Here is a 121,896-nt window from a genome sequence, read left to right as displayed (position 1 = left end):
AACTGGGACACCTTTCGCTCCATTCTCCAAGATACCTCTGTGGACGCGTCACCACTCCTTGTTGACGGCATAAAAATCGCGCCCAATGAAGCTACAATCATCAGCTGGGTCGAGGTAGAACAACCGACACCGGATATCGGCCTGCTCAACTTGTGGGCTGCTCGCAGACAAGCTGAGCTGGCAGCATCCCGAGACCCCACTTCTGCACAAGCACGTGCGAGACTGAATTTCCTAACTGCTAAGGCCCGAAGATATGAAGGAGACCTCTCGCGGTGGCACTGGCATACGTGGTGTGAGCGGTTTTCATCCAAGACATCGAATGCTTCTCTCTGGCGAACGTTCCGTGCCATGCAGCACGGTAGCCACCGTCCAGGCGCGGCCGCCACAGCCTCCTTCGCTGCTGGCTTGTCGCCGGATGATTTCGCAAGAGAAACAGCCCGGAAGCTTTTCCCTCAGTACGACGTGTTGCCTCAAACAGCCAATGTTGCTTCCTTGGCAGGCATTCCGGTACATATCAACAAGTTAACGTCTACAGCAGACTCCGAGGAGATCGCAAGATCTTTCACCATGCCTGAGTCGCTTGCAGCGATAGATGGTACCAGTCGCAAGACAGCACCCGGTCAAGACTCTATTACTTATGAGGCTTGCAAGAACTTGAGTTGCGCTGTGCTGCCTCAACTCTCGACACCATAAACAAGGTATGACTAGATGGCCTTGTCCCTCCAGACTGGAAATCGGCTATTGTGATCCCGATTCCGAAACCAGGCAAGACGCCGACCGAACTTGGCAACTTCCAACCCATTTCCCTAATGTCAACGTTGTGCAAGCTTGCTCAGAAAATGCTAGCCACGCGACTGTCGTGGTGGCTAGAGCACCACGGTTTCTACCACCCTGCTCAAATTGGATTCCGTATATCCATACGTACTGAAGATGGGCGGGCTGTCTTGGCATCCTCAGTTTTATCGTCAACTCGTAGCCACAGTGTCCGTACTGTCCTTGCTATGGTCGTCGAAAAGGCGTATGATAACATCAGTTATACTGTCATCTTGGCTTTGATTGACATGCTGCATTTTCCCCCTAGAGTACGGAATTTTGTGAAATCTTTCCTTGAAGACCGACATTTTGCAATGCGCCTCAGTGGTGACGCCGTCGGCTCATTTGTCCTTCGCGGCGTACCCCAGAGATCGGTATTGCCACCACATTATTCAATATTGCTTTCGTCCCGCTTACATGCGCTTACACGATGTACCCGACATAAAGTTTTTGTACGCTGATGACATCACGGTTTGGAGCACTCATCATGACCTGCAGACTCAAGCCGCTGCCCTTCAATCAGCTTTATATATGACGTCAAACTTACGCTTCTTCGGTCGGCCTTAGGCTTTCTGTCAGCAAATCTGCTTACATGTCAGTTGCCAATCGCAGGATTATTCAAAAGAATAGCGCAAAGTAGCAGGGACAATGACAGAGAATACGACAGGACGAGCGCTAGCGCTCGTCCTGTCGTACTCGTCCTGTCGTATTCTCTGTCATTGTCCCTGCTACTTTGCGCTATTCTTTTGAATAATCATGACACACCAACTAGCCCAGCTTTCTGCTTTGATCGCCAATCGCAGGGGCTGGCGTAAACTCTCTGCAAAACCCATTCGTTTTCATCTATCCGAAACCTCACTTCAACAATGTTCGTCTTTAAAAATTCTGGGTCTAATGCTCGACGAGTCGCGAAACGGAACTGCTTGGCTCTCCAGCGCTAAAAATCAGGCGATTCAGACGTTGGGTCTGATTAGGCGCATTGCTACTAAAACGGGCGGCGCCCGCTCATATGTTGCGCGACAGTTGGCGAAGGCGGTAGTGCAGCCACGCCTTGTTTATCACGCCAAATTCCAGCATTTGACTCGGGAACAATGGGATCGCCTTGACGCTGTAAATCGTGAGGCAATGAGGGTCCCCACTTGCCTTCCCCGCATCACCCCGATCGTGGCTCTCCAAGAGAATGCACAGCTGAACACACTAGATGAGCTGGTGCTACAGCGACGTGATACTCGCAGGCTTGAGGCCATTCTTTCACACGCAACGTGCGCGCTCAGTGCTTACGCTTTCTCGTACTCCCTTCTACCACCACCATCACTAGTTCTTTCTTCCTGGAGTTTTGTACAGCTGAGCGATAACAAGCCAACTGATGCACGTGGCCCAACATCAACTGACGCGGCGGTGTCGCTTCGTGACCGAATTATAGCTCAAGATACCCAGCTGCCGCTTGGCTCCATCGTGCTTTACGTTGATGCAAGTATTCAGGACTGTGAAACCACCACTGCAATTTATTGCCCTTGCGCACCTGCCCTTAATAAGACGACCCGGTTTCAAATTCAAGAGCCTGCTTCGTCCTTTTGCGCTGAGCTCTTTGCTGTCCGAGAAGCGTTGTGCTCTGTGGTCACCTTTCCCATGGTGCCCACGGCCCATATCGTCATCCGCACTGTTGCCCTCCAGGGGACGCGGCTTCTGCTACGCGTCAGTCAGAGCCCTGAAATTTGTCAACAAATCAATATTCTAACGGCACGCATCCCGCAGCCAATATCTATCGAGTGGATCCCACGCGACCTTCTAAGCCTCCAAAGCCGTGGGGATTCTGCGACCCATCTAGCGACCTCTCCATCGTCACAGACTCAGCTATTTCACTATTTCACCTATATGATGCTACCCTCCTTTAACAAGAAACGAACACCTCCGGCGCCGCACACGTGCTCTCATACCTCCGTGTACAGTAAACCTCCCCCGAGGTCTTACCCGTGCAGATATGGTTGCTCTTCGGACGATCCGGGTCGGGGCTGCCCTCGCTCCTGCCCTGACTCGGAAGTGGCCGTACTTTCGCCCATTATATCCTCGCCCGGGGTGTCCGCTCTGCAAGTCGCCAAAAGCCGACATCCACCACCACTGTGGGTTTGCCCTGCACTGAAACCGACGAGGCTCCGGCACCTCGCAGCAGCGGGACTTTCGCCGCATAATCCTAGCGATTACACTGGTCGGACGCAGGGACCACATTATCGATCCCTCTTGGACTTCATTAGATCAGCAATTTTTTTTTTCATTCATTTAATCATTCTTGTTCACTCTGTATCACCCCCAGCTGAATCCCCCTGTATGCCCTGAAACATTTAGCCCCGCGTTGAAAAAGAATAGAGGAACGCACGCTTGTTGTCCCAGAGAGACAACACTGGCCAGTTGAAGTTACCACTGTCGCTGAAAAGAAAAGTGCACAGTCATTGCATTCCACCGGTGCTAACTTATGGGGCAGAAACTCGGTTAACAAAGCAGCTCGAGAACTAGTTATGGACAACAGAAATGTAACGAAATTTGATAGGCGTAATCTTAAGAGACAGGAAGACACCGGTCTGGATCAGACAGCAAGCGGGGCTAACCGATATTCTAGTTGCCATTAGGCGAAGAAAAATTAAGCTGGGCAGGCCATGAAATGCGTAGGCCAGATAAACCGGTGGACCGTCAGAATTTCAAAATGGGTGCCAAGGGAAGGGAAGCGCAGTCTAGGACGCGAGAAAATTAGGTGGGATGATGAAATAGAAAATTTGAATATGTAAGTTGGAATTAACAGCGCAATACAGGGGCATTGAACATAAAAAATTGGCTGCTGCTGCTGATGATGATGATCATCCATCATGATTGCTGTTTAAGATATTTGTATTTCGCGTTACCTATTGCAAAAGAACATAGACTGACAGCATCTCATAAGGATCTTAATCATGCATGCGCAGATATCCCGTGCCAATAACACAGTGGCTCTACGTTTGCCTCCTATGAAGGTCTTCTTTAAGGTTGCAGGGGATGTGAAATGTCTGAAGTGTGTCGCTATACACGTGGTAAATGACAATTGAACACTGCGGCACGTCTGCATCGCTTTTTTTTTTCGTTTTAAAGCTCACAACGAAATTCAATCAGATTAGTTCTCATGCACCAGAACTCAGGATCAACTATGTCAGTGTGATCGAAAGCGATCGCGCAAATAATGGGCAGAAAGCCTATCTTAAGACGAGAAAAGTTTGCTATGAAATCTTAGTAGGATGTGTCTATTGACAGTTAAGTTCTCGGGAATGGAGCTTTCCGCCTAGTGCCAAAAATGGTGCAGGCGGCACTAGCTGAATCCCACTTTCTCAAACGATGCTTCTCGTAGATTGTGCAGCATACTCATCCATATTTCCAGAAATGCGTAGATTCGATGCCGTGCATGCGAGAATAAAACTCATGGAATATTCGAATAAGGTGATCGGCTCTGTCAGAACGGCAACACAGAACTGGTACCTGTAGTTCGCGCACAATAAAATGTGCCTGAGAGCGCATGTATGGGCAAAAATTTAAAAACAAGAGCAGGAAATAGAAAGTTTCATTTCCCGTAGTTGCGTGGTGGCGGCTATTGTTACTGAAAAAAAAAATGAGACCATGGTCAAAGGGTAGACTGCCATGCTATGCACTGACATTACTGTAAGAGTGTTTCTTGGAGACTTCACATCCTGGATGAATATCCCGCTATTACGTGGCTCGCCGTTTATTCGCCATTACTTCACGCAATATGGATGTCCATACTACAGCCACACACGTTACCCAGCTCGCAGTGCTATATGTGTTTGCTAAACTGAACACTGTGGATGCTTGAACAAAAATCAGGCCTCTTTATTCACCTATTATATTAGTTTTAGTGACGCCGTAGCAGGCTAGTTGTTTCGGGCAAGGGCATCTTGCAGAGTGTGGGAAGATTTGTTAGAGGCGAAAATTATATTCTTCCCTTCTAGGAATCTTCTTTCCCCTCACGTCCTTCCGTAGAACTGCTCTGCCATTCTCAGTGCCTTCAGGTCAGCTCAATTAGCATAGAAAGACCGGCCCAGGAAGGCTTTGGTCCCCGGGCCAGCTTTCTTTCTGGGAAATCCGTATGGATACACTTTGTCTCTCCGTGCTGCTGGCGATTGAGAACTTTCATTTTGATTTCTGTCTAGCTAACAAAAAGGAATATCAAGCATCACCAATGATACCGACAGTTACATTAATTAATTCAGTAATTCAGTAATACTGAATAATACAGTAGTTCGTTGATGGCAGTTACCTGTATCCCTGCTTGTGTGATAGCGGGGAATTTCGAATATTGAAGGCCACGGTGAACACTGTGGCATCAGATCAGTCGAACTACATAAGGAATCCGTATTTCTTGATTACGGACTAATTAGTTAAAGATGACTGACCAGCAGCCACGAAGTAAGCCGAATCGTTTGCTCAAGCAAGGTCATTCGCGGAGTCGCGTCGCGGAGATTTCAAATGATTTCTCCTCTAGTATTAATGTACAGTATATAGATGTGTTTCCTAGTAGTTTAGCATACACATTCTGCTACGTCGCTAACTCAATCGTAAGGAAACTGTAAGCATAAACTTTGGTTTGCCACGTACAAAATCGTCTTTGCGCGCCACCGACAGAAGCGCAACCCTCACTGGTATGACAAAAAAAATTTTTTTCAATCTTGTTTTTGCGTTTCCCACTATCAGGAGCTGCGCAGCTACCGCTGCTGCAATGTGGGGGAGTTGGAAGAAATGATGTCGATACTCCGTACTTTTCCATAGCCCTTTAATGCCCGGAAGTACAAAGTGTACCGGTGTGAACATGGTTATTTCCTAAATTGGCGAAAAAGAAAGTCCTTATAAATAAGCAGAGGCTACGTGACAGCCAGGTATTCTCTATCACCATCACAGTTACTACTACAAAGTAATCGAACGCTGAAAAAAAAATGAGGGGAAAAATATCTCGAGTTTCTGGAAGCACGTGTAATATGGAAGCTGAATTATTTACACCGTAGGACAAAAGTATTAGCAGATCAATGAACGCTTTGGACTCAATGACGCTTTGGCTTCGAGCTTCGATGAGGCCGACTACGAAGGGCCTGGTCCGTGCGTGCGCCAAGGGGTCCGACTACAGGTGGCGCGTGGTCCGTTGAAGGTCCTGCGTCAAGCATAGAAAACACATAAGAACCATTGTAGCTTATATGTCGCTTGTGGCCAGAATACGACGCACCAGCGTCTGATGCTAACTGCCTTTGTAAGCAGGTGAAGAATGTAAGTTTATTTCAATTGTTACGAATTATAAGGATCTCTATTTACACGTCACTGCACAGACAGAACCTTACTGCAATGCATGTGTCGTGTTACGACGATGAGACTGCTCGTTACCTTGGTTGCACCTACTCTTGAGAGTTAGTTTAGCATTCCAACTGTCCCGTTCGATAATGGTCGTCGTCTAATAATATTAAAAAGAAGTTACCATTTTGCCTAATTGAGGAAGCAACATCAGGGATGGCGAGCCCACTATTCTTCCTTGTTTAAATGATCATTTTGCACCCTGTATAGCGCGCATAAAGTATTATCTGCAGCGTCACAACAACCACGGGCTGATTTTACAAACGTTTATGCCTCGTAAGGACTGTCGATGATTGGTCAGCCGCCTTTGCTAATGTTCTGTTTGCTGTTGCGATTAACCGGTGCTTTTCCGGTGACAAAAATTTAAAGGAGGGGTTGGCACATTTAGCTGATTTCCTCTAATCCTCATTACGTGATAAAAATTAAAATTGAAAGAAACATGAAAATGCACTGAACCAAAAAAAGAAAACCGATCATGTGGTACGTGGGGGACACCGCAGTAAAAAAGAATAACCAGTAGGTGGGGAGGGGGGTTGGTTGTAGGCGCGGATCGATTTTGACCATCCGGAGTTATTTCAGGTGCGCATAAATCTAAGCCCATGAGCGTTTTTCCATTCCGCCTCCATCGCGATGCGCCCGCCGTGGCTTGGAATCAACCTCATGACCTGGTGCGAGCAAAACACAATACCGTCACAGCGCACAAACGCATGTAAAGCTCTGCACAAGAGTGCAAGAAGGCACAGATACATAAGTACGCACAAACAATAAGAGAAATATAAACAATAGTGCTCCGTAAATAATTAAAGGTGGTCATAAATATACAAGAATATACGCAGACGCTCAATGTTTTGCGGGGCGTTATTGAGGAATGCTGCACATAACGACATAGTATATACGGGATGATCGTTGTCGAGATTTCCAGCATTTAAAAGAAAAATCGCCTGTTGCAGATGACACAATACTAGTCCACGAGCTGTATTGCTCAGATAGGCGGACATGCACGAGAAATGAAAACACATAATCAAATAATGTTTAAACATTGACACGTTAACTTCTAAATAACTACTTTAGGGCAAATATTGCAATTTACGAATTATAGGCGGCGAGTTTGCATGTCGTATCCACTTGGAATTAATTTCCAGAGTGACACCAGTTGTGAGATGGTAAGAATGCACTGTTGTTGCACTTACTTTAAGAAAAACGCTCTTTTATACATAGAACCGTAAAAATAACTAGAACGCCCATGTATTTCATACCACACTCGAAAACAACACATCGAAACTGACGTGATACTTCAGACTCATTTTATGTGGATACATCTTGAAAACTCACCGGCTATATTTCGTAAATTACAATATGTGTCAATTTGTTTTCTGGGAAATTTAAAAATGATCACCCTGCATATCGCTTACTTAAGCTTCCATGCCGCCTTCATTCAAGCAAATTAGACGCCTTTGGTGTTCGCTCTAGATTTTATTGTCGGCCTGCGAGAACCTGACGTCTGTTGGTTATCGACACTTACGGAAGATGTATTCGGTGTACTAGTGATAAGCTGTCAATGAAGCCAGCAATCACTGCCCACATGGAGAACTGATGGCGCGATTGACCACGTGTTCACAAGGGGGTTCCGGACGTTGAACGTTTTTCATTGCGCGTCGTATTTCTGGACGCGCGCGCTACTTTGTCGCCGCTGTGCCAAGTCAGGAACAACACCAAGAACAGACTGGTTCTGTTACGAACCTGACAAACGCTGACGTTTTTGATGCGCACGCATCAAATCGTCAAATGGTCCACTGAGCGAGAAAGCCCGCCTCTGTCGTCTGTAGCAGCGAAACGGCAGGTAAATTCTCATTGTCTGCGAAGCCAGGTCACGAGCGCGCTTCGACCCGATTGAGCAAAAGGGTACACCTGCTGCAACGATATCGCGCCAGGTGCTGTGTGAGAGCAGAGGGCATCGCCGCCTTATCATTGCTCTCGCTCTCGGAAGCCTGCGTTATAAGTGCGTTCCTTGTCCGCGCAAGCTCTCGCCTGCGTTCTAACTGCACCTCCGTAAGGACAATTCTGGGGAAGCTTAAGCTTGACCTTTAAGAGAGGAACGCGATAGCATTCAAAGATCTATGACTGCTCTTCACGCTTCTCGGCAACTGCAGCTTATGGAGCCGTAATGTTTACCGGGAAACGCTGGCGTGGGCGCCAGCGTTTCCCGGTAAACATGCACGAAGGCGAGGTTTTTGGGAGAAGCACGACCTCTTGCGTTGGCCGCGATGCGCCGGAGGCGGGCGCCATCTGGAGGAGTTGTAAGGAATCATGGAGCCTCCAAGATTTGCGCATGCCGGTGCGCCCAAATCACGAACGCCGTGGCCGGTCTACGACTGGTAGAAAAGTTCCAAAATGGGTTTGTTTGAGTTTCGGCGTAACAGAATTATGTTTTCTCGTATATTCAAATTACGGTCACACGCTGTCATCCCTGTAGGTTGTGTGTAAGTCGCAGTTTACGATTTTTCTGACGTATGAGAAATTAAATTGGTTTAATAACCTCTTTGGGGATACGTATGGTCTGCGTGGTTGGGTGCGCTTGGTTGGGTTTGCATGGTTCGGAATGATTTTTGAACAACGGTCGAAGCGGCGCACCGACGCCGGATTTTCAGCGTTACGGGGCCCTTGACGCTGTCGCGTTCAAACGCGCCCTTCGTCTCAACGTGCCCGCTGCCCGCGAGTTCTTAACTCGAAGAACATTCCTAGCTGAGTGGCGTTCAATTGGACATCAACGCTTTGGGAAAGGTTCACAACTCATAAGATGTGCTTAGTTGTCGCTGGATTCTTTTTTTGCTGCCCGTAACGTGCGGGAACTGTTTCGTGAGTGAGTGCAGTAATGCACAGTCTAAGAGACCAAGAGACACGTGTGGTTGCATCTAATAAATTAGACGAGCTTTTGTGTCATGCTTAAACGGATGCTGAACCGATATCGAAACGTTGGCTTCAATTGTACATTTTCCTCGCCGATTTACATACGTACGAATACTGTATTTGCATAATTAGCACAACATTAGCGCAATAATTGTGAGAACGTCCAACAAAGCTTCGCTGAACACTAATTTCCACATGTACTAGGGATACGTCGAATATTTGTTTGTAGTATATTCAGGCATTTGCAACGGCGGACGCGAAGATTTATACAAACACAAGAGATTTGAATTTTCTAAAATGTTGAAACCGATAAAACATTGTGCTTCGCAACTTCGCTGTTGGCTATAGCGGCAAACATACCTTTTTTCAAAGTAAATGGTAGACAACTTAGCAAAGTGAAGTGTGCGATCAGCTTTGGAAGCACGTGACCGCGCTACTTGGTGACTCATGATGCGAAGTCCCAGCGCGGGAAAAAGAAAAACAATTGCGAAACGTAAACGAAGACGAGCGCCGTCTTCGCTTACGTTTATCTACTGCTTTTGTCTCCTCTCTGCACTTTGCATCGGCTGAGTGCTGGGCTTGTAGCTTCACTTGTTTGTATGAAAATTCGCACGGTGCGAGCAGCTTTCTGTGCGCATGCGGAACATAGTAAAATAGACAAACATTGATTGTATTTTCCCTGTAGTTTTAACCTATGAATGAGCATGCAGTATTTCAGTATTCATCATTATGAGCGTCATCAGCCTTTCACATATCGGGCAACAATTCATTATTTGCGAACAAATTACGCGTCCTGGACACACAGGTGCGACAAGCGAGATGCTGAAGAAACAGGATGTACCATCACTTCCTGTTCGTAATGCAAGCCATTGCCGGGAAACGCTCGGCGTGCTCTGTAATCATCCGGCAGAAAGCTCTCCCCAGCACTCGCAGATTTCGTTGCCACTTCCTTATGCAAGATTGTACGCGGAAAGGTAGTTGCTCGTCCTTAGGTATAGGTGCCCGCATATGTGCGCAACTGTGAACCTAGGCTAGGTTCATATTTAAGTGTGTGTGTGTGCGTGTGTGTGTGCGTGTGTGTGTGCGTGTGTGTGTGTGTGCGCGCCTTCATGCGCGAGGGCGTAACTACACGTAATACGCTAATATATTTAATGTAAAACGCGACTTTCTTTTTATCTGTCGGTAACTACGGGGAAATGTGAATGCTCTCTCTCGCATTCACCGCTCAGGCGCAGACTCGGCAGCACAAACAACATGCACTAGTTAAGGCAGGATATTCGCTATCACGTCGGCTTCGTGTTTGCTCCCCGTACGCGATTAAAAGCTCCACGTGTCTCGTCAGTGCACCCTGGCATGCTGCAGCCTCGACTGAGAGGTCCGATAAGTCAGAGACCCCTAAGGATGCCAGAATAAAAAGAACCGCAAGTAGATGCACAGGGCGCCGTCCAGCTTTGAAAACATGTGAAACCCGAATAAAAGTACGGACAAAAAGAAAAGAAGCAAAGAGAAACGGACGAAAAATACGAGAGAACAAGTAGTAATTCGTGCGCTTTCGAGGAGAGGGAGGAGCTTATCTATTCGTTTGGACCCGCCGAGGCCGTCGTGGCATGCAACTGAGGGGAACTCGTGCGGCCAAACTCCACGGTCAGTGGCGGAAGCCAAGGAAAAGGAGAGAGCGCGGGTGTCTAAAAATAGCAACCGCATTTCTCGCCATCTTGCCCACTCAAGACGCGGTTTCCACACGCCGGGTAGGCAGAGCTACGCGCGCGCTTTCTGCGCTCATCGCATAGTGCTGGTTAGTGCTAATCATTACCATCACCATCAATAGCAGAATAGAAGCAGCAGCAGCAGCAGCCTATTTTATTTCCAGTGCAGGACCAAGGCCCCTCCCTGCGACCTGCAATTATCCCTGCTTTGCAGCGGCCGATATCATACACCTGCAACTTATTCTAGTGTCATAAGGCCACTGTATTCCGTAATCAACGTTATCCTTGTCTTGGCAGCCATATTGGAGCCCTGATTACTGCTGATCGACTCTACGCCTGCCATGACCGCCGAACTCCACATCTTCTCTTAATCTGAGCTTAAATGCTGAAATGCTACGGAACTAAACGCGATCTGTGCAATTGCCTTTACTGTAATCCAACGCAACGCGCATTTGCACGCAATGTTTACATTTCTGCGCCAGATCACTCGCAAGGTTTTGTCGAAATATAGGAGGCAGTTCTTGCGCGTGCTCAGTGTGGGACCTCGACGCAGCGCTGTCATGAGGACTATAAGGCGATGTTTGATGTTTGTCAAGCGCGGAATCGAAAGGAGAGGTGTATGTATACAAAGAAGTATGACGAGAAAGACGTTGCGAACGCTGGCCACTATTCGACCGCTTCATTCGTGCGTCTGTGGTCCAAAAGAAACTGGGGACATGCGCGAATGCTCTGGCTCGTGGTACACGACGTGGAGAACGCGCCCGATGTCCATGGAGAATGCATTTGTGGAAAAAGCCTGAAAACGGTACTCTATAGATTTACCAAAGACGTTGCGTAGAAATAAATCTGTACGTCTACATTCGTTTCTTTCATAGCCTTATAATTCAGGTTACTGCATTAAAAATGCAGTACCCTGCATTTTTAATATCAAGAACTTACGAAAAGATATTGTCCTTACTGTTGATTTTTTTTTTTTTTTTTTGCGCTAGTATTTCGCAACAAGATGGAATTTTCCTGGCTCATTTTGTTCGGCTGTGAGCTCCGAATTGTCGCTTGCCTGCGCTGCTCAAAAGGGAAGAAAAATCAGTTTCCTCCTTCATCGTAGGAGAATCGGATACATTAGATTGGGTCGAAATGCATGAACGATCATGTACTTAACACTTAACTGCGCGTTAAATAGTGCCACATTGTGGAAATTCTTAGTAAGCTTAAAATGTGGTCACTATCCCTCGTGACCAACTGCTCGCTTTTGAAAGGTTGAAGCCTAGAATATTCTTTCTTTTTATTTGGAGGCGCAAATAGTGCGGTCAATGTACGAAGATGTCCTCACGACAAAAATATGCCGGACTAATCTTGACAAGGAAAAATGAGGATTGTTTTATTGAACGATGGGCGGGGCAAGAAAGAAAGAAAGGCAATCGTGTTGCGAAATTCTTGGGAAAACGAGGCAACAGTGAATGCTAGGTCGTGTTAGAATGATAACGGGCGTGGGGCGTGAAATATTGGCAAGCGAAATAATGAAGCAAGATTAGCAGCTCTGCGCCTTAGCGAGCGCCCGGTTTTTCCCGTGAACGCTGTCACCACACGAAGCGCGAATGTATCAGGGTGGGTAAACATAGCGGTATTGCGAAAGGAGAAATGGGCGCTTACAAACGATGCTCTGCTGATTGCAGGTAAGCAAGCGGCACGTGCTGGTTGCACGTGCCCAAGAGCTTTGCACGCGCAAACAGGAGAATTGTACGTGCATTACACCCCCTCGCACACCAGAACGATGTCTCACATTGATGTCTCACAAGCAGTGGTTGCCTGATGTTGATGTGGCTTTGCCTTTAAGAATAGGCGAACGCTAGCGTTGCGCCCTAGCCGTAATAACAATAATTATATTAATAAAATAGCAGTGTGAAAAAACAAAAGAAGCAAACAAAACAGGAAAAGAATAGCAAACATGTAAATTGTCTCACTCGACAGCACGGTCTGCAGTTCATGGTCCTCCGTTCGTTAGCCTCAACCACTCATGCAGCCTTCTCTTCGTGGTGGATACTGCCATTGCGAGCGCGTACAGCCTACCGTCGGTTTCTTCACGGGCAGTTGCTCCCACGGCAATGGAATATCCCAGCGCCAGGTGTAAGGTGGTGCCCTCTGTGTGGCTCGGTGGGAGGCTTCCGAAGCCTGTGACTAGGTGATCCGCGCACTCTGTCTTCTCCCACCGCCCGGCACTTCGCAACCACCACTTCTGGTTCAGGGTCCTAGCGCCGTCAATACACAACAGTGCGAAATGCTCCTGCGCGAGCTTCAAAGAGAAGGCCACTTCCATTGTTGTTGTCATGTGGTGTTTCTTGTGCAATTGTTGTTCTGTGGGTCCTGTAAAATTGTAGCGTTCGTTTAAAGAGCATGGCGGACTACCATAACGCGGTCTCCTCTTCCCCTAACACGAGCCCTCACTGCTTTCGCTCACTTGCGCTCGCTGTCTCCCTGCAGAGGGCGAACGAAGAAGCCAAACTTTTGCTGAAGAGTGTAGAGGCATCTACTCCACTGTATTTTTGTACCCTTAAAATATAGATATCTAAACAACCGTTGGGCCCACTTCTCGTCGTTCATCAGTCTTAGACGACCGTCTAATGTAATCTTGCTCGTTGCTTCTCTAGCCTCGAAAGAACACCAGCCGATGTCGCCCTGAATCGCCTCGACAGCAACGCGCCCATGGCAACTCAAACTTCGCGCTGCTTACGTTCCATACATGCGGCAAACCCTCATAAGGCCAACCCTCATGCATCGTCTGCGCAGCAAACTGAATGCTCTCTGAGCAGCCCGTTTCACCTAGTCCTCGTGTTCCTAAACAACATTTTCTGATGTATTAAACGTTACACAAAGGTAACGGTATTCTGTTGACCATGGCAGGCTAGCGCCATGGGGAACAATAAGGAGTGTGTCATCTTGAGAGCAGCAAAACTGCAGCACCGCAGATTTCTTGGCATTGAACTCAAGGCCCAGCCGAGAGAGGTGGACAGCAGCCAAAGTAAGCAACCTCTGCACGTGCTCTACACTCTCGGCGAGCAGCACGATGTCGTACGCAAACAGCAGGCCCGGCAATGTCGAAGAGTTGCGCAAGCCGAGTTGCGCTCTCTGTCGGTAGACGTGTACCGCATCCGAGCTCTTGAAAACTGAGCCGTAATCGCGCCATGTTTTCTTTAAACGAACGAAATACCTCGCGGCTTTCTTTTGTGATCATCGCTTCCTATGAGCACTCTTGTGGCACGAAATGGACGCCCTCTTTATGACTAAGGTGATGACGCAGTCTCTTTCTCACGTGAGACGCACGTAGACACACTTACGTACGTATAGGGCGCGCAATGCAGGCGTACACACTTATCGTGCGCACGTGAGACGCGAGAACGTTCGCTACATTGTGGCCATGTCCACTTATATCTCGCAAGATCATTATGTATGCAAAGCTCCTACGCACGTGAAACTAACTCTCTCTAGCCTATTGCTCGAGCATTGGAACAGAGTCCAGCATTAGGCATTCCTATTGACGCCCCCGACGTTACATGTCTGGTAAGCTCACATGAATGTATCTCTAAGCGGGCTACTTATCCTGTTGCATGTAGGTTAGCAATGCGACAACTGACGCAGTTTCACGTACTATACTTTTCGCTACACGTGATCTCTACTAGGAAGGCCGTACGAGAAAGGTTGTGCTTAAAGTGTCTGGCAGCAAAACAAATTTCAGAAACGATGATAAAGAGAACCTCTACGTGTATTTGAGGCGGACGAAGTTAACCAGTTACATACGCTCTCTACGGTGTGCGTTTGTTTTACAGCCTCTGGCGTTGCTTTGACACATGAAAACACATTCGTTGAAGTTCCTGTTCTGCTACTTCGCGGAAACGGACGCGTTCCCCTGCATGTCCGCACGAAGACGTGGATGTGTTAAACATACGCGGTGTGCAGCCTCACGGAGCGCCTTTTTGAAGCAGAGCGACCCTCTGCATTTTTATTTCCACGTAGGAGGGTTTATGCACGATTATTCTGGCTACTGACGTCCGCGAATAACGCTGCAAGAGATTTTATACGATGGCACTTGGCGTAGCTCTGTATTAGGCGAGATAAGTGTTCATATCGCCTTCAATTGTGAAAGTAGGCACGTAGCTGCTCCTGGCATTTGCCCTTTACGGCGAGGCTGGGCGCGGACCGAGCCACGTATCGACCGGCGAGACCCGTACAGGGACCGGCAGGCGTGCACGCTCCCCGAGCAGAGCGCAACGTCCCATGCGAGAGATCACGTACGGGGCCGTCTTGCTCGACCAGGCGAGACCGTGGGCCGGTCTGGTTGGACGCTGTGAGCCAGCGATGGCGTGGCTTTGTTTCTACACCTCACTTGGAGAAATCTTTCGATCCGTGGGTGAGATCAGTGCGGGGCGGAAAAATTATTCGAATTAGCTAGTACAATACACGAAGAAAACAGCGATGACGCCAGAGGAAGCATACGGGAGATCGTTTGTTAAGTTGAAAGGTAGAAGAAATTGAGTGGGAAATGAAAATGAATGTTTAGGAAAAATACAGCTTACCACGGGTGGGAGCGGCAAGTCGTCTTTTCGTGTAATTTTAGTTTTTCTTACTTCTACATTTCAATTAGATGTGGTTTTCCCACTTCGTCGGCTGATGAAATAACAACTGTGCGTCCTCTCTGGCTAAAGTGCGACACAGGATAGCGCCACCAACGTGGCTGCGGTGCGGTGCGTTCGAACACCACTTGCCCGTTATAAAGGGCACGGCCACCAGGTCATTTCCGTTAACCCTGGCGTCTCCGGTAACCACGTGTGCTGTGAAGACTAACACGCTATATGGACGTGTTAAAAATTTCTAATTACGAGAGTAGTCCGGGGTTTTTCAACATACGTAGGCTTCTTAAAGCGTGTTCCCCCAAAGCTGGTCTTCCTTCTTCCGTTCGAAAGGCGTCGGAATGCGATTTTAATAGAAGAAGTATTTTAATGATTGGAAAATGTAGAGAGGTCGGCCAGATAATGGAGCATCTGGCCTGCTACTCTACGTAAGGGAAGGGGAAGAGGGGAAGAAAAAGGGTCACAATGGGGGATGATAATGGGAGGAACGAAGGAACGAAGTGAAGGATACATTACACAACTGGTATCACAGGCGTGAGTCCAGGCCCGTGTCACCTAGGAAACGTAAAAGTGCACGCATTGTCTCTGTCGTCTGCCAACTCTGTGGTCATGCGCCTAGCAAGAGGTCCTCCGACAGTGGTCCATTTTGTAAATGTCTTAATGTATCAGCCATTGTCAATCTTTCGCGCGCATACTCAGGGCACATCACGAGCACATGTTCTATAGTCTCTACAGCACCACACACTGAACAGTCCGGGGAGTCTTTCCGTCCAATAATGTGCAAATATTTGCGCGTGAAGGCGACGCCTAATCGCAGTCTGTGTATCAGGCATGTGTGAGGGCGTGGAATTCCACTCAGAATAGGGAATTTCATATCGGGATCCAGCCTTTTAAGGCGGACATGACGAGCGTCTGGCTGGGCCCAGTATCTTCTCGTCGCACTCCTCATTAATTCCGACAGGAGGCATGTGATGTCCGGTCTGGAAAATGGCACTATAGTTCGCAGGCCATTGCTGAGGGCGCGTCTAGCTGCGGCATCGGCCATCTCATTACCGTTGAGCCCACAGTGTCCCGGGATCCATTGGAACACTATGCGGTGGTGTTTTTCTTGAGCGCATGAAAGAAGCTCGGTGATCTGCAGTGCCAGAACCTGATATGCGGTGTGGCGCAGGAAGCATCCCAAAATTTGCAGCGCGGGTTTTGAGTCCGTGAAAATGCACCACTCTTGAGGTCTTTCCCCGCAGATGTGGCGAATCGCTTCCCGAATAGCCACAAGCTCTGCAGCGGTTGATGTATAATTATGGTCTAGTATGAAACCTCGAGTTTAATAATCTGAAATGGAAGACGCAGCATTTTTTGTTTTAGTATAGGAACTTCATAACCTTAGAGCTACTGAATTAAATACTGGGGCATTACGTGCCAAAAACCACGATTTGACTATGAGGCAGGAGGTAGTGATGAATTTCGACCAACAGGGAATCTTTACCGTGCCTCCAACACACGGGGCACGGGCGATTTTGCATTTCGCCCCCGTAGAAATGCAGCCACCGCGACCGGGATTTGATGCAGCCACCTCGTGCTTAGCAGCGCAGCACCACCGCCCCTGTGCCACTGCGGCGGGTAACCTGAGAGCTACTATGGCCAAAGTGAATTCATATAATGGCTTACGGTAAAGATGCTCACCGCGGCTGCTTATCCCTCTTCGTACTTTGTGCTACTTGTAATGTTTGCCACAGCACGCCGAATTTATTTATCAAGTGCAAGCATCTCAGGGCTAAGCGGTCACACTGAGGCTGCCTTTAACAGGTTTTAGGGTGAAGAGGGACATTTTTACATCCACGAGGTATATTCCAACTGTGTTCGGTTCGGGGCCTGTCCAGTTCTTTGCTGGCCTTCGGGTAGGAGGCTCATCGCACAGAAAAGAGGTTACATAACGAGGAAGCCAATCAATTATCGGGAAAAAAAGGAGCCAATCCGGCCAAAAAAAACATCTTCATCATGCACAATATAAGACCAGCACTGTCTTTAAAAAACCCACCTCCGCTCGCCATCCTGGAAAAGCCTGCAGCGGACTCGAACAAAGTATGGCGAACCGGTTGCAATGTGTTGCCTCGTATACCTACCGGAAACCGTCGATTAAACACGACCTCGCGAGCCCGCACGCGCGCGCGCACATTGTAGCCTGCTTACACTTGGAGCCTACTGATATCGCGTAGCACATTTCCTCCCTCAGCTCAAGAAAGGGACCGTGCTGCATGGATATCGGTTACATAATATGCGCCTATCACTACAGCTGCAAAGCATGCTTTACATTGGTTTATCAACTGCGGAGCAACTCGGAGTATCTTTCTCGAGGACAAGAGGTAATTTCCAGCGATAAGCTAAGCGGAAAGAAGTTTGCGCTCTCACAGACTACAACGACACACGCACAGTGCGACCTATACTAGAAAAAAAATATTAAAGACGAGACGATAACCAATTCGCAAGTGACAAATAAACGATCCACGTTTCTAGCGGCGGCGGACAACCAGGAAGCGCTCGACGGGCGACACCGGGAAGTGTGGCTCGTTGGGCGAGAAGACAATTGGCCGCTTGACACGACGCACTTGACGTCGCCTTGCTCACCGCTCGAGCTCTCTTTGATAGATGGCGCTGTGCTCAGCACACGACCGGGCACGTGGCCATCGATCGCGAAGCCCGTGCCTTGCTCGCTATGCGACTACTGCGCGAAAGGGCAGTTGCGTCACATGCAGACATGTGGACACCCTAGAAATAGAAAACCACTGCAGCTGAAGCCCTCCCCAGGAAAAAAAAAATCCCTAAAGGTCTGTAAAAAAAAAAAAAACACTAAAGCATCGGTTGAATACTCCAGATGTTTTCTATGTACATAAACACATCAGGCTTTGTTCTGTTGGATGCTGTGAACAGGCAGTCTGCTCGGTCGTGAAAGCAAGAATTATATGCACGACAGACAATGAAATGGATGCAAAGTATTTCACGAAATGTTTCCAGAGCGGAGGCCGAAATTTTTGTTGTAATTATGGACAAGTGCTCTGAGAGGCTGGCGATGCTGCTGGTAGGTTCGAATAAACCAGCGGATTCAAAAGATTTGCGTCGAAAAATTCGGACGCTGACTGTTCTTGCAATATTTTTTAAAGAGTTCTGCGCTGAACTGGCTGCGAATGTAGAACCGCAAGGTTATTCGTATTACAACGGAAAATGTAAACAAGCTCTGAAAATTGGCCGCTCGACGACTAATTTCTGAATGGTGGCATGTGTCCCAATTGCAAAGCAGTTATGAGGAAGTCGGCAAGGTGAATAATCTTTTATAAACAAAAAATCGTGGCTCGAATGATGGTATACAACCGGCTTTCTTTGGTGTATTCTGTAAAACCATTTAACGGTAACAATTATGCAGTGACAGGTCGAGTGATCGTAATGACGATTATCATAATCATCGCAGGGACCGGCCAAGTGATCATGACCATGACACAATGAGGGGCCGAGTGATCATGCACTTGCATGGCGCAGGACTAGCAGCTAGCTATCCAAAGACAGATGACGGTCACAGCTTCTGTGCTGTCTTTCATCAATCAGGCAAGCGCAATTTGCCATCTTCTCAGCGCTATGGTTTACCAAGCCGATCATCCAATCAGAGGTGTTTCGATGATCGGCTGTGCTTCATCTGTGAAGCACAGACACAGCAATGTGCTTCATCTCCAAGGCTGTGCGTGGTTAAACGAAATAATCACACACATTTATTTCATAAACGCATTTTTGGTCACCTGAGATGCTTATTCGTAAGGCCAATATTTTTACGATTACGTGGTGTGTTCCTTACAACTTGAAGGACATGCTTGCTTACACATCTTGTAAACGAAGCATAGCAGATTCCACGCAGTACCCGCGACACTGCAACTGTTGCCGCAAACCTCGACGATGCGTCTGTATCATACGCGGCTGTGAGCCTCACCGTATGTGCCGCAACTGTACAAACACGATAACGGCTCAGAAGAAGAGTAAGACGACAAAGGGTGACAAAAAAGAAGGGGGGGGGGGGGGGGGGGAACGAAGAGCTATCGATAAGGCAGCACGGTAGTTCTACGAGCAAGACTCTTCACCGAGTAGACGCCCGTTTGATATCTGCAAGGCGTTGCCTTATAAACATAGCTCTTGCAAATGTTAGCTCTGTGGTTAGCTGATAGGTTCATCTTCAGAACAAAGCAGTCTTACTTGTCAGGGTTTCGGTTGCCTTACTGCTGATAGTGACGCCTGTAGTGGGCCCGGTACGAGATAACTTGAAACGACCGTATGTGAATTATTGTAGAGCAGTCTCGGATATACCGGATGACAGGTGGAAAAGTGAATCCACGTGCTCGCTCCTTCCGTGGAAATTGTCGAAACGAAGGGCGATCGGCACATCGCCAGCAGCAGTCCTTTATATACGGCAGAGGATATTACAAAAGCCCGATGAACAAAGCCGTACGTTATAGAGCAGCACGCAGAAATAACATATATATATATATATATATATATATATATATATATATATATATATATATATATATATATATATATATATATATATATATATATATATATATATATATATATATGTTATTTCTGCGTATATATTGCCCGTATATATATATATATATATACGGGCAATGTGGCCATGTGTAGAGATCAGTGCGACTGTGCAAATGTTGACATGGCTGGCACAACTGAAGGACGCTTACCAGAGCTTTGAAATTCTTATTCATTTTGGCTTGACGCGTACACTCCTCGGTTAAGCAGCTCGCCATGTTACTCTCTTCACGCGCTGTTCAAACAGAGATCCCGAAACTTTTACGACAGCAATCGTTCTCGCGCTCGTTTTTGCGCACGTTCCACTCTGCGTGCTTTGCAAGGCTGCACGAATGAGAGCGAAGGGACCTTCGACAGCGCGCGGGGTCGAGACAGCTGTCTTTATTTATTTATATGGTTCTGCAGTAGGCCGTATCCTTCTCGTCAAATCAGCCATAGCAGATTTCTGTGTACCCAGTCGCGCACAGCTGCAGACAGGGCTTGCTTTTAAATACATTCGTATGCCTTTTCGCGTACACAATCTTCAGGCGCATGATTTATAGAGGGCTGGGTTCGAGCTACATATCTGTACGTACTTGGTAACGCTTCTCACTAAGTGGAGGTCGGGTGACATTGGTCTGTATTACTAGAACCTGAAACAGTGAGCACTTCTTTCCCAACGTCACTACTGAACAGGTCGACATAATTGCGATGCTAACAATCCCAATCTTGTTCATTCATCCCACTAACTATATTGTCGTTGCAAATAGTCAGTTCATTCAGAAATAACATATCACGTAATATCATACCGAAAATCAAAAGCACTAAAACCATTTTCTTTTGCGTCAAACCACAGCGTCAAGATCACTGTTAAATAGCAGAATGGCTCACGCCAAGAATATTTCAGCGTCTCAAAAAGAGAGAAAGAGAAGGATGCAAGCACATACACAGGGAAGTCAGTAAAAATGAGCCCTCTTGGTTAGGCTACACATTGCAGCGGGGCATGAGGCTGTGGTATAATTTTGGTCATCTAGGGCTCTTCAACGCGTGCATCAATTTGAGACCAGGGGCGGTATCTTTACATTCCTCCCAAATTAGCTGGGTGTTCAACCGCCGAAGTCGCCCCAATCGTAAATTGGAACGCAAGAACTAGTCAGCCTCTAGAACGGGCATTACAAAAGGCCTGGCGATCATCAATCGACAACTTTAACGATTGAAATTTTCGAGCTAGAATTGTCCAGGAGGGCAGCTCACAGAAAAAAATATTTTAAAAAAAGTCTGCGCGAGCATTATCCCTCTGCGCAACCTTACAATTATTCATCCACACTAGGAATTTTACTAACGGTCAAAAATGGCTGCACATTCGTGTGTAGGTTTAGTTCATATTGAAAAACGCAGGAATTCTTGGCAGAATTTAGGCGCCACAGTGATATGCATCGTCCAGAAATAAAACTTGTAGGCGAACGAAAAAACGCTAACAAGATGAACATTTCCTTGTAATAGGATGTAATTGAAACTAAATTCTAAAAATAAATAAAAAGTGGGACTGTCGTGAAGGAAAAGAAGTTGGTGGAACGGAGGAAGTGCGAACTCGATGAACATTCTTCGGTCGCCCAGCTTCAATTCAGCAGTGCTAACGCTTGGAACACAAGAACGATGCCAACACGTGTCAGCAACTCTGAAGACATGTTTTGTCTAACGGTCAGCTGAAGTGAATGAAGTGCTGCCGAAGAGAGAGACGCGAGAAGTTAGTATTGGGGCAACGTTATGCATGGAAGGGAAAGTCGCACGTCAGCTGATGTTTCCACAACTTGCGATGCAGTACTACTTCAGCCGCAGAGAAGTGCATTCGTGGCATAGAAACCACATACCGTAAACATGGACTTTCTATTCGGCTTAGCTGAAAAAAAAAAATGTGATGCGGCAGAGCAAAGAATGTGGATTTCTCTGCTCTTTGGCATGAGTTCGCTGAGAGAGCATACTGCGCACGCGTTCTCTGAATTTTTCAGGGAATATGCTAATTATCTGTCCTCGGCAATTGTGGCTTCATACAACTCGTTCAAGATAACGAGAAGGCTCGTAACTATGTGTTCACCATCGGGAAATACCGTACAATAGAAACTTTTCAGCACTGTTGGAAGCTGCCACTCGGAATCTTGTTTTTCTCCACCGTAAATATTCCAGTTTTAAATGTCAATACCAAGCAAAAAACGTTCTAACTGTAGTTATTAAGGAGTTTTAGATGTAGCGGCCCCAAGTGGCCTTGCTTATACGGAAAGCCCCACGGCGAGTTTGCGTTATTCCGTACTTCCTTTGCGTGTTGTACATTTCTTTTTGCGTTGTTTTCTACAACCGAACAGTTGCGACCGCTAATTTTCGACCCCCTATATTCTGAAGCATCTTATTATGGTCCCTCTGAAGACGACATCTTTGCATGTGCACGCGGCTACGAGATATGCGTTGCTTAAAAAGTGGCAAGTTTATGAAACTGGAGCTAAAAACCCACTCCATTTTCGTGTTACTTTTGTTGCTTGTTTTTTGCAGTGCTTCATATTTTCTCACGCCACACTGAGACGTTCCGAGCGCGGAGATGTTCATTCTTTGGGGCCCACATTCCTCGTAAAAAACAAAACGGTCTCTAGCCGCGTGAGCTGACATAGAAGCCATCGACCTCCTTTTACACAGCGTTTCTTCCCTGCAGGCCCCGTTTCCACAAAGGACGCGTCCTTTGTTTCAGTTTCGGCAAGTACGCGGAGCTCTCGTGTCGCTTAGTGGCATCGTATGCACCATTGCGTGAGGCTGAACCATTGCTCAACCAGTGGCCAGTGGCAATGACGTTCCGCTGGTGTGAGAGATGTCACGGATTCAATCCGAGGCTGGGGATCATTGGCTAAGAAACATCTGTATGAATACGGGCCCGTATTTTTTACCCAAAGTCTTCGATCGTCTTTGCCTTGACTGAACTGGCCGTAACGAGAGAACCGCGGAACTTCGCGGGAACCTCGTGAGCAATAAGAATGAGAACAGCGATTTGCAATGAACAGATCATCGACCGATGAACATTTATGCCGAACACAAAGACATTTCGCAAGGCTATACGCTCGTTGGGAAACCCACCTGGTACATATCCCTGGTTATAATTATAACTTCACGAGCGATCGTTCTTGGTTATAGAGTCTTTAGACTCGTCGTAGTGGTTTAGCGGTATGGAGTTGTGCGGGTAAGCCCGAGGTCGCAGGTTCAAATCCCCGCCCCGGAGGCCGCATTTCAATGGGGGCGAAATGCCAAAAACGCCCATGTGCCGCGCATTGGGTACATGTTAAAGATCACCAGGTTGTGACGACACACGTACGAATGGATCACAAGAATATAGATAAAAATTAAAATACGCATATACAAATATTCACAGAGGACTTATGAAGTTACTGTTCGCGAGAAAATCCCCTAATATGACCTAAAATTTATGAGAAATCTTGAAGAGTTATTTTCTTTTTGTTTGGGTCCTCGTTCTAAGCGATGTCTCTGATTGGCCGGCTGTCATCGCTTATATTGTGTCCAACATCGCTACTGGCTGACACAAGCTCTTACGAAGAGGAAGGAGTTTTTGGGAATACCGGGCCATAGTGCAATTGCTACACGACACTTGACTGCACTCAGCATTGTGATTAAATAAGGCTGCTGTGTTGACCAGCATTCACTTCATCCCTATTCTTCTCATCATACTTCACCCCCTCTTCATTCCCTTACCCTTACCCCAACACAGTGTGCAAGGTCTGCATTTCGACATCTCTGCATTTCAACAAAAGAATTTCCTCCTCAACCTCATGTGATTACCGGCCCAGAGGCTGAACTCGTAAACTTTCTCTTTCGTAGGCACCCTCTGCCGTTTACCAGCCCTTTTCTCTAGCAATAACTGCAACACCAGGATTGGCTGGAATATTTTCTTGAGAGCTTTTACGCTAGAAGAGACCTTTGTAAAAACAGATGCTAACTAATAGTGTTGTCGCAGATGTTGACAAAGGCCGCCAGCGAACATTAAGGAGCACTGACGACGAAAATCCTTTGTTAATTCGGCTCCAGAGCCCGTATTCACAAAAGAGCTGTTAGTCTAGAATGGTTAGTGGAGGCCCCCAGGCAATGGTGAAAAACAGTTACGACAGAAACGTTTTCTGAATTTCGCTCGGGCCGGAGTGCATGGGTCACATTTTCGCTAACGAAGAATCAAAGCGTGAAAGCTTTTTGTCAATACAGGCACCGATGATATATGAACGTAGGCTCTGATTTGTTGCTGGAGGGCAAGCTTGCTCGAAATGATTGAAGATGCCATCGAACCAGTTTCGGTCCAGTTCCCGGAGCCGGGGCGAATTTTTCATTGACTGCGAAGCTTTTAGAACGACTCTGCTGTGGACTACTTCGTTCGTGCAGAACACGTGACATATACTGTGCAAACGTAAGATAAGAGTGGAGAGACAGGAATGTGCTCTGTCCTGTCTCTCCGCTTGTCTTGTATTTCTATTGCCTATCTGTCGGACTTTCTGTGGTTTGTCGATCTGCACAACTACTTTTTTTTTAAAATACAAATTGTCTTAACTCTCTTAGCAGCGAAGCGAGGGGCCCACTTCAGCGTCATGGGTCATTCTCCAGCAAGAAGCGTGCACATGTTATATTCAATCCTACGGAACTTCGTCGGAGGCTCTGGCACGTATAGGCGAAAATGTTCATGCATTCCATCTGCAACGTATGTAACCGGAGCACAAGTTCGCGCAAATGGAGCCCCACCTGCGGTTTGCAAGTAGCACGCGCCCAGAGCAGGGATCATTAACCTCACGTACGCGCCTAATTTTAGCACGGATGTGCATTTGCAAAACGAAAATAAAAAGAAGAAACTAAGCTAATAAGTAGAGATGTGAGCGTATTACACAGAATGACTAGGAAGCTGCCGCTCACATATTTCCACAGATGACTTCTGCTCCAGTGTTTGTTCGTGTCTGTGCCATTAAGTTCATCGAACTTTTCAACCAAATAAATGAACTGTGTAGTCTCTGCGGAGCTATTTCTTTCCAAAACGCCTACATCAGTAAAAAGAAAGGAAGTGTCCCGCTGCGAAGACTTAGTGTCGGTCGTTGACGCGGCGACCACGACTTTGCCGCGCCGGTCCAAACCGGTCACGGTACTTATTAATGCAAGACTGCACATGCGATAAGTCGGCTTGAAGGGGGCGATGCAACTGGGCGGCTTATGCAATACGACGACTCACAAAAAATAAAGTAAAGTCGATTCTTAACTATGACGTGTCACATAACCTGACTGCCATATCAGCTTCGCTAAGCTACCAAAGCCAACAGGGCCTTGGCGAACCATCCGCTTTAGAAGGGATGTGCAATTCAGGTAGGCACTACGAGGTGCGGCGACAGTCGAGAGGTGCGCGGACTGCGGACGTTGACACTTGTTGCGTATGCGGTGTGTTCATGAGCGTGGGACAACTTTCATTGCATCAAGTTCCTGTCAGCGTCACTTTCCTGCATCATCCAGCACAGGAAGTGCAACGCAACTGATGGGAGCCAAGGAAAAGTCGCAGAAGTCTTTGACAGATGCCTACACCCTGTTTGAAACGCCGAGGTGGCAGGATGGCTTAAGCGATAGCTTGCATTCACAACCTACTCACTAGAAAAGGTGCTGTAAGAAATATTTTGAGCACAGATTTACAATGCAAAAAAATTAGCGACAAAAAAAAACACAAAGTAATGAAACAGAAGAGCGTGAGTAAATTTGCTTTGGCAATTCAAACATGTGTATAATACTAGCCAACATGTACGTTATCATTTGCTCACCATTCCTGTCCTTTAAAATGAAATTTTCCAACTAGCTATCGTGGCGCATGTTATGCACATTGTTCCTCTTTAAATTTACTGCTGGGTGATAAATTATTCACTATATCTCTGTCTACATTGTGGCGATTGATAATGATTAGTTTCTTTAAATTAGAAAACGGTGGCAATCTAATGTCATCAAAGATAGGCTTAGTCTACATGGCAAGGTTCGTAAACAAGGTAGCATCAATGTAGGCATCAGCTACGACTACACAAGGCTGCTTCAAACCAGCCAGCTTTGCAATACGGTGTGTTCCACATTGCGCAGCTCATTGTAGCTTGCACTGAACGGAGAAGGTGCTCACACCGTCTTGCAAACCCGAGCAGGCGTGTACGCTAATCCATCTTCAAAGCCTTCTACAACAGAGTGAAAAATACAGCATAGCACGGCGCGGAGCCTTTCTGCGCGCATATAAGCGGCACTTATTGTTCACAAAAGACTGCACGATCCCCCGAAAAAAAAAAAAAATTTTGCGCTAACCGCGTACGTCCGCTCTTGACAGTGGACGTTCGAACGCATTGCGGCGCAACTAATATCCCTGCAAGAAATGAGGAGGTTCAACCATGCCGACTAATGGTATAGTTTCAACCAGCTGATCGCGTCTTCAACACAATCATTACAAAGAAAAAGAAAGCAGCACGGCCGTTTTCTCCGGCTGCAGAGTATTTGTTGAACATTGTCAAGATGTATCGCCTCTGACCTGCCTCTTCGTCACACGCCAAGACAATTTTCTCTTGTGCTTTCATTCTTAGCAAAGTGAGCACTGCTATTTCTGGCTCTCACTTTCGCATTGTTACGTTACCTGTATTTCAGCAGTGTAGCGAAACGATCGCACACTTTCTTTGCGAACGCTTTCCCTAGAACCAGCGAAGTGAACTTGCACCAGCTACACGACAACCCACACACAGGAACAAACATTTTCGGGCGTTGCCCTCCACGGAAATCCGCGCGAGTGTCCATAAAGGCGCAGCTGCTTCAAATTCTTACCGAGCTGACACTCCGTTTATCTGACACTGACACTGTGCGTGGGTGTCGACATGGCGCTTTGATAGACTGTATGGGAACGGCCACACTATCGTGTTTTGTTCATTCGTGCCTTCGCTCTCCTTCCCTCGTCTCATACCCGTGTTGCCGTTCCTCCTCTCTCTGTTAAGAGTAGCTCGATGTCTTCTGTTTGCAAGACCCATGACTGATTGCGCGGAGAATCCGTACTGCTGTAACTAAAGCTATCAAGGTCTAGTGCCTCATCCACAAGAAATGAAAAATAAAAACAAACAAAATGACTTTCTGTATAGCCGCTGTACTTACTGATAGGGTCGGATATATTGTGGTAAAGTGCGCGGTGTTTTCTTTTTTTTTTTTTGAGTAATCTACTACGCCTGCATAATGCTCTTGCCCCCTGGTAGGACCGATAATTGAAATGTATCTTGTATTCATATGTTTTTTTCCACCTAGGAGCGCCAAAGCTAATCTAACAGTTTATGATGAAGATATTTCGTGATCTTGGAGAAAGTACTGTCACCAAATTAGAACAACGGTTTCGAGCAACGAATTTTCTTTTATCTATAGCGTTTCGAGTAGATGCAATTTACACAGTTATCAAACGCGTTCTTAATGCTGAAGTGTAAACCTGTGAACGCAATGATTGGATGTCTTGTATTTTTCGAGTTCACGTAATCTTTTTCACTGCTATTAACCGACAATATAAATCGAGAATACGCTGCGGTCACTCGAATCTACCTCCTTTCATCGAATAAAAGAAATTTCGTTGAAACTATTTCGTCGGGTCTTATATCGCAGTATCTGCGTTTAACGCGCCCCTAGACAAGGCAGGTCGATTTAATGAGACGCTATTTACATAAATTATTATAGCTGCATTAGCGAATTACCTTTCTACAACATAAAAAAGAAACTGTTAGTATGAGAGATGGATTGATAAAGAAGAAAAAAGGCTAAGACAGAAAAAGGCCGTCAACGCCGCCTTGAACTTCCCGCCCGCTGCCGCCGTGACGTCAGAGATTTTGACGGCGTCTTCTGTGGCGGCGTTCATTGCATATCACGTATAGGGTGTAGGAATATTGAAGGTTGCCTAACACGAATCGAATATTACACACTGACTATTTGTATTCGTATTCGAAAATTTACTATTCAGTATTTTCGAATATCGAAACTAGCAAAATATTTCTCAACAAGCGACTGTTAGAGTCGGGTCACCATTCTCGACCTGCTAAACAAAGTATCGCAAATTATTAGAAGCGAAACCAGGACACAATTTTTTGAAGATATGCACAGAAACGAAATACGTAATGAAAGCTCCGTTTTCGGTTTCGCGACGGAAGGTTGCATCAAAACCCGTAATTTGTGGTTTAGGCTGTACGTAATTTAGTGTTTCTTGCAGTGTAGCCATGTCACAGTTTTATTTTTCATGCTACTACCAGTAATGTTTTTCTTGGATCGTATACTTCTACGCTTGTCTACGGCGCACAACTCCCGCAGCAGCTTTATTTCTGACTTCTTTTCGTAACTGTTGATCTCTTTCTTTAACAACGACTTACTTAGCGCTTTTGCAAAACTTGTCATTCAGCAGCCATTAATTCTTGGAAAGCATCTTTACAACCAGGCTGTAAAGGTGTTGAGAGATAATTTGTGCGCTTTCTTCACTGACGATTAGTGAACTTGTGTTTAGAACTGATGCTAATTGTCCGTTATAGTATGCCGCCATTTTATTTTACTAGTCCGTACTACCGTGGTGCTTAGTATTAGCGAAATAAAGGTTTGTGCTGCAAATAAATATGTGCGTTAGACTATTCAATTTGATATAAGATACTTACAATTCGTATTGGAGTCTTGTTCGAAAAAGGATATATTTGCTCGCCTCACTTATCAGTAAAGAACGAAAGTATCACATTCTGGGAAACCTAAAGGCTGAAGGTAGCAGGTGTCAGACATTTATAAAGCCAACATGGCTCAAACGCGATAAAGTTCTTTGAAATGCGTAGCTCCCCATTGTTGTACGGACGCTGGAATTTCGGGCGCGTGAAAAAAAAAAACACACACACAGAGAGAGAAATAAATCAAGAAAGAAAGAGAGAAGGAAGGGTTACTTTAATTTTCTTTTCTAAAAATAAGCTTCTTAGCGAAAATGTAACGAAAATGGAGTCTTGAATAGTACACCTCGACAATCTAAACTGATGTAGTGCTTCTGTTGAGTGCCCACTTAAAGCTTATTCTTAAATAAGGGGCTGCAAAAATGTTTACGCAACTCTAACGCTGCTGACTGGACTGTGCGGGGTGGTTTCGAGGCTGCGAGTGTTCGGAGTTGTCCCGGATGAGTGCACGCCATTCAGTGCCACTTTTCGGGGTCGCCGACGGAAAGGCGGCGCCCGGTAAAAGCAACCGCCTCAAACTGTCGTCCTCCCGCACCGCGCCGACTAGAAACAATGGCGCTATTTAGGAAACAAAGAAGCCGCTCCTTTGTTTCTTGCGCGACGACGCGGTGGGTGTGCGAAGCGCGTGACCTTGCCGCCCTCCGGCAGTTTGAGCTACAGCGTTCGGAAAGCAGCCGACGGGAGAACACCTGTGCCGGCATATACGAAGTCGTTGCGATTATAGCGCACAGACATGCTGCGGAGTCTCCGGCGTTTCGCTCCGCCTGCAGCAAATGCGCGGACTCGCGCAGCTGTACAAACGAATAGGCTAAGCGCTTTTTCTTTATATCTGGACACCCATACTCGTATTTGCAGCTTTTCTGCACAATAAATATGTATTGAAGTCCACCCTGTAACTTATGTACATTATACCAGCTGTAGGAAAGTTCGGCTCATATGCATGTGCTTTCCTTTAGCTAAATTTCAGTTATCTACAATGAGGCCCTTTGACTACATTTCTTTAGACGACTTCATCGCGGAAATCACAGTGGTGGGCATAAGGTTAGCGCTGGCAGTCTGCCACGGCTCAATTGCACTTCGGAACAAAAATAACGCGTCCCGAATTTGGACTCACAGCCCGTAGTCTCAAAAGGTTGATACGCTAGAATTGTTTACATTGAGCAAATTTTAGCCAATCCTGATGCTGTAGATATTATTAGCGAAGGCAGCCGACCAATGGTAAAGAGCACAACGTGGCCACTGGGGTCCCTGAGCCCTTGAACTGCGCCTGGTGCCACGCCACCCAGAGAGACCATTCTTAGAAAATGAAGCAGGCCACTGACCAAGGTCAAAATAAAAATAAAATGACGTTTTGGGATCCGTACCGATCCTTTATTCACAATGGAATGTCGGCTAAGCACAAGGTTCTTAAATAGCGCTCAGCCCATTACTCAATGTTCGGGAGCACACGTGGTTTATAGTATCAGATAATCTATTGATTGTGTTATTTGTCGGTCGAATTAGCAGCAGGCAAAGATTGAGCCTCGTTGTCAAGTTTTTCTCTGTGGCCACGATACGCGCGTTGTGCAAATTTATATTGTGACCCGTCTTCTCGGCATGCTCTGCGAGGGCATTTGTCACTGTGTGGCTTTTGACATTATTCTTGTGCTCTTGTAGACGCCTGCAGAAATTTTCGCTTTCACCAGTACACACCGATTCGCAGTCGGCGCATGGAATCGTGTATACCACGCCAGGAAAACGTGCCCGAGGGAGAGGATCCTTCACGTTCATCAAGTCCCCATTAAGCTTGCTTGCTGGCATATGCTAAATTTGTACGCCGCGTTTCTTAAAAACACGAGCTAGGGCTTCGCTAACACCTCGAATATACAGGACAACAGGGCGCTTCTGTCTCGGTGCTGAAGCATCCACGGCTTATCTGTCAGTCTGCTGATTACTTATCAGGAATTTAGTTGTCCTCCAAATAAAATGCTTGGGGTACTCGTTCCTCGTTATGTCCTCTTTAATGATCCGAAGCTCCTCTTGCAGGGTGCTTGCCTCGGAACAGGTGCGGATCGTCCGTTCAACTAACCAACGAACCATTGAGCGTTTGTCGGCTGCCGGATGAAGAGACTTGAAACCGCGATATCTCACCGGAGTGCGTTGGCTCTCGGTACACGCTGAATGTGAGGTCGTCGGTAGCATGCTTGACCGGTGCGTCTAAGAAAGGGAGGCTACCGTTTCTTTTTTTTTTTTTCTTTCAAAGGAAACTTGATGGAAGGCTCGACACCATTTAGGCAGTCGAGGAAACGTTCCACGTTCTTCTGGTCTATGACACAGAAGCAATCGTACGTGTACCTCAAGAGTACCTTGGGTCTAGGCTGAAATGACGCCAAGGCCTTGGCTTCAAGTGCCTCCATCGTAAGGTTTGCAGTCGTGACTGAAATAGATGCCCCAATTTCGGTACCGAAAACTTGCCTTTAGAATGCGCCATTGTACGAAAAGTAGATGTTGGACAAGCAAAACCGTAATGAGGCACACAGTTCAGTGACGTCCAGCCGCCTGCGATCCTGCATCATTGCATACCCCCCTCAGCACTTGTAGTGGCGGTTTTCAACAGCTTCCCTGGATATCGACTCTCGCAGGGCCAGCACGGCGAGTCCATTCTTTTTCAACAAGCCCGAAGGATGGTTCAAGGCCCGTTTAAGAACGAAAAACCCCTGTAGCAGACAGGTAAAATGGCTTCACTTGTTGAACAGCGGCAATAACTCAACGCCCAGCCGACTTGCGTGCAGCATCTAACAGCCGCCGTAATTCTTCGTCGCTATGACGTGTGGCAGCAAGTCATAACCCAACCTCTATCAACGGAACACGAGTGGGACCTAATCTCACGTTCAGACGCGGTCACCGAGGTCAGGTTTCTAAACACGGCTGATGCGCTGAGCTCTCACGCCGTCTGCCAGCGTGCGCTATCAGGTAACGGAAGCAAGAAACCGAGGCTGGCGCGACCTCGAGCATGTGACGCAGACGCGCCCCCGAGTGGAAGCCGCCGCTTCTGGCACAGACGCCAAAGTTGGCTCGAGTGAACTGAAGGTATGAAAGCTAAACGTTTCCAGTTTTCCGAGAATAGCTTACTTAGCGAGCCACGGTATTCGAGGGCTTCTCAGTAACCTATTTTATTTGTTTATTTAGTTAGTTAGCGAGATCCTAACAAGTGTGTGACATGGAGTCATTCATTGATAGAAACGATCAAACAATGCAATAGATGTCTTAGCGAGTCTGCAGCCGTGACATATTAAGCCAGTATGGGTACTGTTACGATTGACGTTTAAGCACCATACTAAATCACCGTAACCAATGCTGACCTGGGAAGCAAGCGCCCACTTGGACGAAAACTTACCCGAGGTGTGCCTGGTAATACCTCGGAACAAAGGATGCTTTACCGGCAGACATGCAGCTGTCTCGGGTGCTGTTCCACGCTTCGTCGTTTACTCAAGGCAATTAAATCAGCGTTACCTGAGACTGACCGACAAGCAATTATGTTCCATATCATTGGCTGTTCGACCGCACAGAAGTGACAGGCGAGAAGAGTGCCCGCCCGGACTACGGCTGGACTTGGTACCGACGGTAACGCGTAAACAATGGCAGCTCACTTCTACGCGACAAGGCCGCCCTCCCACTGGCGCGGAGGCTAGTATCCCGATTCTGACAGATTGACCGTTACGAAGAGGCCACCGATTGGCGAAATGGCCTTTGTCGAGGAGACCCGGGAACGGCGTCGACGGAAGGTGCACACTTTTCCACGTGGTTGCCTCTTATTGTGCAAAGTTCCAGACCAGGGAGCTGGGAAAAAAGGTGGGGCGTTGGGGGCGGGATACTGTGAATGGTTCGGCGTTCGTCATTGGTCAGTGAATTACCTCAACGAGTGAAACAGGGAGATAAACGAGATATGAGTGAAAGAGGGGGATAGACGGGATAAAAAGCGGATCTGGAGTGCGGTGAAGGCGTGCTACGACGCGCACGTGTGCTCGTGATCATGCTCGTACTATTTACTCGTACTGGTACATGCAAACTCTCCACTTCTAAAAATGTAAATAAGCCCCTTTTCTCATTCCTTGGATATCGTCCCGTGCATCTCGATCACCTGGAACCCTGCACATCACCAGCCACGACCAAATAATGACCGCTCGGACATCCGAAACCCAACAACTGTTTGACAACGATGGGCTACGCTACCGTGAGTCCCAACACCACTTAGTGAAGTCATAATGACCTGATTCGTGCGCAAACAGTTGTAACTATAAATGGACAATTCCTAATAATGTACTTGTGAAAGCAAGAATCCTTCAAGGACTGCACTAATTGTAGAACCCATGTTGGACGTCTAAATATATCGCACAACAAAGATGCTTCATGTTTCCGCTTAAAGGGCACCTACCAATTGACAACGCTATCACCTTACGCCGGTTGTCTATACAGTTCCCGAGCGTAGCTAAAACTGCGAATACAGAGTAACACTTTTTGACATGAAACGCTATTTATTATTGTCAGTAGAGGTTTGCTTTCTGAAACCGCAAGCGATGAAAAAACGTAACACTAATGCCTCTCATATCTTTGCAACCATACTACACGCGGGCGTTACTTTGGCATTGTTGTGAACTACTGGAAAGAAGCCATTAGTCGATCACGCATCTGTCCCGTGCACAGATGGCGCAGATGGCGGTGTCGCACCACGAAGGACGCAATCGGAGCTATATGTCGCCTCTCGCAAGGCGTTCACAGAGACATAGCTAAGCGGTACGTTTGTCCATTCGAACGCGAGTAGTCGCGTTTGAGAGAGCTCGCTGTACCATATTACGCATAACTCATCCAATTCATACCGGTTGTCATCAGTAGTTATAAAGCCTACAAGGTTTTATTTGTTGCGGAAATTTGACGGTTGTTCGGCTATGGCGCCCCTGCCTTCGACACGTAGGGTTCAGTAATCGCGTGACGAGACTTGTGTACCGAGACAGAAGGACGATAATCCTCGCTCAACCTTTTTCACCACGGCGGAACGCGCCCGTCTCCGCAGGGTGCGCATGTGCAAGATGCTGAGGCAAGCGCAGTAGCTCCAGCCATCTACGATAGTGGTGGGCTGGAGCAGCGCAGGGCAGCCAGGGCCGCCACAAGCAGGGCGGTCTGCGATGGCATAGGAGTTAGACTATGGGACAAGCCCATCAGCATCCATCAGAGGCATCCACGGCAGTTCCGACAGCCCGAGCGTGGGAGCACAGCCGGGGCAGATTACGCGTGCGTCCGAGTAGCACAGACGCTGGCACTTGGCTGCAGCGCGGTTCGAATTTGTCCTCATCGACAACAAGCGGTGCACTTGGTTAGTTAATTTCTGTACCTTACTGGTCATACACCTTCTTCAGCAAGGACAAGACATTCCACGTAGCTCACTGCGGTTGCGTCCCGGATACCAGCCTACTCCCTATTCTATTTTTCTGTACCACTGGGACTTCATTGCAGACCCTTAGATTCCTTTGAGCTCCACTTGTTGCCTGTCTGAAATCAAGACGGTCTCAGACACCCGGGTGTAGGAAGCGTCGCAGTTCCACTGGTGCCCGCAAATCCGCAAGATCCGGCACGCAAGGTAACCTACCTTAGAAGTTGCGATAGTTATTTTAGCAAATGCAACTCCACGTCCTTCCTTCCTCTCAATCGGATGCAGCTGCTGTAGAGCTTGGGCTCATAGTAAAGTTGCATAGAACTCTAAGCCGACTTCTATACTGTATGTCGGCCGAGGATGAATCGGTGAGTGGAAGTCCTCGATACTGCTTGCGAGGTCCTTTGTGATCTTCAGGCGCATTAGCTAGGCCTGTTGGCCACGATAAGAAAAAGGAGAAAAAGAAAATTTACAGATACATGTAAGGAAAGCTAGAAATTTATAACTAGGGTTGGACTTCTGCACGTTAACATTACAACTACCACCACCGGCAGCCTTTGCGGCAGTGTGATAAATCTCGGCATGCAATTAGCCTTTTCGCAAATTCGATAGCCTCCGATTCATCGTGCTTGACACTAATGCAAGAGAAGGTGAGAAAACAAAATGTCACTAATTATAATTGTGCGTAAGTATCGAATGCGCACATCGATAGTAGACAACTAACACGATCAATTTGTAATGAATCCATGGCTGGAGAAAAGGAGGTGCCACTTTGATTACGAGGGTAGCCCTTGGCAAGATACCGCTTACACGGCTGCAGACATGCATCAACGTGGTGCACTTCTTTCTCTCCATCGTCCTTTCTCTTAATCTTCTTCGTTCCCATTCCCCAGTGCAAAGCATCAGGACAGAGCAAGCTACAGTTCAGGCCAACCCTATCGTTTCCTCGTAAATAAATTATCTTTCTCTTACCTGAGCGGTAATTATCTTAAGATCATCTTAGTATCAGTGGTCGAATTCACAAAGATTTTCATTCGTAAACTCCCTTTGCCAATGGCTGATCGCCTGTCAGTTGCGTGCCCGTCGGTATAAACACTGACAGTCACGCAAGCACACACGCGCACGCGCCCAATTTTTAGCGCGATCTAGTGCCTCAGTACACTCCCTTCAATATATTAATATTTCACGAAGCCATTCCGGGCAGTCAGTGAACATTGCCCCACCTATTACCTACGAGCGCCGGAGGCAATAGCTTTTCGCGGCGTTTCTTGTCACACCATTCTTCAACGCGCCCATGCCGACGCGGGCTGCTTCACAAATCTGACAGTTGCCACTCAGCACACAGTCGCTTCAGTGGCGAAGGCCGAATAACTATAGTGGTTGTAGCACTGGCTGGGGGTGCAAATAGGAAGACCGAGCACACACAACAGCGGTTAAGTGCTCGGCGATCCCCTCGCTGGGCGGGGAGGTTTCTCTTTTCGGCCGCCCGCGCTTGGCGAGGGCGCGAGTGAAATTGACGTTTCCGGACTCAGCCGAGTGCAAACGTGGGACGGGGCCGTGAAGGCCGTCGCGGACCACGCGGGAACACGTGCCACGCGATGCGTGAAGGCTGTCTCATCGCCGCTTCTTCCCGTCAAACACGACCCGCGCTAGCAAATGCAAGCGGAGGGCGAGCATCTCGAGGAGAGTACGCGGAGCACAGACAGGAGTCAACAGAAGCCAATCCTGGATGATTGCTCCACGTTTGCATGGCTGCTGATCTCGCACCATCTGCCGTAAAGTAGATCACTATGTAAAGCAATCCAAGGCAATTGTGATCTGTTATCACTCTCGTTTTATAGGCTCCACGTCTGGAGGGTATACGCGTGGGCATTATATATGATTTGAGTAATAACGGTCGCCAAGGTCAAATGCCTGCCGGGGGTTGAAGGGGATGCGAGACGCTGTTTGGTATGTACGCTGGTATCAACTGCATTGGCGCTAGGTGAAGAGTTTGAAAGTGTTAGAAATGGCGGAAAGCGAAAAGGAGAGATCACGCGTTGCTCCGCTGGTTGCACCCCGTTGGAATATTTACGTGATGGATTGATTATTTTAATTTGAATCTTATTGCGATAACAATTATATGAAAGCTCCAGGCGCATTTCTGCCGTCACCGTAATATTCCGTATGAAGCCCAAGGGCGATAATGTCGTGGGACCGCGCCGTATGCTACATGTGCGAGTGAACGTTTACGGTGAGCCGTCAACGGCGGCCAAACCTCGCGCGCGCAAGGGAGGAATGCAGAGAGGAAGCGCGCCGAATTGCGTCGCGCGCAGGTCACTGGAAGGTGTGCGGGGCGTTCTACTGCGGCGGCTGGCAGCGTATGACGCGGACGTGCGGGCCCTATATTGAAAGGGATCTGCGATGTGTACATAGTCTATAGGTGCGTCGGGGCTAATAGATTCGTGTGCGCTGTGTTCTCGCCGCTTACATTGCGTTGAAGCGAGAGGCAGCACGAAGGTCCATTCGCTTGCTGCTGCCTCTCGTCCTCACGCCAGCGCTTTCACAGCGAGGGTCCGAACTCATCGAGCGAGATGTGTTTTTGTTTGCCTGTGCAAGCGTGATACCATGCTGGTTAATTTAATCAGTAAGCGAATCTTGGCGAGTTTATATAGCTGATAGAGCTACTATCGTGACTTCGTATAGCTGTACACTAATTCCCTGCGGCCATCAATGCTTCAGCTTTCGGGCAAAACTGCGACTTTTTAGCGCTTGGACATTTTGGGGGAAGGCGCAGAATGGTAAGTTACTCCGAAAACTAGGGAAGCGGCTGCCCCTCGTCGTCACTCCCAGTCATTCAATGCCGAGGAAAGACCGCGAATCACCGGTTCTCGCAACAAATGTGAATGTGGACGTAGTGCACACGCATTCGTCTAGTTGAATCTCGGTGTGCGCTTCATTACCTCCGTTACATGGCCGGCCTAAACCGTGGGTAATGTAACTACGTTTACGGCTAAACATGGTTCGCGCCAGCTACACAGCAGGTGAAAAGGCCGTTCGGTGCCTAAATGCTGTTGACTACAAGCCGAGCTTGGCTAACTAGGCTTGGAGCAACCGACGTTTCACTAACTCTCAACGTGGCTGTGCTGTGACAACCGAGAGCAGTGTAGCCCCTTCGGTGGTTTTCCAAAAGCGTCTGTATAGTTTCCTAGGGCAAAAATGTATGGAGGCCGCGATAATAATTTGCGAAAACAACCTTACCGTTGCATTCAAATCTACGTCCAAATACTCAAAATGCGCGCCTCTATGCCGAAATGACAGGAAGGCTGAACGTTCGTCTTCCGACAGGCGAGGAACCGCACAAATAGGAAAAAGTGCGGTTGAAGCTTGACGATATGAGCAAGTGCTACAGGTAACAGCCTACATCAGTTATTTGCGCGTCACTAACCTGCATGATGAATTTTGCGCGTGACGATATATAGAAAACCTGCAGTGGTCAAAGGAGGCTGGGCCTGCCTCCGAATTCTGCCAGCCGGAGACGCCAGCCGCTTCGAAAGAAAGACGGCAAAACGACGTGACGAGTTGTCAAGGACGCCATGCCTACGTACTGTGTTGCCTTGTCACTGTTCACGGCGTGTTAATTTTGCGTCGCAAGCTTGCTACATTTTTACACTCTGGTGTCATATGTGAGTTGATATGAAACATGAAATTGAAACTTGTGGTGCGCCCTCCTCGTCGCCGCCATCAACTATAAGGTACAGGATTGCCCACGCAACTCCGGAGGACTGCGCTTGGCGTTAACCGTGGCTAAGCGAGTAACCACAGTTGAGGTTAACAACGGTTAAGGCAGCCCGTGTAACAAGGGTACAAAAACCTTAGATGACGAGAAGTGATCGGTACTTCCCGCGCATCAACACCAGGGCCTGTAGCAGCGCACATCGCAGATTTGTGACGTTAGATTTCGAAAGTTACGCGTGCAAGGAAGCGTGCTTTGCTGACTGCCAGCATTGGGCTACTAAAGGCGGACGAAATAAAAATAAAGTTAAGCTTGGTCTGTAGGCCACACATTCTGAATATCAGGTCATGCCGTGGCATAAAGCTTCGCATGACAGAAACGAGGCAGAAACGAAGGACTTATGGCGACGCCACTTTCAAACTCACGCAGCAGCTGCCCATGACGCCATACTATTGGGACGGTGAAAATTGCGATGTCTTCTTGGCCTGGGTAGCGTTACGGCTGGGTCCCAAAATTTACAACGGGAAAATTTTAAGCGTGTTTAATTTTTTCCGCAAAATGCCAGGCTTACCTCCTTTAGCCAGAAAAAAAATTAATAAATTGGACTTTGTAAGAACTGCGTCACAACTTCCACCCGGTTCGATATTTTTGTAGATACCGCTTTACGAAATTTACCAGCGCGAAACTACGCCACATTCGATCAGCGGCGCCCTTTTGCAAACTGCACGAGAGCCAAAGCCTGTTCGTATGCTCAAACGATGCATAGAGTGGCATTTCTTTTTTTCTTTCTGTGTCCGATTCTAACCGGAGGCCATTATTGCATGTAGCGCATGTCAAGTGCTACTTGAAGGTGTAACTATAACACACGGCTGCAACAACAGCGATCAATTCGAACCATACGGCGAATGAACAGCAGCCCACTTTCTTTTTTTGAAGACGCTCCCAGGAAATAAGATCGAGCATTACGTACAAGCAGCACGCCCGACTGACTCGAAGAACCCGCGCTGCCGCCGCCACGCCGGCACAACGTGACCGAACTGCAGCACGACAGCTGCTGCATGAAACTCCAGAGACGCTTGCTTTCAGGTTTCAATGATGGCGCCGGCAACCCGTCTGTCGATGACTGCTAGGGAACCTCCTTTCGTTACTTTCCTGCTTCGCAAGCTGATAGCCGAAGTAATGTTTTGTACTTAGTTCTTTTCAACTATGTCCCCACTTTTCTTGGAACGTGATGTTTCACGAGTGATGATGGGCAGTCATGATCAAACGCAGACACCTAGGAAACGATGTAGATCCGATGAACAAGAAATGTTTATAGCTAAGTGCTGCTATGCTGATACATGGCAGAAAAAAAATGAATTACAGCTTGCACAATAGAGCCAGCAGTCTCTCAATCTTCAACTGTCTAAATGACTGTTAGATCCCAGACTATACTATGCGGTGCCTCACCGATCTATCAGTAAATCTGATTACGGCCCAAACTCATTTTAGCGTGCACTATACTTAGCCTCACTGATCTATCAGCTATCCTGATTGTAGCCCTGACTAAGGGACATGATATCGTCTGCATTATTATAGCTCAGACAGACAAAGAAAAGGGACGATAGAGCCGTCGGCCCCTTCCCACTCGTGCAATTGCCAAGGCCAATTACCGATTGCCATGCAATTTCAGACTGGTAGGGTAGTGACGGCCTCAGCGAATAGCACTAGGCACGCACAATTTATTGCCAGGTCATCACAGACCTCGGCGGCGTCTCTAGCCAGCAAAAGACTCTGAAGCCAGTGCCATAACATCGGGTACCGCCGTCCAACTCAAGGTTTGTCTGCGTGGAAAAATTATAACCTTCGGCGGCAGCCGAACTCGCGGTGTTTACGAGACGACGTTCTCCGAATGCGTTCGTCGCATGCGTACCGCGCCTCTAAGGCGTGCACTCTGAGTCGTCACTCGACACCGTGCGGGCTTTTCTCAGCGCTCAAAAACGAAAAGAAAATCCAAAGCTGTTGCCGCCCGGACGCTTACGGGAGTGGTACCCTGCCCTACAGACATAACACGCGTCCTATATTGCTAGGCTATTCTAAACCTCGGCGGCGTCTCTCGCCAGCAAAGGACTCGAAAGCCCCCGGTGCCACAACACCGCGTACAGCATTCGCGCGCGTTGTTTGTCTGCGCGGATCAACTATGACCGCCGGCGGAATCCGAACTCAGTGCTTGCAAGACCGCGTTCCCAGAATCCGTTCTCCGCGAGAGTTACTATCTGTATGGCTTCCGCAGGGAGCCGTATACAGTAACCCTATTCGCCGCATCCGCCCCCCCCCCCCCTCCCCCCCGCCGGGCGCGCACCGTGACTCGTCACCCGAACCCAGGCGGGCATTCTAATCCCTCAAAAGCACAAAGGAAACCCCAGCGGTCGCCGCCAGGACGCGTAGGGGAGCGGACCCCTTCCTTTAGACAAAACACGTGGGCAACTCGCGACACTGCTAAGGTAGACAAAACAATCATGCGGCCTTACAGCCGAGGTGCAGCTTGCATTGCCAAAAATGTAATAATAGTTCTGATCAGCTACCTATAGACATAGCAGGTACTTATTGTCTTAGTCCTAGCTCTAAAAACGAAGAGAACCTGCAAATGTGTGCATGATTTCTCTGTGCACAGTGTTCAGTCCATTCTAACTAGTGCTACGCAATTGGTTTGCCGTAATGTTTTATCCAACTACTAGCTGTAAGCGCTTCCTAGTGTGAGTGAAGCTATGGTGCGCTTTGGGGTTAATTGATGTGAGCTTAAAGGCCGCTCACGCTAGTCATACGTAATGTGCTAGCTTTGCATTGAGCATGCGGCACATGCGTTTGCAGGTTTGTTTTGTTCCTATTATATTGTTTCAAATTAGAAATGTCTTTTTTAAGACTTTGAATTTTTTTTCTCTATTGTGTTTATTCCTGCGTTTAGAACAGTGATTACACAATAGCGGGCTCTCTTATAATAATCATTTATCACTTAATACGGATTTTATCAACTGGCTCAGTTTGTCTACTAATTATTATGGAAGCGTGAATCGACCCTTTACTGGGTATATAAATCACCACCAGAGGGAAAGAATAGAATTGTTAACCATACCATAGTGAATGGATGGTCTATATGCAGTGTATACCTAGAAGAAAAAGTATGCATGAAAACCCATATGTCCTTGAGAGTCAATATACAGACAGTCGACTCTCTCAATTTATTTTACAAGAGAAGCGCTTGGAAATGCTGCATTACGCATAGTCTTCGTGAAAAGTTGAAAAGCCAGCTAGGGCGTTACCGGATGTTCGTGAACCACACGTGGTCAAAGTAAATGTTTATTGGCATAGTGTAACTTATTTCCCCTATAAAAGCTGCTAATTTCAAGGCAATTTTTTTTGTAGTATCCTTAACCTTCAAGAGACAGGTACGCCACGGTTTTGTGGTTATGACTCCCGTCATGGCATTTTTGCATTCTCCTAATCATTTTGAAACGTTTGGCAAGGATCTGCAATTGTAGTCCAGTAAACAGAGCCAGTTGGCGTTCATTGCTTCTTCGCCGCATTGTAAGGCACAATAGGCGTAGATAGAAAAAGGCAAGACCGCCCTTTTCTTGTGAATTCTCTGTTTGAACGTTTGTTTCGCATTTCTGCCCCCGCACAGGGAATCCAGCCGGTCTTTACACTGGTTACACTTCAATTCTCGTGTTCCCTCGTTTTCGGTCTTACTGTTGAATAAGAAGAATGAATACTGTGCAAGTGTATCACATGCAGTCCGCAATTTTTTGTTTTTTACAGCTGTTTCTAAATCCTGAAGAAAGATTACCACTTAACTTCGAACGGCGACGCTGCATCGCCAGTTACCAGTGGGCGCATGGCCGCGCACACGTGAGCTTGTTCACTCTATACCTACCGCGTCAAATGGGAACGCTGTACGTCCAATTTATTTATTAATGAATTTATTTTCTTTGACATTCCGCCAGAATGCTGCAATGTACAAGAAGCCTTACAGACAAATTTAACAAGAAAGTCAGAACAACGCAGTGACATATAGAGACGAACTCTGTAGTGATATTATATTCTGCTTGCAGGAAACTGACAAACGGCTGTTGCTCAATTAACGCTACAGTCCAGGTACGTCAGTGAATTCGATGCCTACGTAATTGCTCGAGTGATTGATCCGGCGCGTAAAGACTCAAATTGAACACCAGGAAGAAAAAAAAAACACAGCGTAGGCGGCCTACATCAGTGGAAGGCTCAGCACTAACTTTGACCACTTGGTTTCCTTTACGCGCATCCAAAATGCTTCCCCCCCACCCCCCAACAGAATGCGACCACGGCGACAGAACGCTGCTGCGAACGCGAGAACTTCAATTTGTTTTGCCTAGCTACATACGGCAAACGGCCATATATCGATACGGATAGTAATGAACATCACAAATACAATATTCGATTGGCTGTCGCTTTGAACAATGTTTAAAATACTCGCAGTCCCTTAATTTGTTGCCCACGACATTGCGCAGTAGCTCATATCAGGGTACGCTATTGATTCATTTACCCGTTTTGTTATGTTAACATCTTGTATCAACACTGAACTGATATGGATATGATTGTGTTTGTCAGAACAATGCGCTGATACTGTAATGAGTGAAATCGGCAGTCAGGTGAGCCAAATTGAGAAAACGGTTAGATTAGAGGTGTTTACGGCTGGTTGCTTGCCTACGTTAAGGTCGTCAACACAAGGGGATTGGCGGTCGCTGAAGCTCACACACACAAACAAAGGAACACACAAAAAACAAACAGACAAACAAAGGAACCGTTTTTATAAGCGTTTGCATATTTCAAAGACCATCCGAGTACACGCATGAATGCCTGCATCGCTATTCGATGGGGTAATTGGCCGTGCGGATGCTGCAACATGTAGCGCTGCGACAGAGGCCTGCAGTAAGAGAAGCTGCGCGTGCTGTGGTCTCAGCAAAGCGACGGAAGCGGGACGGCGGTTCGACTCATTCATTGTCTGTAGGTGTCTACTGTTTATCCAGTCTTAAGTTGACTGATGTGCCCCTTGACCCATTTTCTTGCTCATATAGCAAAATATAGTGCGCGCCTTTGAGGGCAAAGCTGAGCCAGCGCGAAATGATGATTTTGATGAAAAAAATGATTTTCTTTCGGTACCTGCTGCGCAAGCATCTTTTGAGCAGAGGGAAAAAGCGAAAGAAAAACAAGAAGGACAAAAATACAAAGCATCATCAACATCGCCTATGTGCATCGGCGGTAGGTATGCCGGGTACGCAGTCGATAGCATCGCTTATCCTTGAATGAAGGAAAAGCGCATTCCTCGCCTGTAGAGTTGCATAACGGGTTGCGGTCGAAAACCGGCGGCACAGCACACTACAAGGAAGCACTGCGAAATAGGACCAGGCGGCAACCGTGCTTGAGAATAGCGGTGTGAAGACGTAGTAGCAGGAAGATGTGCAGAAAAGGTTGACCAGGTCACCCTAATCTGTAACACTCGCAAAACAAAGCAGAACTACGTGTGGCCCAGATGCCTCCCAGTTGCGTCCTCCGTGTCCTCAAAGAACGGTATAACTGTGGTGTTGTTCTGATATTGTTGGCTGCTCCTGTTTCTAACCCATCCAAACGCAGACAACCAGACCCCTCAAGCTTCCATCCGTGTTCGCACGTCTTGTGTTTGGAATGTGGGCAAAACTCATTAGGAACTGCCCGGAACATTCATATTTTTTGTACACGAACTTTAGACGCGTTAATTGTCATTATATTTTTGTTTCTTATGTTATGATGATAATTTTAGGCACTATTTTAATGCCAGAAAAGAGAAGTAGCAGGTTCCATTTCAAAGCACCGAGTTCTCCGTAATGCAGTCATTAAAGAAAAGAAAAAAAGAAACGCTCCAAGCCTGCGCGTTAGGCGACAACTACATAAATAACAGCAGCGCGTAAATGCTTCCTTTTTATTATTATTCCGGGGTTTTACGTGCCACAACCACGATCTGATTGAGGCATGTCCTAGGAAGGTAGGGTTGGAGTGCTCCGGATTAATTTTGACCACCTGGGTTTCTTTAACGCGCACCCAATTCACGATAGACTAATGTTATTGCAATCCGCCCTCATCGGAATGCAACAGGCGCTGCCGGAATCGAGCCCTCGAGCTCTCGCTCGGCAGCGCCATTTCTAGGAAACATAATTCAGCATGGTATTATTCGTTATCCTGTACGAATGTAGACCACCCAATAGAAATCAAAATATTGCGCTTGAATGCAACAAGGAGTAGAAGAGGCTGGAGGGCAGCCAGAGGTGGAGGGATTCTGTAAGTGCCCACTTAGTGGACATGTCGATTTCGTCTGCTGATGAAGTGCTGATTGGCTGGGAGCGCCTGCCTCTTTCCCACGCGTACCCCAGTCCAACCAATCAAAAACTTCAGCAGCAAACGAAATGGACATGTCCACTAGATGGACACTTACAAAATATCGCCCCCCTCCCTCCGGATGTTGTTGCGCTGATGCCTGAACAGCCGCAGTACAAGGACACAGGCTGAGTAGAGTGATATTCCTCAACTGACAGAAAGGAATAATTGCAATGTCTGTCGTTATGTGGTGGTGTAAACGTCAATACACAAAAGTGACCCCAGGGACTGCTCTCGGCGTCATCTCTTGCGAGAGAGAATCCAAGCCAGACTCCGTGGTGTAGGAAAAGACAGGGTTAGAGTGAGAATTTTTTATACGAGAAAAGTTTTAGTAACGTTCTCTTTGAGACATCCCACCAGACAACCACATATCCACACTAAAGAGGAACGGTATATTCGCAAACGTGGCCTTTATTTTCCCGGGGTCCTAAGAACATAGCTGCACTGAGTAGCGCCTGAACAAGCAAGGCAGGAAAAATTGGCAACGTTAGGAAGCTCTAATTTTGGCATTGCCACGTCTTACAAGGATTATCAATAAACGACCGGCGCTTACAGCAATATAGGGTGGTTGCAGTATTTGTGAACAAGCCCACCTATGAGTTCAGTGCTTTTAGACGGCAGCAATATGGATATGTCAGCCGTACGTATCGCTTTTGTCATCAAGGTTTCCACAACTGAACAAACGAAACTACGCGTGGAGGAAATACAAGAGTTCTCTCACACAGCGTACAGCCCGTTTAATGGAGTCCGTTCATCAAAAACCGCAATAAAACCTCTTCACTTTCATCCCATCCGGGCTGCCAGTGCAGCGGGGCACTGATGACAGATTGAAGACTACGAGATACTAACCCTAAAGACGTGATGCCGCGCAGAGGTTTTGCTGAAGTGTCGACCGCAAAACAGTTGTTCATCCACTGCACAGCGCCTTGCACGAAAGAAAGACTTTATACACGCTGCTCTCGCTTACTGCATTTGAAACAGAAAAACCCGTATCGATGGCAAGCATTCAATTTTCTTTTTAATTTTAACCTATACTGCTCTTGACCAACAGCGAGAAGGGACTGTTATTCATTGTGTACTCGCAGCATCAAATAACGTGATTCCGTGATACCCTATTTAACATCAGTGTAGCGCAATTGTTTCGCTACCGCTTACGACCACGTACACCCTCTATTGTGCTCGTATCTGTTACAAGCGTTCTGTTTAATGGGTAAAACAATGACCGGCGCCCGATGCAGCAATTCGCGACGGCTGCCAAATCATCAGCTTGCAGGCACAACAGATAAGTGCAGTGATGCAAAGAATGTCATGTGGAAAGGTCAGGGCACTTAAAAGCTAGGAGCCGGCAGTTTCCTGCTGATGCCAATTGATACTTTTGAGTAAGATTTCCTCGGTTATGTCGCTTAGACTCGCATACTGCCCAATTCATATAACTGGGTTAACTACGAGCATTGTCAAATAATTTGGAGAGAATATATGCTCACCACTCGGAGCCAATTCAACCGTGGTTCCAATATGCCGTAAACGTTTTTCAACGGGAGAACAGAAACTTTTTTTGAAAATACTGACGCTGTGCTGTTGACAACGATGCGATGAGACGAAAAAGCGGAGCGAGAGAAGGAATTTTAACATCTAAACATTATCTTGTAATACATGTTACCACCATTTTATTCTAGCTGCTGATTAACCTTTATGAGTACATGCAAGTGCACTTAAAGGAAATTGCACAATGCGCAACGATAGGGTGAAATTGTAAAGACCGGACATCTATATGAAGCACCTCATTTGCTTTTATTTCGCCTATTTGTTCATCTCGAACGATGGCAGCACAATGGACAATGCCTGAGCTTGCAGGGAATTTTGCTTATTTCTGTGAGCCCCAAGGTAGCACATGCAGGCTCACTTGCCGGTGAAGAGCTAATGTAAATTAGTAAGGGTCAACGTAACACCTGGGAAGGTTCCGCTTTTTTTCCAAATTTTGCATACGTCACACAATTTTGCGGAGGCACTTGAGACAGCCGAATGCTGTACCAAGCTATTAGGCCCACCTCGTTTTACAAGGAAGAACTACGGAGCACTACAGAAGCAGACGGAACGTTCACACAGCAGGGTTCACCAACCTCCGTTCGCGTCTCCCACCGGCGAAAAGGCAGCGACCGTCCGTCCCGTCTTCCCGCGTCGGTATTGTCAACTTCAACTGGTTGGAGAACGCGACAGCAGCGGCGGCGCCGGCACGAGCCCGACAGGCTCAGAGTCGGTACTTTCGGTCGAAGAAAGGCGACTCCCAGCGGAATGTGGTCTGCGGCCCAACCTTGTAGTTCTCGATGACGGCCCGGTACTTCCAGCGGCGCGGTATGCACAGCGGCGGCAGCACGATGAGCACTAGCACCACGGACACTGTGCCGGGAAGCAGCAGAAGCCAGGTGAGAATTCGCAACGCCCAGGCCGAGCAGTGGGAGTTGATGAGCGTGTACGTGTTGGGCACGTAGGCGCGCGTGTATGGCAGCGCGGCCACGGGTGTCAGGAAGAAGAAGAGCACGGCCAGTACGGCGAGCACGTCGCGCGCCACGGTCTTGAGCAGCCCGAGCACGGAGCGGGCCACGGAGGACGCCGATGCGGAGGCGGCGGCGGCCATGCTTGCCGCTTCGGTAACCACCGGCTGGGAGGTCCGCTGCTGATCTTCGACTCGTGTTCGGTGACAGAGAACTGTCGGCGACGACGGATGACAGGAAGCCGGCGAGCGGAGCAGACGCCGAGGGCGAAGGAGCCGGCGCCGGCTGACAGCGAGCGGCAGCAGACGACAGCAGCGGCGGGTGGGGATGTACCGTGGCGGCAGCCGGTTTGAGTGGCCGCCGGCGATGTGAAGAGCAGCGGGGGAACACTTGGCCGCTGCTGCTGCTGCCGCACGCCGTCGGGTGAGGAAGAGGTGCAGAAGCCGGCGGCTGGGGAGGAAGAGGAGGAAGGTGGAGCGGAGCGCCGCGCGGCGCAGGCTTCCCGCCGGGGTGTGACTCACCGCGCCCCCGACGGGGGGAGACGGCAGCGGCAGACCAGATCGTCGTCGCGGGGGCTGCTGCTGCGCCGACGCCGATGCGTACTGCTACGCCGGCAGGCGTGGTGGCGGCGGCGGCGGGAGGTGAACGAGCGCGCGGAGCGGAGTCGTGACTCCGCCGCGTTCTTTGAGTCTAGCTCGTGCAGTAACAGGAAGACGCAGGTTGGCTGCGTGCCGATGCGTAAAGCGCGTCGTGCTGCGGTGAGCTGCGGTCGCCCCGGGTGCCTGCGCAAACCTCAATACGTCCCGAGAATGTGACTCGGTGATCAGGTCGCGCTCTCGCACGGGTCGTAACGCCCAAGACAATAAAGATATAGCTGGCAGATTTTACGACATTGTTTAGATTATGAGCGAGAAACTTTGTTAATACGCTCTCTCTTATTGCGTAAAAGAATGGATGACATGCATGGTCGTTCATCGTTGTGTCTATGTCTCTTTACAGCTGGAAATAGCTTTTTGATGTCCATTCAAAAGATATGTCTTATATCAACGTGTACAGTGCAGTATCGTAAGGCAGGCTGCTGTCAGTGATCAAGAGAATGCTGCGGTGATAATGTAAAACAACCTTTCAAATGTAATTGAGTGATTGAAAACTTTATTGTTCCCCCGAGCTGGGGTGCCCGCCTCTTAACCTACACGTAGGTAGGGGGGGAGGACGAAGCCGTCCCCGCGCGTTGAGGACAGTGAGTCTTCACGGCCTCAACGGCCAGGCGGATTGCTCGACGCTGGTCGTCTTCAGCCTCGCTCTGGAGCAAGGTCTCCCAGGCTTCTGTACTGTCAATGTTTTCCTTGGCTCCTGGTGAGCCAGCACACTCCCATATTATATGGTCTAGCGTACCTTTTTGCTTACAAATTTTGCAGAGGGCGTCGTTATAGTCCCTCGTCTGTGTTAAGTAGATCCAATGTGGTGATGTATAATTGTTTCCCTGGAGGCGTCGCCAAACGCGAGCGTCCTCCAGAGAGAGAGACCGATGTGGAGGCGCAAAGATTCTTCTTTCGTCTTTGTAATGATCGACAATTTCCCTGTACGTGATGATGCTATCTTTTATCCCTGGAACTGGCGACTCAAGAGTTGCCCGGTGGTAGAGTGCTCAGGCGAGCTCGTGAGCGGCTTCGTTGCCTGGGACTTCTTCATGGGCCGCTACGCAAATAAAGGTTATGTGCCTCCTGGGAGGGTTTTTGAGTAGAATGGGGAGGGCTTCTTCCGAGATTCTCCCTTTGTTAAAATGTCAAATGTAAAACCCATGCTGAGGCGAAGCGGTACTTGAGCAGTGCAGAGGACATAATTCGATTTGGTGTCAATTTTATTTCATTACACATTCATGGACAAGTGCATTAGAGGGAGTGGTTACAGCAAAATATAGAATGTACTTTAGCAAGTAAATACATATATATGGGAAAATTAAGTGCAATTACAATTATATAATTTCAGGTAATGCTTCACAGCATGCCAGATGCTTAATAACAGTAACACGATTTGCTACTAAGTTTTGACGAGAGCACGCATATTCGTTGTTGCCAAATCGGTGATATTTTTAATAAATATTAAGTTTTTGTCAAGCACCCATACTCGTGGTCCTTTCTGGTTTGCTATCTTTCATTCACTGTCAGCGATCAGATGTATACGTTTTGTAAAAAATTATCCACAACGCTGCGGAGGAAATATTCATTACATAGGTAGTGCAAAAAGAGCGAAGTCACAAGCGAGAAAACGACAAGGACGCTGCGCAAATATAACGCTGTCGCAGAGTACTTTGTTGACATGACCCAAGTCATCAACTGTTTCCCCCAGATCGAGTATCATATATCATTCAATTTCCCATACTATTTCAGAAAGAAACTGGCGTTTCAACTGTCAATTCTTTTGTGCTTTTTCTGCGCCTGAATATGAACTTACGAAATCTCAAATACCAATATAAGCACTCATTGAGTATTTATGGATAGCCGGGAACCTACCCAAATTCTGTTCCGTGGACATTCTTATGTGAATTTTTCATGTGTGTCTCACTCACGGGTTCCAGTTTATTCCTTGGACAAATGAACGACCGCCCAAAGGCCCCCAAGCGGAATCATTGTGCGTGATTAAACACATACAAGCGAAGCAGTTTCTTATCAACACAAGAACCACACGTAAAAAAATTGCACCGAGTGCAGGAATTCGTGCTGATTGAAAGTGGGAAAGAACGTTTGGTTTGTCTGTCCAATTCCTTTTCTTTATCCGTGTCTTTGTTTCTGCCAATTAACAGTGAAAGCACCGAGTCGAGTTGTAGTTAAATAGATTTTGTTCTTGTCCTTGCATCCATTTATTTGTGCGCAAAAAAATGCCGAAATTAAGTTGAACCTACGGATATGATTTCAGGCGTTGCCACGAGCCAGAGGTATATTTTCGAATCATCAGCACTGCCACGCTTGTACCAATTTAAAACCTGGAGCCTAAGAAACACATGAAGTCAATTTATGAAAAATTGGAGTAAATGAGCTGACAAGAAAGCAGCATATTTTCCGGCAGCGCTGCAAAATTTGCACCATTGCTGAGCCCAAAATATTTTCTGTCTGATATAGGGACAACAACAACGAGAAAACATGGTGATCTAGAGTATTTTCTGTACAGCTGTTGCTTATTATATCATGAGCGCTGGGAAAATAGGCCACCTGAAGGCCGGCTATCCCAACCATCGAAAACAAACTCTAGTCATTAAGGAATGTAAAATAATTAAAGAAACAAGAACGAAGCTTCTGTTCTGCATACGGTCATTAACATCTAGAAGATTACCCTCTCCGAAGCCCCTCCACAAATGCGTCCGCAGATGGCTCAGAATGTCTGACAACACTGGTTTAAGATAATGTTTGATATATCGGTACGTAGGCAGGTATTCCATTACTTCCCCGTAAGAAGGAAGCAGACCACTTTCTACAGATAAAGACCCCGGGCCAAATTCACACAGCTTTTTGTTCGTAAGTGCTAATTTTCATTGGCTGATCGGCTAATAAAATGTGCTATCTCAGTATTGGCTGGCACGAACGTATTACGTGCAAGAACTTTTTGTGAATACGCGCCCTCGCTCTTTCGAACAGTTTGATGTCACTGCGCGTATAGCGCACCAGACAGCATATTCAGACTACGTGCAAGTAGGACTACTCATTCAGTCCTACTTGTACTTTCGCTAGCCAATGCTATCACTCAAGAACACACTACAGTTTATCATAATGTTCTGCATTTAAGAAATGTGTTCTGTGCACTTAACGTTTTAAAGAGAGCGTGTAGAGTAGGAGACAACCTAACATAATGCGTTGGAATTGAGTTGTGACCTGGGGCGCTATAACGTAAAGCTATTCCAAACTTTTCTATTCCAATTCTGCAATCAGCCCTCCGCGATTGGTCAAAAACTTTTTTGGACCACCTCCACTTCACCTGTCTGTCACGCGAAGTCACGAAAACCGCGATAGCTCTCCATTTGATATGGCGTGTACACACTGATTATGCATGATTTGAGACAACAAAAGCAAAATAGTTCTTTCTGATTCGACGCCTCTTCGCCATTAGCCCTCGGCTATTGGTCAAAAGATTTCGGGCTGCACCAACTTCACCTGCCTGTCACGCGACGTCACAAAACCACAAAAACTCGCGCGTCAAAGTGACGTGTACGCGATAAAGATGCATTAATATGCCGAACAAAACTGAGTTTTCTTCTGAATAGCCGCAGGCTGCCCCATTCTGAAAGGAATAAAAGATGGCCGCCGCCGATCGCTCAGGCACTGGCTACTCGGACCTGCCAGAGATCAGGGGTTTATTTGCGTATAATAAAACTTCTTGCGTGGCCCTGTAACGTTTTTGAGCACTTTCGGCCCGTTTACAACCTCGTTCTGCCAACTCTTCTCTGCTGAGAATCCATTCTAGCGTCATTCTTAAGCTTCCGTTGCATGCCGCCGTGATTGTCGACTAGCCACCACAACTAAGCAAAAGGAAGCGGACCAATCGCAGACACCGGTACCACCCTCTCTATCTGGTTATCGATTTTCAGTGCAGTGGCTCGGCCCCATTGAATCCCTCTCCACTTCAGTGCGCTCCTCGCCTCTTGTCAGCCAATTAGATAAGACAACCAGCTCTGTGTAGGCGATGTTATTCGTTTTTCAAGCAAACAAAAGTGACCTCCCATGAACGAGGAGATCGTTTTATTGGTCTGTTCAGACAACCCTTCTGGTAACCGCCCGATACTTGCGTCGCCGGTTACGCAAATTTGACATCAGGAGATTGGAATAAAAACATATTGGAATAGTCTTACGTTATAGCGCCCCTGTTGACGTCTGAGAAAGTGTCCGCATACTGTGCAAGCGGAAATGCAAAAGAGGGTTTTTCAAGAACTGCGTGTGATCAATGTAAAATGAAGTCGCAGTAGAATGAGTGCTCTTGAATGGGTTCTAGATATGTTATTCAATTGGTAACCCAAATCCAGGTTGTAAAATGTAGTGAGCCTTGTTTGACTTAGTGGTCGCAAGTGAAGCAACTTGAAGTTACTTTTTTCGCGAAGTGTGTGCTGCGATTTCACAATGGAAAAGGAATTCCAGCTTCATTACGTGCACTGTGATGGTGCTCTCGAGAACGAAAATTGCACACACACTCTTTCACAGCCATACATAGCGTGAAGGCTTCTGGCTTCCTCGTCATCCATAAAGCAGTAAGCCCTGCAATCTGACACAAGCTTCTACTTCACCTTGCGGTCCTTCCGAGTCTGAAACGACCTTCAAGGCTTCGGCGGTCTCTAAGAGCAAACATTTTTTTTTAATTTTGTGATAAAAATGAAGCCGCCTGCAGAGCCACTCATTAGTCATCGCGTAGCGTAAGCACTGTTTTCCACGCAAGTATGTGATTTCCCATCGTGTCGAGTCAAATTTACGTTATCACCCACGCAACTCCTCTGCTTTGCCTCCCTCAGCTCTCCTATTCGCTCACTTTGCCAGTTAGTTCCACGCAACGCTGAGAGTATGTCACTCGATATGCTTGGAGAAGAGTGGCGCAGGCCTTTCAACTTTAGTGTATCTAACTGATGACGTAATTTATTCATTCGCTCGTTGACGGAGTTTAATGCTCCAGAGCAAAACTGGACCTATCAGAAGTGCAGAGTGCAGTCTTGGACTACGTGAAAGCCAGCGCAATGTTGGTCCCTTCTCTTTTCTGGCGACCAAGTTTGAGGCTCGCTACGTTAGTTTAAATGTGCTTATGGAAGACGTAGTTGATAGGAAGATAAGGCTGAATTGGAAATGCAAGATTAAAGTGGGGCCTTCCCCGCCGCTTTAATCTTAAGGAGGGCTCCGTTTATCTTTGGAGACCTGGTGCTACTTAAAGTGCACCCGAGACATGCTACAAGCATTATCGCATTCCGCCAGCCATCTGAATGCCACTAACGTTACTGTAAATCACCCCCGCCACCTACACACATAGGCAGAACTCCGTAGGTGTTCAGACACCAAGGCGTGTCTGATTTCTGCATAATATAAGCGTATTTATAGCATGTATGACCGTGCTCATAATCTAGGCATCGGCGATTACCAAACGTTCAAATCATGCGGTGTGCGACATGGAAAGTTTAACTGAGGGGTACTTTCCTCAATTTACTCAGTATGAGAATCAGTAGATTCTTTCAAACAGGAGGGAATTTACCTATGAGATCAATTGCGCAGTGCCGAATTAAGGAATGTCGACTGTGCTCTTGGTATTTTTTTTTTTTTTTGTGACTGCCTGAGAAAGATCAATAGCTGAAATTTTTCCGGCGAGAATGAAATACTTCATTGAAACAGTGACGATATCTACGGCAAATTCTGGAAATGCAGTTCTTTTTTATCAAGAAATGTTTCGCATATGGATGCATGGATGGATAAAAAACTTTATTAGGGTCCTTTAGGGCGCGCAGCGGGCCGCTCCCACATCGGGACAGAGAGGCCGAGCCTCTCCGCCACGTCGCGGGCCCGTTGGACAGCCCATAACTGTTCTTCGAGGTTGGGGCTGTGTAGGACAGCATCCCAGCGTGAAGAAGTGTTACTTTCATCGCCGCGTAACGCGGGGCATCGCCAGAGCATGTGAGGTAAGTTCGCTAAGTCATTGCATAGTGCACATGTATTTGTCGTCTGAATTACGGGGTACATCTTGTGAAGAAGTAGGGGGTTTGGGTATGCCCCCGTCTGTAGAAGCCGTAGTGTCAAAGCCTGAGGTCTATTGAGTTTGCAATGTGGAAGGGGGTAGATCCTCCGAGCCAAGTAAAAGTGCTTAGCAATTTCGGTGTACGAGGAAGGAGAGTCCCGATTGTCAGTACCCCCGGCGTCACGTTGCCCGGTAGCTACGCGGTTGATGATCCCTCGCGCAGCTCCGTGTGCCGACTCATTGAGGTTGGGCGGGACACCCTCGATCTGTTCCATGTGGGCTGGAAACCAGATCAATGTGTGTGGCTTGATCTCTTTGCTTCCTAATATCCCTAGGGCCAGCTCGGATATGGTTCCTTTGGCAAATGCCCTAACAGCTGTTATCGAGTCACTGTAGATTGATGTCCTCTTGTCGTCCAATAAGGCCATCGCTATTGCAGCCTGCTCTGCCACTTCAGAGGACGTCGTCCGAATAGAGATTGCGTTCATTATTTGCCTTTCATGATTTATGCTAACTACAACGAAGGCCTGTCCGTCGGCGTAGCGCGCTGCGTCTACGAAACTGTTCTCCGAAGCCCGTTCACGAGCCTTCTCCAGGAGAGCCTCCGCGCGCGCCCGACGTCTTCCCACGTTGTGTTCTGGATGGACGTTTCGTGGGATCGGGGCGACAGTGATGCGGTCCCGCTGCTCGCGAGGGATGCTGCATGTTTCGCAGAAGGCTGCAAGAAATGCTCAGAACGAGCGCCATGGGCGGCGGGGGAAAGACACTGAACAGGGCAGGCATATATACGGCTCTCAAGTCAGGGAGCACACAGCTCAGTCGATCACCTAGTCAGTCTCTCTACGCATTCCTGCGGAGTAACATAATAACCACAAAAACCGAAACAAGCATTCTGGGTTTGACATTCCGTTAAAGCCAGAACTCACTTCAAGCGGCTCGCTGCCAGTAGCCACTGGTCATAACCCGCTTGAGCAAGAAATTATCGGTCGTTGGTCCTGTGCAGCAGCACAGGCTGAAAAGTGGCACCAAGCGGGAATTTCTTTCTGCCTTAAAGGGCCCCTCACCAGGTCTGACCATTTTGAGCTGACAAGCGCAGAGCATGCAATGCGCGCCAACGGTCGTGTTTCAAAGAATTACATCGCTACGCGCCGCGGTATGGCCTGAAATTTCAATGCGAACGCCGTTTTCCTCTTCACTCGCGGCGAATCCACCCTTAGAGGGACGGTGAAGTAGTCGGGCTCCTGCGCCTACGTAATCGTGTCCGCAGTGTGACGTCGCTCGTGGTGACACGCGACTTCGAGAATTATTCATGACATTTGTTATCTGTGCGATGTGTTGCTTGAATTGACGAATTGAAGTTTAGGGAAATAATACGACACACAAAGGGATGTCTGCGTGTTTTTTTTTTCTTTTGTTTTACTTCGCACCGAAGCAAGAGAGATGTACTTCCGCTTCTTCTGCTTGTTCCCACGGTCGTGTGGTCACGTGCGCAGGTACCGAAACTATGCGATGTTCTACTGTGTTCCACAGCGTGATCACGCTCTGCGATTCGCTTGTTCTGCCTCAGTATTCGTGTAGCACTGAATTATACCGCTAGTCATATTTCCTTACGCACAGCGCGCAAAATCGTGCGCTGCGCGAACGAGACAACAGCTTGCGCATGGCGCGGTCAGCGGAAATGCGTGGCGCAGAAAAAGAAAAGCGAGGAGAAAAAAAAATGAAGGTGGGGCCTGTGACGTATGCGTAACGCCATCCTCGCGCTGTAGTATGGGAGAACGCAGGGAAGGAATTTCGCTTGTGAACGCTAGACGGGGCGAGTGGAGAGAGCGTCTGCTAAGCAAGACGCTCTCTGAAATCAAGGGTTCGCGGCACTGAAATATTTCTATCTCGGCTATTAATGAGCCGATATGAAAACTTTTTGTGCCAGAACGCTCCCTAGAGGACACGTAATAACTTCCAGCGTATAACCAACAATTGTCATGGGGCCTGGTGAGGGGCCCCTTAACTTAATGTCGCTTTAGACTCGAGCGGCACCAGCGCCGCAAGTCGCACCGCACGCAAGCGATCATGAGCGGCCCGCCGTTCACGACCGTTCTGACGTCACGAAAAGCGTTCGGGAACTTTTGCCTTGTGCGGCCACCGCAAATCTGCCCTCTCATTAGACTGCTGGGGTGGGACGTCTTCATGGCAAACACGGTGCTTGCTCGAAGTGAAGCAAGGCTCGAGGCCTGGGCCCCGTTTGCTGCAGCGCTAATTTGTTTTTGTGGTATTAATGATCATTACAAGAGTTGTCCAGCATCCGCAGAGTTTGTCATCGAACGCTGCAAACCGTTGCACCCTTCCTGATCTCTCCAGTGCGTGCGATCGTCAACAGAAACGGACGGATAGCAGGAAGTGTGCTGTGTTACTCGAGAGTCCGAAGAAATGAAGCCGCCGATTTCTTTTTTTGTGCTGTTTTTCGCGTGTGCATTGTGAAAGTCAAGGATATCACATATACGTGCATTCTTCGTGTGATACACGTTCATTGTGAGTCGAAGTGAAAAGTGTGTGATCGCCCAACCCCGCATATGAAATTTGGATGTGTTTTCTCTATGAGGCTCATCGCACGTAACAGTGCGTGTATGTGTGTGTAGGCGAACGACAGTCCTGTTGAAGTTTCACAAATGATAATACGAACAGTACCTATAAGCTATCTTGCCTCGTTATCGCTGTCATTCGTCATGCGCTACTCCGCGTGAGGTGTTTCACTTGATGCGACGCGTCGTGATTGTTGCAAATACCCACAGAACGTGTCAAGTTCGAGCCCTCTGTTCCCTGTTTGTGCGAAGCGTGTTAAGGAAATACAAATCTTAATATGTGCCATATGTCGCAGCGTTACTAGGTGTAAAAGTGTTCGTTTTGTGCAATGTGCGTGTGCTTTGAAGCGAACCCTGCATAAGCATTGCGGGTAGCTTTCTTAATAGAGAAGCTCTGTCGAACCGGTCGTTTCTATTTGATAGAAATCTGATTTACTTCGAAAGTTTAATTTACACTTAATCATACACCTCTTTCAGCGGGACGAATTTAGGAAGGAATGGAAAAGTTACACCTGTCGTGAAGTGCGGATGCACGTGATTGCAATGGTGTCTTAAATGGAAATTTAGGGCAGCCTTCATTTTTCTCATGGGGACATTCATGTCAATATCGGTAATTATGAGGTGCATTTTAGATTACGCAAACAAGCTTTATATTGAACGGACACTAGCAGCTTGCATAAAACGAATCTACACAGCTCGATTCACGCTGATGCCCAATACGACAAGCAGCTTGTGCAGTGACCAATGGCACGGCGAATGAGCATACTATTGTTGAGAAGTGGCAGCTTCCTTCAAATTCATTATAAATTCAGCTTTTCTGGCAAAGTGGCATGCATGTGAAAAGAAACATGCAATTCTCTGACCATGAAGTTAGAGTAAATACACTGTTGGAATGGAATGCTCTGCCGGCAGGATCACAGAAGTATTGCCAGCAGTTCACAGCGGTGGTCACCTTACTAATTCTAACAGAGTCTATAAGCAGAATCTGAGGTTCTCCTTTATAGAAAAGAAAAAGGCCGCAGGCCCAAGGGCTGGAAACCGGTCTCGGAAAGTGACATTCACCTGTTCACTCGGAGCGGTGACCCGATACCCAAGGTTGACACCATCAGAGTCCTGGGTATGTTCATTGAATCATGCGGCGGCAACGGCACTGCGTTACGCAAGATAATTGCGAAAACCGACAATGCTTTTCGCTCGTCTGAAGGGTCACGAACAGACATCGTGGCCTCAAGGAGCTGACAACCTGCTTCGGCTCATCAAGGCCTTTGTGCTGTGACACTTCACCTACACGGTGGCCATGCACAACTGGCTCAGAGCCGAGCGGGAAAAGCTTAATGCCCTCATTAGAAAATTCTTCAAGAGAGCCCTCGGGCTGCCCGTCAGAACGCATACAGAGGACCTCCTTCGGCTCGGCATACAGAACGCCATGGAGGAGATAGCCGAGGCTCAGGAACGCGCCCAACTAACTCGGCTGTCCACCACGCCGGCCGGCAGGCGTATCCTCGAGGAGATCGGACTCGCACCCACCAAGAACTTGGCTGAAGACACCCAAATCCGCAGAGAAATAGGGGAGGAGATCGTGGTCGCCCCTTTGCCCCGCAACGTTCATCCCGTTCACAACGCAGGTCGCCGCAAGGGAAGAGCATTGAAACTACTAAAGCAAATAAACAAGGACATGAGCGAAGCAAGCTTCGTGGACGCAGCTGCATACCGAGACGGCAAGGCTTTTGCGGTTTCCGTCGTTGACACGCTGGGCAAAGTCATCAACTGTGCTTCCGTCCGGACGACGAACCCAGAGGTGGCCGAGCAAGTGGCCATTGCACTCGCCATGCCAGACGGTCGAAGAGAAAGGGTGTATAGCGATTCTAAAGTGGCCGTCAGTGCATTCCAGAAAGGCCGGGTAGCCCGGCAGGCAATTCAAATTCTGAAAGGCGCCAAACACGGCAACACCTCCATACATTCGATCCTTTGGTTCTCTGCACACGTCGGGGCGATTGAGGGGATTCCTCTGAACCTCAATGAGTCGGCCCACGAGGCTGCGCGTGGCTTTCCCGACCACGCTGCCCTCGGATCGGGCGACTCTCTCCCCGGACACAGAGACGCTCCTCTCACTCACAACGAAATCACTCAATTCTTTTACTTAGAGAGAAGGGTTTTTCCCCCACCTCACTCCAAGCTAAGCAGGCCGCAGGCGGTCACACTAAGACTTCTGCAAACGAACTCCTACCCAAATTCGGCGTCCCTTAATAGCATATATCCCGAGATTTATCCGAATTGTTTTTGCGCGGCCTGTGGTGAGGTAGCTACGTTGCCTCATATGCTCTGGGAGTGCAGGTCGCTGGGCCCGAAGTTCACCAAGGAAGAGTGGGACGCGCTCCTGCGAAGTCCTGTCTTTGAGGACCAAATCCTGGCCGTCCAGCGCGCCCGCGATCGGGCCGGCAGACTAGATCTGTCAGTCCCGTCGTGGGATTAGCCGGGTGCGCGTTTTATCGCGATTTGCTGGACCAAATAAAGGTTTATTCACTCACTCACTACTCACTCACTCACTCACTCACTCACTCACTCACTCACTCACTCACTCACTCACTCACTCACTCACTCACTCACTCACTCACTCACTCACTCACTCACTCACTCACTCACTCACTCGGCCAAAGGAAACGTGGCCGGTACTTTAAAGACCTGCCTTGGTTGTTCATTCTGTGGTTCATAGCGTCTGTCTCTTCTATTGACCTTAAATGATTCGCCAACACAATTTGTGACTAGTACCAGCGTAATATGACTGTGAAGTTCTTTAGGTAATATCTCCCTGTTTATTTTGCTAGCAGTCAGAGTCTTAAAATGACTTATGCCCACAGAATATGCCTGTAAAGTGGTTTGCTTGTGCTGTTCCACCTAGCTGTCGCGTATAATTTGCAGGTGTAGTGTGCTTGATAATCTAAATGCCTATCCTGTTCATCTTTATTTTGCACATGCCGAGGGTCCACTTGATAACTCAGCCATATGCAGCTGCGTCGCTCGACGCAAGAGAGAGAGAGAGAGAAAACAAGGGTAGGAAAGGCAGGGAGGTCAACCAGAACAGCATCCGGTTTGCTACCCTACACTTGGGGTGGGGGAAAGGGGAATAGAAAGAGGATGTAAGGGAGAGAGTAACCACTGAGTACGTGTAGGAGGGACGCCATACACAAGGACACTCTAAACGGTCTGTTAAGCCCGTGCACTTCAAGTACCGCACTAGTGCACGAATCGCTTTTCGAGCCAGTGACGGGTGTGGCCACGGTCCGAGTATCCTTGACTCGGTGAAAGGCCTCGAGTCCAGTCTGCGTAAAGTTGCCCGCAGAGAGAGGCGTTGGACATCGTAGCGAGGGCAGGTACACAATAGGTGCTCGATGGTCTCCTCGCACCCACAGGAGTCGCACATCGGGCTTCTCGGCCATTCCCATACGGTAGGAGTATGCGTTCGTGAACGCCACTCCCAGCCACAAGCGACACAACAAGGTTGCTTCGCCGCGGGAAAGGCTAGATGGCAGTTGTAGCCGTAGCGTGGGGTCCAGTTTACGTAATCTGCAATTGAAGCCACTTGAAATCCAGAGATCTTGGGACTTCTTGCGCGCAAGTTGGCGAAGTTCTCTGGCAGCGTCCGACCTCCCCAAAGGTGTTGGACGCGTCTTGGTATCTTCGTGGGCACACCGGGCAGCCTCGTCAGCTAGGTTGTTGCCGACGATGCCACAGTGAGCAGGAATCCACTGAAATATAATGTGGTGTCCTCTTTCCAGAGCATGGTGATGCAGTTCCCTGATTTCAGATGTCATTTGCTCGTAAGTTCTGTGACGTAATGCGGACTTGATGCTGTGAAGGGCTGCCTTAGAGTCACAAAATACGACCCATTTCTCTGTTGGCTCTTCGGTGATGTACATCATAGCGGCATGGAGAGCTGCAAGTTCTACCGATGTAGATGTAGTCGTGTGCGACAATTTGAATTTAACTGTAACGTTCTTGGCTGGAACGACGAATGCGGCAGTTGAGCTGGTAGGTGAGGTCGAACCATCGGTATATATATGTATGCGGTCATGATACGTCTGGTGCAGTAACAGGAGCGTAAGTTGCTTCAGAGCCGGCGATGGATGATTGGACTTTTTTTAAATTCCAGCAATAGCAAAATTCACTTGAGGCTGTCGCAAGCACCACAGGGGAGAGGAAGGCTTCGCCGCCGGTGTAAAAGATGCCGGTATGTACTCTTGATGGGCGCTAATCACTCGTGAAATGGTCGCTTGAGGTCTCTCGGCTAGTAGGGAGGCCAAATGATGGTCGGGGTCCTTGACAGATGGCGAATGTGCGCTCTGAGAGAGTCGCAAGAAAGACACAAAAACACGTCTGCCCCTCTTTTCATTTGTTGGCAGATTCCCGGCCACGGTGCTTTGTACCTGAGAATTCAGCTACTGTCGCAATATCAGCTGCAGTGAGAATATTTTGGGCAGAAATGACGAAAGTCAGGCAGTAAAGACGTACTGCTGGCGAAAATATTTTTATTGTTATTGCCAGCCGGCGTCAAAGTACCCACTCTATACAATTTAACTGCGTTATCTTGGACAGTGCGTATATGTGTGAGTGTAGGGGCTGTAAAGTGTTTAGCGCGGTATATATCATAATCATCACCCAGCTCTTGGAGTAGCATGTCAGGCGAACAGCCAGGCTAATATCTCCAGCATACCAATAAAGTTTGTTCTATCTCGCTCTCCCTTGGACAGTGCCTTACATTTATTTTTTCACATGAATCTACTACACAACTTGACAAATTATCGCCGTGTCATAAATATTAGAGCCACATCCAGACACACTTTATTTTTTCGAATTCATAAAATATCAGCTTATTTGTTTAAGTCAGCTGAAAAAAATTAGCTAAACCCCGGATATTTAACTTACTGCATGTGAAAAGAATGAAATGACGTTGCCCACGCCAATATGAATTAATTTTGTGCACAACAATATATTTGTTTCTTCAGAAGCGTGTCTGTTTATGTCTATTTATGCATATTCCATTTGTGTCTTGATTGCATAAGTTGTGCTGCTCATGTAACACGCAGAAAAATATAAGCACACTATTTTCCACCATCCCATCTGACAGCTCTGTCCTGGCCAATCGAGGCACTGATAGAATTAAAAAGCAGTCATCACGATTGCTCAAGGAAATGCTCATACTTTATTACTATTTACATTCAATAAAACTCAATCTGATTTCTAGAATCTTCGTAGCCGAACTCCCAGGTCCCCGGTGCTGGAGAAGAAACGTCGAAACAAACGAAGCAATGACGCACTGCCCCGCGTGCAAACGCACACATTTGCCCTTGATCCGCCAGCCTCATATTAAATTCTTAATTTCAACCTTCTCGTCTCAATTTCGACGGCAGAGGTTGAAATACCCTTCAATACAGCACACCTTACCTCCTCAAAGGCAAACAGAGCCACAGCTGATTCCCGCAAGAATTTAAGAAACATAAAACAAAACAAAACAAATTGCACTAATACAAAAAAAAACTATTGACGCTACAAGGATCATAGGAACTGCAGCCTAGCATGTATATGGCCGCTACTAACCAAATAGTGCATGCGAAACCTCAGTTTACTAAAACAAACTGCTCAACGCATTAAATTTTCCGTTCACCTTGCTTTTTTGTAAGTGACAGTGAAAATATATTCCCGTAGAATTAGACTCTACCTGAGCAAGCGTCCCTTCTTATGACAGATTTGTTGGAGCCAAGTCAGTCGATAGTGGTCTGCTTCGAAAGTGAACTTCGCTCCGTACAAACAGCAAGACAACTTCTGCGCCACCCAAGCTATAAATACAAGCAGGCGCATTCATTATATGAGGCGCAGTAGTCTTGTTCTCGGTTGGTTGACTTGCCGCTAGCGTAAAGTACTGGATGCTCCTCCCAGCTTCGCCTATGTAAGAACTACTCCCAACCCTCGGTCACTGGCGCGGAACTGCACGACGAGCTCTTTAGGTTAGTCTGGGGTCGGATGCGTCGGTCGTGACATCAGAACGATTTTTAGGTCATGAAACGCTCGTTCTTACGCTTCATCCTAACGAACTTGTTCGGGCTCTTTCTTTCGGTGCACGTCTGTCAGCAGGCTCGATATCTGAGAGTAATTAAGAATGTATCTGTTGTGAATCAGCATGCGCCGCTGACACGTGCTTGTTTTGTCAGATTCACCGTCCTTGCCTCTTGTGAATCGGCAGTGGCTGCGGCTGACGTCACAAGATAAAGACTATAAAAGCTACACTAACCTTTAATAAAGCGCTCGTTCCTTGCCAACTGCTTCACGAGTTACTTCAGTGGCGACGAGGGTGCCCACCACCGGGCCGTGCCTGCTCCATGGCGGCCCACGCCGGACCACCGGGTTTCGACGAAACGGACGACAGTTGGGACGCCTACCAGGTGCGTCTGCAGTCCTACTTTGAAGCTTTAGATATCGTCGACTCCAAGAAACGACGAGCCCTGCTAACGGCAGCCTTAAGCACGGCAACAGTCGGCATAATAACGGTAAGGTGCGCGCCGGCGAAGATTCAAGACCTTACCTATGAGAAGCTGCTTGAACTGCTGGCAGAGCACTTTGCGCCACAGGGCAACGAAATAGCGGAGTCGTACAAGTTCTTCACCAGATGCCAGCGTCCCGACGAGTCAACGAAGGACTTCATTGTGGAAATTCGGAAGAAGACCTGCAGTTGCAACTTTGGCGAGGCACGGGACAGGATGCTACGAGACAGACTTGTTTGTGGTCTACGTGATACCGGCGTTCGTCGGAAGCTTTTGGCCAGACCTTCGCTGACGCTGAAAGAAGCCGAAGATATAGCGTTAGCAGCAGAGATGGCAGCTCTCAACGTTGATCACATGGAGAGGACACAGGATTATGGCGACGTCCATGCCGTGAGGAGCAAGGTGCAAGGTCAACCGTATTACCACAAGACTCATCCGAGCACTTCTCGACCAAGCGAAGACGTCGTTTGCCCGTGCTGTGGTAGCACTAAGCACAAGGCAGCAAAATGCAAGTTTCGCCGGGCGGAGTGTTTTCGCTGCCGACGTAAAGGGCACCTAGCTAAGATGTGTGTATGGAAACAAGGGGTGGCCCTTTGTGAGGAGCATTCTTCAGAGAGCGACGACAACGAACTTTGTCTACTGAGTTTGTACACTACGTCGGTAAACTTGGTCAAGCCTGTGGTTCGCACCCTCTGCTGGAGCGGAATTCCGCTGACAATGCAAGTGGACACCGGATCACCTGTCTCCATCATTACGTGGAAAACATACTGCAAGCATCGGCATGCCTGGCCTGCGCTCCGCGAGACGTCCTTGCAGTTGTCCTGCTTTCTTGGCAAGCTGCCCGTGAGGGGTCAGCTGAAACTTCCGGTCTCGTACGCGGGAAAGGCCCTAGATGCAACTCTAACCGTACTGCAATGCGAAGGCCCGAACTTGTGCGGGCGAGATGTCATCAGCGCATTTGAGCGTAGCGGAAGGTCCGTCTTCAGCATTCTCGGCGAGGAAACCTCCGGTGAGCAAAATGTCCCTGACAGTACTTTGGTTAGCGCACTCTTAGAGGAGTTCGGCGATTTGTTCACGCCAGGTCTAGGTCTAATTGATGGCCCCGCAGTCCATTTGCGGTTGCGGGAAAATGCGATCCCGCGGTTCTGCAAAGCACGTTCTGTGCCGTATGCAATGCGGGAGCAAGTGTCAAATGAAATAGACAGACTTGTTAAGCATGGCATTCTTTCGCCTGTCGACAGTGCAGAGTGGGCCACGCCTTTGGTTCCCGTTATCAAAAAGAATGGTTCCATTCGGTTGTGTGGCGATTTTAAGGTGACCGCAAATGCTGCATGTGTCACGGAGCAGTACCCATTGCCAAAAATAAGGGATATCTTCGCAAACCTAAACGGTGGTGAAGTATTCAGCACCATCGACTTGAAGGATGCTTACAGTCAGTTGCCGCTTGACGAGGAAACGAAGAAGATATTGGTCGTCAACACTCCGAAAGGCCTGTTTTGCTTTAATAGGCTTCCTTTTGGTGTAGCCTCTGCTCCTGCGATTTTTCAGAGACGTATGGACGGCATCCTGCAAGGCATTCCGGGCATTCAAGTGTACCTGGACGATGTGGTAGTCGCGGAGAAACGCGGCAACTGCGAGACGTTGCGTGAAGTTTTCAGACGTTTCCGGCAACACGGTGTCAAGCTGAATCCGCAGAAATGCAAGTTCCGACAAGCAGAAGTTGAATTTCTGGGACATCGTATAAATACGAACGGATTGTTACCTAAGATGGACAACATTGCTGCAATAATGAAAATGCCGAAGCCAACCGGTGTTGCGGAACTACGGGCGTTTTTGGGCTTCGTGACCTACTACCACTCATTTCTGGGAAACTTGGCTACTGTTCTAGAGCCACTGCATGAACTGCTAAGAAAGAACACACGCTGGCAGTGGGGAGCGAGACAAGATAACGCGTTCCGAGCAACAAAGCGGCTGCTAGAGGAAGCTAAGTTCTTGGCGCACTACGATCCAAGTAAGCCGCTTATCTTGGAAACCGATGCGTCGTCGTGCGGCGTCGGCGCAGTGCTATATCACAGAATAAATGGGCAAGATCGACCAATTGGGTTCCGGTCGCGAACGCTTTCAGCTGCTGAGCGTAATTACGCGCAAATTGAAAGAGAGGCATTGGCAGTTGTCTTCGGGGTTACAAAGTTCCGGGAATATCTGCACAAACCTCTTCTGAGCCTTTTCAGCCCCGACAATCCCGTTCCCGCCATGGCCGCTGCCCGGATTCAGCGTTGGTCCCTCTTGCTAAGCGCCTACAACTACAAAATTCAGTTCAAGCCAGGAAAGACGTTGATTCCTGCAGACACTCTCAGCCGTTTACCGGTGAGGCAGGAGCATAACAACACTAAGGCCGCAGAAGATGACGCTCGTGAGTATGTTCTTCTGACCGATTACCTCAATACCTGTCCTCTGTCGGCGAGTGACTTGGCTAGAATGACTGTTGACGACAGCGACCTCGCGCAAGTCCGTGATTACATTCAGAATGGCTGGCCACGGTACTTGCAACCGGCTCAGGAGCCGTTACGCGTGTACATGCACAGGAAAGACGAACTAACGTACAGTCACGGAATTGTGTACTGGGGCCATCGAGCGGTTATTCCAGCAAGTGCGCGGCAGTCAATGCTGCGTATGCTGCATGATGCACATCAAGGGATAACGGCTATGAAGAACCTGGCACGTTCTGTTTTCTGGTACCCAGGGCTCGATCGGGACATTGAGAAGCTGGTCAACGCGTGTCCAACATGCATAGAATGGGGCAGCATGCCTCCTGCCCGACAACCCGTGCCTTGGCCGGACACAGAGGAGCCATGGTCTAGGGTCCATGTCGATTTTGCGGGTCCTGTGGAAGGTAACATGTTGTTGATCGTGGTTGATTCCCATACGAAATGGATCGAGGTTACCGCCATGAAGACCGCCAGTTCGGCAAAGACAATTGAAGCACTGCAGACTATGTTCAGCCGGTTCGGTTTGCCGAGGACCCTGGTGACGGACAACGGGCCGCAGTTTACTAGCGAAGAGTTCAGGGCATTTATGAAGCGCAATGGCATCGCTCATTTGCGGACAGCTCCCTACAAACCGCAGTCTAATGGCCTGGCGGAAAGAGCAGTACGGACTGTCAAACAGGGGTTAAACAAAAACACACGCGGCAGTTTGCAAGCTCGGCTGGACCACATTCTTTCGCATTATCGGCGCACTCCCTTGCCAAATAGGCAAACCCCAGCTTCTATGCTTCTCGGATATCAGCCACGTTCTTTATTGCACAACGTCGTGTCACGACCATTCCCTTCTGCAGGTGCGTGCAACAGTGGCCCACCGCTGAGCAAAGACGTCTGGTTCAAGAACTATGGAGTGGGTGACAAATGGAAACCAGGCGCGGTAGAGTCCACCGAAGGCTCGCGAATGGCAACGGTAAAGACTGCAGATGGGGAGCAACATCGCCGCCACCTCGACCAGCTAAAGACCAGGAGGACCAGCGTGGAAGGAGAAGCGGTGGAACCCGACGCCCCCATGCAAGTACCGACTAAAGGCAGTCAGAACGCAGCGGCAGACTCGCAGTCACAAGGACTCGACAGCAGTCACAGTCAGGCTCAAGTAGACACCGACATTCCAACGTCATCAGACGGGCCGGCCGAAGCAGAGGTTGCTACCAGCGAGCCGCAAGTGATTGACCGACCTGAAGTGACACTGCGTAGGTCGAAGCGGAAGCCCCGGCCCCCAGACCGCTTCACTCCTTAAGGGGGAAGAATTGTTGTGAATCAGCATGCGCCGCTGACACGTGCTTGTTTTGTCAGATTCACCGTCCTTGCCTCTTGTGAATCGGCAGTGGCTGCGGCTGACGTCACAAGATAAAGACTATAAAAGCTACACTAACCTTTAATAAAGCGCTCGTTCCTTGCCAACTGCTTCACGAGTTACTTCAGTATCAGGTGGAAATACTCCGCAATCTCAGGAAACTACCTGGCGCCTGTCTTTGTCCGCGGTTGAGCAAGGTTAGTGATATGCCCTAACTTTAGTTTGGAGGGCCGCCGCGTTTCCTTACCCACGACATGCCCAAGATAGGTAACCTGTGAACACCCGAAGATGCAGTTTTCAGCCTTTATCGTGAGACCCGCGTCCCGCAAACGTGCTAGTACAGTTAATAGTTGTCCTATGTGCTACTCCTAGCTGTTCGAGAAGATCGCCACATTATCCAAATACGGGATCGGAGAGCCTCGCACGTCATGGAGAACAATGTCCATTAGCTTCGAAAAGCTAGACGGTGCGTTTTTCAGGCCGATACTTAGCATGGGGGATCGAAATGTACCAATCGGGTAAATAAAGGCCACGTACCTGCTGACGCTTTCTGACATGGGTACCTGCCAGTGCCCTCTAACCAAGTTTGGAAATGTACTTCGCGCCGCCCACACGTTCTACCCGCTCTCGTATGTCTGGTATTGGGTAAACGTGGTCTTTCGTGACCGCATTAAAGCTCCATTAGCCCTTGCATGGACGAGGTCCTTTCCCACTCTCTTCTACGAGAATGATGGGGGAAGTGTAATCACTATCCGCAGGCTCAATTACCCGAGTTCGAGCACTCGCCTTATTTCACCTCCATTATTTCTCGCCGGTGAGGTGAGACTAAGTACGACGCTCACCTGGTTAGTTATTTTGAAGTTAGCTCATTATCATCAATGATGAGATTTGTCATTGCTGGCCGGCTGCTGAAATGCTGACCAAGCTCGTCAAACAGCTCCAGAAAGTACCTTACTTGGTTGGTCTTGAGAGCTCATCTGTTCACAGACAGATCCAATATGTCATTTACGGTGCACTCCGCGTCTGTCTCTGTGTCCGAAACTGGAATTTGGACCGCTACCTCATCTGACGCATTTAGTACTTTGTTCTCAACCTTCTTCCGGCATGAGGCTTCACTGAATTGCAGTGGCAAATGCTTACTTTAATGTTTCCTGGAATTTCTATCGTGTAATTAGTCTCCGAGATCATGTATATAACCTCGACAAGGCCCCTCCCACTGTACGGTAGTTTCTTTTTCCGTGAGGCCGTAGAGAAAGAGAGAGAGAGAGAGAGGAATATATGAAGGCAGGGATGTTAACCAGTCAAGGAATCTCACTAAGTCAACCACCCTGAAAACTCGACTATGCGTGTTCCTGTCGCAGTACGCATTCCGGCTTTCTTGGGCGTCCTTTAGTATTTTTCCCACTACCTCACGCAAGACACTGAAGCGGTCCAGCAACTTCAACACTTAGGTCACTACCGTCTGGCTTTCGCCCATTACTTCCCACATTTCTCGCAGCATTCTGAGAGAAGAACGGAGGGCGCGGCCGTAAATCAACTCTTCTCGGGTGGACCCCATTGCTTTGTGTGGAACCGTCCTCAATGCAAACAGTGATGAAGGCAAACAACCCTCACAGTCCTCTTCTTCTCAACACTGTTTGACTGCGAGTGATACATGGAGCTGTGTATCAGCCGTACCCCACAGCTTTACAAAAACGTTGTTAAGGCACTTCTAAATAGCGCCCCGTGGTCAGCCTGAATTTCAGCTGGAAGCCCAGTCCGCGCAAAAGTTGGCGACAGAGCGTCAACTATCTCGACCAAGTGGAGATGGTTTAAAGTAATCGACTCGAGGAAACTTTGTCGCCAGAAAAACCATCATCAAAAGGTATTTGCACCCTGCTCTGCTCTGCGGCAAAGACACCATTGTGTCGAGTACCGGCCGTCTAAACGGCTCTGTGGTCAGGTGAACCACCTATGAAGGCACTTCGAATTATTCTCCCGGTTTCCCAACTCGTTGACACGACTCACACGATCTTACAAATTTCTCAACGTCCTTAGAACATCCGGGCCAGTCATATTCTAACAAAAGCCTCTCTTCCGCTTTGTTGATTCCTAGACGACCCGACCAGCCATTTCCGTAACACAAACTTTTCCGGACACATTTCCGTGACACAAACCGGCGAGCTTTTCTTCTCCCCTCTTGCTGACCAACCTGCTTCCCGCACACTCGCCGTCATTGAAGATGCCGTCGTCTTACCGGCAATATCCTTATTTAGAGGTCAAGTTTCATCTTGTGGTGCCGACGCTGATACATTTGATGCTATTGTTTAGCCTGCACCTTCGAACGTTGTGAAGCAAAAGTGTGCCCGTAACTCGATGCGTCCTCTCTATGGTCTGCGAAACAACTGCACTATGAGTGTCAAACTTATCCGCCCAGTCTGTTGTGCTGCTCAAGGGTATGCGACTTGCCTCTTTTGAAGCGGATACTATAGTCTCAAGGTAGATGCTATAACTGCTGACACGTCGCACGAAGCTAGAGCCCGCGGGGCTGGCCCCGGTGTCCCGGAATACTCATTGCCGCTTCTAAAAATGATCTAGTCACTGTCTTGAGAGAAGTGTCAAGCCCCTATCAGTGTTCTTAACAAGCCTGCTTCATTGTTTCATTTCGCACAGCACGCTAACAAAGTTCGCATTCCAACTACGCAGACTCGCCACAGGATTGACAAAGGGTGCACGCATCCGATATGGCAGATGCCTTACCCCGTGTTCGCGTCGAAGCCCAAGCTCATCGCACAACAGATCGACGATATGTTAGCCAAGTGCGTCATCTAAGATTCCTCTAGCGCTTGAACTGCGCCGGCCATTCTCATAAAAAAGAAAGCCGGGTCCTCAAGGTCTCGCGTCGAATACCGGCGTCTCAGCTCTGTCAGAAAAAAAAATTGTATCCCCTCCTCGCTACCGACGACATTTGTGGATTCATTTGTGTTCGTGGTGACGACATTTGTTCATTGTGACGACATTTGTGTTCATCTGTGGATCTCCGATTGGGCTACTAGCAGATACCCACGCAGTCAGCCGACAAAGAGAAAACACCTTTCTGACACCATATGGCTTGTTTGAATTCAAAGTCATGCCGTTTGGTTTGTGCAACGTGCCTGAGACATTTGTGAGGTTTATGGACATGCTACTCCGCGACCTGAAATTGCAGATTTGTTTATGTTACACTGATGACGTCATCAATTTCGGTCGCACTTTTGCAGAGCGCAATCATCGACTTGACGTTTAGACGTGACTTGAAGAAGCTGCCCTTATCCTCAACTCAAGAAGTGAGACGCAAAGTGGCAATGCAAAAGTGGCTTAACTCTAGGAATGTCCTAGAGTTAAGCGAGAACTCTCCATATTGAAGAAAATGGTGAGGAACCGGTCGACTCATCGTGAAGCAGCTGCTGACGTCACGCGACGTCGTTCTCGTCGCAGGCGCTCATCAAGGAATTCTGCTCTCCGCACAAAGAATACGCGTGCCGCAAAGCCTCTTGCTATTGAATCTGCTTCAACCCCAGTGCAGAATGTGTCCAAACCACGCATAGATAACGGAGCAGCTGAAAAGAATGCCACGGATGAAGAATGGCTGCCACTGCCAAGGATAAGCCCTGTGGAAAAACTCCAACAAGGAGAGGCACCACAATGCTCCACCCCTCACCCAGATGAGCTGACAGAGCATGGCCGCCGAATTATAACAATGCTCAAGTCTTTGATAAATGCGATTCGCATGCTTGTTGGCAACTCGAATATGCCAACAGCTCGAAGAGCAGTGGAAGTGTTGGATGCCCTGAGCCCAGTGCTTGCAAATCTTGCGTAAGCTCAATGGCTCTTCCACTGCCTTCACTCCGTGATGAAGTGCGTAGTGCGACGATTTTCCAGTGGAATACCAGGGGACTTAAATCACGGATTTCATGCTTTCGCCAATACGTTTTTACGAACCGATTTCCTGTACTGGTAATATGTGAACCGAACGCGTCAAAAGCGCGAAGACTCTCTGGATACGAAGCCTTTATGGCGCCGACGTGCGGGCAATCCAGCAAAGTAATTGTTTACATCCGTACAGAACTAACTTACATTCCCCACTCGGTGCAGCCTCATGATGGAAACCAATACGTGTCTCCGCATTACAAAGAATGAAGTGGCCTTCACCCTTATCGACGCCTACACCTCCCCATATAGTCGGTACGACGGCGACCGACTGGGAGACATCCTGACGGTGACTTCTGGACCGTGGATTATCATGGGAGACTTTAATGCTCATCACTTGGCTTGGGGAAGCTCCAGAATAGGTTCCAGGGGCCGGAAGCTTGTGGACTTTGCTTCCGACCACGAACTCAGCATTATGAACGATGGCAGTCCAACGTACTTGTGTGGTTCGAACTATAGCAGTTGCTTAGATTTGACTTTGGTGTCACGGCAACTTTGTCAAAATGTTCGATGGTTCTCTGACATCGAGACTCATGGCAGTGACCATATTTCCACCTACTTAAGAATCACTGGATTTGGAAGCTTCTCCTCTTCTACTTCCCGACAAGTATATGTAAGGTGGTCAACATATAAGGCAAAGGTGGAAGAGGCATGCAAAGAAGGATTTACCGGCACCATTGAGAACCTTATTACAACTTGAAAGAGCGTAGGTTAGGGCGCGTTGGTATTCCATAACTGATGTTCTTTAGCGCACGAAAAGGGACGAAAGAAAGTGTCAAGACGCTATGTCCGTGTCTTGCCACTGTATTTCGTCCCTTTTCGTGCGCTAAAAACTTCACTTATTACAAGTGTACTGGAATCGCCTAAGTACACATTTACATTCGCTAAAGAACGTACGGATTTCGACATGGAACTTCAGCAACTTCGAATGATTCGCAGAAGGACCGAGAGGCTATACAGGCGCACCAAGTCAATTCATGACCTTAGAGTCGCTCGGCGTATACAGAAGAAAATACGACGTCGTATGGACAGGCTGGAAAAACAACGGTGGAAGACATTCTGCAAATCACTTGACCCCCGCAAGCCACTGTCTATCATATGGAGGACGGTGCGCGGCCTTGGCTCGTCTCCACAGCAACGACACCCATTCTCAGCCGTAGTCCTCCATCAAGGCCGCTCGCAGGTCGATATAGCCGAAGATTTCTGTGTGAAGATTGCGGGCAGTATGGTCACCATCAATAGCGAAATTTTGGGTGAGGTTCCTGCGACACGCTTCCCAGAATTGAATGTGTCCTTCTCATTTGAGGAATTGGACGCTGCTCTGGCCACATGCAGGCGCTCATCCTCGCCAGGACCAGACGGCATCACCTACGCTGCTTTATGCCACCTAGGTGAAGATAGCCGAAGTAGACTTCTGGAATATTATAAGCAGTCATGGAATGATGGCGTCGTTCCTGAGCGGTGGAAGTCCAACCGCTTAATACCTGCTGAAGCCTGGAAAGTCAGCACTTGACCTAGCGTCCTACCGACCCACTGCGCTGTCCAGCTGTGTTGGGGAAGTCATGGAAAGAATGATTCTCAGCCGCATAGAGTGGTATCTTGAGTGCCACAACGTATACCTCGAGGCCATGGCTGGGTTTAGAAGTGGCCGCTCCTCTGTTGACAACGTCATCGACCTCGTCACGTCTGTACAAGAAGAAAAACACCACAAGCGTATATCGGTTGCCCTGTTCCTCGATGTGAAAAGCGCTTATGATAATGTAACGCATGAAGCCATCCTTGATACCCTGGAAAATAATGGAATTGGTGGACGCATGTTTCGGTGGATTCGGAGCTATCTGTTCAAAAGATCCTTCTTTGTGCACAGTGCAGATGGCTCAACCATTGACCATTACACTTGCCGTGGCGTCCCTCAGGGTGGGGTTCTTAGCCCCATTTTTTTTCAACCTTGCAATCCTTGGACTTGCCGACGTTCTACCACATACAGTAAACCTTTCCATACATGCTGACGACATATGCATATGGGCCTCGGCAGTTACACCTCTCCAGGTGCGTGCACGGCTCGAAAAAGCAGTGACCCTAACAACATCGTATCTGCGTGCTCAAGGCACGCAGATATTTAGACCGAGAAATGCGCCTTAGTCGCTTTTACCCACAAGCCCATGACTTGGAACCCCATTTATATTGACCACCAACCAATTTCCTACGCAAAAACTCACCGATTCATGGGCGTTATTATCGACAGAGACATTTCATAGGGCCCCCCCTCCCCCCCCTATCTCATACTTGAAGAAGAGGCTTACTTCTATCTACCATATACTAAGGTTTCTTGCCGGTAAAACGTGGGGCACATCCGTGGCATCCATGCTTCGACTATACAGGACGCTCTTCCTAGGATGCTTGCGATTATAGCACACCAGTGCTGTCCAGTGCTGTCCAATGCTAACAAAACTAACATCCATGTCCTACAGAGCATTTAAGGCCAAGCCCTTCGAACATGTCTGGGGCTACTCCGAAATGCTTCAACCGTGGCAACAATTGCCACCGCGAGAGACCACCCAATAATGACCTATATTGCTATCGACGCACTCCGGGCGCACGTTCGCCATATATCCAGAGTGCCTGACCACCATCTCGCTCACTTGCCTCAGAAAAGACACAAGGCAGCGTTCTCCAGATCAATTGCGGCTAACCGGCACTCTTTGTCTTTGAGGCACTCACCCGCAACAGGAACGCCATCCCCTATGTGGTGCTTGAAAAAGCCTTCTGTGTAACTTGCTGTTCCAGGAATAGTGAAGAAAGCTAGCCTGAGCACCGCTGCTCTCAAGCAGATCACATTGGAACTTTTGCATTGTTCATACCGTAACCGAATCTATGTTTACACGGATGGTTCCATCTCGGAAAATTCTACGGGCGCCATTGCTCTACCATCTCAATCGGTCGTCATCAAGTTTCAGACTTCACACGTAACGACATCTACAGGTTCCGAACTGGCCGCTCTTCGCGCTGCTGTCGAATACATTGAAAATAACCGCCCAACAAATGGGCAATATTTTGCGATTCGAAAGCAGCCCCCCAGAGCTTGCGAAGTTTACGACGTGGCAATTATGAACAGCTGGTGTCACAAATCAACGAAACCTGCCTTTGCGCTTCTGAACGAGGACATGATATCATATTACAGTGGCGGCCGGGACATTGTGGCGTCGGTGGTAATTACCTCGCCGATGACGCTGCCCTACGTGCCCAGGCTGGCGCACCGACACTTCTTATACCTTTATCGAGAGTTGACGCTGCAAGAGAGCTTCGCAATCTCGCTCGTACCATCGCGTTAAGTTACTGGCATACACCACAGAACTCTAAGTGTCGTTTATAAAGCCTCGACCCATCACTGAAACTTAAATTACCAGCGAACCTTTCACGACGTGACGCAACACTGCTGTGTCGGCTGTGGGTAGGAGTAGCATTCACCAACTCCTACAGCTATCGTATTGGAACGGCGGATTCACCAATGTGCGCTAAGTGCAAGTGTAAAGAGACCATCAGTCATCTTCTGTGCCACTGTTCTCGTTTCGATAATCAACGTGAGACTCTCCAGTGCGCCTTCAATACACAGGATGACAGGCCATTTACGGAAGCGAAGATCTTGGGAGCCTGGCCTCACAGTTCATTAGCCCAGAAAGCAGTTCGAGCGCTTTTTCACTACCTGAAGGCAACAGACTTGAGTGCCCGGCTATAGACATCCTACACCTAAGTTTCCTCTCTCTCTCTTTCACTCCCCATTCCCCTCCCCACGTGTAGGGTAGCAAACTGGACTCAGTCTGGTTAACCTCCCTGCCTTTCCTTCTTCCGTTCTCTCTCTCTCTCTCTGTCTTCAAATTATGCCGATACTGCCTACCCTTTGGCTTCATTGCAGCGCAAGGATAAGCCTTTCACCTGGACAGCGGATTGCGAGTCATCGTTTGGTCAACTGAAATCGCTGCTCTCTTCCGGAGCAATACTTCGTCATTTTTACCCCTCTGCCACAACAAAATTGCACACCGACGTGAGTAGAATCGGACTTGGCGCCGTCCCTTTCCAGCGTCTTGGTGACGCCGAGCATGCGATGGCCTAGGCCAGCCGTTCATTGAGCAAGTCCGAATAGCATCGCGATGGCCTAGGCCAGCCGTTCATTGAGCAAGTCCGAATAGCATTACACCGTCACTGAGCAAGTGTACCTCGCTGTTCATGTCTGGGCGCAACTTCGCGATCGTTAGTGATCACCATTCACAATGTTCGTTGGTTGGTTTCCGTGACCCGTCTGGCCGTCTCACTTCATGGGCGCTACGTTTGCCGGAATTTGACTTTGCAGTCCTTTACAAGAGCGACCGCCATCATGCTGACGCCGACTGTCTTTCAAGGCTCCCACTATCAAGATATGAATGTGACGCCCACAGTAACCATGAGTTTCTGACCACCATCGACGTCACTCTCTTTCACGACCTGGCCACCCTCCCGGAAGAGCATTGCAAAGACCGCCACGTCGATGCCCTCTTCGTGTCAGCTGCCCAGCCGACAGGTGACAATCGCTCGCGAATCCGAGGTGGCCTGCACCGCGAAAATAATTGCGCGGCTGATGGGGCCCGCTTCTCTTTGTGGTCCCTAAGAATTTGAGAACTCATGTGTTCCCTGTTATGCAAGATGACCCTACCGCTGGGCACATGATTTTCCGCAGAACATAGCCCTGCACTCAGGGTCAATTCTACTCGCCTAGTATGCGACGGTATATAGAAAAGTATGTGGCCGGTTGTGAAAAGTGCCGAAAATTCGAGCGCTCGAACATTGCTCCGGCGGAATTCCTTTCAGCCGTGGCACCTCCTAGGTCTCCTTTCCAAATGGTAGGAGGCGAATGGTTTCGTTCAGCGCGCTTAGACAACTTTTACCAACATGCTTTCGATGTATGTCAATTCTAGGCACAAAAATAGGGATGAAATGTTGCTTTTTCTCTCATACGGCTACAACACTGCAAAGCATGGAACTACCAGCTAGAGCCCATTCTATCCTCTGTATATAGACCAAGCATCTATAATATCATTCTGCCTTTCACTCCGCATGCGCACTCCACTATCATCCAGACCCTCAGCCGCGCTGAGGAAGTGCGTCGCATACCTCAGCTCTGTACGTTGGCGTCCCAGGGCTGCTCCAAGATCCGCTATGATTCACGGCATAAGAATGTGCCATACGACAAAGGGGACGTAGTGTGGCTTTGGACACCACGTAATTCGCAAGTGCGGCCTGTGCCAGAAGTTTCTGGCTCGTTACACTGGGCCTTTCGTCATCACAGATCGCCTAAGTAATGTGACTTATTCGATTGCTCGGCTCATGTCTCATGGGTACCGTTCTAAGAAGACGCAGCTTTTTCACGTCGTCCGCCTGAGGCGCTGTCATTCCCGTGGCCCTGAGTGCACGTAGCAGTTACTCTCCCAGCGGGCTTCGTCTGTGAAGGGAGGAGTGGTATACAGCGATAGCAAGGACGGAAGATGGGGAGGGTAAAGTGTGCTTGTCTTTGAAGCGGCTTCACTTTGGAGCGAGCTGGCACTGCAAACGTTCTATCCTATTTGTGTCTTGTGCACCATATAAGCCAACATTTGATTTCATGTCATGTGCTTGTTTAAGCAGTTGCTGATTAAGAAAGACACATGTGAAATCACTTACTACGTCAACCATTTCGCATGAGAGACCACTGCTCTCTTTGTAATGCTTAGACACTTAGTAAATTTTTATTTGCTTTGAGTTGAAACACAGGTACGGTGCACTTGTTTACGTTAGCATATGCGCTCTTTTTTTAATGTAGGTGTGCATCAGCTAACTAAGTTGTCACTACATGGACGACATTTTCCTCATGCCAAACTCAATCAAATAAGTTGAGTAGTTTGATATAGCTCACGAACCTCATGCATCCTGTGGAAGCTTTTTTTTTTATCTAGGGAAAAGAATAAAAAAAGGAACACGTGCATTGGTGATGTTGACAGCAGGAAGCGGTCTCAAGGCGATCATGCTTGATTGTCGCCATTGCTCAGAGATGAAGTGTGCCTGTATGCACTTTGTCCACAAGCCGCACATTGTTTAAATGCTAAATGAGGTATGACTAAGTAGTGAAGGGACAGTAGATTGGCCACCTAGTCCTTTTTGCATGGGCATCGCTGCCTTGCGTACCACCGTAAACATCTGTCATTTCCTAAGGCACAGATGAGACAATACTACTTCTATTTTCGGGGACGTGTTTTAGCAACAACAAGAAAAGCACGCACTCAATCATTTTACTCATAATGAGGTGTCTTGTCATCACTATCAATTACTGTTTGTTTTCATGCAAACATTCTGCTGTTAAAAGCATATCTAATAAGCTTATTAGCATGAGGTAACTATCGTACATACATTTCACTTTTATGTCTGCCATAACCAATTGTAATCAAATGTAGGCTCACTTTTTAACTCGGAAGCTGCTAAAAAATGTGAGCAGCGAAGTGCAACTAAAGCAACAAGTCGTAGTACGAGGTTCACATGCGTACTTGGCGATGAAGAGAAGTGACTTATCCATCTACACAGCTGTACATCTACTATTACGTTACCATATACCGCAGCGGTACTTCAGTGAGCAACACTGTTGCTGCGACACATTCCTTGTTCATTGCCTTAAAAACGCATGTGTGTTCGTATGCACGCGCGTTCTGGGGAGCTTTCGCTAGCACACCTGCAAAACGTGCGTCATTGCGTCGGACGTAACCGTGTACATAACGATATATGTTATTGCAACACAATGCTGTACAATAAATTAAAACAAGCGGTGCAGGTAAGCTAACTCCGCAGTGTTTCAAACGTGCGTCACCGCGCCAATGCAGCACATGCAGTTGCAGAACAGAAGGTGACAGTGCAAGAGTGCCGTTTTCGCTATGACGCGGCAGGTTGAACCCACATCGATAAAAATATGCCAGTGTCGTCTTTCAGTAGTTGCCGACTGGAACACCTTTGGTCCTCCGGGTGGTCGTCGGCTTTCAACAGACGTCCCGCCTCCAAATTGGAGTGCGTATGACGGCAAATGCGAACCACTCGTCCTGCCCCAGCGCAAATCAAAATTTATGAGCTGTTCGCCAGCCGCCTGCCACCCATGCGGCGCAAGCGTGCGGTGCGGCTTGCAGCGCTGGTGCGGCTTGAGCGTAAATCGGTCTTTAAGGTCTTTATTCACTGGGCCACATCGCAAATTTCGGTTACACGCTAGAAGTTGTTACGTTAGCTGTACGGAGCGTTCTACCCCGGGAATTCTTCTTATTGTTTGATCACTAGCCTAGATAAAAATATCTTAGTGCCGTGAATCCATGATTTCACGAGGTGAGCGTCCCCCCCCCCCCCCCCCCTCCAAAACAGAGACTCTCTCCATTTGCCCCCGTCTACCCCTTCGCAAGCAAAATTCCTTCCCTCCGTTCTCTCATGCCAGAGCTGGAGAGGATCGCGTGACGCATACGTCACAGGCCCCGCCTTCATTTTTTTTTTCTCTCGCAGTTTTGTGGCGCACGCACTTTCCCTGACGGTCTCGCGCGCAGGCTGTTTCGTTTGTCTCCTTTCGCGTAGCGCACGATTTTGCGCCCTGTGCAAGAGATACCCTGACCAACGGTATAAACTGACTTCACGAACACTTAGGCAAAAGCAAGCGGATCACAGAGCACGATCGCGCTCAGGAACGCGGTAGAAAATAACATAGTTTCGCTCTCTGCGCGCGCAACTGCGCGACATGGAGCAAACAGACGGAACGGCAGTACATCTCTCTTTCCCGGTCCGAAGCAAAACAAAAACGGCGGGACAGTCGGTGTGTAAGTTTTATTATTTCTCTAAACTTTATTTCGTCTACTGAAGTAACAGATGAAACAAATACGAGATTTCGGCTCGAATAAGCATCGAAGTGACGTGTCACTGTGAGCGCTGTTACAGCACTGACATGTACACGTAGGTGCACTCGCGCAAAATACGTCGACTCGCCCGCTAGGAACGCGGCGCCCGCGAGGAGAAGGGCGCACGGCGTTCAGCTCTGAACTGTTTTCGCGGCGCGTTGGGATGTGATACTTAGCAGACACGATCGTTAGCGCGCTCTGTATGCACGGCCCGTGTAAGCTCAAAATGACAAGACCTGGTGAGGGGCCCCTTAACCAAGATCCCGCCGCCGCGGTTCGCCTTTAACAAACACTCTCTCCTCGCATGCCTGGTCACGTGTCTGCGCAATGGGTTGTCACGGCCTTCAACATCGTTACTTTAACGACTGTCGTATGCGTCGTTGGATGACCTCGGTGCCACTGCAGCCGCACCCAGTAGGATGATCCTCCATTCATAAAGCCCGGTTAAGCAAACATGGTCAACCGCAACAAGAGCCCCAACTCCCAAAGTCTCAAACTGACTCTCCTGCGTAATGTATTCCTTGGACGTCATTTGGCCCGGCCAACCCCACTTGATCAGCCTTGGATGACACCAAGGCCAGCCGCCTGGCCTCCACCCGTGGAGGCACTATCCCCTCTACTGGCTTCGAAGACCAGCCTTTAGCGCTTCGCTTCATTCATGACATAAGGCCACCGTGGCGCGAAAAAAAACTAAAATGTCTTTGACTTCAAGTACAAGCCTTTCCTAATAATATTTGTGTACGGTTTTCAATAGGGTTTTTTTTTTTCTTTTACTCCGAGTGCTTAACAAAAAACAACAAAAATACGGGAATCACGTTACTGCAGATAAATTATCGGCCCAAGAGAATCTTACATGAAAAAAAATATTGCCAGGAGCAATGTCATGAACAGTTATGCTAACTGGATTATCTTACTTCACATTTACAAACTGTACGGTGCATGCTTACATAGTAAACTTGAAACGAAATTGTCATAATTTTTTTCTATCTATGTGTCAAAACGGCCATGACAAACCAAATAACTCGCGTTAAGTTATTCATTCAATTTATGATATGCTCTCAGGAGTGCGCAACGCGGATCAAATCGCCCTCCCCCCCCCCCTCCCCCCCACCCGTGACGTAGTATGGTGGCGTAAAATGAAACTTGGCTGTAATCACCATCCTCATCAGCCTATCTTTATGTACACTGCAGTATATGAATGCCTCTTCCAGCAGTCTCCAACTATACCCCTGCATTGCGCTAGCTCATTCTAACTTGCGCCGGCAAATTTTCTAATTTCATCACTCCACCTAACTTTCTGCCGTCCTCGAATGCGCCTCCCTTCCCTTGGCACCCATTTCGTTATTATAATGCCCACCAATTATCTACCCTACGCATTACATGGCCTGCCAGACATCATTTCTTTTCTCCTAGTGTCAACTCGAATAACGGTTATCTCTCTTTGATCTCTGATCAACACCGTTCTATTGAAGTCTTAACGTTACGCTTAACATTTTTCGTTCTATCGCTCTCTGCGCGGCCCTTGTGCTAGAGCTTTTTTGTTGACCGCGACGTTTCTGCCCCATGTTTTAGTACCGGTAGAATGCCATGACAGTGCTAAGCTCCCTGTTAGAATTGGGTAAAGCTTGTCGTATGCACTTCAACCATATTAATTCTGCAAATTTCCTTCTCATGTCCAGGGTCCCCTGCGAGTAATTGACTCCAAAGACTCTAGAGGCTGACAGGTGATCACAAATTCTTTTTCCCTTGCCAGGCAATTGAAGATTAGCCTCGTTTTCATATATTAATCTTCAACCTTATTATTACACTTTCACGGTTGAAGTCTTCAATCGAATGTTACAGTTCGTCGCCGGTGTTGATGAACATGGCAATCCCACCTGCAAACCGAAGGTTGTTGAGATATTAGAGAGCTTTAGAATAGGGACCCCAAAAGTTTTGGGCCCCAAAGAGCTATGCGCGTTCACACGCAGGAGTGAACAGATTTAGAATAGGGCACGGAGGAAGGAAACTAAGGAGAGGCCCTGACGTCACTCTTTGTGAAGCTAAAGTGAAGCCGGAAGTTGGCGTTGCTCATGGCGTTGCTCCGCCCGATCTGTTGTTTACATTTCTCGCGAAACCACGCCACCCTGCGCGCAACCGTGCTGCTCGGACGCACGCGCTCCGCAGCAATACTAAACAATCGTTAGCACGTTAGCATGATTCCGCCAAAGAGTGCAATATTTCCCGCGGATATTCCTTCGTCCGTTGCCATTGCCGTGGCGCGGTACATTGCGTACAGCGTTGCACGCGCGTTCATTTCACGAACTTTAGTTCCTCGTTTCCCACCTGGCCACAGCGAAATCCGGGAGAGAACGGTCCAGCTAACGCAGCGCAACAAAACACGGATAGCAACGTGAACCTGCCCGCACAGCGCCTTTGCCACGGTACGAAACCTACGGAGCAACCTACGTGGCCGCCACGGCAAAGAAATAAAAAATTAGCAAAAAAGAGGAGAACCTACTACGTGATTTCCTCCACAATTTTCTCCTAGCGTGCGGAGGGGGTAGGGCCTCTCCTCAGTTTCCTTCCTCCATGAAATAGGGCTTTGCCTTTGCGGAAAGCGTCTTGCGCTCACAGCGCCACTACGGCGTCAAGGAAAAGATATTAAAAATAATAAAATACAATATAGCATTTTATGATAAGAAGGGCAATTTCACTTTCGTGTTTCCCCGTTTAATTACAATTTAGAGGTTATTCTATTAGCAGCGTACAATTAGTGGCGCTTAGTTTTGAGTAAACAACTTTACGTGCCTTCACAAGCCAAGCTAAGCCGTGTTTGGCCTACGAGCCATGAAATCGACAATAGAAGTCGGAATCAGCGTCGTCTAATGCATCACTCTTCATAACAAGTGCCAGTTGAGAGAAAGCGAAAATCGCAGTCACTTCTAGCTGGCGAACTTCACGCCTTACCACGAATGGAGCCCAAGTTTGGTGTTAGGTTAGAGCCGTCTCTTCGATGGATGCCGCCATGTTTGTTGACGCAAATCTTTTGGAGCAGTTATTGGGGCTCGCGCTAAATCAGTGGAATAGCGTGCGCGACGCAAAACCGAAACGCAGTTTGCTTCTCGCGCACGTGCAGTGGCTTCGACGCTATTTCTTTGGGGCCCCAAACGTTTGGGGCCCCTATTGTAAAACCCTCTATTGGTCGTTCAACGTCACTCCTCAGTACAATAGCTTTAAGATTTTTTCTGGGCATGCAGCGAAGAGCATTGTAGAAACTGTGTCGCTTTGGCTGACTCCCTTCGTAATAAATAAATATTTTTTTACTTTTCTTGTGGAGAACCAAGGTGGCTGTGCAATCTTTGTACACATTCCCCAAGATATTCACGTGTGGCTCCTATATCCCTTGATTACGCAATACCTCCATGACTGCTGGCACCTCTAATTACTCAAATGACCTTTCATAATCCATGAACGCCATATAGAGAGGTTGATGGCGCTCCATTGATTTCTAAATTACCTGATTGGTGATATAAATGTGATTCATTGTGGTATATTCCTTCCTTAAGCTAGCTTGTTGTCGTGATTGGTTGAAGTCAAGTGCTGTCCTGATTCTACTGGAAACTATTTCGCCCCTGCTGCTGAAATAAATATGCAGCCAATGGGTAGCTATTCACAGCGCCAATGTAAGCTTGTAGGAAAAGGGAAGTGCTAGGATAGCTTCGCATTACGTAAAGCATTTTATGGAACACAGGGGTTGGACACAAACTCGCGTTGCCGCGTGCATACCGAGGTGAACTTATTGAACAATTGGATGCGAGATAGTTAGGTTGCATGGCCATTTTCATAGGTAGAGGCAGGGAACTAGACTTTAATGCCGATTCCCTTCAACTTTCCCACAAGAACGTGTGCCGTAAAGTTGGTAAATATGAGTGTAATATTGCAAATAGTTCTACAGTAAATGGATTGCTTTTATTTTGGGTGGAAGTAACATGCACCTGGGCAGATAATTCGTCTGTAGTTATGTAATTCGGGTAACTTTTGTTGGTTTTTTTACAAAGTATTTGAAGTAAATAAAGAAAAAACTTGGAGGATGCTTTAGCTTCGCCTTTTAGAATGGAACGCGATGGCACTGAAATATCCCTGGGTGCTTCTCGCGCTTCCCGGTAACTGCACCTTATCTAACTGTAATGTTTGCCGCAAAACGCTGGTGTCGAACGCTGCACACGAAGCTTAGCTTTCTGGCAGAAGCGGGGCCTCTTGCGCGGGCCGCGATGCGGCGGAGGCGAGCGCCATCTGGAGATTTTTACTGTAAAGAACCGGGTGCGGGGGGCCGGTCCGTGGGCTCGACTATTTGGCGCACGCAAATCGCGGACGCTGTGGCTGGCGTATTGTAGAAACACTGGAAAAGGGGTTCGTTTGAGTTTCCGCGTAACAGAATTACGTTTTCTCGTATACTCAAATTACAATTCGACACTATCATGTCATTAGGTTGTGTGTAAGTCGTACTTCAGGTTTTTTCTGACGTATCTTACATTGAGAAATTCAGTTAAAGGGCAACTCCGGCGATTTTACGATCTCCACTGATTTTAAAAGAATTTTGAATATATGTTCTTTCTTGCACCCTGATTATCTGCATCAAACTATATGGCTGTGCAAGTCATTTAGTTTTCCTGAAAACGAATTTTAAATATTTGTTGCGTTCCCGACACATGACGTTCTGCTGGTCGCCCTGTCTTTGCGACGCCATAGACTACACCCCACTGTCGCTGAAATGGTCGCTTAAATCGCCGCTGTGTAGTTCGGAAACTCTGTAAAAGCTAGCTGTGTTGTCAGAAGACATCCTCAGCTTCGCTTCTTTGACGTTAGCACCACGTGTACTGCGTGTTTAGAATGCATTCTGCGTTTTTACATTACGGTAGTGTAGGAGCTGACGTCATTGACTCATCGTGACGTTGCACGAAGCAGCTGCCCATTTCGGTTTTGGCATCTCGTTTATTGTTTATTTAAAATTATTGATAAATTTCTAAGCAAATTGCAGAGCCCTAGCGGTGACAGGAGTGTAAATGCCATTTGAAAATGACAATATCCGCATATGATTAAAAGAATGCCGGAGTTGCTCTCTCAGTAATTTTTTTTTCGCTCTACACTCCGTCTGCGTAGATGGGTATGCGTGGTTGGGTTTGTACGGTTCGAAATCGTTTTCGCCGTAAGGATAGTAAACGCGGGGCGTCGGACGCCGGCACCAAATTTTCTGCGACACGGGGCACATACTGTACACTTACCAGCCATAACAGCAGCTGCAGAGAGACAATCGCATTGGTGAGTCCTGTATAGCATTTCCGAGGCTATCAAGCGTAGGAGCAGAAATGACTTCCAAGATTACACGGTTGCGTCAGACGCGGATATCAGAACTTCCTCTCGGTGGCACGCGTAATTGTGAGGATTGCGGCAGCATTTGAGAAACTGCGATAGGCCATATCAGAGCAGCACGGAAACCGCATTGCAAAATGGAGAAATGCGCCTGCCAAGGGCGCGTTTCCTTACGGCCGGCCTGTTACGCCAGCGCACCCCTGCAGTGGAGTCGGAGGGTTTTTCAAAGTACCAGTTTCTGCTCTAACGCAGGTAACGCTTGGAATAACTTATGTATGGCATTATATATTATCGTCTACGCGTTCACGTCGTTAAGGCGGTCACGGTGTTGCGTGCAGACAGCATGGAGAAAAGCTGAGCGATACCCCGATCCTTTTATCGTCAGGAGAGCTGCGAAAGCTGGAAGAAGATTTACTAATATGGCTTCCGTGACCCGCGTTCGCGAGTACTCGGATATTGTCACCTAACATAAAACTTCGGGGAAGTTACCAGTTGCACGAGCGGTTGTGTCGTCTGTTTATGGAGAGTGTCACATCGCTTATCTGGTGGCAACGACTGAAATATGAGTAAATTTCTTGTCCCGATATTTTCCCATGACAGGGGGAAGCTCAATAAGGCCGGACGTATATTCCTCTGAAGCGATTTCTGCCGATCGGCGCATCCAACCTAGCATATATAGTTTAACGGTGCCAGTACGAATTCGCAGCGCATAAAAACTCGTCACGATTAGGTATCGGTCAGCTTCAATGGGCCTTTATCAGTACTGGATTGAGAGCATGGGAAAATTTATCCGCTACCGTCATTTACGAAACATTCCAGCGTGGTTCTTATTACCCAAACCATCTTGTACATACTAAAACCAGCGGCTTTCTATGTGGAGCGGCACACTTTTATTGTTCCGCTGACTGGGTACGGTAAGGCCATGAGACGACGCACGTACGTGACTTGTCAGGCTTCATAAACGCGCAAACGCAGGACAATGGCCTGGTCAACGTTTTCGAAGCAAACAACGCAAGATAAGGGATATATAGAACAACAAGATGGTGCTGCGCTCACTGATAACGAATACCAACGTCACTATTCCATATCATGGCCTGACCGATAGACAAATCGCATATCCTTGCGATTAGTGCTGTTTTTGCGCTTCGAACGATATTTGCTTTTTCTGCTATCGGCCTCCGCCTCTTCTTTTGTCCGTTTACCTTTAACGTTTACAATCGACATTTCAAAGAATAAGGGTTTCACTTGGTAGTCAGCGCAGTTCTGAGTGCTGTTGTTCTCCGTCCTGTATTAGGCACCGTTTGCTCTCAAAACGTGTGCCAACAAAGTCACATAGTCGAGTTAAAAATAATGATATTAAGAAGGACGTTGAGATAACATGCCTTGGAATTGCGCAGGGAAAATGTTTTTAGAAGGATTCAGAGATATCCGTGTTTTCGAATATACCAGTTCCCTAGCCCTTTAAGGGACATTAAGGAGAAAGATAGGTTGATCTGTCTTAGTGAATTGCCCTAAAGGTTGCCCAGCTACCTTCATTGTTCTCAAGGAAAGCAGAAAAATACTCACCGCAAAAGAGGTCAGGTATGGAGACAATCCCTCTAAGAGAATACAATAAACGAAGAGATCATAGGCTGAGATGTTGGCCAGGTTAAATTTCCCTTTGAGTGCTCTGCCCAGGGGATTTGTAAGGGCAGAAAATACGACGAAGAAATAAGAGAAGATAAAAAAAATCTGTACGAGGTCGCCGGATCGTATCGTGGCCACGGCGGCAGCATTTCGATGGTGGCGGCATGCGAAAGCGCCCGTGTACTTCGATTTAGGTGCATGTTAAAGAACCGCAGGTGGTCCAAATTTCTGGAAACCCCCACTACGGTGTGCCCCATAAACAGATCGTAGCTTTGGCACGTAAAATCCCATTATTTAATTTTTGGGGACAAAAAAAAAAAATCTGTCCACAAAAGTAGCTTTTCAATCAGTTCCAATGCTTTTAAAACGCGCTTTTAACGAAATACGGGCCGGCGTCGTCTAATACTACGGCCGAAGAGGTCTGGCTTCCGGAAAGGCACCTGTGGTCCTCAGTCCAGTCAAGTGGAGTGCTAAAAACCTTTTCCTGTGCACTAAAATGACGACAATCCCACAAAAGTTGTCCTATTATCTCTTTGTTCCCACAAACTTCACATTCAGTACTTCTGGCCATCGAGATTGCGTCGGACTAGGTATATTAGTAAAATCTACTCCAAGGCGTAGACGACAATTGATGGTTACGTCCAGTTGTGGTAAGCTGTGTGGAAGGCGGATCTTTATATGAGAAACCAAGGAACAAAGCTGCTTTTATGTAATGTCTGCCTAATTGCATTAGGCCAACGTGACATCACCAGCATGCACACGGAGCTTTGGTCCTGCGTCTCTATATCGGGATTGCAACGCAATTGTCACTGCCATAGCAGCTCGAACAGCTCCAACTGCTTGCTCTTTTCCAACGATACCACAGTGACATGACCACCACTGAAAGAGGATGTGATGTCATTTGTACACTTCCCGACGGTAAATTTATCTTTCGTCCGTGACAAGCTATTCATGGGGTCCACGGCGTAATGTAGAGCAAGTTCTGGAGGGGGATGCTCTGGAATCGCAGGCGATGAGCCATTTCGGGGGTGTCCTGCTTGTTGAAACTAAGTGCTGCGCGCAGGGCTGCAGATTCGGCAGCCGTCCTTGATGTCAAATGCGCGGTCTTGAATTTTGTCTCAATAAACTTGGAGCAAATACTTGATCTGCTGAACTAGAATGCGTAACGGGTCCATCAGTGTAAACATGCAAACAGTCATTGTAGAATTCGGGTAGCCTAGCAATAATGTCGCCTCCTTCAATGCTGCTGAAGGCATTATGAACTTCTGCTAGAGGCCCAAAACAGAAGCCATACTCGAGGGGAAAGGAAGGACCACAGTGGCAACGAAGGCCGTGCTGCAGGGACGTAACTCGATGGTAAGGATGATCCGTGAGTTGCCGGGAGACAGTTAAGACTGGTATGAGGTCTAGTTTACGGCAGGCAGGCAAGGTGATGAAGAAGTCCCCTTGCGACATGCCAAATGTGCACTCTTAGTGACGCCTACAATGTACCTAGCTGTAGGGTAGTCGCGTGCGGTGGAGATTATGGCTGCTGTGAAAGAACACACAGGGAGGTCAAGGCAAGTCCGTAGAACTTGGACGTCTATGCCCTCAAGTGTGCGAATGCTCGTTTGACTAAAGTTACCCAGCATTGGCAGGTGGTATCTTAGGATGCCCTTAAATAGTCAGCGGTACAGCTGTCTCTCCAATGCTCTTCATCGTATGACTATGGAAGAAGAACTACAGCTATTAGACTGGAAAAAATATCAAAATATGGGGTATTACCTGCCAAACCACGATGAGAAACGCCGTAGTGGGGTGCTCTGGAAATCTGGACGAACTAGGGTTCCTTAACGTGCACCTAAATCGAAGCACACGGGTGTTTTCGCCCCCACTGAAATTCGGCCTCCGTTGCTGGGATTCAATGCCGCGACCTCGTGATTAGCAGCCCGACACCATAGCCACTAAGCAACCACGGTGGGTTATTAGACTGGAAGTGATGAGCAATGAGGATAATGGGAAGTATCTCAGAAACCTGCGATTTGCAGATGTTATTGCCCTGCTCACCAACGCTGGAGATGATTGGCAAAATCTGATTGACGACCCTAGCCTGACAAAGTGTCATAGCAGGGTTGAATGTGTATATGCGTAAACAATGAAAACCTTCGATTGCTGACAAAACCACAAGAACTCGCAATTTGTAGTCAGCTTCTAGAGTATGGAAATAGAACGTTTATCTAAGCTGATTACTCACAGCTGATCCTGAATATGAGACAAAAATCGCCAGAATATAAAAAATAGGTTCGATTGGGAACAGCACGATATTCTACCATGTTATAACGTTGAGCTTACCGTATCCTTGAAATGAAATATGCACATTCATTGCATTCTACTGGCTCTAACACAAGGGGCAGAAAGTTAAATGTTAAAAAAAGCTCGAGAACGAGTTATGATACGCAGAACGAACGATGGAACAAAAAATCCACATCCACTCCACCCCGTGAAAGTGGATGTAGGGCGAAGCGGCTGCCGACATTTCGCACCACTAGCACAAGCGACGTACATCGCGCCCGCACGCATGCGTCCGCAAGTGCTGCGTGCATCCGCGTTATTTTAGGCCCTCTGTCAAGTGCAAGCGCAATTATGAACTAATAATTGCTGAAAGTAAAACGCCCCAGAAAATGTGTAAAATACGATTTGAACACAACCTGCACAGATGATAGCATAGGAATGTAATTCGAACATACGAAAAACATAATTCTATTACACGCAAACCCCCCAAAAAAGTCTTCCAGCTGCCGTTTCTTTCCCTGGTAGCTATACCGCGCATACGGACACGAAAAATCCTGACCAACTAGAGGCTAACAGCTCGGTTGTAAGAAACGCGGTAGTATCTGTTACGAGTCGCCGTAAGGATGCGACTCGGCGGAAAGGCGCACTTCCCTGCCCCAACGCGCAAGTTGAGCCTCGTCGTGTCAGACTGCCCGTCTAAAGTGGAGAGCGCTTATTGCTTCCTTTTCCTTCCCCTTCCCTTCGCGCTCGCCGGAACATCGTGGTAGACAGCGCAGCTTCTCTTTTCCTTCGTTCCTCTCGTCCATGGCCATTGACGCCCTCGACAGGGATGGCATGAGAACAAGTTCGCTCGCAAACACACACACACACAAACACACACACACACACACACACACACACACACACACACACACACACACACACACACACACACACACACACACACACACACACACGCACACACACGCACGCACGCACGCACGCACGCACACACACACACACACACACACACACACACGCACGCACGCGCGCACGCACACACGCACACACACACACACACACGCGCGCGCACACACGCACGCACGATATTAGCCTGGCCCGGGTGTTGAATAAACATTCTTAGAGAGCGTGCTGCTGTACCAAAGGATGGTCGTATACTAAGGGAAAAATAAATACAATAAACAAGCAAGCGAGCATGCAAGTAAGTGATCGTCAAAGGCGGTGCTGTCGACGCACACCACGCGAGTGCAGTGTGCCTCGAGATTACCGCCTCTCTCCGGCGCTGCTGCTACGGTGTACCACACGCTGGCGCGATGCAAAGGGCCGCCAGCGGCGCTGTAGGTGCCGCACCACGTGGTGCACGAGAAGAGACGCAAGGAAAACCGTCAGCGTTTACAGCTTTTAAGCGTACTGCCCGTTCCGCTCAGACCATCGCGTGCAGCATGATGTGGTGTTTACTCGGTTGCAGAGCAGAATGTTAATGTGTTTGCGCACAACGGTTACGTAGCAGCGGGGACCACAGCGCGCTGCCTCTACAATGTAGGTGACATGTGGCGCGACGGTGCGTCCAATTGGCTTCACTTCTCTTGCAGCCGAATGCACCGGTGCTTCTCCGGAGACCTTCTGACCATGCTTCTGAATTCTGACCTTCTACGCGCGACCCACGCACGCAGGTCGATACCGGAACAGCGTGATGGCGGTGGCGCCAATGGGGCCAACGGCGCCCGGCGCATCCTTGTAATTCTCGTCGCCACAACATGACGGCGTTGGATCACCTAATATGCCACTTGTTGAAGATCACCAGAATGAACGAAACATTCAAGCGTCGAGGTAGCGTGCGCTCCACCACACTCTAATTAACTTGTGGAATGGAGATGGATCAACCTATACAGCTGCTTTACCCTTTGGAGGTTACAGAGTGATGAGCTCAATAAATCGCTCATACGGGTGAGGTTGTTGTATATCTCTTTTTTCTTTGCTTTCCCAAACTGCACGTCTCAGTGGGTCAGAGTTTCTTGGAAACGTCGTGGTCGTGTCCTTATTCGAAGGGGCGCCGCGGCGAGCCGAAGAAGTTCACCAGAAACGCAAAGCACGCGGGTACTCGGGCATTCTACATTCAAAGTCATCGCCGACGCCTCCAGGACAATGCTTTTAAGAAGCCTGTGCCTCGAAGCCTCCGCAATATGTCAACGTGGTCGCGTTTATGCGCCTTTAGTGTGTGGGAGTAGCCTGAGCAGACGTGAAACACTTGCTGTTTGCGCTGGTTTTTTTCTTTTCCTTCTCCTTATCTGAGGTCTCTCTTCACAGGAATGAAAGAGAGTCTTCGTCTTGCGCTGAAAGGCAAAGGACGTCTCCTGTCGTCGTTCCATCCCCGAAAAGCTCTGTCTTTTATTCTGCGCACTATAGGTAAGCGGCCGCTCTTGAACTCCGGCAACGTCAAAATGAGGACGCGGCGTCAGGGATGGGAAAACGTGATGTAGCTCTTAGCAGCAGAATGCCTCTCTATAGCCACCAAGCCACCGCAAAAATCTGCGAATCTTTTTAAGGCGAAAGCCTTAGCAGAAAGTCATGTGAGCTCGTCTCACGCACACACGAACTCGTGCAACTGCTCGCGCGTTCACCGTCGTATTCTGCCACGGCTGGTTCCGATGCCACTCACTTGTAATGCCTAAAAAAGACAGACAAATTAAGACAGAGTTTATAGAGGCACTCCAGCGCAGTACCTTTGGTGGGAGTCGAACCTTCGAGTTTATGTGGAAGTCAAACCCACGACTTTGTTGTTACGGCGAATTAAAGCAGAATATATATATATATATATATATATATATATATATATATATATATATATATATATAACTTAATCCAGGCACTCGAATCCATGACCCTTGGTGGGAGTGGCATCCTCGGACTTTGGTGTTAATTAGGGCCACTAACGCAGTAATTAACGCAGAATGTTGGGCTAGGTGGTGTTCATGCAATTGCTGTGACTAGCGTGAACGAGACCAACAGAAAAACGGACAGGACACTAGCGCTCTGTCCTGTCCCACCTTATTTTTCCGCTAGTCTTGTTCGGGCTAGTAACTATGTCACAGCAACTGGAAGGACGCGGGAGACACCCGCACATGGAAAGAAATACGGCTTAGTGGTTGTGTCATGGAAGAGGCGCAAAAATGTGGACCCTCGCACGGAACAACAAGGAAAACGGTTCGAGCTCAGTGGGAAGCGTTCGGGTTGACGGGCTGGAAGATAGGAGCAGGGGGTGCGTTTGAAGGCGCCGCTACCGCTAAGGAGTTTCCCGGGCTTCCCAGATGTCCCGTTGACATGCTCGGCCGCTACTGTGGTTTGTTTGTGGGCCTCGCCGCCAGACGGAGAAGCGTAGTCACGGAACTCGGGCGGAGTGAGACACGGCCACCCGGTTCCAGTGTCACTGTTGGGCATCCACGAGCGTCTTTTCAGAATGTCTTGAGAAAACGTCGATATTTTTGCGACCACTTAGCCGGCAGTGACCGATGGGTGCTTTTGCGTGTGATCGCCATTGGGTCCCAATTACGGCGTTTGGAGCCTTCAAGCGAGCTGGCCCACAGCTACACGGGGTGACCGAGTTTTCTTAGTGCTGGCAGGGCAGCCCACTGTAAGGCACACGTAGCGTCTATAGCCGTGGCTTCGTAGAACATTCACGCAGTTGCCGTGGTGGCTTCTTGTGGGAAAGGTTTAGCCCGCGGGCGGATGCGTAGACAAAGGGGAACGACACGGGCAATTTATGGTTACAAGTGCGAGCTTGAGCACGTCCTCCGGTAGCGGAGGTCACCAAGGCCACTAATCGGAGTCCAACGTACGGGAGTGTGAGATGACGCGTGTTTTTCAGTAAACCTATCCCACTGCGTGTTGTAGATTGTGTCTGTTTTGACCAATGCCGTGTCCATCATGAAAGCTTTTGCGCTATTGGTTGAAAAGGTGTGGATCCGCATGTGTGGTTGGCCGGTTTGTGAGTCTTTTGAGCGCCTGAAGTTCTAAATAGTGATATTTTGGTTGTTTGAAGTAGGCGGAGGCTCGGACTGCGACCCGGAAAGACACCTGGGCGTTTGAATAAAACGCCTCTTTACACGACAACCTCTCTCCCTTCGCGCTACCACCCGTGCATACGAGTAATCGAGGGGCGCCGACTTCGGACCTCATGCACTTTCTCTCCTTATCTTGTGTTGTAGCTAGCAAAGAAATAAAAGGAAAGCAAATTAACTGAGCTTTACAAACAGGAGACACATCATTAGGTAAAGGGCGCATTAGGTAATAAAGGTGCAAATAAAAGTACGTAGAGTTCAACGTTTCTATAGTACGGTTTGACGTTCACGTGAGCGCGCTGCCTATGATGCTAGTTTTTGTGTGTGCTCTGCTCCTCTTGAATACGATATTTTTAGAAGCGTGAAGTTAGTGGACTATTGTTGGAGAAACGCTAATTGATGCCGGGGCTTCTCAGAGACAAAACTTTGCCGCAATTACTCTTTTCAAGGGAAGCTGTTCTTACTTTGATCAGTCGTGGTGGACTCCTTGTCTTTCTTTCCCTTTCTTCAAACTTCGCTTTTCCTAGAAGTATCAGGTCTGTGAATTTCTTCGCAAGCTCTTGGTTCATGACTGCTGTGTGTAAGTGGCTGGAAGCGTTGACTAATACCATGTACAAAATCGCTATTGGTTGATGACAGCTCTCACGATAGATCTCTTCGCGAGAGCACATTCCAGCCATTCATCATGGTGTCCATATTATTACCGAAAGCGGCTGGTAAATAGGATAGAGCACTTTGCGAACGTAAACATTTCCTAATTGAGCCCAGGTTAGTGAACATGAACGCTTTTCTCTTGTCACAGCTGTCCTATAATGTACATTATTTTTTTGTCAGTCATCTGGTTCTCTGTCTTCTCAGAACTAAGGCATAGCTCATCGATAGCATCGATGTGGTACTTTTATGCGGCGTGTACTCAAGAACTACGAAGGCGCAGCGATGGCTGCCACATTCACGTAAGCGCGTAGATTTTTAGCCTCCCTGTTACGTAAAACACCCTTACTCGGCCAAGATTATCGCACCCTCGACTCGAGATAAGGTCGTAGGAAAGTGTCTCACGGGCTGCGCTGTTTTGTAATGGAGAGAGCACTCCATGAAGAGAAAAATACAGCAGTACTTGAAACTACATCCCCATCGGTGTTCTCGTCGATGGGGGGAGATAATACACTTGGAGGTCCTCATGAATGAAACGATTGTTATGCAAATAATAAACAGGTAATTTTATTGTCAAGTTCACTAGTAGAACAGCCCATTATTTGTTCGTTGGCTGCTCGCTAAAAAAAAACGAAAAAAAAGAGAGAAAAATTTCTGTAACGGGTCTGTTGACGGGATTCGTGGCGACGGTTACAACACGCCCTCCAACAACAAAAAGGCGCGAGGCTTGTATGAGATCGTCCCCACTCCTCTGCTTATTTTTTTTTTTTTTTTAGCTGATCTTGGTGGCCTGAAGCCGAAAAGCTTCTATGTTAGACTTATTGGTGATATGTAACTTAATAATACGGGTGAATGACAGTCCTCCTTTATGGGCGTATATAATAAGCATTTCTTTGCCAGTAAATAGCACGGGCGTAGAGCTACTGCTATACTACGATACCCCGATGCGAAGGCTAGTGTCGACAGCTGTAAAACGGGCTTGAGCGCATATACTGAGACCAGTGGGCAGCAGTTATCACACATATCCTGGCGTCGCTCCATGTGATGCAAGACTCAACGCGTCGTCTTTCTGCAGCTGGTATAGAGCGCGTTCAGAACGCCAAGGGCGGATGGTTGTGAAAGGAGGAGTGCCAATCTGAGCCCCACTCTTTCGCTCTGCTTGGCTGCTTTAGGGGATGGAGAAGAGGGGGGGGGGGGGGCAGCAAATGGCTTGTCCAGATGTTCGCTGGGAATTCCGCTCAATGACGTTATTTGTCTTTTATTTTTTTTTCTTCTGAGCAGACGCGGCGCGGGAGCCTTCTTGGCTTCTTTTCTTTAGTCGGTGTTTTATTCTCCGCCGCCTTTTGTGTATAGGTCGTGCTCCCCTTTTCACGGCTCTCACCCACCGAGCACGCACAAGCGACGGTGCTTAGGCGAGTGGGTAGCTCTAGGGGTCTGGACAGGGGAGGGCAGAACCGCGGTGAAGGATGCACAGACGCCGCAACAGAGACCTTGTTGTGAAGGCGTACCCCTCATGTCCGCTGAAGCGATTGTTGTCTGGACGCCCGAAAGAGAGGAAGGTGGTGCCAGCGGCCAGAAAAGAACGAAAGGGACGACGGTGCGCTTGTTTTCTTTCTTTTTTTTTGTCGGTGTCGTGCGTGTATGGGTGCGCGTATATGTGTGTGTGCTTTCCGCGGCCGCTTCATGGCCTGTGAATCTTTTCCCGTTCGTTCGGCACGAACTGGCATTTGTAAAGTTAACGCGGCAGTGCCCTTTCGTGCCATCCATCCACCCTGCGTCGTACGGAGCATTCAGCGCACCGTCGGTACGAGGCCGGTTCCTGGCACTAATGATCGTACGCACAGCAGTCGCGCGCAGTGACATCTGCGGTCGACCTGCAGAGTGGTGCTGGCCGAGACAAATGGAGGGTGTGAGTGCTTTGTTAAAGCGGCGTGTCGCTGGTCTGTGGATGGATAAACTGTCGCGCCTCTGTCAGCCTCTTCTCCTAACATGCTTATTTCATAAAATACAAAAGGCAATATCCTACAAAGCGGCGTCGAAGCGTGACGGATATATTATAAAAGGAGTAATGTGGGATGGGAGGCTTAAAAGAAGACGAGGTGAATGGCCTGTGAAGGATAAAGAACATAAAAAAAAAGTGACTGGGTCGTAAACGCAAGCATATCGCCAAGGCCAGCGGAAAGCACCTCTATCACGATAAGATTACCGAAAATAGGGTGCAACGACGGCACGCCATGCTGGAAAGCCTGCACAGATTAGGGACTTCTTTAAATGAAATGTACAGGAGACTTAGTTGTTAAAGGGACATTAAAAGCAAATATTAGGTCGAGCTAGAATGAAAGATTAGGCTTCTGTAAAAACGAATTTTTCACTCACAACGAAAGCAGAGCGTTCGTAAGCGAGAAAATGACGTAAATTGAAAATGGTAGTGGCGCCCTCTGTTGTCGACTATGGTAACTCTTATGTGGGGCATCAGCATATCTGATCTACACAGAGAGCGGCGCGCGACCCACCACTGTGAGTGGCACTGCTTTTCTCTGTTAATGGCCTAGGCAGCAACGTGTGGCACACTGCCAGCTCCGGCCGTGGAGGCTCAAGTGACTGTAATCGGTAACCTGAACCCAAGCAGAACCGCAGAGCGACTCACTAAAGCTGAACACCTGCGCCCGCCAAGCAGTACGCTTTGCATATAGAGCTGAATAAAGAGTCTACAAAATACATCACAATGGCATGTAGGGTGCGCCCACGTGGGGACGACGTCAAGTCCTGGACGTTGGCGCGGGCGGTTAAAATTAAGGAGATGCAGTGGGACCTTCAACGGGAATTTCCTACGAAAGAAATTTGTATATTGACGCACAGAAAGCGATTATAGACTTCTAGACGAATACTCTGATGACCTAGCTCGATTTAATATTTCCCTTTAGTGTCCCTTTAATGGTGTTGACGACTGCTGCTCTACAATTAGGTACACAGGAAGAAAAAGAAAGATCAAAGGAGGGAAGAAAATATATATATATATATATATATATATATATACAGAGAGAGAGAGAGAGAGAGAATATCTTTATTGATTGTGTAGGATGGGGTCAGGAATGGCGAAGGTTGGGAGTCCCTCCTCCGGCCCCTGATCCATCGGCCAGGAGCCGCTGATTTTCGTCCGCGGGCCAAGGCCGTCCGGGCAGCCCGGGACTGAGTATCGGCGTCCGATCTGAGTATTACCGTCTCCCACTGCTCCGTTGTAGTTATCATTTTCTGAATTTATCTGTCAGCACCACAGGCAAGGAAAATAGAGATGAAAATATCCACACGCATGCAACTGAAATCTACAAAGTGTCGAAGATGAGTAAACATTTGTACTTTTATGCGCCTGTCTAATATGCGCGTAATGTTCGTTTTTGTGCATCTCGAGGATGAAGCCGACTTTTGAGTATTATGTCGCTATGCATGTCTACTTCTGTATCTCCGTACGCTTGTTCATATTAAATCGCATAGCGGCCTTGTGTACATGTTAAGAGTTCTATATGCCACTATATTTCGGGGTTCAGCGTAGGGTTTGGTGCAACTTGTCCTCTTTGGTCGCTCTCTCCTTCATTGGCTGCGCGAACACCCGCTATTGCTAACTCCTCCCTATTCGGTCATTCCAGCGACGCAGGCGGCGCCACGCGGCCCTCCTCCAAAGCAGGCACCCGGTGATAGAAATCTGCGACGCACTTCGGCAGTTCGATCTCGCGGTAGTTATGGACGCACCGATAAGGAAAAAAGGGAATAGTAATCGCATGTGCAGCGTGTCGAAGTGCTCAAACCGTGCCGTATCGAGTGATCACTGCTAACGTATCTTTAAAATGTACTTTAAGACAGGTATAACGAACTGAGGCACTGGAACCAATTATGAAGCTCTTACTACATTTGCATGACACTGAATCGTGTACAGAGGGGGTCCCACTTGTCTACAGCGATCGAGCCGAGCTCTGCGCAAGGAAGAAACAAATTTTAAGGGAGGTAACGAGTTACGAAGAACCAACTCGAAACATAAGCGGAAAAACGTGAAACCCGTTCAGGCACAAGTACTTCGTCCTTAGTCAAACAGCTACGCTCAATTTTAGTTCATTTGCACCGCCGTACGCTGCTCGAGGCTCTAGACGAGTGTGATCACCCCTGTTCATTACGAGTTTCGTAAATTGTTGTATTTTACGGCCGTTCTTTCTTTGCTTATATTTCGAAATGCAAAAGTTTGTTTCTTACTGCACAGGATTAATTTGTTGAGAACAAGAGCGCGTGAAAAACAACTAACGTCTGTTACCGGCATGCACTTTTGTTTACTAAGTGTTTGCGAAAACACAAATATGTGGCTTCGTGCCCGTGAGCATTTGGGAGCTAGCTTAACACTCGGGCTAGGCTACTTCGCTCGTGCGGGTACGTAAAAGAGAGCGAGTTCTGCGCAGCTGCACTGACTGTCACAGCACAGTGAATGAGGTTACAAAAACAGGTTCTTACTCCCTGCTCTCAGCTGAAGTTGCGTTCCGCACTATAAAACGAGGCAGAATATTCACAAACTGACTGCGCACAAGTTTAACAGCACCGGCATGTCATGCAAATGGTATTTCAGCGATTGATGGAAACAACCTTGAATGGAATGCCTGAAGTTTGTGTCTTGCTTCATGACATCTCATCAGCGGAGTCGCAGAGAAGGAACAAAAGGACAGGCTGGCGGCTGTTTTACAGAGGCTGGTCAGGGTAAATTGGGCACTGAGCAGGCCATGATTACAACACTAACTTTGCGGGCCACATTGCTTACTCTTTCTAAACATAAGTTACTCGTCCTCTTTCCCCTCCCGTCTGATCCCGGCTCCGTTCTAATCGCCCGAAATTCTATCCCCTTACGGGAGACGCGTACTCTAGATCCCGCATGTTTCCTCCCTTCACCGCGATATTTTTTTTTTCGGGTGGAGGCAATCTCTCTCCGGAGATTGCAGACCGGGGTGACCCTTGCACCTGACGTCGCTCTCACTAGGGGTTAAACATGTGAATACGATGTCCAGTGTACGCAGTCCTCCGCTCCTGCGTCTGCACCGAAAGCGAGCCTTCTACTTTGTCCGTGCTAGCGACAACGACAGTCAGTGAAAGTGTACTTAGAAGTGTGAAATAAAAAAAAAAAGTTGCCAGCGTGAGTACCATGAACGATTGGATTATAGAAAACACATTCTATAAGTCGCTGTTTCAGCGTCTGCATGAAGCGGGCGTACAGGAACGGAGACTCCAGTCACTTCCGAGAATGCTCATGTTCTATCATAGTATTTTAGAAAGAATGCTCATGTTCTATCACCATATTTTAGAAAGAAGCGCAACGGTAGCACCTCCACTACACGTGTTACCACAGAAGGATGTTCCATAGCGTGGATAGTCGAGACAAGAAATGGTTTAGATGAACGGAAGCAGCTTGCAAGGCCGCATTGACTGTTTTGTGTACTTCTCAAGTGTCGCGAGTCGCCCACGTGCTTTGTGTGTCGAAGGGGGTCCACTTCCCCCCACGTCCGAGGGGCAACCGTTCGTGTTTTATGAGGGGTCAGAGGGCTCGCGTGGTGTCGGGTGACGAGTCACGGCATGCGCCAGGGGGGCGCGGTGTGGATTCGGGGAAGGCGGTATTGTGCGCACTGAGTTGGCATTCCGCTGACAGCCATAATAGGTCCACACAGACAAACCTTGAATGGGACTGTTGTACGCGGTGTTGTGGCGCTGGCTCGCGAGCCCCTGGCTGGCAGGAGACGCCGCCGAGGTTTAGAAGGGCCTAGCAACATTGACCATCGCCGGCCTTTGTAGCGGGTTGCTGAGAAAAGCCCGCGTGGTGTCGAATTACAACTTACAGTGTGAGCTGTAGGGATACAGCGCACATGTGAGGAGCACATTGGGAGAACGTCATCTTGTAAACACGCATTCAGAGAACTTCGTCTTGTAGACAATAAGTTCAGGTGCAATGGCCCGTCATACTTCTCCTACGCGAATAAACCTTCATTGCAGCTGCGGTACGCGTTGCTCAAGCGCCGGCTTCTAAGACATTTGCTGCCTAGAGACGCCATCAGGGTTTTAGACGCCCTAGCAATGAATTGTGCGGGCCTGGTGTGTTTTGCTGAGGTCATGACTGACTACGTAGAAATGAGAGGGAAACGGAGCTTTAGGAAGAAGGAAAACAGTTTTCTTTTTCAGTTTGTTTACTTTTACGAGTAAGCCCTTCCCTTTTTGTTGTGGCTTAACAAATTTTTGACTCGCATTGGCGGCTGAATGTGTGGGACAGGCAAACGGCCCTACCACCCTTTTTCTTTGTCTATTTCAGCTGTAATAACCGGCATGATATACTGACCCTCAGACTGGGCTGAAATCAGAATTGCTGATAGATCAGTGAGGTCCCATACCATGTACGTTAAAACGAGGCTGGGCTGAAATGAGAATTGCTGATAGATCAGTGAGGCCCCGTACTATGTACGTTAAAACGAGACTGGGCTCTAAGAATCATTGAGACAGTCTGAGACCTGTTTCTCAATTACTGAAATTGTAATGCACTTGTTTTATCTGCCATGTATATAGAAAGGTTTACCTACAAATATTTATTGTACACCTGATGTACATCACTTACTCTCTGCATTCGATCAAGAACTACCGATCACCGTCCGAGAAACTTCACGTTCCAACGGGGAAGCAAGGAGAGAAGAACAAAACTTTACTCTGCACTTATTAAAACGAGGAGTTGCTTGCTATGATGAGTCCAAGCCTCTGCTCATTTGTAGCGATGCTTCACGCTACGGAAACTTGGCAGTGACAGATCAGGCGGACATTCTCGGCAGGATGTACCGATTGCTTTTAGAGAATTTTAGTTTGTCTGGTATTCGGGTAAACGCAGGTGGAGTGGGCGGTGGGGCGGAGATGTATACGTGAGCGGCCGGCATTGTGCAGCAACCGGGTGGCGCAGAGCTCAAACAGACAAAAACAGATAATATTGCAGTAACCAATGGCGCTATAACGTAAAGCTATTCCAAACATTTCTATTCCAGTTCTGCAATCAGCCTTCCACGATTGGTAAACAAATTTTTTGACCGCCCCCACTACGCCTGTCTCTCAAAAGACGTCGCGAAAACTGCAATTGGTCTCCTTCTGATATGACGTGTACACACTGATTGTGCATGATTGGACCGACCAAAAAAATAGTTATTTCTGATTCGACACCTTTTTGCCATTAACCCTCTGCTATTGCTCAAAAGTTATCGGGCTGCACCCACTTAACCTGTCTTGCACGCAACGTCAGAAAAGCGCAAAAATTCACAGCCTCAAAGGGACGTGTACGAGTTAAAAATGCAATAATATGCCGAACAAAACTGTATTTTCTTACTGAATAACCGCAGGCTGCCCCGTTCCGAAATGAATAAAAGATGGCTGCTGCCAATCGTCCAAGCACTGGCTACTCGCACCTGCCGGGAGCATGGGTTTATTTGCGTACAATAAAGTTTCTTGCGTGGCCTTGTAATGTTTTCCAGCACTTTCGGCACGTTTACGAAATCGCTCTGCCAACTCTTCTTTGCTGAGGACCCGTTTTAGTGGCACTCTTAACCTGCCGTTGCACGCCGCCGTGATTTTAGACCAGCCACCGCAAGCTAAGTAAGGGAAAGCGGGCCAGTCGCAGACGCCGATACCACCCTCTTCATTCGGTTATATATTTTCAGCGTGCTGGCTCGGCCCCATCGATACCCTCGCCACTTCAACGTGCTCCTCGCCTCGTGCCAATCATTTATATAACAAAGAAATGCTCAATGTAGGCAATACTATTTGAAAAAAAAAGTGACCTCCTTTAAATGAGGAATGAGTTTGATTGGGCTTTTCAAACAATGCTGCGGGTTACCTCCCGATGCTTGCGTCGCTGGTTACGTAAATATGACGTCCTGAGATTAGAATAAGAACAGATTGGGATAGCTTTACGTTATAGGGCCCGAAGTACATTCTACTTTGCTACTGGTGTAAATTTTTGGCAGCAACACTACTACGGCAATGACGAAAATTTACGCCAGCAGCAATTACGACCAACTACATCGTGAAGGACTTGCAGTAGTGTTTGCTGCAAGTCATATTCACAAATACATCGCTTGGCGGAAAGTTACATTTCGTTCGGGCCACCAGCCCTCATTTGGTATCCTTTACCCACAGGAACAAGTGCTCATGAACCGTATCGTCCTGGCGACATACTCTTACTTCAGGCACTTCCAACGCGATCCCTTCAGAACAGTGGGCCACCTTGACTTAAGATGACGGAGTTCTCTGAAGTGAGCGCTGCGGTTCAACAAGACACTCTCAACGAGCTTGATGGAGAATAATTCGCCCCGTATCGAAGTTCGCCATTCCTCGTGAGTGTATTGCCGTGTCCACCAGCGTTGTGGTACGAACCCCCGTACGAAAGCAAGCATTACTCGTGTTCATTGAGGTCATCGCGGAGTAATTGTGATGAAAGCCGGCACATGCAGTTACGTGCAGAAGAATGAATAGGTGGGCGAGTTCTTACGGCAACATATTCTTGGTTTGTAGCACGCAGTCACGTGTGGTGACCAGGTGCGGATGCATATATCAAGAAGACCATCGGATCTTGCGCAGCGTGTCAATGCACGCAAGGAGATCCAGCCAAAGCTCCAATTTCCCAATGGACACAGCTATCAATGTCGTGAAACACTGTGCACGTCAATTTTGTGGGACCTGCAGAAGGGCACACAGCTTTTAGAAAGTGGTGGATGCCTCTACAAAGTGGCTGAAGGTGAGGAAAAGAGTTTGTAGCGGGTATTTGTTATCAGGGATCCCCTTTTGCGGCATTTGGTGTACTTCGCAAGATAGCGTCAGATAAAGGGACCGCATTTATTTCAGCAGAAACACAGCAATTTTATGGGAACAATGGAATCCGAGTCGTCACTTCTACACCTTATCACCCTGCAACCAAACGCCAAGGCGAAAGGTTTGTTGCTCAAGTGAACAAAACAATGATGCGAGAGACCTCAGGATCCCTCAACGTACGAGTTGCGCAATTGTTATTTCGGCAACATACTATGGTTCACGAAACAACTAGAGTTACACAAGCTATAGAGCTACGCTTGGTCGGGAGCGGCTGATGCTCATTGATCTCCTCGTGCTGGCGAATGAAACAGCCAACACTAATAAAAAGCGGCCCAAGAACACAAGATTGCATGTGCATGAACTCGTCCTGGTGAAGTAATTTAGAAAAGACCCTGACAGGGTGCCTAGGTATTCTTGTGGTGCTTTTCAGCCACCGATTATGGCTCGTGAAGTGTGGCACAGACGACACCTCAACTAGCTAAGGAAGAGCAGAGACGATCTACAGGCAGATATCGCATCATCACCGAACATGGCATCGAACTTCGATTAACAGGGAAACGTGACTCAGATGACACCGGAGCAACAGGGTGCCGCAGTTCCGAGACCCGTCAAGGGGACGCCCAGCTTCTACAAGGCTTCCTTCTATGAGGAAAGCTTTTGTGTTCGTGTGTTAGGTTGTGTTCATGGCATGGGTGGTGTGTTTGGTTAGAGTGGACCATGGTGCGAGAAAGCGTGCTGGCGGTGGCGTCTGCCTGGTGCTCCGAAACTAACGGCATTTCGTATAATCGCCGGCAGACGATGACTGATAATGCGATAGAGTTAGGCCACCGCGTCGGTACTTTTCCGGAAAAATAGGACTGTGTCCTAGTGCACACGCTAGCTGTGAGATAGGCGCGGTCGCCTGCTGGCGTTATTGAAATAAAAACAGTTTTGTTATCTTGAGAGTTGTTTTATGAAGTACTTCCTCTAAAACGTATGAAGCTGATATTCTAAGAAAAACAATAACGCAATTACTTCACTTTAACCCGACCGTTAATGTAAGGGGCAGCATATTTGAACGGTCAGATATGAGGAATGCAATGCCCTCGATGGTAGCACGCTACCCGATCTTTACAATTTAGGGAATTATAAATTTCATGCATCTCATTCTTCACTTGTCAGTGTTTAACGATCAAAGAGAGTGCGCTGGCAATTTCTTCTCACTTGAAAATAAAAAACTTTGACCCATGCGGCAGACCAGGCGCCACTCGCTGTCGATGCTCGCAGAGACATTCTTGTTACTACTACCGTGATCCTCTCCCATTTGGTACTCTTTACCATATTTGAGATACCGCATTTCTGAAGCCCCCTGCTGGTCATTGCAGCGTAACCATACTGTTCTGAATATACTATGGTCTAATCAATTTGCGCAACTGGCACAAGACAACCGCAGTTCAAACAAATACAGCGACGCTTGGGTGGCATTGGCTTGTAGGAGTCCTAATGCCAGTGATGACAAATTTCAACCATCGCGGCTTCCAAGTAGCTCGTCATATACTCAGCAAGCTCGCCGCACATACACAGAAGTGTGACAGGGTGCGATTGCAGCGGTCGTGATCGGCAGCGAGCACGCCGACGAGCTTGCGGCAAGCGCCAACATACGATTTTAAGCTCAAACATGCGACTTGCACTGCATCTGAAGCTGAATTGCGATAGTTCGCAAAATCCGTTTCCACAAAATAGATCATTCTGTTTACAGCCATTGTTCTTTGCGCATCGGGAACGCACAGCCCGACTTTTCTTCCAAGAGGGAAGCGAGCCTGCCTTACTTTTATTGCTTTCTGTTTCACTGATCCCCCGCGAACTACGAGCTGTGCGCGAGAGAAAGGACCCGCTCCCTCCGTTCGGTTCCCGGAAGTGACCCAGTGAAGACGCTTCGACGTGTCGGGTGATGTTTCCCGAGCCTGGGGGACGGCGACGGGGATGGAAACCGTGGTTGTAAAAGCGTGGGACGGGCAGACTCGCCCCTGTTGCACCTCAGGGTGATCCGTCCGTTAGCAACCAGTTTGTTGCATTTGTAGGCGATGCCACTGCTAGCGACCTGTCTCTTGTGTACTCCAGGGTAGCGTACCGTACTGCTGCCGAGAAGTAGCGGCGCCTGCCTTTCGAAGCACGTCCGACCTTTCCTTATTGGGTAGCGTGGCGTTGTCGGCGAGCTGCAGGCATCCGGTAGACCATGGCGAGCCAGCAAGGGCGACACGACGTTTTGCTAGTGCGAAACTTGCACTGTTTATTCAAAGGTAGTTGAAAGAAAAACAAGAAGAGAATGAAGCATCAAGTATGAAGTATCTCACAAGTACATTTCGGAGCCCCTTAAATAGGCTCTCTGCAATCGTGTGGGCGGGATCTTGCTTCCGACGATGACACGTGACGGGCACAGGGAGAAGGCCCCTCCTCCTGCAATACCAGGCACGGGAAGGAGAAGTCGATTCTCTTTTCGATGAATCCGGCGAGTAGGTCGTGTGAAGGAGCTCTCCGGCGCCGTGGGGTCCAGCCAAGAGAAGGTGAGGGGGATGAGGTAAGCACACACGATGCCATGACCATGAGAGGAGCGGAAGAGGTCGCCCGTGGGCTCCGGCTCAGCGGGTAGGGTGAATGACCTCTCCGGCGCTCGTGGGCTCCGGCTCAGGGGGTAGAGTGAATGACCTCTCCGGCGCCGTGGGGTCCGGCCAAGAGAAGGTGAGGGGGACGAGGTATGGCCCTTGGCGTTCGGCCATACCTAACACCCCACTGTCCCTAGAGACAGGACCACTTCTTTACGGGCTGAAAAGCTGAATGGCATGGCATGGCAAGAACTTTATTTTAGTCCAGAGAAACTAGGGTCCGAGGGCACAAGCCCCCAGGCTAAGTCGGTGGCTCCGCCCACGTAGGCACCGGTAGGCCAAAGGCTTTCCCGATGTCGTGAGCTCTCCGGACGGCCAGGAGTTGATCTTGGAGGACTTCGCTGGATATGCGCCGACTCCAGTCCTCCTCACTGTTGAGATCCGAAGCCCTTTGGTTGGGGCACAGCCAGAACATATGATCAAATAGACACGAAGTGTGTCCACAACTTTTACATTCCGCGGGAAAATCCCGGTCAATTTTGTTAAGCACAAAAGGTGTGGGATAAAATTTAGTTTGAATCATTCTTAATGTGACTGCCTGAGCTCGGTTGAGCTTCTGATGGGGGGGGGGGGGAGGAAAAAACCTCCTGCCTTCCCTATAGTGTGAGGTGATCTCGTGAAAAGTAGTAAGTGGGTCTTTGTAGGAGCCGCAGTCATCCTGGAGCAGTTCCTGATCTGATGCGCGGCATGTGAGATCTCGCACAGCAGAGTGAGCTTGCTCGTTAGGATTGCAGCCACTGGGGCTGACCGAGTGGCCCTGATGAGCCGGAAACCAGACTAGGTGTGAGCTATCCAGTTGGTCGTAATTATGAGTATTAATACTGTGTATAAGTAACTTGTGTGCTTCCACTGAGATGAAGCCGGCTGAGTAATTCCTAATAGCTGTACGGGAATCAGAGAAAATCGTGGAGCCTCTCCTCATTGTAATTGCAAGTGCTATGCTTGCTTCTTCGGCGGCATGAATGGAGGTTGTTCTTAGTGACGCCGCGTTTATTAATTTACCGCTCTCATCGACCACGGCAATAGCGTAGCGGTTGCCCGATCCATAACTAGCTGCATCGACAAAAAGAGCTGAGCTGTGTTGTTGGTGCAGTTTACCCAGAATGAATTTGGCCCTGGCGTCCCTTCTGCCCTTGTTGTACACAGGATGAATATTTCTAGGTATGGGGTCTACAACTAATTGTGTCTCCACCTCCTTGGGTATTTTGAACTTAGAGACGTCTCCTCCTCGAGGCAGTATTCCGACTTCATCTAGAATTTTACACCCTGGCTTAGTGTTGGAGAGTCTTGCAATTTGTGACATCGAATGTGCCTCAATGAGCTCATCTATAGTGTTATGAAGTCCTAACTTGTTGAGGAGTTCGGTACTCGTTCCGTGCGGGAGTCCCAGAGCCCTTTTGAGTCCGGAGCGTATAAGTGCGTTTAGCTTAGCCTTCTCTCCCTTCCCCCAGTTCAGGTATGATGCAATGTACGTCACATGACTGATGAAAAATGCATGAGATGCTCTGATGAGATTGTCCTCCTTGAGGCTGAATGTTTTCTGTATTTTTAACTTGCCTTTTTGGCCTTCTTAGTGTAATTAAAGTTAGTTTGAAATGTTCAACTGCGTTCGACCCGTTATCTCGGTGGACAGCGGACGCTTTGATCTCGTCAAGTGCGATCCGCGAGGCCAGTATAGCCATTTTTTTATATTGTAGCGTAGAATGTTGTCGCCGCTGATTCTGCGCCGGATAGATTACGAGATCGCATAGGGGATCCGTAGACATTTTCCGGTTCTGTTGATATGATGTTTAGTTACACAAAAATAAACATTTAGGTACTTGCACATTACTTGAATTAGTAATTTGAGAGTCGAAGTCAGGGCGACCTGGCTGCTTGGTGCTTCCTGTTCGAACTCTCCCCAAGCGCCTCGGGAAGCGCTCCAACACGCCGCCAGAATGCAAAGAGACCAATCACAGTTCCTAGTCGACCAGAACCGATCAGACGACATAGATTCGAACACGTACACACAATCTTCGGCGGGCTTCGCCTATCTTGAACTCGATGACAGCCATCTACCCAAAAAGTTACAACCCAAAACACAGTAAGGTCATATAGAAAATACTAGGACAGCCGTTGGGCTTTTGCACGAACTGGAACGACGAATAATGGGCGTATAGAAAGCTAAAATTCACAACACAGTCAGGAACCATTCACCGAACAGTTAGGAAAAGTAGAAAACCTGACGCCAGAAAAAGAGGCGGGTAACACTGCGGTTGTCCGGTCTCATTGCGGTGCCCCACCTGAGATTTCTCGATCTTTCCTCCCCAATCGTGCAAGAAAACATATTTCGAGAGAAAAAAAAACAATAAAAAAGAAACGAACGCTCCTTCGCAACACAGACGACTAAGAAACGTAAAGACTAGCAGCTGTGCGACCATATGCTTATAAGTCAAAGCACACAGTTTTTTACGCTTTGCGTGCTGTAGCGTATACGTAAATGCCAGGTTCAAAGTGTAGTAACGCAACTTCTTGAACGAGCAAAAGAAAAAAAAACGAAGAGCATACTCAAAGACAAGCTCTTATCCTTGTCTTTTGTTTGTTTTTGTCCTCGTTCAAGAATTCCCGCTGTTTGCATTTCGAATCACGCAAAACCAGTTAGCCCAATGTGTGAAGTTACGTATTTACCATAATTGCAGTACATCTGTTTCGGTGCAGCGCTGAACTCGACGATCTTGGGCATCCATCGGAGACAGAGAAAGGAATGTGCACGGGTTGCGTAACGCTTCTGAGTACGCGGGCGATCATCCTAGGCGGGATGTGACCACGGCAGCAAAAGGAAAACTAGGAGAATGCAAGCAAACATGAAAAAGGAAAAAAATCGAGAGGCATACATAGGCAAAACGATAGGAAGGTCGTTGGACTAACAACTCATCTTTATTATTGAAAACAACGTCCCCCAAGTCCATATTGGACAAGCGCAAGGCACAAGATGCAATAACACCGTAGTCACATTATCTAAAAATCGCAACACTGATCAAGAAATTGAAGCTTTTTCTCGGTAAGGAACACTGATGCCGCGTTTAAGTAGCAGTACGTCGTGAGAGAAGGAAGGCAGCACAAGAAACTCGACAGTATGGAGAATGTTCTGAATATTGAGTCTGACAGTGCACGCAGCAGACGATTGGGTGGATTGAATGCAGGCGGGGCGAAGTACAATACCAGTAAGAGCCGTGGTGACCTACTGGAATCGTCGACGAAGCGTCTCACGTACAACAGAAACTGCTGCGCCCGTATCAACTAGCGCAGATGTAGCAAATCCATCGACCGGTACTTCTATAATGTTTTGCGGCGATAGCGGAGGCCTTGGACATTACGACAAGCTTGCAGCTCTTGCCTCCGGAACTACAGCACTTAGTTTCCCTCGTCTGAAGGAGGGTGTTCACGCAACGGCGATATCAAGCGGCGACGCGGTGAGGAAGAACGATGGATGCTGAAGTTCTGACGAATGTCCCAAACGTTCGGCGGCGGGTTGGAATCGGTATCGCAGTGGGCTGCAGTCACGTGCGGTTCAGTGATGACGTCCGAACGCGGCAGGCGGCGGCGACAAAAGCGTGTCACATGTCCCGCGAGACCACAGGCGCAGCATATCGGCCGTTGGTCCCGAATGTGCAGGGATCGTGTGGCCGGAAGCACTGAGGGGACATTTGAGACGCGCTGAGCCGAGCCTGACGCGGTGTCGTCGGGTAGGGTAGCAGTGGCGTCGAATAAGGTAGCTGTGGCGCCGAGTACGGCAGCTGTGGCGTCAAGTAAGGCAGCTGTGGCGTTGCAGTGGCAGGTTGCTGGAGGACTGGCGGGAGAACTTCTGCAACCGGTTCGCGGATGGTCGGCTTCAGGGCCGAGGACACAGGAGGACGCAAAGGTCATTTCTGATGAGAATTTGCACTGTACGGAAGTACGCAAGTACGGAGATATGCGCAAAGGTAGCCTATGGCTACTATACTCTAATAAAAGCTCGCCAATATTTTCCACAAGCTATGCTTTGTACACTGTACTTTTCATTATGTCACTTTCACATAAGTTACTAAGTTACATAAGACGATGGGCAAAACGAGAACGAGGTGAAAGCAGGCTCCTGATTTCACCTTGGTTTCGTTTTGTTCATCGTCTTGAATTTCGATCTCCCGCTTTCCCCGTGTTTTCCCTAAGTTACATAAGTATATGGGGTGTCGCGTACGCTATTTATCTAACCTCTAGAACGTCTCTAAAAGCGTATATTGAGAGTCGTAAGCCACGATCAACCTATATGTAACATTTTGCAATCGCAACACGTTCTTTAAGTTCCGCTGTAGCACGACTACACTATTGCTGTTTCAATCAATAACGTAATTGAAACTTGACTCTTCCTGTTGACATCTTTTTCTGCTTCTGTACGCAATATCGTACATGCTTCAAACGGTAACTTTAACATACCGAAATGCCGTTACGTTGATGGTGGAATACTTATAGAACTTGATGGAGCTAAAATTTAGTACATGATCCCCCTTGAGATAAAGGCTGCACGTAATTTCGGCCTAGCATGACATTTTTTTTCTGTCTAGGCAAGACCTGTGAACTTGCGTGTATATTCAGAGGCATGGTTTAAAATAATGTTCATTATATGTATGTACGTATTATAGGTATACTTATATACGCGTATATATATGTATCTATATATGTTTTTTTTTGTAGTTCCTTGCGTGTTTTTTCCCCCTCTTGGCTGACCTGGGCATATGTTGTTGTATCTTGCATTGGATAGGCTATCGGTCCATACAACATTTGTATATATATTTTTCATGTTCTTGAAGAGTAATGCTCCATTGCTTCATTGATTGACCAGGCTCCCTGGGAAGAGGGAGCGGAGAAAGCTGGAGCGCCTCCTCTTCACGAATGAAAGCTTAGATGTGGGGCGACAGAGAGCCATTATCAGTGTATCCGGGAGCATCCGCCAAGCTCGAAAGGGATGCCACTTGAGGAACAGTTCGGCGGGCGAGGGCTCGTTGCCTCTGCAATTCGTCAAAGCTTTGACGGTAGGTGACTACAGCTGCGATGGTGGTAGGATTCTTGGCCAGGAGCATCTGGAAAGCGTTATCTCCGATGCCCTTGAGGATCTGCTTAATCTTATCTTCCTCTCTGCTTACACGGTTGCAAAGATACACGACGTCCTCAATATAGCGTGTGAAATTCTCGCCAGGCTGTTGCGCTCGTTGGCGGAATCATTGTTCGGCGCGAAGCTTCTTCACAGCAGGTCGGCCAAATACCTCCACAAAGGCAGTCTTAAATTCTGTCAATGTCGCAAAGATTGTCTTCTGGTTACAGAAATACAGGTTAGCGACATCCGCTAGCTAAGACAAGGTTGGTCAGCTTGGTCGGATCGTCGCATGTGTTGTGGTTACTCACCCGTTCATACAATGAAAGCCAGTCGTTGACGTTAGTGTTGGCAGTGCCACTGAACGCAGCTGGGTAACGTTGACGAACGGCACCGCATGTGACTGGACCGGCTTACGGAGTGGGTCGCTCATCGCAGTCGTCTTGCATGGCGGTGGCGGTAGCTGCTGGAAGAGTGCGACGCCGGAGTTCGATGCCGAGGCGGTAGGGACCTCAACACCTCCACCAAATGCTATGGGCTTTATTGGCGGTTATCGGGAAGCCGTATCCACAGTCATGTCTGGTCGAGCGCAAAGCAGCCAAGCAGACTCAGCCAAACGCAAGCGCGAGCTCCAAGGCCGAGGCGTCCGTCCTCTTGTTCTTCAGCGGACAAGCGGCAGGAGCGATGCTCGAGCTATACTTCATTACAAAGGCAACGTCGGTTATTTGTTTAATATGTTGCTTCAATAGACGAATTGAACTGTAGAGAAATAATGAAACATACAAACCGAATGTCTGTATGTTTTATATTTATTTCGTACCGTAGTATCTTTTCTGCGCATCATTTTTTTTTTTGCGTGGCCGATTACCTCGGTAATAGGTTTCCATGCTAAGTCAGCTGATTCATTTGTACTATCAGCAAATATACTCACACAGTTTGCTGTATTAGCTCGCCCAAGATCACTAAATTATTACTAGTTTGTTTTAAGTACTCCCAGAAAGTTAACCTTAATAAGTTGAGCACAATAAGTGAATTCTCCCTCCTCCTTCCTTTTCTTTTTTACATAAATATGGCGTTGGTCACAGTGTAATTTTTCATAGCTGGCTACCAAGGAAATATCTCTTTAACAGTAATACTTAATGATTAAGTGTAATTTCACTTGGTCACATTGACCTTATGACATGTCTGGGTGAGGTGGACTTCGCTGAAGGAGCAAGATGAATAAAGATTTCGTGTTTCGATTGGTAAAGATCAGGAAACAATATATTTACATTTACAAATTTGTGATGTCAGGAATAAAGTTGATCTGAGTCGTTTGAAAAAGTTTTCTTTGCCGCAGTAAACTAACGTTACGCGGTGAAGCTTCCGCAATGTAGTGAGGCAAAGCATACTAAATGTGGAATGAAGCCATTGCTGCGTCTCATACAGCATGTGATCCTTAATCACATGCGCGCGCACCCACCGTCGCCTATAACAGAGCACCATTAGGCCAAATAAATCTACCGGGAGGTCTTCAGAGCCATTTCGCTCGTCGCGGTGCCAGTTTTGCAGTTGTTTTGCCGTCGTTTTGCCTACCTTGCGGGCACCGTACAATAGACCGCAACAAGGGCTCGTCAATCTGCCTGTTTCTGACCCTTACTAAGCCTCTTGCCGTAGAGCCATGGCCAAATATTATGTGTCAGGGGCGTAGCAAGGGGGTGGTGTTAGAGGGCTTCAGCCCCCCCCCCCCTAGAAATTTTTTTGTTGCTGTCATGCACCGCCGACCAAAACAACCCCCTGCGCCGGAAATCACTCTGAATATTGTCTAGAATGTCCTTTTCACGCTCAAAAAGACGTTTCGGCGCGTGCATTGCGAAACCGGGCTGGATTTCGTGGTAACGCCCATGCACCGGGAGTCGCATAACGCAAAGAGCCCCATTCGAGCACAAAGTTCCAAGGTCGTTTGATGGCGAGGGGGCACATTGCGGCATCTCGCAGAGGGCGCCTAATCTACGGAGCGTATGGATTTCAATTCCGGATTTTATGGCCACAAAGTTCTCATAAACTTTTCATGCGGAAGGTGCATGTCCATTTACGAAGTCGTGCATTAGATTTTAAATTCTGGAACATTGCGGGTTTAATGTTGTTATAAACATTTGACGCCAAACGTGCATTGACTTTTCTAAACTCGTACATCGAACCATACAACAAGACAACCCAAATTAACAGACTATCAGACAAGTTGAGAAAGCCCGCAGCGAGGTCCGATGAGACCAAGCGTAGTGGTGGTTCATTTTTGCCATCATGTCACAGAAAATAATATCAACATCTTTTCTTTTTAACCTGCGCAAAGCATCCATGCCAAGACACTAAAGCAAGCAAAGGTAACTACATTCCTATTAAATTTTCTATTTTTTGCTTTTATTCGCCGGGACAGATTGAGCCTCTTCAATTTATCATTTTTTTTCTTGTCGCTACCCGCGGACTGCCAGAGCCAGCCAGAGCACATGCGTTTTTCTCGTGTTGCCCCGACCACCGCGCGGCGCACTTCGATGCGCTTTCGTTTTTCTCTGGCCAAGTGGATTTTATACCTGATATAGTTTTGGACTCTTTCTGGTTAGCAGAGGAGAAAAAATAACAATGCGTGGTCGCTCGCCGCCATCACTGCGGGGACTCGACGAATTGCAGCGCGTTCGCTTGAGCGCAGTCTCTCCGGAAAATTTTGTCTCGCCGGTGTAGGATATCTAGCAGTATGCCTATGGTTCTCTGTGGACCAAGCATCTCATGCTTTCTTCGATGTTCCTTCGGTAGCCACATAAGGTGCCCAAATTAGGCATTCGATTGCGCATGCTTTCCTTCGCGTTTTCTTTTTTTTTTTCATTTCCGTGCCGCCGCATCACAAAAGAAAAAAGTATATTGTTGCGGCGCAGCAAATTGTGTCATTGTGAAAGTTCGATTTCGTTGCTTCTTATTTTGCGGAATGTAATGGGCCACGGGACGCTTCAGTTGCCGGATACTCTTATTCTATTATTGCGACAGCAATTATATGGACACTCCAGGCGCATTCCTGTTGTCGCCGTCGCCCTCATGTTCCGTATAAAGTCCAAGGGCGACAACTTCGTGACCGCGCGCTGCATGTTTTATGGGCGATTGAAAGTGTAGGGTGGGGGTGGGAGGACATGGGTGAGCCGACGATGGTGGCTCAGCCTTGTGTGCGCAAAGGAGAAAAGCGGGGAGCAAGCGCGCCGCCTCTTGTCGCGCGCGATACATCACGGGGGAGTGGAGGGAGGGGTGGCGGGGGGGGGGGCTTTGATCCCTGAATCTGTGGTTGGGCAACATGTTTATTCGCGTTGTTTGACGCATTATATACAGTGACTTTTGTCTTAGATACTTAGATCTATCGTATACCTATACCTATATTTATATATCTTGTTGCGACGTTTTCTGTATACGTGCAGTGAACTTTCTTTCTAATGACAATTTGTTGCCATTTATCAAGCTGTATCTTCGCATGTTGAGGGCGAGTCAAATGAAAGTGAGCCAACCCACCACGCGCCATACCAGTACGAGGCACGAGGCAGTACGAGGCAGTACGAGGCACCAGTACGAGGCATGCGCATAGCACACAGGCATCTCTCATTTACAAAATGACTCGCAGGTGTGAGGATAAAGGCTGTTTAATGCTCTCACACACACTTCGTTGAACATGGTTGCGTGACCTAATGGACACTCGAAAAGTTGAACAGCGTAGTGTCGTGAAGATTTTTACAGCTGAATGAGTCCCAAATTAAACAGGAGGCAGGCGGTCGCCTGGAGACAACTCGAGACGAAAACCTTCCCTAATCCATTCCGTCTGAAACGTATCTTCCCAGATAAGCATAAGGACGAAACGTGCAAATTATGCAAGGGAGGACCAGCAACACTCAAACACAATGTTGTTATAGGAGCGATGGCAGTTAGTCCGGAGACTCTGTCGTGGAGGTGGGCCGCTGCTCTGCGCAGCTCAGACCTCGGAATCCAGACGTGGGCAGTCCAGCAAGCCCGTGAAGCGGCGTTGAGGCAGTGCTTTGACGTTCCCCCGTGGGAGACCTGAGCCCGGGTCGCGTTAAACCTTGCAGGACGTACAAGAAAGCTGTGTCCGTCCGCCCGTCCGTCCGTCCGTCCGTCCATCCGTCCGTCCGTCCGTCCGTCCGTCCGTCCGTCCGTCCGTCCGTCCGTCCGTCCGTCCGTCCGTCCGTCCGTCCATCCATCCATCCATCCATCCATCCATCCATCCATCCATCCATCCATCCATCCGTCCATCCATCCATACGTCCGTCCTTCCGTCCGTCCATCCATCCATCCATCCATCCATCCATCCATCCATCCATCCATCCATCCATCCATCCATCCATCCATCCATCCATCCAAGGTGTTTCCCAAAAAGAAATTAGTCGCCGTATGGCTGCCGTGTACGCTGAACATTGCATTTCATTGGCCACTGTGAAGCGTTGAGCAAACGGTTCAAAGGGCGTGAAAGTTGCATAGAGGACCCAAGACCGGGCCAAAGCCACCGTGCAATCACCCCCAACACAACTGCAAAGGCTGATCATCTGATTAGACAAGAATGGAGGATAAGCATCTATAAATTGGCAGGGCGTGTGAACATCAGTCGCAGTTCGTGTCACACCATATTTCATGGACATTTCGATTATCGGCTTTTTCGTGCGCAATAGATGCCCAAGACCTTGAACCACCGCCAGAAGAGGGAGAGGTTCGGCGCTGCCTTGACTCATCTAATCTGGTATCACAATGAGGGTGACGACTTTTTTTTTTCCGCAACTGCGACCGGGGATGAATCATGGTGTTACTACTATGAGCCTGAAACATGATGGCAAAGGTACAGTGGGAACATTCGTATTCACCACCCCCAAAGAAAGCAAAGGCCGTCATTTCTGCCGGAAAGGTGTTGTTGAATTTTTTTTTCAATCGTGAGGGGCCATTATTGATCGAATTCATTAAACCTAGATAGACTATCAACCGTTTCCGATATTGTAAAACGCCGGATCGGCTACATGTCGCAATCAAGAACAAAAGACTTGGAAAATTGGGGAATGGGGTCATCATGCTCCACGACAATGCTTGTCCACATGTCCCTGATCTGGTTAATGCAAAATTGGCAAAGTTCAAGTGGGAAACGCTCCAACATCCGTCCTACAGCCCAGACCTGTTGCCTTGCAACTTCCACATTATGGGGCACTTGAATAAAAAGCTCAAAGGAACCGGATTCCTGTCGAACGATGACGTGAATAGTTAGTTACAGACTTTTTGAAGCAGCAGCCCAAGGAGTTTTAAAAGACGGGAATCACGCGACTCATTAGTCCGTGGGCCAAATGCCTAAATTAAAATGGAGACTACTTTTAAATAAAGTAGCCCGTTTGTCATATATTTTCATTCGCTCACTTTCATTTGCTCGTCGTTGTATATTTTGCAGAACTCCTGCTTTTTATGTGCTCTCACTTGGGACTATAATTTCAGTGCAATTGCTCACGATACACGACCGGTGATATAATAATAATAATAATAATAATAATAATAATAATAATAATAATAATAATAATAATAATAATAATAATAATAATAATAATAATAATAATAATAATAATAATAATATTTATTGCCACTTTGTAGAGGATACAGAGAGGTTCAGGCCCGTCAAAGCCAACAGGAGGCTTGAAGGACTGGGCCCGGCAGTTTGCGGCAGAGGTTACAAAATGGCAACAACAAGCAAAACATTGAAAGGAACAATAGGTTCAGCTGAAGAAATAGAAAAACAAGGCACTCACAAAGCCAGTACCAAGGACATCCGTACTAACTCCAAGGAAGCAAAGCTTATAATACATAATCTCATACGTCTAAGCATCAACTGCAAAAGAACAAAAGAATCAACTCAATGTTCTCAAGTGGGTTTTTAGGTTCCGCATAGAGTTTATAGCAAAAAGTTCTTCTGGTAGCCCATTAAAAATGTCCGGCACATAAGCACACCGTCGTGCCTTTCCATACCTTGTTACACTCCGTTGTACAACATATCGAATGGTATTTCGCAACTTCCGGTTAGGATCATATTTAATTAAAAATTCTGAATTCCAAAAGTGGCGATGAACAACTGTTTGTACAAAAAGAGAATGGAATGAAGGAAGACGCAAGAAGCTGAAAATGTCGGCCCCGGAAGGGATATGACAATTATATGCAATGCTCTTTGACATGTTTTTTAAGATGCTATCAATTCGGCAATGCCAACGGGAAGGACATGACGCAAATAAGGTAATTCCGTATCTAAGAACACTATACGCAAGTCCATAAATTACAGTTTTTTTTACATACATTGGAGCCAAAGATCTGATATTAAAGAGTAACCATGAAACCTTCCGCAGCCTGGTACAAACGTAAGCCAAGTGATCATGCCATGATAAACTGCTATCGAAAATCACCCCGAGGTATTTGAACGAATTTACATATTCAACGGGTTCGCAACGACAAGAGAGAGAATCATGATCATGTAAAAACACTTGTTTGTCTATAAGGGCTGTCTTTAGCGGATTTCTGAAACATATTATTTTGGTTTTCTGTGTGTTAACTGAAATTCCGTTATCAGCGAACCATTTCATTACATGAATCACGTTTTCCTGCAACGTATTAACTGCAGTCTCGTAGTTTATATGTCTTGTGAGCAAAACAGTGTCGTCTGCGTACTGAAATATGGAACACTTGGAAGTTATTAAGCTCAAGTCATTTGTGAATATATTAAAGAGTAGTGGGGACAGAATGGATCCTTGTGGTACACCAGCCTTCACAGGCAGCTTGCTACTATATTCTGATTGGTTGTTTAAACTAACAATTTGAGAACGACCACTCAAAAAATTCTTGAGAATGGCATAAAAGGGACCTCGAAAGCCTAGTAAGTACAGTTTTTCTAAAAGAATAGTATGGTTAACAGTATCAAAAGCTTTCTTTACGTCTAGAAAGAGGGCGCAGCTAAACGAGTTTTCCTCAAATGCTGCGTACAATTGGTCTGCAAATTCCTCTAGAAGATGTATGGTGCCCCTTCCTGGGATAAAACCATATTGACAGTTTGAAAGGACAGCAAATTTGTTTAAGAAGGACATCATGCGTTCAAATAGAAATTTCTCCAGTATTTGGGAAAGGATCGGCAAAACAGAGATCGGTCGATAGTTCTCAACTGCGTTCTTTTGACCCCCCTTGAACAGTGGTCTTACAATAGCGGTCTTCAGCTTTTCTGGGAAGACGGCATGTTCTAAGAAGTCGTTAAACAGAAAGAGCATAATGTCCGAAAGAGCGTCAAAATTTCGTTGCAATAGTGCTGCCGATATGCCATCTATTCCAGCAGCCTTACTCCGCTTGAAGCTAAACACTAATCTGGCAAGATCTTCCTTTGATAACTGAGGAAGATATGCAGAAGCTGACAAAGATTCTTTTAAAGTGCATTTAACGCCTTGTCGAGCTGCTGCCGTTTCTGCTGCGAGCGTGAAATACTTATTGAAAGTATCAGCTTTTGAGACAGGCTCTTCTACTGAAATATTAAAACTAGGCGCATTCCCGTCTTGCCCACGAAGATGGTTAATCAGAGACCACATCTTTGCAGGATTTTTAAATGCTCGTTTGAATTGCTGTTGAAAGTACAGGCGTCGAGCTGATCGCATAAGTGCTACAACTTTGTTTCTGGCGGCTCTGTAATCTGAGCGAAGGTCTGCGTTTTTAGGAGCCTGCTTGGAACGTCTCCAAAGCCAGTCTCTGTTCGCGATGGCCCGTAAAATTTCAGGACTAAGCCAATCATGATTCCGCCTTTTTTTACGCGTAATTTGTCGCGTACAAGTATTTTTGAGCTCATCTAGTTTACGGCACATCTTTAAGTAAACCACCTCTGCTGAATCGTCCGCAATTAAACTTGTCCAGTGAAAAGATGCCACTAATGCATCCAACTTTCTTTCATCTGTTATTAACACGGGTATCTTATTAACATCACTGAAACTTGATGAAACAGTTCCAGACTGAGGAGAAAAACGACAGGCGGTTAAATAATGATCAGCCAGTCGCTGAGAAATGACACATGAGGTCAAGGTGTGATTCGGCGCACGAACAGCAATGTGGTCAAGACATGACTTAACTTGACGACCGCACAAGAAATCTTCACGCGTGGGGGCAGTGATTGTGTTTTCTATTCCATAGGCTGAAAGTGAGGATAGGTAATCTGAAATAGAAATTTTGTTTGAGCTCAAGATATCAATGTTCAAATCCCCTGTTAGGCAGAACAACTCAGCATCTTTGTACCTGAGAAGTATAATAATAATAATAATAATAATAATAATAATAATAATAATATCTTTTATTTCATGAAAATATTACACACTCAAGAAACCGGTCAGCCCAAGCCATGGAGGCATCTCGGGCTGTACCCGGCAGTCAGCGACAAGCAGTAAAAAAACAAAATAAATAAAGCAAGGTTAGCAAGCTATAAATTGAAGCAATTTACAAAACAAAAGCAAACTACAACAAAAAAGGAGGTTACAACACAAAAGCAAAGTACCCCAAACAGAACGTAAGCTACGAGCAAACGCAAGCTAAAAAAGATGTAAAGTGAAACAAACAAGGATACACAGCAATCTAGACCAAACGAAACTAATCGAAGCTATAGCACGGGCTCTAATGACAACTAAACAGAAGAATAATTGGTTTTGAGGTACAGCTTGAGTGTCCGTTTTGATAAGCTAGAATACAGTTCAGTGGGTAAAGAATCAAAAATGTTAGGAACATAATATTTTCTGGTAGAACGACCAAAACGGGTATAACACCGCGGGTTAGTGAACGTATTATGGTGTCTCAGCGGTCTGGCAGGAATCAATGGAAAAAGAAAATCACTGTCCCAAAAATGTTTTATCACCACAGTTTGAAAAAACAATGCTTCAAATCAGGGTAACTGCAAAAAGGAAAATAGATTATTATTAGGGGGAATGGTCTCATTGCATGCAATATATAGAAGAACAGATTTCAGAATAGAATTCAATTTTCCGCACCTTGTAAATGAAGAGTGACAAAATATGGTAATTCCGTATCTAAGATAGCTGTACACAAGTGCGTCAACAATGACTTTCCGGAGAGAAAACGGGAACAGATATCTAGAGTTATACAGAAGACAGGATACTGTACGTAGCTTTTTGCTAATACCTGTAAAATGAGTGTTCCATGTTATATCACAATCAATCATGCTGCCTAAACATTTTACATTAGTTGCGAACTCTAATGGTATGCATTTGCAGTTTATACAGTTAGAGTCGTGAACAAAAAATGGCACAGGACGATCAATTTTTTTATGGGGATTATGAAGGCAAACTAGTTGAGTCTTTTGTCTACTAATTCCAATTCCATTACTTGTACACCAATCCATTACAGACGTGGCATCTGCTTGAAGGTTATAAACGCATGTATTAAATGATGCACGAGTTGACAGAAGGACAGTGTCGTCGGCGTACTGGAATATGCGGCATTTTGATACAAATCGAGGCAAATCATTGACGTACAGGTTAAATAAAAGTGGAAATAAAACAGACCCCTGGGGAACACCCGATTTTAACATTATTTGTCTACGGGAATAGTCACCCATGCGCACAACCTGAGAGCGATTGCTAAAATAACTAGACAATAACTTTATAAATGGGCCCCTGAAGCCAATTATTTCTAGCTTATCAAGAAGTAATGTGTGAATAACGGAATCGGAAGCCTTACTTGCATCTAAAAAAGAGCACATACGAATTCGTTATTATCAAAAGCTGAACAGACAGTGTCGGTAAATTCTTCTAGTAGGGAAATAGTGCTTCTTCCCTGGATGAAACCAAACTGTTTGTGACAGAACATTATCTTTATTAAGAAAATTGGTCATCGTTACGAACAGGTCTTTTTCAATTATTTGACTGATTGCAGGCAGAATGGAAATCGGTCTGTAGTTCTCTAATTTGCTATGAGAACCACTCTTATAGAGCGGCTTAACCACAGCCACTTTTAAGTCGTCGGTAATAACGCAATGATCCATATACCCATTAATAATGAAGAGAAGGACGGATTCGAGCACAGAAAAATTACGTTGGATGTTATGTATGGAGATACCTTCTTTACCAGGTGGTTTATTAGATCTAAAGCTAAATAAGATGCTGTGCAAGTCTCCTGCGGTAACCGGTGGCAAGAATGCCAATCGTACAGTATTACATACATTATAATACAGTATAACAAAAGACTGTGTCACTGAGATTTTCCCCTGGCCGTTGCATATGTACAAAAATGTAAACAAGCTTTTTGAATGACGAAGTTTCATTAAAATATTTGTCCTCAACTTGTTCATTTCATGGCCTTTACATTTTTCATATCAACGGCATGCACTGCTTTGCTATTTTCAAACTGATATAGTTCTAAACTTCGTGTGATATTTTCTTAATAAATATGCAGAAAACATGGAAGTATTGACACGAGATTTCTCGGACACAATTTTTGCGACATACGAGTATATTCTTTTATGAAGAAACACATATTCTAGTTGTCGTGGCAATGCGTATCGTTCAAGAATTCGTCTCCAGCGTCTTTGGCAATGGCAATGCAGTGATTATTCATGTATTTGGTCCCCCGACAAATTCCAGAAGGAGGAGGCCGAGGTGCAACGGGAGCCCCCCCCCGCCCCGCCCCCCCCCCCCCCTTCCGGAACGAAATTTCTGGCTACGCCACTGCTAGGTGTGTCTGTGCTCGTACTGTGACGAGAGACGGTGCGTGCGCGCATGCATAATTGAGGAATGCCTACTGGGCCCGATTACGGCTTCATGCGGGCTCGCCATGTGGGCTGAGCAAGAGCCTAAATTGCCACAGCTACGTACAGAATACCTCTAAACGCCTGCCAGTACAATTCTTGGGCGTCCGGATACGGGTAACACGACAGAAGACGCTGGTGTGCGCATGTATAATTAAGGTGTACACATTTTGTAATACAGTAGCCTCTTTCCACTTTCTACCCGCCGTGGTTGCTCAGTGGCTATGGTGTTAGGCTGCTGAGCACGAGGTCGCGGGATCGAATCCCGGCCACGGCGGCCGCATTTCGATGGGGGCGAAATGCGAAAACACCCGTGTACTTAGATTTAGGTGCACGTTAAAGAACCCCTGGTGGTCGAAATTTCCGGAGTCCCCCACTACGGCGTGCCTCATAATCAGAAAGTGGTTTTGGCACGTAAAACCCCACAATCCAATCTTTCCACTTTCTGTGTGGTTCACCGCAATAAATCGCACAGGCTTCACCGTGTAGTGCTAACGTACTGTTGCAAAGCTAACCTTAAGGAACCAAATTCTATTCAGGCAGCGCTTTGTAGACACTTGACCCGCGAGTGGAAGTGGCGAAAGAACGCCCATGTTCTTGTGGGATGGTTTCCGAGACATGAGCAAGATACCATGGCAGGTCCGCGGGTTTGATTGCCGGCCCTGAACCCTGAAGTGCCTGCAATTAACCTAGGTGCACTTAACTGTTTCCCTATTAGAGGGCAGTTCTTCGGCGCCCGTTGCTGCGGCAAGCGTCCCCGTTGTCAATCGTAATGGAGTGAACGAGCACAGCGAAAGATGAAAGGCAACGCGGAGTGCAGCGGGAGATGAAAGACGGCGATAGCGAAGAGAGCACAAGGATGAAAGTGGAGGAGGAGGTTATGGCGAAAGCGTGAGAAGAAAAGTGTTGTGCGGCCAGGACGGGCTTTGGGGCGATTATGGCTGCGAGACGGCGCCAGAGTAGCGGGCGTCGTCTGTATAGAAACAAGAGAGAGAGAGAGAGAGATTTATTTACAGAAAGGCAGAGAGGTCGGCCTGACCCCTAACTAGCTCTGGCCTCCAACGCTACACTGTAGAAAAGGGACGGGGACGAAAAGGCCCGATGAATTATGATGATGGAATGAGGAAGAGATGCGTATATACAAGTTCACAGAGTTGTGGCATTGTACAGAAACAAAGCGCTGCATGAGGCGGCTATTGTGAATCGTGCTCACGCGTCACCCACGCTCTGCCTCTCGCGAGCTCTCGATTAGCTAGGCAGTCACGCCACACTTCGCTCCATTAGCAATGTGCCGTATCAGATAGATTGTCCGCTCCAGCCAAGATATCGCGAAATGAAAGCACGTATAGACCTGCACTCAAATTTCGCATGACTAACCATCGTAATGATCGGTGAATTTTTTTCTGACGAACAATGCCAATATATATATATATATATATATATATATAGTTGTCTTCTTCTTAGGTCGCCAGGATGGCTACTCTCTCGGTGGGGAGTGATTGTACTGAAGGTACTGGGCAGTGGGCATGGTGCTGGTGCAAGTGAAGAAGACGAGAAGTGCTGGCTTCCCCGTTTCGATATAGCGCCGACCTGTTTAAGCCTACCGCTACAACATAGAACTAGTGCTGCTAGGCGTACACCCCCGTTGTAATATATATATACATTTTGAAGAAGAAGACGCGCCTCGCGGCACAGACACATCGCCAACGCGCGGCTCGGCTCCGCTCGCGCTGTTGTTTACTGTCGCCTTTTTTGGACAGTGCTTCGGGCTGTCTCGCCGTTCCCGGTCGCTGCGCTTTTGCCTTAGGAACCGCCAATAAACCTCTTCTCAATTGGTGGAGGTGCTGGGACTCAAACCCCGTCGCTTGTAACCCTGGAGCTGCGATCAAGAACGCTATCGCCCGCCATGACCGACAGCTCATCCCAAACGGCGCCGACGCCACAGTCCGTCACTTGCACCGGCGTTGCACGACAGCGCGACCCCAAGATCTTCAGCGGTGCAGACGACGAAGACGTAGAGGACTGGTTGGCGTCATATGAACGGGTGAGCGCGCACAACAAGTGGGATGATCCAGCGAAGTTAACCCATGTCATCTTTTATCTGGCTGGTGTTGCCCAACTCTGGTTTCACAACCACGAAAGTGACTTACCCACTTGGTCAATCTTCAAGACAACCTTTACAGAAGTGTTCGGCCGACCCGCTGTTCGCAAAC

The 121,896-nt window shown here is 47.8% G+C and overlaps 1 protein-coding gene across 1 annotated transcript; it reads right to left on the bottom strand.

Moving 5' to 3' along the window:
- Window positions 1-5,603: 5,603 nt before the first annotated feature.
- Window positions 5,604-62,425, bottom strand: LOC126525226 (uncharacterized). Its single transcript, XM_072286899.1, has 3 exons — window positions 62,417-62,425; window positions 46,409-47,385; window positions 5,604-5,992 (listed from the first exon to the last, which is right to left on the bottom strand). The coding sequence occupies exons 1-2, from the start codon at window positions 62,423-62,425 to the stop codon at window positions 46,537-46,539; spliced, it is 858 nt and encodes a 285-aa protein (XP_072143000.1). The 3' UTR covers window positions 5,604-5,992; window positions 46,409-46,536.
- Between the last annotated feature and the right edge of the window lie 59,471 nt (window positions 62,426-121,896).

This window comes from Dermacentor andersoni, chromosome 3 (genome assembly GCF_023375885.2).
Source record: "Dermacentor andersoni chromosome 3, qqDerAnde1_hic_scaffold, whole genome shotgun sequence".
NCBI lineage: Eukaryota > Metazoa > Arthropoda > Arachnida > Ixodida > Ixodidae > Dermacentor > Dermacentor andersoni.
The sequence above is the reverse complement of the archived record's forward strand: the minus strand, read 5'-3'. Positions and strand labels throughout refer to the sequence as shown.